We start from the raw sequence: 144,179 nt of genomic DNA, 5'->3' as shown, positions 1-144,179 counted from the left end.
CTTTCAATGTTATAGAGGAATCACAAAAGCATTGATCTAAATAACTTAACTGGTTTATGTTAGGTAAAGATAAAAAAAAAATCATTCATGTGTTGTTGGGATAATTTCAAAGTATACAAATCCCTATAAAATTTGGCACAGAACTTTGAAATAGGTCTGAAATAAATAAATAAAAATTTTAATTGGTAGTTTTTCGGTTGCTGTCTTTCCAATCTGAAAAGATAAAAAATGCGAGTTTTGTTCACCCTCCTCAATCCATTTTCTGCACAATGTAATACCCACATAGCAACATTGTAATGACAAGATGAACTGGCCCAAAAGCAACGTGGAATGATGGCCCTTGGCTGGCCCACCTCTGTCTGCCACAACAGATCTAGGCCACAAGCAGGCCATAGCAATGCATCGTCATAGGCCGTCAGCCCAACTAATGGAAACACTAATCACTGTAATGGTGACTTCAAATGAAACACAGAGTTAAACCCCTGTTACTTCTTAATAACAACTTCTGTAGACGCCTGACAGAAATAAAGTCAATCTGGTTCGTAATAAGTGAAGCTGGTAATGCTGTTTGTGGAGTTGTTCATTACTCCTCTGGTGAGATCTTGAGAGATTTAATGTCTTCTTTTATCTTCAGTTGATTTCTTCTAAGGCTGTGGCTGGAAGTCAGTTGTAGTTCTTGTGTTTCTGCTCGTCTCTTTTTCTGTTCTTTTCTTTCCTTCAGTGATTCTGCTTGTTAACAGGCTTATTAAGGCTGAGGTGACTCCATATTTAATATACACATATTTTGTGGCTCAGATAAGGTCCAGTTCTGGTTTATTTCTTTGTTCCTGCTTGTGACCCAGATCTGGCAAACAGGAGTGGCCAAGGGCCGTCATTCCACGCTGCATGTGGGCCAGATCATCATTCCACATGTGCCAGATGTGGGCCAGATCTGGGCAGAAACAATGTTGCTATGTGGGTAAACGCCCCTTAGCTTTATGTTTATATATGTTGTATAACTTGTGCTGTAAGTTAGCCAAGCCAGTCTACTTTTTCATAATCATGTAAATCATCTAAATCAGTGGTCACCAACTTTTTCAAGCCTAAGATCACATCCCAAGTCCAAATTTAAACCAAGATCTACTATTTGCAAAAAAATCTGAAAAAACAAGGCCACAAATGTAGTTCTACTTTTACATTCTTTGTTGCCTGTTAGTCACTAGCAAAATATTTATCTAACTATACAAATAGTACATAACTTTACAAACTGTCAACAATAATTCAACATTTTCAACAGTAATATAACATTATTAAGTATTTCCACAGGCTTATTACTCATATATAAACACAATAATCAGTCAATTACAGGCCTAAGCCAATCCACTTTCCCTTTTAAAACATGTTTAAAACACTTCAAAATGGAAATACTCAGGGCCCGGTTCCCCAAAACGTTCTTATCGTTAAGTAGTTCTTAACCTATTCCTTAACCTCTCTCTTAACGTGATGGCACGATTCCCGAGACGTTCGTACGCTAAGTATATCTTCTGTAAGTCACACTTTCGTAAGGTTGGTCTGGACCATTCGTAAGCTCTCTCTTAGCATTGTTTGAGCTCAAGACGCTAGTTGCTGCAACTGTGCAGCAGTCTTTTGAAATCAGCGCAGCACAAGTCAAACTATGGTATGTTGACAATGTTGTCGCTCAACAATGATTTTATGTTATGGACATTTTAAGACTAATAATAAAATATGTTCGCAATGGATACAGGCCTAATTATGAAGTTGACTTTATTTGGTATCAGAACTAATATTGTGGTAATTAGCCTAGGCTATTTCGTAATGTCATTAAAGCGTTTAAATTGGCAATCACTTTTTATAATTAAAATCTGGCAAACAATTTGGCTCTAAATGGTTAAGATCTATAAATGGGTAAGCATGGTGGTGTCCAGTAAGCGACCAACTATGGCAGCGATCCAACGTGTCCTTGTATTGAATCAAAGATGGCACCGGACGCAGAGCCGAATAAAAAAATGTCAATTTTTTTATTTGGCAAAACTTAAGCCTTTTTGACATTTTGCCTGACGTCCTGCCAGGACCTTGGTGTCCCTGATCCGGAGGCAGCCATTTTCCTTGCTATGTCGCTCCATAGCTCTTTTTCGTTGCTGTTGGACAAGTTATTCCGAAAGCTGGAAAACAGTGTCACCTTGTGCAAGCTCACCTCGTCCAGCAAAATTTCAAGTTCCTCTGACGAGAAGCTTGGTGCCCTTTTTTACGTTGCTTCCCCACCATATTCTGTATCTAACTCTCTCACTCTGTTCATTGTAGATAGGTTGGTTTTTATTGAAAACATTAACCAATGGCAATCAATACCGCATTAAACAGAAGTAACTGCAGCTGCTTGCCAATCAATTCTGATTGTAAAGTACCTTACCATTAATATAAAAGTGTATTTCATAATTTTTAGAAGTCGTTAAACCCATGTCAAGAAGCGGCACAAGTGGCACAACGGGATAAGGAGGGTGGATGATTAGCGAGGGATACCCGGTTCGTCTACCCATCACAACATATCGTGTGAACATATTACTGACAATTTGATCATTTAATTAATAGTCTATATTTTACTGATGACTTAAACTATGTTAAAATAAATGTTACTGTAATAATTTGAGGAATGTTTCATTTGCATAGAACGTGTTGTCTTTCTTAATTCCGTAATGCACTTTCGCGTGAAGTGGAAAATCGATTCCTGAGCAATCGATGCCAACTAATTCAGCACCTTCAATTGGGACAGCGCCTTTGTAACGTCGAACGTAAGAGGCAGCGTGCTAAGAAGCTTCCTAAGGGACACTTCGGGGAACACACTTAGGAACCTAAACAACTTTGGTAAGATATATCTTTCGAGTCTTCTTAGCGCGCTAAGAGTGAGCGTTATCGGGGAACCGGGCCCTGGTAAGTGCAAGTAGCATACAAAATATTATGACAACAGTCATCCTTCAATTCTACAAAAATATTTTCACACAAATTACAGACTACTATTCATTACGTCAATAATCAATCAATTACAGGCCTAACACAATCATGTACAGCACTGATTCTCTTTCCCTTTTTCAAAAACATAAAACACAGATCTCCATTTAACAATATAGCCAACATATTTGATTTGAGTTGATTTGAAAACTTTATTGAACAACAATCATCATGAAGTGTTCAAAAGGATAAAAACACAAAAAAAGCCCAAAGGCTTGTTTTCATTGTGGTCCTTAAGATGGGAGATGAGTAACAGTACATGGACTAAAAACATTGAAAATAATAAAGAAAGGGGGCATACAAAATACAAACAAATAAAACAGATAAAAACACAATAAAAAGAACGAAACAAGGGCTACATTCCCAGATAAACAAGCAGACAATACAATATTGCTACTACTTCAAGGCTTTCTATTTCCTTTCTTTTTTTCTTTCTTTTTATTATTTTATTGGTTTAATAACCAATTTTTTATTTAAAAGGTTTAAAGGTAAACCATTCCACAAGACAGCTGCAGAGTATAGGAAAGAGTACTTTCCCACACAGCTCTTAAAACGGCAGGGCCTGTAATCTGTGGAACTCCCCCTGGTGCAGAAGTTGTGCGTATCACTAATTTTTGAAAAATAATCACATAAGTACTTGGGTGCCAGATTTTTTCTCATCTTTCTTATTTCTTATCAATTTTTCAATGGATAAATTAATAAGATAAGTTATGACAAGAGTGAATATTTCAGCAGCATCCTTAAGAAATCTGGCAGGGGTGTTGTCATAACCGTTAGCCTTGGAGGGATTTAGGCCTTTGAGTTTTTTGAGTACCAGTTACTTGTTTGAAATAAAAAGTATTTGACTTGACTCCATTTTCTTCATAAAACTTATGTACCCTCTGTGGATCACTAAAAACACCTGACGCTGATGGAAGCTTCTGCGCCAGATTACTTGCAATTGTTGTGAAGAAACTATTAAAAGTATCTGCCACCACTTTTTTTATCATACAATATGGACCCATTAATATCTAGGCCTATTTTACCTTGTTTTTGCTTAGGGTTCTCTTTTGTCCCCAAAGGCCTAATAGTTGCCCACAATTTCTTGGGATCCTTTTTATGCTCCTCAATTTTAGACATAAAAAAATCATTTTTTGCCTCATCCACCATTCGCTGAACCTTATTTCTAAGAACTTTATATTTTTTAAAAAGAACAGGCAGTTTGGTTCGCGATGACTTTCCTCTGGAACAGTCCCATGATTAAACATAAAAAAATGCTTTTGATCAGGTCCGTGCCATCGACGGACAGTTTCTTCACCCTTAGCAACCGGTTTCCTATCCTTATTTTGCAATAATAAAAGACAGGTTGTATTGAGTGACCCAAGACACTCAGACAAAGAAAGATACAACCCAGTTATTTGTACCAAGAAGCCGTCAGGAAATGCTTTTCCAGGTGGCTCACTGTAATCGGATGGCAGGGCATTCGGGACAAGCCGCGACAATAAATCGTCTAATGGTCCGATTTTTTTGGCGTTGTGTCGTGAATGTCAGTTGGTGAACCCACCGGCCAGTTCAAAAGTGTCATTGCACCCTCTTCCGCTTATGTAGGTCCCCTTTGAAAGAATTGGCATGGACCTCATCGGACCATTAGAGCAATCAGCGAGAGGGCACCGTTTTGCATTAGTCCTAGTGGATTATGCAACACGATACCCTGAGGCAATTGCCCTCCGCAGCATTTCGGCAAAAAGTTTTGCAGATGCATTGTTTAGTTTAATCTCCCGAGTGGGGATCCTGAAGGAGATCATCACTGATAAAGGCACAGCGTTTATGTCACGTACAATTCGCAAACTGTATGAGTTATTGGGCATTAAATCAATTCGCACCAGCGTCTGTCACCCACAAACGGATGGCTTGGTGGAGCGGTTTAATCGCACTTTGAAGACAATGATTCGTAAGTTCATACACGAAGACGCCAAAAATTGGGAGAAATAGTTAGAACCCCTGTTATTTGCTGTACGCAAGCCTCTACAGGCTTTTCCCCATTCTCTTCTCTTAGGGCGTCAACCTCGCAGAGTGTTGGATGTTCTTAGAGAGGTTTGGGAGGATGGACCTTCTCAAAGCAAAAACGAAATTCAGTGTGTAATGGACCTGAGAGCAAAACTCCACACTTTGGGGCGGCTATCCATGGAGAATTTGTTACAGGCTCAGGACAGACAAAGCCGGCTATATAACAGGGGAACTAAACTACGTGAATTTGCACCAGGAGATAAAGTGCTGATATTGCTCCCAACATCTAGTTCAAAATTACTCGCCAAGTGGCAAGGACCCTTTGAGGTTACACGACGAGTGGGGGATCTCAATTATGAGGTCATTCGGATGGATAGGAGCACATCAAATCTATCACCTCAACCTCTTAAAAAAATGGAGCGAGGCGGAATCAGTGATGGGAGTAATAAAGAAGTCCCATAGTGACTGGGCCAGCCCGCTAATTTTAGTGCCTAAAACGGACGGCTCGGTTCGGTTCTGTGTGGATTATTGCAAGGTGAATGCTGTGTCGAAATTCGACGCATATCCAATGCCGAGGGTTGATGAGTTGCTTGATCGGCTAGGTACTGCTCGATTTTATTCGACGCTGGATTTAACAAAGGGATATTGGAAGATCCCCTAAACGCCTTTATCCAAAGAAAAAACTGGCTTTACGACACCATTTGGATTACACAAATTTGTTACTCTTCCTTTTGGGTTGTTCGGGGTACCGGCCACCTTCCAGCGTCTCATGGATAAAATTCCTCAACCTGCATATGCCGCTGCATACCTGAATGATATCATTATCTATAGTAATGATTGGCCGCGGCATATGGAGCATGTACGGGCCGAAGAAGTGTGCGATTAGGCACGTGGAGGTCAGGTATCTGGGCTTCCACTTGGGTCATGGACAGGTGTGTCCCCAAATTGACAAGACAGCAGCAGTTGCAACCTGTCTAAAACCTAAGACCAAACAGGAGGTGAGGCAAGCCTGCTGACTGGGCGTGGTTTAGCGAAGTCTATGATGGGAGAGAAAGCGGGAGGACGAGCGAGTCAAGGGACCCGGTAATTGGGTGGAGGGACATGATATAAACCAGCAGGAAGCAGAGATAGAAGAGAAAGCTGAGACCACATCTGGTTTTAGCTGCTTGTTGGTGTTCTCCCTTTTTCCAGTTCAGCTGCTGCTTTCAGGACCTTGGTCATCAGACTCTCAGTTTCATTCACAGTCTCAACAGTCAGTGGTACTGCCTTCCAAGCATGAGACAGTTGCAAACAGAGCCAGCAGCTTGGGTTTATTTTCAGTTCGTCTTTTTGTATAAGGGCCAAAGTGCAAGCCTTGTTTCCTTAACATTTTAACATAGCATCTCTTATAGCTGGATTGATCTCAACTTTCTAATTTTTCATGTCATCCTTCATCCAGGTTGGTCGTTTTCCCACTGGCTTGTCAACTGGTTCGATTAGGGGTCCAGCAGCACTGAGAGCTTTCTGTCCCACTACAAGCTGGATACCAGTCAGTTCCCATCTTGTCAATTCCACAGTAGAGTACAGCCCATTATTTGATGATCTTACAGCTCTTAGCTCTACAGCTATTCCATCACTGTTATCACCGACTTTGCTCTTTTTTGTCACTCTAAACCTGCCATCAGTCCCATTGCTAATCGGATGGTAGTAAGCTGTCACACCCAACCAATTACAGAATTTGCAGAAATACACTTGAGCATACCTGGTTTCACCGTCATAGCCTGCACAGTAGAGACAGTTCTTCTCATAAGGTTTACACTTGAATCTGGCATTTGATCCTTCCACCAGAGTGATGTTGTAATGTGGCATTATTAATTAAACAAAACGCTTGACTTTAATAATCTGTTACCTATTTAAGCATCAAGAGCGGTAAAACATAAACGCTGTCGGCCAACGTCGGTTAAGAGCATGTAGGCTACAATGTTATTATCTCTCTTATTTTTGACAAATTACATATTAAACTCGATTCAAAATTATGAATTTGATAGAGCTGAGATTCAAACTCAGAACGCCTGAAGCACCACAAAGCGCATGTGGAAGCGTTGACCATACAGCTATCATCTGAACGCTGTCTTATGAGAATGAGCTTAACGTCTTCTGCTTATGCAAAGCCTCATTGATGTGACATTTTTCTATTGCAATGTTTATGTTGAAATGTTTTCATTATTTATTAAAGAAAATTATCCTAATCATAACATCCATCTGTAAGCCTATTTGATTCTTAATTAATCATAAAACACAAATGCTGCCAACTAACATCGGTTAGCAAGTCCTGACAATGTTTTAATTTTATGATAATTTATTTTAATTTATTTCACTGTTATGTTTCAGTTAATAAATCAAGGCAAATTAAAATAACGAAGTATAAGACACATAACCTTTACATGCATTGCCTTTCTAGCTATAGAAAAACTGGGCACACAATGTAAATGTTTAGCCTACTTTGCTTTTGATGCAATAATAGAAGCCTACATTTGTTTCAGTTCTAAATTAGTACTGTAATTTCAGTATTGGGATTATGAATTCGTTTAAATACAATGTTTCACTTGAATTTATCTGCTGGCCAGTTCTCAACGAGCCGCATCAGATTACGCAATAGAGAGAATAAACTAACACTTTTCAAAGTCTGAGATTGTAGCGCCTCTTAGCGGTAAAAGGCAGCAAGTCCACAGCCCCAATTTTACCGCGGCGGTAAAATTATTATTCTGGTTGAGTACCAACTGTATGCCCCCAGCTAAACTGTGCACTGGAATTACTATTGTCAGTGTTGTTGCCCTTTTAACAAGGTGAGGACTCACATTTGCATAACTGTTGGTACTCACAGTGTGGTTGACAACCTTTTCAGTCTCCTTGATGACCTCCGTGGAGTAGATTATCAAACAGATCACCACCGAAAACACAGTAAATATGCACCTGGTACCCCTAATGCCCACACAACGTTTGCCACAGGATACAGATAGGGTGGTGGTGATGAAACAGACAGAACAGGAAAAGGGTTAATAAGTGTGGGTGCAGTAGATTTTTTTCTCATTTTCATTTATTTCCCCTACTCCCCTACACGCCAGTTCCCTCTGCATCGATTTTCTTTCTCTGTGCTCTGCCTCATCTAACCAGCACATTATTGTTGGCTTACAATCCACACTCAAATGTTTAGCACAACAGCCACTGCTGTCAGCCCAGTGACACTTAAAGTTCCCTCTTCAGGGAAATCATGGTATTTGATTAATCCTTCAATACCCCTCATACATTTTAACCCATATGCTTTTCTCATCTGACAAAACACCGGTGTATCATATTGATAATTTTTTCTCTTTTTACTATTGGACCATGATGGCCAGTTAATCTCTGTTGTTGTTTTCGGCACACCTACATAATTCTAGATGTTTCTAGAGAGATCCAATTTTCTCCTAAATTGTGCAGGAGAGCATTAGCTCAGTTTTGGTCATCTGGACCCTCTGGGTCGCTTACCTACTACCTTCCGTAGTCCTAGACTACTGTGGATTAACTGAACCCACTCAACTATTTTTTCCCGTACCAGTCACCATAGAGTTTCATCTACCATCATGAGTACCTCTCAGGTACCTTATATAATTTAAATTTTGTTTCTTACCAGTCATAGCTTATGCCACTTCAGTTCTTTTTGTGATTCCAGTGGTGTCCCTCCTGGGCCCTGGCGGTCGGCCCCTCGTCTCTCAAGTTTACGAGGTAGGGGTGGAACTTCTCAGTCCAGGATGATCGGTCACCGTCCACTCTCAGGTCCAAGAGGCACATCCAAGGAATCCTGCTGACTACACCAAATTGTGGTGGCAAACAAAATTATATCACTGATTAAGAGACAAACATGTACCAATTGTCTTTAAAGATTATTTACTCCCTTGCAAGGAAAGGTCAGCAATTTTACCGTCATACAGAGTGGATGCAGAGTGTGACAGTGAAGGGATCCTTCCTCCTTTATAGTCTTGACTCCCAGAAAGTTATCTTTGTAGGCCAATGAAAATATTTTCAACCATATTTGAAACATTTGTAGACTTGTTCATCATATTCTATCCTTGAGCGGAGGCCCCTCTGTCACGGACATATAATGATCACACATTTCTCATTTACAGCCATGTATACAATGGTCATATACATCATACATTCATGATATCAATAACTGTTCTTTGTTCTTTCAAAGTAGCAGAGAAGCACGTGACAAATGCAAAAATTATCTTTTTATCTAATAACTGCCTTTCTAAAGCAAGTCAATTAATATAGAAAATCAAACATATAGAAAATGCAAACATAATACATAACATATCAAATTTCTTCCACACAACTTCCTCCAACTAATGATTAAAAAGAATTTTTAAATTATAAACTAGTATTGTCTGGGAGTTTTGGAGGCCATATGTCTATCTTACTATCTAAAGCCACATTAACATTTCCACCAAAAATAAGCATGGACTTGGGATATTTAGTCAATAATTTTAACCAATGTTCCTCTAAATGACTAATAAAAGCTTAATTTTATTTCTGCTGATTATAACCATTAATTAACAAACAAGAATACATGTCAAATTTGAAATTTTAAGAAAAAGGCAGAAATAACATGCACCTAAATCACTTTGAGAATCATCTTCCCTTCAAATAGATTTTTTTTTAAAATGCATACACCGGCTGTGTCACAGTGTTGGGTTTGTGTTCCACAGGTGTCCACTAGATGTCCTCCTTCCCCACGGTGTCATCCACTTTATGAACTGCATTCCCCACAATCCTTGTCTGTACCCATCACTGCATCATTGCACTCAGCTGTTCCCCATCATCATTGCACTCAGCTGTTCCCCATTATCATTGTTAGTTCTGTGTTATATATACCCTGCCTGTTTAGTGTTTGTTACGGAGTCCTTGTATATTGTCACACCACTTCTGGTAGCCTGTTTTTGCCTGTTCTTGTTTGTTTTCGGATTGCCTTTTGGATTTGACCCTTGCCTGGACTAGTTTGTTTGGTGAGCTTTCGTCAGGAATGCCTGCCGGTGGGTTGCATAGCCCAGTCATTTTGGACGCTCTCGAGGGGAATGGGATACAGTGAGGCAGCATTAAAAGACATTTTTAATACCTGTCTTGATGACCCATTGCCGGGGTGGGAAATGAAGGGTCTGGAAGTCTTGGACTTTTGGAGTTTTACCAGATACCTTGAGCATCGGAGTCAGTGGGATGTATTGGAGCCTCGCTATGCCGACGCCGTCACGAGTCCGGTGGTCCCGAGTCCGGTGGTCCCGAGTCCGGTGGTCCAGAGTCCATTGTTCCCGAGTCCGGGGGTCCCGAGTCCGGTGGTCCGAAGGCGGAGGAAGAAAGAGACGTCTACCGTCACTTCTGACGATTCAGAGACTGTTCATGCTCCATCTGCCCAGTCAGAGACTGTTCACATCACGTCTGCCCAGCGAGAGATTGTTCACGTCACGTCTGCCCAGCGAGAGACTGTTCATGTCCCGTCTGCCCAGTCAGAGACTGTTCATGTCCCGTCTGCCCAGTCAGAGACTGTTCACGTCCCGTCTGCCCAGTCAGAGACTGTTCACCTCCCGTCTGCCCAGTCAGAGACTGTTCACGTCCCGTCTGCCCAGTCAGAGACTGTTCACGTCCCGTCGTCTGCCCAGTCAGAGACTGTTCACGTCCCGTCGTCTGCCCAGTCAGAGACTGTTCACGTCCCGTCGTCTGCCCAGTCAGAGACTGTTCACGTCCCGTCTGCCCAGTCAGAGACTGTTCACGTCCCGTCTGCCCAATCAGAGAATGTTCACGTTCCGTCTGCCCAGTCAGAGACTGTTCACGTTCCGTCTGCCTTCATGGACCTGGACTATCTGGAGGGTCTGGCTCGGATCCTGGACATGCCCGTGTCTGCCGTTCCAGAGCCGGAGGCAGAGCCAGTGCCCGTTCCAGAGCCGGAGGCAGAGCCATTGCCCGTTCCAGAGCCGGAGGCAGAGCCAATGCCCGTTCCAGAGCCAGAGGCAGAGCCAGTGCCCGTTCCAGAGCCAGAGCCAGTACCCGTTCCAGAGACGGAGGCAGAGCCAGTGCCGTCTGCCTTCATGGACCTGGACTATCTGAAGCGTCTGGCTCGGATCCTGGACATGCCCATGTTTGCTGTTCCAGAGCCGGAGCCAGTGTCTCCTGTTCCAGGGCCGGAGCCAGTTTCTCCTGTTCCAGGGCCGGAACCAGTGTCCGTTCCAGGGCCGGAACCAGTGTCCGTTCCAGGGCCGGAGCCAGTGCCCGTTCCAGAGCCGGAGGCAGAGCCAGTGCCTGTTCCAGAGCCGGAGGCAGAGCCAGTGCCTGTTCCAGAGCCGGAGGCAGAGCCAGTGCCTGTTCCAGAGCCGGAGGCAGAGCCAGTGCCTGTTCCAGAGCCGGAGGCAGAGCCAGTGCCTGTTCCAGAGCCGGAGGCAGAGCCAGTGCCTGTTCCAGAGCCGGAGGCAGAGCCAGTGCCTGTTCCAGAGCCGGAGGCAGAGCCAGTGCCTGTTCCAGAGCAGGAGGCAGAGGCAGTGCCTGTTCCAGAGCCGGAGGCAGAGCCAGTGCCTGTTCAAGAGCCGGAGGCAGAGCCAGTGCCTGTCCCAGAGCCGGAGGCAGAGCCAGTGCCTGTTCCAGAGCCGGAGGCAGAGCCAGTGCCTGTTCCAGAGCCGGAGGCAGAGCCAGTGCCTGTTCCAGAGCCGGAGGCAGAGCCAGTGCCTGTTCCAGAGCCGGAGGCAGAGCCAGTGCCTGTTCCAGAGCCGGAGGCAGAGCCAGTGCCTGTTCCAGAGCTGGAGGCAGAGCCAGTGCCTGTTCCAGAGCCGGAGGCAGAGCCAGTGCCTGTTCCAGAGCCGGAGGCAGAGCCAGTGCCTGTTCCAGAGCCGGAGGCAGAGCCAGTGCCTGTCCCAGAGCCGGAGGCAGAGCCAGTGCCTGTTCCAGAGCCGGAGGCAGAGCCAGTGCCTGTTCCAGAGCCGGAGGCAGAGCCAGTGCCTGTTCCAGAGCCGGAGGCAGAGCCAGTGCCTGTTCCAGAGCCGGAGGCAGAGCCAGTGCCTGTTCCAGAGCCGTAGGCAGAGCCAGTGCCTGTTCCAGAGCTGAAGCCAATGTCTGTTCCAAAGCCAGTGCATGAGCCGGTGTCTGTCAATGAGCCGGTGTCTGTTGCTGTTCCTGTGCCATGGTCGTCACCGCCCTGGCCGCCCGAGGGGTCTTCACCGCACTGGCCGCCCGAGGGGTCTTCACCGCCCTGGCCCCCCCAGGGGTCTTCACCGCCCTGGCCGCCCGATGGACTGTCTGCTTCGCCCTGGCCGCCCGATGGACTGTCTGCTTCGCCCTGGCCCCCGGCTAAACCATCACCCCCTGTTTCTGTTCCCTTTCATGGACCTGGCTCGATCTCTGTTTCCCGTGTGTGCATCGTGACAGGCTGACTGTGTCATACCAAGTCTGGTCCCCATTGCGATGAGTGACATTCTTGCAGGAAACAAAAATCTGATTTAAATTGTTTGAAATTAAAAGCGTATCATTTAGTATGATTTCTAAGCCCGGAGGAAACAATAGATAAAGACATGAATCCCTCGCTACTTAACAATAAAATACTTAAATAACCAATTACACTGAACTAGTGTGATGTTACCAGCACATGTTCAGAGATCTTCCTGTGCCCTCATGAGCCCTTTTTTCTACTGGCTGTGTTTATAAGGCATTTGTGAGAACACGTTACTGTTTGTACCCTGGTGGTCTGGCAATGATTTTCCAGCAGCTGATAAGAGCTATCTCCATATCACATAATACATTTACACCAACACACACAAAGCAATTTTTACTTATCTATAAGATAAATATGACTTCTTGCCTTTTCACAATTACATGTTGCTACATGCTTTAGAGTCAAATCAAACACAGCTCACAGTCTACATTGGCCTCAGAAAGTTTTTGGACATACAAATCACACAAAATATCAAACAAGGGCGGCGGTAGCTGCAAACACATGCTGCAAACTCTAAAAACATGCTCAGAAATAACTTCAGTCTATGACTTAAGAAGCAATTAGTTTCAAGGCGATTTCTTCTTTTTTTTAACAATAGCTTAGACAAATAAGTACCTATTTTTTGTAAAAAAAAACATTTTGTAATGTATTGTCTTTCAGTTTGCTCATCGTTTTTCATCGTCTGGTTTTGTTTTGATTTTGTGAGACATTTCCTTTATTCAATCTTTAAATATATATATATATTTATATTATTTTTACTTGTTTAAAGGCACAGTAGGTAAGTTTCACCACTAGAAGTCACATATTCAAAACAATAACAAAGGCGTAGCTTGGTGATGCCGTGAATGAGCGTAGAATCATGGGAGGTGTCGTCTTTACCTCCACATCTGACAGGCAGAAATCATGTTCATCATGGATGAGCTAATGTATTAAAGTTTAATGAACATTACAGTGGTATGAAGTTGGGCAGGGCCAAGAGACTGGGACATTTTACCTTGCTGTTTTAATTGTGCTTATATGCCGCAGTCGCCCGCTGACGCTCATTTCATTTATTTGCTTATGTTTATTTTACGATTAAAGTTACGTTTAATGTCCATCTCCTTCTTCCATGAACTTGAACTTTGCTACAGTTACTTTTGGTCACTTAAATTCACATACTCATACAGGTCACTTTATAAGACGTATTAAAATTATGGAGTAACGAATAGTAATAATATAGTATTATTGTACACTGTAGTGTTTCTCTAAGCTAGATCGATATTAGAATATCATATTAATAAAAGCTGGATCCGAAATGGCATGTAAATATTTTTTTTAATATTCTATGGTGGAGAAAATGTTGTATTACTTTTACTACAAATAAAGCTCTTTCTGATTATGCCATGTTAGCCACTTGACAAAATAGTGTTGTCTCTGCATGTTGAGCTAAACATGTTGAGCTATAGAACAATGATTATTTAAAGATATCCAAAAAGTTGCTCACCTCACTAACAAAACACATAATATATTAAAGCGTCTTTGGTGTTTCCATGGTTTCTGTGGAAGAAAAACATCGTGTGGTAGCACAGATGTGACATCGTTGACAGGCGACGCAATGACACGGGCCATTATACTGGTTAAAATAGCTGATTTCTCTGGATAAAAACGTTGTTGGAAACATTTGGGATAATTTAAGTAAAGCAAATTATATGACATTGTTTTAGTAGTTTTTGGATATTTTAATCCAATTGTGCCTTTAAGTAACTGTTCGTGTGAAAAGTCTCATAAATTAAAATTATGACCATCACCCCAAATTTCTTTAAAGGTTCGGTAACACTTTACTTAAGGGGTGTGCATAAGACTGACATGACACCTTCATAATCATGACATGACACGTCATTAATATGAAGATGGTTTTTTGCATGTTTATGACAACTGTCATTAAGTGTCATTTTTAATGCAAATATGACATTGTTTGAGATGTCTTTGTTATGACAACTTGACATAAACCAATACATCATAACCTGTCAGTGTCTTGGTAATGACATCTTGACATTACCAAGACAACATAAATTGTCATAAATATGTCATAAACATGACATAGCAGATTAATTATCAAACATAAGAAACCACAATCCCATTTGGCATTTCAGTGCTCAGAAGTGTGCTCGCGAGCGCTGCCTTTGTGCCCTCGATGCGGACTTTGGTGAAGCCTGCACTTTCGCACCCTCCACACGAGTTATCTACCCAGGAATCATTGCGAAATTGTGAACGCCCAATCAGATAAATGAGGGAAGGAGTTTCGTGGCTGTTTGACTTTCGGTGGCTGTTTGTCATCAAGCCTGTCCCAAAATACACTCTTGCGTGTCCTCGTGGACTTTAGGTCAGCACTTCCTGACGTCACCAAGTGTGAACTCGAAGGAGGTCCACAAGGCCGGAGTGTGCCATTTGGGATCCAGCCTTTGACTTTTACCTGCAATGTTCAACCTTACAAAAAAGAAGTTTGTTCAAGTGTGTTATTAGTACATTTATTACATTTAGTACATTTATTAGTAGTAAACTTAAAACAGGTATACTTTCAGTCTACTGTTATGCACTTCTCAGAAATATACTTGATGTTCTTTTTAGAAGTATACTTCAAATTACAAATTCAAATTTTACTATTTTTTTTATCAAGATATACTTAAAAGTATAATGTGTGCTATTCTAAGTATACTTGGCTTGTAGTTGTGTTTGCTTTTGATTGGGTAGCCTATTCAATACTTTTTTTCACATAGTTTTACATACCGTCTTATTTGATTTATAAAGAAAATAGATATGTTCCTAATTCTGAGTATGTGAATTTTTGGTGTAGTCCACTGTGTACATAGAAATTAAAGTTTAAACTTTAAATACATATAAGTATTTTACCTTAAATTTAATGTACAGTTAAAGGTAAATTTCAAGTGTAAAAATGATAACCTTTACTTAAGTTCACTTAGAGTAAACAAGTATACTTGCAGTATAAAAAAGGCTCTAAAGATGCTTCAACTAAAAAAAAAGTAGTTTACCGAGAGTGCTTCAAGTGTACTTTTATAAAAATGGGCTACAAGTATTTAACTAGTAAATTATTAAAAGTTCACTTGTTACAGTGTAGTTGCAATACAACTGAAAAACCTAGTTGTAAACTAAAAGTTTACTACTGTTGCACTTAAAAGTATACTTTTACACTAAAAACACTAAAAAGTGGGTCAATTTAGTCCCAAGTACTGAAATAAACTTACAAGTATAGTACTAGTCCATTGGTATTAGTATACTTTACTACATAAAGTATACTTAAAAATATCCTTGAACTTTACGTAAGTATACTTTATAAGATGAACTTGAAGTAGACTACTTCATTGAAGTATTTTTTGTATGCGCAATCAACATGAAATAAAAAAAAACCTAGCAGGAAGTAAAAGCAAAAGTTTGTTCACACTTGGATCACTTTTCATCTGATAGATCTTGTGCACTTCTTTTTGTGAAACAAAATGCAAGCTAGAAGATTTGGTTTCTAGCTTGATGGTGTTTCTTTGATTGTGATCTTGGTGGAAGGCTATTATTGTGCTAGTTGCGTATTTGAACTTCCTCCCTCCTGCTGCCTGCCACTGAACCATTACAGTCAGGGTACCAGCATCAATGTTAATTACCAGCTCCTATTCACACAGATGCTGTGAAAGGGCTTTGTTGACACTGTCATTCCACCTTGACAGAGAGCGTTCTTCCAGCCTTCATGGTTCATTGGTTTTCCTCTTTGCTGATTTTCTGTCTCCCACTGATTCCCGGTCAGTTGCGGTGGTTAAGAGTTTGCTGGTACATTAGCAAGAAAAGAACATGCATGCCACTTCCCAGTAGTTTAGCTAAAGCGTGAAGAATAAGCAGAGGTAAAGAGGGTATTGTTGTGGCTTGATGTGGTTTATACTTCCTCTGTTTTCTTTTCAAAGTAAAGAATACATTCCAGAACATATTATCCAGAGGGGCAGGCTTGTCAACAGAGGGATTGGGTGTTATATCTTTGCATACTTATAGGGGGAAGAGATGGTTTATATGATTTATAATATTACATGCTTAAATGAAAGCAATATCAATCCTTAACCTTATTTAGCACATTGAAACAAATAAACAAACTTTGTAGCATAATTTCTGTTATCATTGTAAAACTGCTTTGAAACACCTTCGGGCGACCACGCCGGTGAAGACCCTCCGGGCGGCCATGCCGGTGAAGGATAGCCCCCCCCCCCAAAATTTTCTTGGGGAGAACTGACACCGGTTCAGGAACAGACACCGGCTCAGGCTGGGCAGCCTGGACATGCATAGTCTCCAGCTGGGCAGACGGGACGTGACCAGTCTCTGCGTGTCTGACGTACTCCAGCGGTGAAGAGGGCTTGGTGTTGGACGGAACCAGCAGTGAAGAGGGCTTGGCGTTGGACGGAACCAGCGGCGAAGAGGGCTTGGTGCTGGACGGAACCAGCGGCGAAGGCTCTGTGCTGGACGGGACCAGCGGTGAAGGCCCTGTGCTGGACGGGGCCAGCGGTGAAGGCCCTGTTCTGGACGGGACCAGCGGTGAAGGCCCTGTGCTGGACGGGACCAGCGGTGAAGGCTCTGTGCTGGACGGGACCAGCGGTGAAGGCTCTGTGCTGGACGGGACCAGCGGTGAAGGCTCTGTGCTGGACGGGACCAGCGGTGAAGGCTCTGTGCTGGACGGGACCAGCGGTGAAGGCTCTGTGCTGGACGGGACCAGCGGTGAAGGCTCTGTGCTGGACGGGACCAACGGTGAAGGCTCTGTGCTGGACGGGACCAGCGGTGAAGGCTCTGTGCTGGACGGGACCAGCGGTGAAGGCTCTGTGCTGGACGGGACCAGCGGTGAAGGCTCTGTGCTGGACGGGACCAGCGGTGAAGGCTCTGTGCTGGACGGGACCAGCGGTGAAGGCTCTGTGCTGGACGGGACCAGCGGTGAAGGCTCTGTGCTGGACGGGACCAACGGTGAAGGCTCTGTGCTGGACGGGACCAGCGGTGAAGGCTCTGTGCTGGACGGGACCAGCGGTGAAGGCTCTGTGCTGGACGGGACCAGCGGTGAAGGCTCTGTGCTGGACGGGAGTGTTCCAGATCGGGGATCGACACTCTCCAGACACCGGAGAACGGTTTCCCTCCAGTTCAGACCGGTGGTGTCTGGGAGGTCGATCCGGTGGTGAAAGGTGGCCCCGATCCGGAACAGGATACGCAACCTCTCGTCGTTGAGGGTGCTGTGGAGGGCAATCCAGATGAAACCCTCAGCGAACGAGAGGAAGTGGTGGCATCTCTCAGCCAGGGCGATAATTGTGATAGTGATGTTACGTATGACACTGAAGCTTCGATGTGCGTTTTGCGAAAGCGAAGCAATTTCTATTGAAGCCCCGTGTCGGGGTGTGTATTGGTTTCCCAGAGGTCACGTGATCGATGACAAACGAAGCCTCACTTTCTGTCCAATCACGTGCGCGTTTCGCTTTGGTTGTCAGAAGGCTCGAAGGTCCTTGTTGGCTCAGTCTGGTTGATGGGTTTGTGAGGAGACTAGAGTGCTGTACTTTGAAAGTTTATCAATACATTACATTTAAATAACCAAAACTACTTATTATTTTTTTGTTATTGTGTAATTTAGTTTTTGTAAGATTTGTAAGACCTATCACTTTTGGTGTTTTTTTAGGTAATTTGGTGTTGGTATTTGGGTGTTTGGTGAAGGGTTTGTATTTACAGCAATGGCAACAGCCAAAAAAAGGAAGACTTCCCCTAACTGGGAATATTTTGAGCTTATAGCTTCCAATGAATGCATTTCTAAAAAAGAAGAATTTTTTTTCTAATGATTGTATTGTATAATTGTTGTCTTATATTCAGTCAATGTACATGTAGTCACTCCCAACAAAAAAAAATTATCGTCACACTTCTGAGGTGGAAACCTTTGTCTTCTGTTGGACAGTGCAGTAGACCAGCGCAAACAAGCTCAAATGACACTTCTGATGCGATCCTAGAAGTGGATAAATACCTTACAGAGACAAACATACAAAGAGCTGAAGATCCACTTGAATACTGGAGAATGCAGAAACATGTCTACCCCCATCTATATACATTGGCATTACAGAATAATAAATTTTTATCACCTTTCTGTCATTCCTACAGTTACATAAGCACTATCACTGCCAAGTGTCAGATGAACAGATGATCCTATCACACAATGTCCATATTCACTATGTGTGTGTGTGTGTGTGTGTGTGTGTGTGGAGATAGAGAGAGTAGGCCTATATTAGATCTTAATAAATAATATGCTCATTTTATATCTTATTGTCACACTTTAATGGGTAAAATAATTTATTTAATAATGAACAAATCAAACACAAACGTGTAAGGCTTTTTATTTGTACACATAACATTGAAACTATGGAGTGTGTTGTGGTTGCTTCATCTGAGAGAGAAAGGCTTCTGGCTGCTTTATTTTAAATAAGCACCAGATGGCGCTGTCCTCGACACTCTCGAAGCTTTGAATCTTTTCCCGGAACAGTTAGGGGAAACATTGCTTCACGAGGCTTTTACTGTCTATGTTCATTTCCCCATCCCTAAATTGTGACCCCATCGTCCATCTTGGGGCGGTCGGTCGTTCTGTCTGGGTTGAGGTGCTGGTTGAAGGATGAATCAATAGGCAGAAGTCCAATACAAACGTTTACTTAATAAAATGAAACAAAATGGTACAGGCAGGTAGACGGGTTGAAGATCCACAAGAAACACAGCATACACTCAACATGTGCTAACATTCACATTGATAACAACAACGACCGACAAAGACTGAATGAACCGAGGCTAACTAAATACAGAGACAAATGAACCCTAATGATGTGAAGACAGGTGACACAGATGATGATAACGAGGAACAGGCTGGTAAGTGAGGGAGTGAGTTCAGGTCTGTGGAGACGAGGAGGATTCTGGGAAGTGTAGTGAAGAGACTAAGACAGACAGGTGCAGACAAAGACTGTGACACATACAGTATATGTGCACAGTATTAAAACTGTATCAATTTCTTCTAGAAGATATTAGAATAAAAGCTAGAAATAAATAACCACCTGCCAAAGCATCTCTGGAGTATTTCTAAGTACTGAGGCACAGGCCCACATTAAAATAAGTTTTTATTTATTTATTATATTGTTTTGGATAAAAATTGTATTTGCCTGTAGTACAGAGTCGTTCAAAAGCTGCATGCGGAATAAAGAGCTACCTGATAAAATATTCCGTTACTATTTCGATGTGAACCCGAAAATTATTCAGCATGTGATAAAATTCAATGTTTGAATGAATCAAACTAAGGTTACATTTAGACAACAATGATGTACTAAAAACAGAAAAGATTTTCCTTTGTGTTTTTCTCGAAGAGAGGATAATGTCAAAAAATTCCCTGTTCAGACAGATCCTTGAAAACGACTAAAAGTGCTGTATTATGCATGCCAGGCCAGTAGCTGGCCACTTGAAATATTTTTTGTAGTTCACACGGAGACGATAATGGTATCTTTTTTGAAAGCTTGCCCTTTTGGGGGCATTTACACAACACAGTTTTCAACTAAAAACAGAATACTTTTTATGCATTTTGGTTTCAAAGTGAAAGTTTTCGTCTCCTTGTAACTAACACACGAATTTGTGAAGTTTTACGCTTTTAGTTGAAAATGGTGTCATGTAAACAGCCCCTCCATCGTGAAAAATTATTTTTGATAGATCAAAAGATCAAAATTCCAAAATCTGACATCGCTAGTTTCAATTCTAAACACAACATTGTCAAGGATAATGACTATCAGGTAATCTCCTTTGACTGATTAATCACTAATATTTTGCATTATTATTACACAAAAAATCTTGGCCCTGAATAGTATCTTGACAGTATCTTTACATCTCCCAAGAAATTCAGTTCCTCATTGTGTACAGGCTGATTCAATGTAAATCCCACTACCATATTTGTTAGAATGACTGCATCACCTGAAGGCCTCAATCACAACATTAGCTGAAGATGTTATTAGGATGTTGTGGCTATTTCTATCTAACTTCTCTTTTGTAGTACTGGGTCTTATTTACTGTTTATATGTGCACCGCAACAACTCAAGTTGTAATGGAAATAGAATTAATATTCAATTGCTGTAGATCCCATATACACTATAGTTAAAATATTGCAGATTACTTACAAAGCACTAAATGGTTTAGCTCTCCAATACTGGAGCGAGCTCTTAACGCATTATAGTCCTTCACGTCTATTGCGATCTCAAAATTCTGTCCAGTTGATGATACCTAGAATATCAAAATCCATGGCTGGCGGTAGATCCTTTTCCTATTTAGCACCAAAACTTTGGAACAATCTTCCTAACATTGTCCAGGCAGTAGACACACTCTGTCAGTTTAAATCTAGATTAAAAACACATCTCTTCAACCTGGCATACACATAGAACACTATACATTACTATTATTCAAATCAGTTAAATGATTATTAGTCTGCATAAATTAGATCAGCCGGAACCGGGAACACTTCCTATAACACCTGATGTACTCGCTACATGATAAAAAGAATGATATCTATGCTAATTTTAGTCTTTCTGTTTATTCCGAGGTTAACGGTATTCAGCCGGACCCTAGCCGTATCCATATCAGATGGAGGACCTGCGCCTGGACACGACCACAACGCATCCCTGAAGTGTCAGCAGAGCTTGTGTCAACTAGACTTTCCCCTGTGAAGGCCTCATCAACACGACAGCCAACAGCACTGATCCTCAACAAACTCGTCTCCATACGCGCGTGATGACTCCTGTCTTCAAACAGATGAACTGCATAATATAATTTTCCGATCCAATCTGACCTCTGACCTGTAATGCTGCCTGAATCATAATCATACACTGTTCGTTCGTTGGTCAGAGGAGAACTGGCCCCCCGACTGAGCCTGGGTTCTACCAAGGTTTTTTTTTTCTCCATTCTGTCACTGATGGAGTTTTGAGTTTTGCCACTGTTGCCTTTCTTCGCCTTTTGGCTTGCTTAGTTGGGGACATTTAATTTAATATTTAACAATATTATTATAACCTTATTTTCCTGTTATCTCTGTAAAGCTGCTTTGAAACAATCTGTATTCTAAAAAGCGCTATATAAATAAAGGTGACTTGACTTGACTTTAGTGAACAATACTTCAGCTTATTTGACTAATTTACAAGACCATCAGGTTAGGTTTCAGACTGTTCTTGTACTTAAACTGGGGTTTCAAAAAGTATTTGTCAAAAAGTATATGGTTAGCAGTGTAGATAGACAATACACAAAGATATAGTTTCATCAGATGTGAAATAACAAGTATTCTTTAAGGATCCTTCATTTGTATTAACATTTTGGTAACACTTACAATAAGATCAATTTGTTAACATTAGTAAATGCATTAACTAAAATGAATTAACAATGAACAATATTTGATCACTGCACTGATTAACCTTTCTTAATATTACTCAATACAAATGTCCATGTTAATTCACAGTGAAAGATATTGCTAATATTAACTAATATTAACAGATGCAACTTTTGATCTTAAAAAATGTTTATGTAAATGTAAACTATGATTAATAAATACGATTAATAAATGCTGTATAAAAGTATTGTTCCTTCGTTTGTTAACGTAGTTACCTAAGTTTAATGAATGAAACCTTAAAGTGTTACCAACGTTTTTATATATTATGTTTATAGTTGTAGCCTATCTGTCTATTGTCTTTAATTAAAATATGACACGTCGTCATGTTTTGTGCTAGATCAAAGTATGGAAAGGAGAAAACAAAAGTTTTGAAAAAGAATTTAATGATTAAATGAACATTAAATATTTATAAACTTCATTTTTTTATTTTATATTAAAAAAAAATATATATATATATATATATATATATATATATTTTTTTTTTTTTTTTTTTTTAACATTGCATATTTTAAACCAGTGTTTAACTTTTTTAATTAAACTGTTCAAATACCATTGACATTTTATAACATTTTGTGATCTTTTGAGCAAAGGAATTCATAATTCGGGGTGGTGATGGCGCAGTGGATAAGACACATGCCTTTGGTGTGAGAGACCTGGGTTCGAATCCACTTTGAGACACCATTGTGTCCCTGAGCAAGACACTTAACCCCTAGTTGCTCCAGAGGCGTGCAACCTCTGACATATATAGCAATTGTAAGTTGCTTTGGATAAAAGCGTCAGATAAATGTAAAATGTAATATCAAAAAGTTAAGATGCAGATTTAAAATGAAATTAGAGGCATAGTTTTATGAATATCTTTTTTTCATATAAGGGCCCAATCAACCTTTTTTATTAGTTTGTTCCTTGATTAATTGTTGTTTAGTCAAAACAACATTCACATACATTTTACGCATACATACATGCTCCTGAAAGGAAACCATGAACCTTTTCAGAATCATAACCAGTATGCAAACAAACACCTCTAAGACATTGGTTAAAGAGTGTATCATCGACTCTTGTTCAAGCTTCATCACATCAGTGTTTTAAAAGTAACGAAACAATGAAGAATTGAATGGCAAGCATACAGATTCCCAGATCAATGCTGCCACTCACACTATTCCTTGACTTCCTCTGCCCTTCTCTGAAGACAGTCCTGACATTCCCTAAGGTAGACTGAGCTCCAGAAGGTCCTGCAGGTGTTTAATGTAGCTTATGGCTGCCCGCAGTGTCTCTACCTTGCTGAGTCTCTTATCCTCAAATTCCTGTGGCAAATGTTCACGGAGTCTGGCATATCCCTCATTGACACAGCGGACTCTCTGCCGTTCTCTCTCGTTACGTCTGTGGATGAATGCAGGTTCCAATGAGAGGTCATGCACACTGAAGTTCCCATGGTAGGACAGGTAGGAAAAGCATCCGATGTATCGTTGACCGTTGACTTGCTCTTGGTCATTCTGGGGATTTTTCAGTGCATCTTTGAAGGGGAAATACTGGTGGTTCAAAGACGAGCCAAACATCAAGGGATGGGCATATGACACTCTGTCCACGACGCCGTGATCAGATCCCATTTCTCTGAAAACAAAAAACAAAGCATGAAAACATCACATTTCCTAAAATTTATGAAACGATTTGGACAAATAAACTTAGTCACCTTTGCACTGATGTGATCTGTCTTTTCTCTTGACATAAAACATGGATGTCAATGCTGAAGATTATTCTTGGGTTCACTCAGCATATTATCATCTTCATCTTCTTTCTGCGAGTAAAAACTTCTTCCTTCCTTTCTCTTATGAGGGCTGGTAAATGAAGTGATGTAACTTAAGGAGGACGTCCTCTGTTCCTACGAGCCAATCGTCTTCTGTAGAGGGTTTTGAAAGAATAGGGGCAGACCATGCATTGTGCAGTTGTAACAGAGGGACAGTTGAAACACGTTAAATAATTTGTAAGTGCATCACACCTGACCCATGATATTTGCTCCAAACTTGCATAGTTGTGTCCTCTTCAATTGGGAAAAATGTAAAGGACGTACTGTTCTCTAATCTGTAGATTTTTGGGTATACATTTTTCACTTAACCACCTTCCTTTAACATTGAATAGCTTTTTGTCCTTTTATGATCGTAAAACTTTGATATTTGTGATCTTTAGTCAGTCCTCTAAACTTGAGAGTTACGTAATCAGATCATTTTTTCCAAGAAACAAGTAAAGTATAACCCAATACTTTTGCAAATAAGTTACTTTGTTTTACCAAAAACTGTATTGACCAACATGTCCCCATGTTGAGAGAAATCGGGAGAAATTCGTTCACTGTTCCTTGCTGATGGAATGATCTTCCCAACCCCATCATGGAAGCCAAATTTGTCCAATTTACAAAAAACAGCTGAAAACTCATCTGTGAGAACTTAACTGCATCCTGCTAAAAAATCTTCTATGCTCTCATTATTCCTTTATCCCTGCCTGTTCTAGCTTATACTATCTTGAACGATGACTGAAATTTTTTATTACTGGCACTTCTCGTGTTTATTGTTTTCTTAAAGTCCCACTGAAGTGCGTTCAAAGTGTGAAGTGTGAGCAAAACATTTGCTCATCTCAATTGCACTAAAACAGACTCGGTATTCCTCAAAATTAATAAAAAAAGTCAAATGCAAACGCTGTATAATACGCAAACCTGCAATAATTAAATATGTTGAATAACACAAAAAATACTTTATGTGTTTAATCTCACTTTATTAACCATTGTCTTTGCTGCTGACCTTCGATGCTCCAATTCAACCACAAGAATAAGCTAAAATGACTTTAGATAAATATCTCATTTGTGTTTCATTTGATTATTTTTATAGCTTAAGAGGGTGCTTCTCAATACTCAAATGCTTCCTCGTTTCCTTGCTTCTAGGTCCTCGAGCCAGTGACCCGTCAGCATTCTTGAAGGATATCTCAATTCTCTAATTGCACCACGAGGAGGCGAGGAATGAAGAGCGAGGAAGCTTCCTGAGGAATCTCGATGCACTGGGATCCTTCCCTCACATCCTAAGGGGGTGGAGTTGAGACACAAGGAAAGGATGCGAGGGAAGCAAATGAGGATGCACATGTTGGGCTATGTCCGAAATGGCACACTCTCTTGAGTAGGTACTTATTTTGAATAAGTAATTACTTCACGACCACTTAAAAAGTATTTTATATATAGTATCAATGTAATCTGGACGCACTGCATTTGGCATGTTGTCATTATCATGTGACCAAACAACATCGTCGCTTCACTGCCATTCATAAATCCTCTACCGTGGCCTCATGAGATAGTAAAGTATCCATCAAATGTACACTTCAGAATCTCGCTGGAAGAGTAATCCGGGTACTTTTGCCTACTCTTTAATGAGAACTCTGAATTCGGACATTGAAACTGCACATTTTAGAGTGGAATTTTTTTATGGCCAGCCTAAGGCACACCTCTGCAATAATCATGCTGTCTAATCAGCATCTTGATATGCTGATTAGATCCACCTCACATGGATTATCTCGGCAAAGGAGAAGTGCTCACTAACACAAATTTAGACAGATTTGTGAACAATATTTGAGAGAAATAGGCCTTTTGTGTACATAGAAAAAGTTGACCATCTTTGAGTTCAGTTCATGAAAAATGGGGGCAAAAACAAAAGTGTTGCGTTTATAATTTTGTTCAGTATATATCTTTCCACCTGTAGTCCCTAATGGCCTGACCAGAAAACCATGCCAAGAACCATTTAACTATGTTTATTAGTTTCAGTGACATTTATTCATTAATTCTAATTCAGATTTTATTTAATATTACTTTATCTACAAACTCTCTGTATAGTCTGTTTTAGGGAAGGTTACAATTTTGGTTTTCAACATAGTTTCAGAAATGCAAACAATTTAAAGATATTGAAATTACAACTTCATTTGGTTTTATGTTAAGTTAGCTTTAAGAAAATAAATATGGCTATTTGTAAAAGGAAATGTTATTATAAAATTTGTTTTTAAAAGAGGTAAATTATCTTTAAAATTTCACATGCACTGTAAAAATTGCTGTAAAAAACGGCCACATTTTGAATGTTACATGCTGTTTTCCATTAAAACAGCAATGTACCATAGAAAAAAATGCATTCTGGGTGATATTTGTTGTTTTCGAGGAAGTAGCCCACGGGAATATACTATAAATTAACAGCGCTCAAAGTTGACACTCAGAGGCTGTGTTCCAAATCACACCCTATACCCAGGCCCAGATTAAGAGGACTTTGGGCCCTGGGGCTATAGCAACACCAAGGGGCCCTTTCATCTGATTGCCACGCCACAGTCTTCTACCGCAATAAATATTTTTGTATTGTTATTAAAGCTGCAGTCCGTAGCTTTTCCTCTTTGTTGCCTTCTCTGTTCGAAAACTGCAATTACAGTTATTTGCGGAATTAACGACTTTACATGGGTTGTACATCGGCATGAACAGCACGGGTGAATCCAATGTTTTGAGGTGAGTGTGCGGCTGTTAATCACCGCGCCGGTGTGGATACGGGCATACAGAATCGCACATTATACTTTTTGGAAGTATGACCAATATCAGAACTGAACAAGTCTGAACAATGTCTGAACAAGTAAGTAACATCCACTTTTGATCTGATCAACTAAGGGGGAAAAAAGCATTGCAGTAAATCTTATTTTGTATAAACTAATAATAATAGTGCTATGAAATAAACGGTGTATGAACAGAATCCCTGTTATGAATAAACGTTTTATAATATAACATAATATAAACATCTTACAACAGGAAAATTTTGATATGGAAAATCATAATAAAAATTACTCCACATAATTTCTTTGTTCATTTTGGGAACATTTTATTGATAAAACATTTTTACCCCTTCCATAAGTGCATTTACTCCAGATATGAACTCAAAAACATAAAGGTTGCCAAAATCAACAAAAACATTACTCATACTTCAGTCATACTTCCTCAATAAGTACTTAACCATGAATAGTTGATAGTTAACCATGATAACCATGATAGTTCAACAACATCACCCTCATGTTGTTCAAAACCTGTATGAATTTATTTCTTCTGCTGAACACACAAGAAGATATTTTAAAGAATGTTGGTAACCAGACAGTTGACAGCACCCATTGACTTCCATAGTAGGAAAAATATATATTAAGTCAATGACTACCGTAAACTGTCTGGTTACTAACACTTTATAAAATATCTTCTTTTGTGTTCAGCATAAGAAAGAAATTCTTTCAGTTTGAACAACATGAGGGTGAGTAAATGATGACAGAATATTTATTTTTTTGGGTGAACATTCCTTTTACATTGGGTCTTAAAGTTAAATAATCTTCTTTCTAGCTTTAGCAGAGCAGAAATCCTTTATGATATCATTAAAATCCATGGTTCTAACAATGACGCATTCCAGGGACATCCGTGTTAGATGGCTCAGTCTTTCTTGTGCCATTGTTGACCGCAATCGAGATTTAATGAAAGATAATTTTGAGAAGGAGCGCTCTCCTGATGGATTTGTGACTGGTAAAGTGAGATATATTCTCAAGGCTATGTCCACATTTGGAACCAGATTTTATATTTACCTTTAATATTTAAATATAAAATTATTTCTAATTTTTAATTAAAGGGTACTTTAATTATGAAACTAAAACTAACAGTAGGTGGCAGCAAGTCACTGTCTTAATAAGCGAGTCATTCATTCAACCGATTTGTTCAAACGGCTTTACCCTGCCTCTACCCTCATTCACTATTCCCTACATTAATTCACTAATATATTCTACTTGATTGAGTGAATAAAAACAAGTGAGTTAATTCAGACACTGATGAACACCCGCTGTTAACAAGCAGAACCACTGAAGGAAAGAGGAACAAGAAGAACAGAAAAATATGAAATCAACTGAAGATAAAAGACATTAAATCTCTTAAGATCTCAGCAGAGGAGGATTAAACAACTCCACAAACAGCATTACCAGCTTTTTTAAATATTTTTATTTATTTATTTATTAGACAGTAACAGAAAAAAATGCATAACAAGATGCCATCATAGTAACATTATACATTTATCAGAACTGTCGAGGATAACAAGAAAGTTACAAACTTATTTGTATTGATTTCTTATTTGTACTTATTTGTACAAACTTATTTGTACTTATTTAATTGATTTCGTTGTAATCTGATAAAGATGGGCAGGCAAGCTACAGATGACTAAAAAGTACCCTGTACACTCAACCACATCCAAATACAAAATAAAATAAACACAAATACATACACTACAATAATAAATAATCCTTAAGACTACATAAAACCTAATTCTAATTAGCATTTAGCAACCATTCACCACATGCTCGATTAAAACAGCGATCTGACTAGCTTAACTTAATCTCAACTGGGAGTTTGTTCCATTCCATTGCGGCCATGTACAAAAAGGTGTTTAGCTTCACTTATTACTAACAGGTTGACTTTATTTCTGTTAAATGTCAACAGAAGTTTTTATTAAAAGGTGACAGAGGTTTAGATGTCATTTTATTTTCATTTGATTTTACCATGATGGTGATCAGTGTTTGCTTTAGTTGGGCTCATGACCCTTAAACATAACTTCTATTTGGCGGGTGCAGCTGTGTCTTTAAAATACATTTGCTATGGCAAAAAAGCTGAAAGAAACCAGGATCAGATTAAAGGGTTAGTTCGCCCATTTAAGACATGAAGTTATATGGAATCCTTACCAGCAGTAGTCACCTCCCTGGTCAGAGTTTTGTCCGCTGGAAGTTTTTCAAGAAAGTACTCCCGGTTAGTTTCCGGGGCCTCAAAACTGTGCGTTTTTACGTGAAAAAATTATTTGCATTTCAAAGCTTGATTAATTTAACACACAAAAAACACGCCGGTCAAAATTCATACCTCAGTTTTAATCGGCACTATTTTCTTTCCATTTCTATCAATCCGCGCTGCTGTCAACGTCAACAGTGCGCACGTTCCGATCAGCTGTTGATAGCGCGACTCGCTGACAACATGTCTGACTGCGAAACTTCTGATGATGAAACCAATTGAGCACAATGTCAGACGGAACAGATGAGGATGAAAGTAATTTTAGCACAACGCCAAAGGGATACCTTTATGAACCGGAGTATACCGATGCCGAACTTGTGTGTGTGTTCAATCAAATAATTCTCTTACGAGTGTATCTCTCGTACTGCGTAATATCTTACGCTATGGGGAAAACCTCTTTTCCACGAGATATTGAAGCCAAAAATTATCCTTAATTTTGAATTAATGTAAAACGCTGTGCAGCAGCATGCAGACATAGGAAGGACGGCTCGCGCGCCAATTGGCTGCCCTGCGGCAACAGCAGCAGCATATCGAGAGAGGCGCTGCGTGACACCATATCCAATGGGGGCATTTCGCGCCCATTTCGTCACGTCCCGCCAGAAAGGGCGTGGTCTCGCCCTATAACTATAGCTCGATAAGGCTGGTACACTGATTTTCATCTCTTCAGTGAAGCATCACGCATCGCTGGATCCGGAGTGAGAAGCCACGCCGTCTGAGATAAGCACACAGCGGGACGAGCCATTGAGTCTGAAGTCGCTGGCATCGCCGCCTTTAGCCGCCGTACCTGCTACGCTTTCCGGCGTTATATCCTTTTCATACTGTGTGTGTGTGTTCGCCGCTGCGACACACATTTTTTCACTGTCTCTCGCTCTGCTAAAAGAGCTGCGTCTTTTTCAAGATGCAAAGATCCTGCGGCTCGTGCCGAGCCACACTCAGCGACAGGGACTGTCATGTCATCTCCGTTTCCTGCCTGGGTGAGGATCATGCGACTTTCGCTCTCGTCGACGGCGGATGCCCTCACTGTGAGCTACTGCCGATGGTGACTCTGAGGACTCGTCTGGCATCATTCTCAGAGCCTGCCCAGCAGCCCGTTGTAGCGCCGCTTCTTTACGTCATAAGAAAGCTACCCCGCCCCCGCCCCCCGTGGGCATGCGTCACCGGCGAAATGAAGAAAGAGTGTATTTTTAGTCCCGCCGAGGCTGGACCAATCTCCATTTCTCAAACATTTCTCAGCTCCTCTTTGTTTGAGCGGCTGAAAATGTCAATATTGCAGCAATGAGCCTGTTGTATAACATGCACGCCTGCAAACAAACGCCAACACAGAACTGTGATGACGCTCTCTTATTTGCTCGAGCTATTTTAAGCTTTTGTTGTTTCCCCCTGTGGCTCAGTGGCGAAACCCAAAGCCTTCGCACGGGAGACCCGTGTTCGATCCCAGGTCTCGCAGCAGATAAAAATTTAGTCTCGCCTCGGCCAGACTTGCACCGAAACTTTTCACTCGTTCAGTTCCAAGAAAATGTGACTGTTCCAGTGTATTTTGCAGTAAACAAGCCGGTACCATGGCCCGCTTGCCTGCACAAGAATGCCGTTTCCACGGCGACCCAGAAAAATCATATAAGCAGTGTATTTTCTGGTATTCCGGCCACAGCCGATGGTGTTATGAGTGTAATAAAAATGCCCACAGCCCAGTGTTCATTTCTACACACAAACACAGCCCGCCACAGTGCAGGGCACGCACAAATGAGATTGACTCATGTCATTGTGCATTAAATGTAGTGAATGTGCCCACAACCCAGTGCCCACAAACACTACACACTGCATGTGCCACGTTTTCTGTAAAACGAAACCAACACACATACAGTCAGCTAAAACCCACGGTGTTTAAGTCTCGCCGCGGCCAGACTCCACCGAAACTTCTCGCTCGTTCAGTTCAAAACAATGTGACTGTTCCAGTGTATTTCACAGTAAACAAGCCGGCACCACAGCCCGCTTGCCTGCACACAAATGCCATTTTTACGGCGACCCAGATAAATCCCAAAAGAGTGTATTTTCTGGTATTCCGGCCAAGCTCGATGGTGTTATGAGTGTTGTAAGAATGCCCACGTCTCAGTGCCCATTCCCACACAGAGACACAGCCCGCCACAGTTCAGGGCTAGCACAAATAAAATCGACTCATGTCGATTGTGCAAAAATGTAGTGAATGTGCCCACGACACAGTGCCCACAAACACTACACGCGTGTCCCTCGTTTTCTGTAAAAACGAAACCGACACACATTCAGTCAGCACAAGCTGACGGTGTTCTCAGTGCAGTGAATGTGCCCGCCGTCCCGCATCCACATTCCTTCACAGACACGCTCAACCCCACGGGGTTTGTCCCGCTCTCTCTCTCTCCATAACCTGTCATAGAGAATTCGAGCGCGACCAGGCTGCCTGCCGTGATCGGCGCGCCTCCCGCCTCGCACACTATAAACACAGTGTTTATGTCTCAGCACACCGAAGCTCTGCAGCCGCCGCTATGCCGCGGCCAGAGCCCGGATTTCATTCTACCCCTAGCTATTCACGCAGATGCGTGGGCAAAGCTTCCCGGGGTATCAGAATGAGTGTTGAACACTATAAAAAGAGGCTATTCGCTACAGTTCGCTCGACGTCCCTGCCGTTACACGGAGCGAGTCAAAACCACGGTAAACAACAAAGTATCTCATCTACTTCGAGCCGAAATAGCGAAACTGCTGAGCAAAGGGGCCATAGAACCTTTATCTCAGGCTCAGAGCGAAGGGGGGCTATACAGCAGATATTTTCTGGTGCCGAAAAAAGACTCGGGTCTCAGGCCCATTCTAGATCTGCGACAGCTGAACAGAGTGCTTATGACGCGCCAGTTCAGAATGCTGACAACCAGGAAAATCCTTGCGCAAGTGCGCCAGGGAGACTGGTTTATGTCAATAGATCTGAAATACGCCTATTTCCAAATACGAATAGCGTCACGTCACAGGCGATTCTTGAGATTCGCATTTCGAGGGCCAGGCATATCAATACACAGTCCTACCGTTCGGCCTATCCCTAGCACCTTGTACATTTACGAAGTGCATGGACGCGGCTCTCGCACCCCTGAGACTTCAGGGCATGCGAGTTTTGAACTACTTGGACGATTGGCTGATTCTAGCTCGATCACATTCAGAGCTCATAGAACACAGAACCACATTACTCGAGCATCTCGAGAATCTGGGTCTCACAGTCAATTGGGCGAAGAGTTCGCTGTTCCCCAGCCAGAAGATCTCTTTTCTGGGAACAGTACTTGACTCGCTGTCTATGACAGCACGTCTGTCACCAGAGTGAGAACTGGACATTCAGCGCGCCGCGAAATCCTTTCGCCGCGGCTCTATAGTCCCGCTCAAAGGTTTCATAAAATGCAGGGCCTCACGGCCTCGGCATCTTCAGTACTCCAGCTGGGCCTGCTTCGCATACGCCCACTGCAGTTATGGCTGAAAGTGCGAGTTCCACCCCGGGCATGGACCACTGGTCTGTTTCACCTCAGGGTCGACATGAAATGCGTTTCGGCTCTGGAACCTTGGAAAATAGCCGACTGGTATGAGTCAGGCGTGAGTCTGGGGACTCCCTCGAGTGTGACGGTGGTGTCCACGGACGCCTCCACCTCGGGATGGGGAGCGCTGCTCGAGGGCAGACCGTTCTTCGGCCAGTGGTCAGAACGGGGAAAGCTCCTACGCAAATGCCAGTCGACAACGTAGGCTTTTGTCCCCAGATAAAAGGCCGCCACCTCTTAGTCCGGTTGGACAACATGTCAGTGGTGATATACATAAATCACCGGGGTGGCCTCAGGTCCCGAAACATTACAGGCTGACGGAACGCCTCCTGGTCTGGGCTCAGCACAACCTGCTTTCACTGAAAGCAGCGCATGTGCCTGGTCGCCTGAATCTGGGACCAGACCGTCTGTCCAGAAACAATGTCCCAGCAGGGGAATGGTCGCTGCACCTGCAGACGATCCAACTGCTGTGGGAGACATTCGGCAGAGCGCAGGTGGACCTGTTCGCGTCCCAAGAAAATGCTCACTGTCCGAACTTTTTCTCCAAGAGCAGGGATGCGCTGGCCCACGTAAGGCCCTGCTGCCCCCTCTATGTTTCCCCCCCCCCCCTCTCGCTCCAGCCTCAAGTGCTGGAACGAATCAGGGAAAACGGATGCCCAGTGCTACTCGTGGCTCCGCTCTGGACAAACCAGAATTGGTTCCCAGTCCTAATGAGAGAGGAGACCAGCACTCCCCCGTGGCCGATACAGTTGAGGAGAGACCTCCTCTCTCAGGCTGCCCCGTGGCCGATACAGGTGAGGAGAGACCTCCTCTCTCAGGCAAAGGGCTCGATTTGCCAGGGCTCGGAGACCAGCACTGCCCCGTGGCCGATACAGGTGAGGAGAGACCTCCTCTCTCAGGCTGTCCCGTGGCCGATACAGGTGAGGAGAGATCTCCTCTCTCAGGCAAAGGGCTCGATTTGCCATCCTCGCCCGGAATTATGGTCCCTACATGCATGGGCCATCAACGGGTACCTGCTAACCTCCCAGAAAGGAGGTGCAAAGCTGATGGCTGGATTTAATAAATAAGAAGTAAATATAGCAGAAATATAAACACGACACGGAGGCGCCGGCGCGTGAACTGGAGCTTGTCTCATAGATTAACCAAAACTCAGTATATAAGGTCGCCTACTTGCCTCACAGACCTGAGAGATATATCTAAAATGTCTACTTCTAAAAAGAACATTTCAAAACGAAAGAAACAGACTGCTCTCTGCTTATGTAATCCGAAAATGTGCATTTCTCTCTGGCACGTTCACTTCTGCGAAGATCATGATCAGCATAGGCAACTTCATCTTTGCAGGCGACAGTGACACAGAAAACACTTGTTTATAAACAATTAAAATGTATCCTTGCTATATTCGACATATTCATAATCATTACTTTTCCCAGTTCTTTGTGACAACTTTTAGGTGCTTTATTGGCAGCGCCACCCTTACATGTTACATGAACGCATCACCACAACATCAGCACCAAAAACATGGGGATTTTGTACAATAAATTGAAAGCTGCTAGTGACGTTATTTAGTTAATCGCCTGTCGCGAGTGTAAATGCAAAGTTGCAAAGCTCATTTAATCATGGTAAAACTATATTAATTTACAAAATAGTTAAATACAATATATATAGGCTATATATAATTTGTCAGGAATAAGTGGGCACATTGGTAGCATGCCTGTTGCCAAGTCTCAGCGGCTGAAATCGCGTTCTGAGGCAGGGTGGTGTGCTGACCAAAGCGGTGAGGCGGCACAGTGACCTAGGTAGCCGGGCCGGGCCATGCCCCCTGGGGCCCCCTCGTGACGCCGACCCTGCTTGTCTTGATTGCTAATCCACAACATATGACGATTATTAGGTTAAACGTTCAGAATACGATTCCATATAAGGGTATATTTCAGCACTTTGCAAATGGACAGCGACTCTTAAGTAGCATGTAGAACGCGTTCTAGCGTGTTCATGTTACGTGGAACATGAAACCCGGCCCAGAAACGTTCGTTTCACAACTTCGTAGCTCGCGGTCAATCGACCTTGGATGGTTTACTTTAGACATTATGGCTGAAAACTGAGAAAATTAATGGGATTTTGGGGGCCCCCCTTGAAGGCGGGGCCCGTTTCAATTGGTGAAACATACATAAGTCCGCCTGTGCATCTGCGGCTGCGGTAAGTGTTCCGTTATGTTTTTAGATGCCTTGTCTATCAGCTACCAAAGTTTGTAATTCCTCGTCTGTGTATTCTGGCTCAAAACGATATGGTACTGGATCTTGGTTTGATACCAAGTAAAAATCATCTGACAATTCCTCAAAGTCAGCCATGATCACCATTCACCGCTACTAGCTAGTTAGTCACGTTGGTTTTGTTGACGGAAGAAACAACGGCGCGTCTCAGTTGCTGTGGTTATCACTCCGCCCAAGTAGCAGTGCTTCGCCTTTTGAGAATATAGTTCCCAGTATTTAAACGGTTAAAAGATGTCTGTGTCTCATATGACCTTGTGATTTGTACACTCTGTGACTATACAAATCACAACTGTAAATACCAAAATGTTTGCATTATTTTGTCACTTATTGGGATTAGTATGCTAGCTGTAGCCATTTACAACCAATCTTTTTGCTAAGCTAGGCTAGCAGTGGGTGGTTGGGTGCGTCAAACAGAGTTACAGAGATGAGAGATGAAAAAGGTATGTATGGACTTATCTAACTCAGGGGATACGGTTACTAAGCTAAAGTCCCAAAAAGTCGGCGTGTTCCTTTAACTTTCAGTGAAGATTCAAGATGGACTTTGCCAAAAAAAAACACATCACTAAAGCTTAGAAAACAAGGGATCTCATAAAGTGTCTAAACTATGTTTAGCTATGCTTAATTGAATATATAAAAAATGTAGCCTATTTGCACACTGCAGTTATATTTTCCTTCATTATTTTTGTTTTTTTTAGTAATCGCATTGTTCGTTTCTTTATAAAGGAGTCTTTACAAATGACACAATGAGTAATTTTACTAATGACACGTTTTCCCAATTATATTTACAATGTTTGCAAAACAAAAATGAATTAGTTATCTGTGTACATATTATGAAATTTTGTTATAGACAAGAGCCCAGTATCTGACAAGAACATCCAGGGCTCCAGGCCCGCATTTGTATTCATAAAATTTTCAGGAAGGGCGGCTAACAATAAAGACAAAGCTGCAAAGGGGAACTACAAACTTCAAAGCTATCCGAGGAAACAGTTTAGCTCATGATAGCTACATTTTTTGATGCTTTCTTGTACAGTACTGTGAAGCTTTAGAATCCATTCCCGGGTTTTAGTGAAAACACAGCCGCCTGGACTGGATTTTGGATTGTGGATTGTGGATTGAGGCAGTGATTGGAGGATATGTTGGAAATGAGAGAACTGAAGGAGGATGGGAAACAAACAGGGAGTGTTGTGTTGAGAGGCCGCAGTGTTCACATTATATGCACTGATATCAGATAATTGATGGAATAAACGGCGCGGTTTGCGGAATGTGATGTATAACTCGCGTGCAGGGAAGCAGAATACGATATTTCCAGCACATCTTTACAAAAAACTCACCGCATTCATCAAATCCAGCATGCGGCATTTTCACGCGCTAATCTTGGATCTGAAATGGACACAAATGCGACCTGAGACTCTGACATATCTGTGATATTCCCTCACGCTGGTTCTGACTGGATTGTTGAAGTCGATTGATTGGCATTAAACCCCTCAGTTCCTCATTCATGCACATATCATACGGATACTGAAGATCATCTGCTCGTCTGTTGATTTATATTGTATTGTCAGTAAAGGACTAGTCCAGTCGCAGTGATTTCAGCATCACAGGTGAGACGGCATGCATATAACAGCCATGCACTTTCCAACCATAATAAATGACCAATTACTAAGTGCATTCAACTGTAATACATAATCAATGTTTATATGCCACTTTGGCCTTTGTGGATTCATCCTCAATAAAGTCTCATAAAACACTCCACATTCTCTCATTAGTTGATTTTATTCGCTCACTATATTGTTCAACAAAGACATACGTACATCATTTTCCCTGAACTGTAAAAAACAAATGCCATTCCCAACACGTCTCAAATCAACATAAATTATGCAAGTGAACTGATATTTTAAATATTTTTGTAATAAAATGGCCGGCTTCTTTATTTTGCTACGGATCATGATGTCACTGCCATACCTGAGCAAGGGACATTTAAATTTGTGTGTTGAAACACACAAATATTAAAACAGTTTATAAACGCTGTTTTCAACAAGATACAACGATCTCTAAGTCAATACATAAAAGTCATTTGAAAAGAAGTAGCCCTTTTTTTTAATGCGACCTTCATGTAACAAAAATAACCCAGACAGCAACATGTCAGCCCAGATCCGGTGTTGTGCCGAATTTCGACTCCCTGCCAAATTATTACCCCCTCGTTGAAATCAGTATCTGATTGCCTAATCCTAACCCCTCCCCCACAACTAATCCTGAATATACCATACTAGGGGGGTAATAATTTGGCGGGGGTCAGCTGTTCACATCTGGTACGTGTGGATTTACGTGGACCAGATGTGGGCCGGATCTGAGCCGACACTATGTTGATGTCTGGGAAAAGTTTAATAAAATTGGACAAAAGTTGAAATCCTCCCAACAATTATTTACCCCATAATTTACTGACCCTCAACAAGCCATCTTCTTGACTTTCTTCTTTCTGCCAAACACAATCGGAGTTATATTAAAAAATATCCTGGCTCTTCCAAGCTTTATAATGTGAGTGAATGGTACCTTAGATTTAGATTTTTGAAGCCCCAAAAAAGTGCATCCAATCATCATAAAAGTAGCCTAATGCATATACGACTCACTCATACAGAAGTTTTCAGAATATTTGTCTTCATCCGTTTATTACAGTGCTAGGTAATATTTACCACAGCTACTCTGCAATAACAGTGATAGTGTCTGTGGTATTTTCAGTGAAACTATCGTTACTATAGTAATTTTTTAGTTCCAGACACTGGTCATCGTGGTGATTCTTTAGATGGTTTTAAATCCAGTCACCTGCACTATTCATGCATGCTTATTTTTATTGATTTATGATAGTTTAATTACCCACAGAAGTCTGAGGATGTCACTGTAAATGTTTTGTTTGGAGTGAAAGGCTCTTCAAACTGTCAGCTACGGCGCTTAATGTAGCCAGCCATGTCTTTGATTTTTACTAAAGTATTTCTAAGGAATTGTTTATCGATTGAATATATAAGATGCTGCTTCTAATTATAAAGGCCTACAATTGTGCTACATTAAATTTGGAGTTAGAGAAACTTGGCAGGAAGATCTACGATATTTAACTCTTCCATGAATATATAAGGCACATAGATTTTTAAACTGAAATGCATAGCTGACTTTCCCCCTAGAGTGCATACTTTGGTCAAAAATAATACATATTTTTATAATTCTTTATAACACTGTTGAATAAAGGTAAAGAATTGTTAATGCTAATTTAGATGACAAAATTTAGGTTCCCTTACATTATTTTGATTAAAAAGTATTGATAAATATGTTTGTTAAAAGCTGAGTATTGTCATCATGAATGTAGTAAATAAACTACCATAGACACTAGTACTTTCTGGTGTTCATTGGTGTATATTGGCACATTGGAAGGAAGGATGCCATGAGTAACAGCATTGATCTGTTTTTTTGTTCTTAAGCGGGGAATATGAAGATTTGAACATAGTTAGATTTACACACAGCTCAAATATTGTCTTTAGTGCTGAATCTGAGAAACCAACCTCATGATGAATGTTCCAGCCTGTTCTTTAGCACTGCAGTAAGAGATCTGTACATGCTCACTAGTTCATTAACTTGAGATGGTTCTGTGGTGTTAGTGGTGCAGCTCTGGGTGGTGACTGATTGAAAGGATTTAGGTTTGAATTTCATAAAAGGTAACCTTTTAACCCATTAAAGGTTCAGAGTGGCTTTTATTACAGTACGAGTCATTTTATATCACAGTAACTTTTTTTTTTTCCTGGAAATGCATTAACTTGATTTGTACATTAAATATGTGGTAATATATGCTGTTGGATAATACAGTTAATAAATTACTTGACAAATTAAAAGTGCTTCATCTCATTTGATTATTTTCACTTTTATTTGGAACCTGGGCCCAAATGGCAAACTTCAAATACACTTGGCTTGACAAACAGTTGAGTTCAAAGGAAAAGATTCAAAACAGTCAAATTAAAGTGTTATTTCAACCAAAAAATTTAAATTCTGTCATCATTTACCTACCCTCATTTTGTTCCAAACCTGTATGAGTTTCTTTCTTCTGTTGAACACAAAAGAAGATATTTTGAAGAATGTTGGTAACCAGACAGTTTCTGCTCCCCATTGACTTCCATGGTATTTTTTTCTAAGTCAGTGGCTACGGTCAACTGTCTGGATACAGACTCAAAATATCTTCTTTTGTGTTCAACAGAAGAAAGTAACTCATACGGGTTTGCAACATTTTGAGGGTGCGTAAATGATGACAGATTTTTTTTCTCTTGGGGGGGGGGGGGGTAATATCCCTTTAATGTAATCACGATAGTTCAAACTCTAAAATCTATTTGGGTTGCCAATTGAAGTAATTTTGGTGTTTTCTTATTCTGGTAGATGAGCATTTTGTTATCATCAATTCATTTGTGCAATGGCTAACATTTTATTTTTATTTTGTATTTTTACGGAGCAGTGTCATGCACCCCCCATCCAAAAAGCTGATGCCCACATAGAGGTCTCTAAACAGACACCCTCTGGCAACAGAGGATGCTGGGAATGTGTCGTGGGCGCAGGAAGTTTGTGGCTGCCTCCCTCGCCCTGATCTTTATCCCGGCCCTCACCTGGCTCTATCTGTCATCCGCAAACTTCACAGGTATGACAACACGCATCACAGAATTCATGAGCATGAAACATGGTGCTGAGAATTTCTATAGAAAAGTTGGTAACAATTTATAATAAGTATACAGTAATAAAGTACTTACAAATTATTAACGAACTATTAGTTTATTCATAGGTTATGTATTGTAGTCTCTGCATTGTTAATAAACTGTATTAAACCCTCTGGGGTCCTTCGGCCCAAATGGACCCGAAACATTTAAATATTTATTTTTTAAAAATCATAGCTTCATCGGAATGGTCTGAAATTTGGTGACTTTTTTGGTACTTGGTATATGAACATCCAAAAAAATTGGGGACAGGATTTGAATAATCTAAGTGGTTGTAAAAAAAATTGTCACACTCAGGACCTTCGGCCCAAATGGACCCGGCATAGCAAATGAATGGGAAATTGGCAAAAATGTGAAAATACCGAGTTTTTTTGTGCGTACAATCTACAAATCAGCCACGATCCAGAAAAAAAGCACACAACAGTGAAGGGGTGAATTTATAAAACATCAAGAGTGCAAAACAGACACATCCACACACACACACACACACACACACACACACACACACACACACACACACACACACACACACACACACACACACACACACACACACACAAACACACTTTTATACATAAACAAACTAAAAAAATTCAGATTTCATATGTGTTTTGCATTTTTAAAATGCTCAGTTTGTCCACCAGATGGCATCCATCTCATTTCAAAAATTGCTTTCATGAGGTCTAGGCTTGACACTAAAATGAAATACAGCTTTAAAAAAAAAAAAAAAAAATTTTTTTTTAAATAATTTTCTATTATATTCAATGGGGGGGAAATTGGGGGAAAATGGGTCATATTTATTGCATAAATATTAATTCTAAATCATAAAATTATCTCAAAACACCAAAAAAGAAAAGAAAAAATATTATAAAAAACAAGTAAAAAAAAAAAATGATGATTTTCTTTTAATAAATATGAATCCCACCCCTCCGGCCCATTTGGACCCGAAGGTCCTGAGTGTGACTCTGAAACGAAGGACCCCATATACAGTTCTTCATTCATGTCACTGTGATTAACACAATTCTTATTGTTTAACTATGTCATAGTAAAATAATTGATACATGGTTATTAGGATTAAATAGAGCATTAGATTAGGTCATGGAAAATGGGAAAATATCATTAAGTGCTTTAAACCAACTTTTATTGAAAATTAATTCCATTCATATTCAATGTTCCTTAAAATGTTTACAAAAAATTGGTACACATATATAGTTTAGAACCCTGAACATTTTCAGAAATGGAGCCATCGCAAAAACGCCTCGTGGCAACCATGATGGCTATTTTGCTTTCCACCTTAACTGAATTATGTATTTTTCCATGATATATGTACAAGATACATTTTTAAATGTGTGCGTATCTTAATTTTGAAGGCTATCCAAGTGGTCTAAGTGAAAGTTTTCATGATGGATAGTGTTTTCTTCCCTATTGTGATTTATATCTGAGTGAAACAGCTTCTTGAACATCAACAAATGTAGGGCAGGACTTGGTTTTGTCCATGGGGAATTGATTGGATGGTTTTGGTTTGCTATTGGTGGATCTCATGTGAGTGACAGGTTGAAAGTTATTTTCATTAAGGTTTATGAGGGCATGTGAATTAAAAAGAAATTATGACCATGTGCACAAATAAACCATTTATAATTAGTGTTGGGCGGTATGACCAAAAATCTGTATCACTGTATTTTTTAAGATTCAGGAGGTTAGATGTTATATCACAGTATTTTTTTGAAGAGTGGATTTTCAAAGGTTTATTTTATATAGTGGCTTATTTTACTGTCAGGAGTCCATAGAATATAAAAACATAGTAATGTCAAATACAAATTTCCTTTCAAAAATGGAGGTAATCACATCAATTCATAAAACTAACAATGTAGTTAATCTTTTCAAATGTAGTCATATAAAAATGTAATCATTCCTTTTATTTTTCCAGCAAATTTGCAGTTTAAATTAAAACATAAAAACTTGTTATATTCCTTAATAATAAAGTTTTAATAAATTGTATTATTATTATTTAAAGTAGAACACTCTGCTGTGCAATATATATTTCTGTTATAATTTCTTGATTTTTCTTGTTTGATATCAAATGAAATGGTGAAAGTGGCTCTCAGAGCAGTTCTGTAGATGAAGTTCATGTCCTCACAAAGTGAGATGGCAGAAGCTGAAAACACCATGAGCGTCATGCGTACTTCAGTGTGTGTGTGTACTAGACAAAACTTCAGCGCTCATTCACCGAGACACGCAGACTTCAGCTTTACATAGCAGTCTTCTTTGAGCTTTAATATTCACAGACACTAGTCCATATCAAAGTTAGTAATGTAAGGCGGGTATCAGAAATTAGTAAATAATAATAAATAATTAGTAATGTAAGGTGGGTACCAGAAAGTCTGGGCTACCCCTCGAGAGAACAAAAGGCTCTTCTGAGAATTAACATTTGAACCCTCCCTTGTATAATTATGTAACAGCAACATCTGAGACACAGCACACAGTGCAACTCACACCTCGCTTGGACAATCTCCCCCTTCTCCCCCCTTCTCCTCACCTGAAACTCACTGAAAACCCATGAAATGTTAAGTGTGAACAAAAAAATAACTATACATGTTTGGCATAATTATAAAGTGCTCAGTGCGCCTGGTAATATGGTCTCATTCTCCCAACCATGATGAAAAGCTAAAAGAAGTTATAAAATATGAGGAAGGTGATGTGTCCCTTAAAGGTGTTCCCTCCCCCAGATCCTCCATTCTGATCTCACAGTTGTGAGCCCCTCACTAGGGGACCAAAATCTAATTATAATGACAGAAACTTTCTCGATTTTTCTCGATTTCCGAATTGTTGTTGTTATATTTGATTGATGAATTGGATTTTTAACTATTGTTCTATTAACTATTGTTCTATTCCTAAATCTGGGTGCGTCTGTTTTACCTCTGTTTTAATTTAATGTTACTTTAGATAAGTGTATGTGGAAAACCACGGGATGGGCAATCCAAAGCTATTATAAGAAAAGTAAAGTTGGTTAACTTATATCTGAGATAGTGGCCATACCTTTGCCTGAAGCAAACGTTATTTTAAATTCAAGTGTATGCAAATTCAAAGGGACTATATAAAAGTATCTTTGATTTTGTAAGGGTGAATCCAACCGTCTAAGATATTAGCCAAATACCTCTGTTTGGTGATCGAAACTGGCGAGATTGCAATCGTGAGTCACGCGAGGAACTCTGAGTGACATAGCTTCCTAATCTGAGCGTGTAAAACATAATTAAAGAGTTAAAAAAAAAATCAAATATTCGTTCACTTTTAATGATGCCCAGATATCATTAAAATCTTTTTCATTTATAGAGTCACATGAAATAACGAGTTGATACATATGAGAAAATGTATTCCATTTAATCTGTAATGTTGCACAAAAAGGAAAGACAGTAACACGCAGAGACCTTCACCCGCTGATCGGAAAACCTCCATCGGGTCGATTGAGCCGGCTTAGTGGCAACAGTGTTTTTGGTCCAACTCAAGTTCGATGACACATCCAGGCCTAGAAACTTGTGACTCTCAGCTCTTTCCACCTCAGTCAGATGGTTAGTGGCTGTAAAAGTAGGATTTCTTCCTAAAATTCATGATTCATTATTTTGTTTTATCTATGTTGAGAATAAGATCATTGTCCTCTCCATAAGCAGAAACCTTCATCCGCTAATCGAATGCCCCCATTGGGTTGATTGAGCCGGGCTTACAGTAAGAAGGTTGTGTATGGAGGTAGTTTTGTGTCTTTATTATTCAATCAAAAAAAATTTGAACTTCAAAACTTTTTGCACTTCAAAAAAAAAGTGATTCAAACGAAAAAATCTGAACTTCAAAACTTTTTTCACTTAAAAAAAAAAGATTCAATCAAAACAATTTGAACTACTAAATTTTTTGCACTTCAAATAAAAAAAACAACAACAAAAAAACACATTCTCTTCAATATTTTTTTTATTCACGGGGTAATTTTTTTTGTTGCTTTTGAACAGTTTTTTCTTTGATTGAAAATATTTTTTTTGATTGAAACAACTTTTTTGGAATTGAATGATTAAGACACAAATGTCCTACCCATGTATGGCCCAAACACAAAAAAGATTACTTCAATCAAAGAGAACATTTTCAATAAAAAAAAAAGTGTTCAAATGCAATTTTTGGAGTCTCAAATATTTTATTTGCATTCAAAAACGATTTTCTATATTTGAAAATGTTTATCATTATCTTTTCATTGAAGTGACTTTTTTATTGATTCTTTTGTTTGTTTGTTTGAGGCAACTTCTTTTTTGATTGAATGATAAAGACACAAATGTTCTACCTATTATATGGTCCAATCAAAAAACAATGTTACTTCAATTAAAAAGGTTGCTTTAAACAAAACAAAACGGACTTCTATCAAAGAAAAACATTTTCAATCAAAGAAAAGCAGTGTTCAAATGTATTTTTTTGAGTCACAAATATATTTTTTTCTTTGATTGAAAAGTTTTTCTTTTATTGAAGTGAAGGTTTTTTTAATTGAAAATATATTTTTTGATTGAATAATAAAGAAACAAAACGACCTCCATAGTTGTGCAGTTAGTAGTCTACTTTAGATATTCTACTAACTATAAGGAACATTGCAACTACAGTCAAACCAAAAATCATTTCAGGTATAATTTTTGATATTTTTTACTAGTGTGTGCAGGACACTAAATATGTAAATGTATTTGTAGTACACTTAGCATAAAATAAAATTATTTCAAATACATTGAAGTATATTTATTTTTCACTAGGGACATCTTAGCTGTTAACACACAGTTTGTGCTTACATGTCCTTTTTAAAGAAAAATATAATACATGTATTTTATATATTGTTTTGCTGCTTTCAAATTGTAGGCAAAAAATTTGTTTGTGTGTGAAAAGTTATCAGCACATATTTTAAACCTTTTTAAACATTGTTACTTAAGTGATTATTTGAGAGTTATATGAAAATAAATGGAATAGTTAATTTAGTCTGAAATTAACATCTGTATTGACATCTGTTTGAATGTATTTCATGAAAGAACTTAGCATTTGACAAAAAAAATAAAATAATTAAAGTCGGCATGAAACAGAATTTGCGGTAGTCTTTACTTCTCTACTGTGATGTATATGCAAGTGAAATTACTTATTGAACAAGAAAATTAAATATATATATCTGATGAAAAAAACGTATAAATGTTGCCTTGCCTTGGAAACTAACTGAAGTGAGTTTAAGTGCAGTAGAAGACTAAGGGCTAGATTTACAAAACGGTAAATTGGCGTGAGAGCACAATTCCAAAACAGTGTCGATGGGAATGGAAAATTCTGAGCGTGATCTACTAAATTATACAAGACAGACGCAGCTGGATCCTTTCCATAATAACCAGTGCAAACTAACAAGAGCAGCACAAATTAGACATGCTTTTTTGGGCTTTAAATCATGGCAAAAACACCAGTAATTTGACAAGCGCAAACTTTTGTAAATTACCTTGCGTGATTCATTTAAATATTCTCCTCCCATAAATTTTGCATCTGAAAGGGAAACTCCTACAAATGCATATATAATAAGGTCAGCCTCTAAAATAACACTGCCCACGTCTTTTCAGCACTAATTTTTCACTGCATGTCTTCAGTAAATCCTTACAGTAGTTTTTTAACGCCGAAAGAGGTTTTGCTCTGGCGCAAGCTGTCAGTAAATCTGGACCTATAATTCCTAATTGGAAATAAATAAAAACTAAAACTGAAATAAAGATGAATTAAATATAAATAGTAATATTTAAAAAGAAATTAAAATTAAAATGGAAAATATAAAAATAAAAGCCAATTTAAAATATAAATTAAAAGTATAGTATATAAACAATACTAAAATAATACTGCGTCTGCATGCGAGCGACAGGTTGTCCCGCTCTCGTGCCTAAAAACAGAGAATGCAAAAAGGAGAGGAAATTATTATGATTAATGTTTACAAGGGCACATGAATAAAAAAACAAACAATGATGTGCACGGATAAATTATTTATAATAAATACTGAATAATAACTTAAGAAATTGAATGTTGCATAGCTGAACATCATGATCAATTAACAATCAGGCTCTGAGAGAGAAATCTGTTTTTCCCCCCATCATGCTTTGCTTCAGACTGTAAATGTTGAAATGAAGTGTTTTGTGTATTTTTAAACATGATTAATATAGTGTGACATCTGTTAGTGTTTAATGATCTCTTATTTTGGCATTTAGAGCGGATTCTGTTGCAGTTTTGGTGGTTACCATTGAATCTATAGCGTGTAGAGTGTATTTTTTTTTTGACAGGTTAATTCAGATGAGTAAAATGTTTTGGTGCGATGCCCCTAAAACCTAATGCTATTTGTGAAAATATATACCTTGATATTTGTAAAAAAGAATTAAAAAAAAACATTACTTTAAATGTTTTGAAAATGATTATTGTAAACTAGCATGTATTTAAGGTGTAAAGAAAATACTATTACTTTTTTACTTAATAATACTATACTGGTTACACAACTTGACATTTGACATTACCTAAAAGTTTGTCAAAGCCATGTGAAACCAACACAAATGAGAGCTGCATGATTCTGGATAAACTAAGTCACCATTTTTTTGTTGTTGTTTAAAATAGAGATCACTATTCTGAACAGACAACTAAACAACATAACATTTTTTCAGAACCTCTGTTTCCCATTAACCTTGCATCTTAATTGTTGTAGTCTATTTAAGATATACATACAGCATTTTATTACATTGAGTTATTTAAAAAAAAAATTGGTTTTGAACAAATGATTCAATGACTCATAAAACTTCACTTGTTTCATTACTGGATGAATCAGGGTTTTTGAATGAATTATTCTATGACAAATAAATAAATAAATAAAGTAACTTGTCGCCACCTACTGGTGTAACAATGTAATTGATACAATCTTTAAGTATCAAGTTATTTCAGAAGGTGATTTACTTAGTTTGGTACACGTTCTGTCCTAGAGGTGGCTTTCTGTGTTCTTCTACTTGATTGGCTTAAAATCACTTGATTATTTACTCGATCATTCAAATAGGTGAATAGTTTTAGGGGTCCTGAGACGACAGACAAAAAGGGTCTAGAACTGCCCTTGGTATGCGCTGAGGCTCCTTCTTCTTTGGCATGGAAAAATTCAGTTAATTTCTTCTGTTCAGTCTATCAATACAATTTGAATGCACTTCTCTTCGTGTCGGGTGGTTCTTTTCCTGAATGCAGACTCACTCTCTGAGAGTAGGTGGCGCTTTTAGAAAAGCAGAAATGCCCTGGCACAAAAAGTGCTTTGTTACTTTTTTTTTCTGACTCCTGCTTGTTGCAGAGAAGAAAGGAAATCAAACCGTATTCATATGTTTTCATACAACTATTCAGACTTTTGTGTAAACAACGGTGTTTATCAAACAACATCAGATACAAGACAGGGCTCCAGACTAACTTTTCCACTGGTTGCACTGGTGCTACCAACTTTCTCAGTTGGTAGCAACAGCATAATATTTGGTCGCACCTTTTTTTTTTTTTTTTTGCTACATGCCATGGGATTAATCAATGCATGCTGATGAATAGTGGTTTTAATGGCAGTGGCGCCACCAGGGGGTGGCAAGGGGTGGCCGTGGCCACCCCTGGCCGACTCCTGGCCACCCCGCTGGCCACCCCAATGGCCAGAATAAATTTTAGTAGCATCAGTTATGCATTTCATATATAAGTCAAAAATATTCTTTAGTAAAAGAAGACGGGAAATTATGTGTCGTCACGTGCTTTTTAAGTGCCAAAAGGTTACAGTATACTGTTACAGCAGCTTTTTGATGTGTCTTTGCCACGTTTTGACAAGCAGGGATGCAAACAGCGCGCTTTTCGGCGCCTCCCGCTTTTTTCACGTCAGTTTGGGTGACAAAGTCATCTGAAGTCATAGCTTAATGTGAGGGACAGAAGTCTATTTACATCATTAAAGTATACGGAAACTCGTTTACCCTCCTCTGCGGCTGTCAATCATTCTCCAGTCATATTCAAACAGCGTACGCGCCTCTTGGATGCACGGTAAAACTCTCTCCAATATGATATATTCACATTATAATGCATTATCTGTAGATAAAAGGCTGTAGATTTGCATAAAATTACTTTATTTTGTTGGAGTTTGTTACTGTTTTTAAACGACTCACTACCGTGTGCTTGCTAGATCACACACATCACAAGGACTATGAATCGGCATCAAACGCACAATAACTGGAATTTAAAACTGTGAAACAAAGGAACAAATCGCACTAGGATTCGTGCGCTCGACATTTCTTTGCTTTGTGACGTGAACTTTTAAATGCACACTTATGCAGCGCAGCGCTGCACACTGTGACTCCATGTTGCTTTGAGCACATCATTCTGCACCCGCGAATCCCGCGATGCGCATACACGCTGTGTGCGCTCTGTTTTTCATGTTATCATGGGTTTGCGCACTGAAATATTAATGAAGCCAATATATTTTGTTATACCTAGCCTGCTCAATACATTTAAAATAAGCATAATTTAATTGTATATTATTTCTTTGTAGTGTAGGCTATATATGCAACTTTAGTGCAAACGCGTGCTGCGTCTGATGTTATTGTTCTTTTGCGCATGCCGGCTAGTTTGAAACTTCAAACAGTTCACACTGCAATCAGATATAGGTCACATTTTAAAAGGTAATGTGAACAGCCAATCAAAAAATCGGACCTGAGCAAAAAATCTGAATTGAGCATTAGGACTTGCGGTGTGAACAAGTCCTTGAACTTTGCGATCAAGATCCAGTTGCCATCTGTATTCTTATCATTCATGTTTCTCGCATGTTCGTAAGCCGCGTAACATGGGTTCATTCTACATTGTCAAGAAAAAAAATATTTTTGTACCTTTGGGTACAGCAGCTTGTTACAGGGACAACATTGCACCTTATCTACCCCTAAAAGGTGCAAATTAGTACCTCTGAGTAGTAATATGCTTTTAGGGGTAAATAAGTTACAGAGATTTCCCTTTGAGTGTAAAAATCTTAATATTTTCTGGAATTTTTTTGTTTTGCTGAGTGTTTTTGAGCTGCAATCTTATATTGTTTAGTCCTTTAGTCCTGTTGGTGGTTAGTTCACAGCAGTGAAAGAAATTATCTGTAACCATTATATTCGATATTTGCTTAAACTGATTTCCGGGTCATTTAAACGTAAATATAAGAGCTATTTTATTTCTAATCTGAATAAACGTAAGCATCATCTATGTAGATTCTTCTAATCTTATTCATACATTAATCATTAATCAATAAACTTAAATATGTACCTATTTGATTATATTGTATTTAGCGGCTATATATATAAATTAACTAAATTAATAACTTTTTTACATCAAAAATGAACCATCACTGAACTTACTGAAGCTGGACTATGACAATATTTTCTTCTAGAAACAAACTTTGTTGCATTATTTTCATGTTATCTCTATAAAACTGCTTTGAAACAATATGTATTGTATAAAGCGTTATATAAATAAAGGTGACTTGACTATTGCAAATTTGCAATAGGAAGCATTTTAATGTTAATACTGAATCAACTAGTTATTTATAGTTGAAAGGGTTTAATAACAGTATTTGGTTGGTTACACTTAAATTGGTTACAAAAAAGTTAATAAAACATATAGTTAATTGTACCAGGATGTATGTAAAATGTTACCAGAGAGAGAGAGAGAGAGAGAGAGAGAGAGAGAGAGAGAGAGAGAGAGAGAAAGAGGGGAATAGTGTAAGTTTATAAAAGAAAAGAGAGAAAGAGAGATGTCATTCAGGACTTCTGGCCTACGGCTTTAACCCAGTTTTCCAGGAAGGCAGAGCTCAGGTAGAGAGGAAGAGCAGAGTCCCAGGAAACCATCCAGAGGAAAAAAAGAGGAAGGAAAAAGCCCAGAGCAACAATACAGTGCTGCAGGGATGACGTCAAACCCAAATTCACCAGTGGTTCCCTTGAGATTTTCCATTAAATTAATTAAATCAAGTCAAATAAAGGCTGTGGTTAACTTGATGATACTTTTTGTTCAAAATGTGAATTTTGAAGCAGTTATGTTTATTGCATTATGTTTGTGTATCCTTAGAAAAAGTGCATCTGCACTCATAATTTGGACATTTGTGACCCTGGACCACAAAACCAGTCGTAAGTCGCACAGGTATATTTTTAGCAATAGCCAACAATACATTGTATGGGCGAAATTATCGTTTTTTCTTTTATTCCAAAATCATTAGTATATTCAGTAAAGATCATGTTCCATGAAGATATTTTGTAAATTTCCTACAGTAAATATATATAAAATATATTTTTGAATGGATGCAGCAAAATCGCGCCAAAAAAAAGTCAGAAAACACACCTACAAACTTCACTCGCTGTTGTCCGCTCTTTAGGAATTACCCACTCAAGTTTGGTATCTTTGTCAAGCTTAGATTTCCCCCTTTCGGGTTCATAACTCTCCACAACGTCATTAGAGAAGTAAGCCAATAGAGAGCGTTAAACAAACTCTTCTCGTGTAAAAAAAACAGTTTTCTTCTTAGCAACGGTCTGCTACAGTGCCTCTCATTGCCTGGCGACTTCTTCGCGTGCACAGTGTACACAATCCGCAATGGTTACGGTACAAGCCATGAATCCTGAGATAGCGCGTTTGCTCAATTTCAACTTTAATGACAGCAATAATTTAACGAACATAGTAAATGATTTTTTCGCAAATGATTGGGAAGATGATACAGAATGTCCAGAAAATGGCTTGGCAAAGGAGGATGACCTGAAAGATCAATGTGTGGAACAGTTTTGTAACCACACACACACACACACACACACACACACACACACACACACACACACACACACACACACACACACACACACACACACACACACACACACACTCACACACACTCACACACTCACACTTGCATTTAGTGGTGGGGAACTCATAATGGTGTAAATTTCGTTTATTTCCTTTCATTAGTAATGCGTTGCTAAGGACTTCATTTGGAGAACTTTAAAGGCGATTTTCTCAATATTTAGATTTTTTGCCCCATCAGATTCAAGATATTCAAAAAGTTGTATCTCGGCCAAATATTGTCATATCCTAACAAACCATAGATCAATGGAAAGCTTATTTATTCAGCTTTCATGTGGTGTATACATCTCAATTTAAAGAAAATGACCCATAAGACGGGTTTGTGGTTCAGGGTCACATTTGACAAGCTTTATTGCAGCAGTGAGTGTTGATGGACAGATGTTAAACTAGTAAATGATCCTCGACTGTCTCTGTTTCCTCCTCAGTCAAACCGCTGTCTCTGTCACCGTTGGATCCTCAGTCATCGCTGCTGATCGGTGCGGCCGCCGAGCATCAGGCTTTGGAGCTGCGGCTACGAGACGTGGAGGAACATAACCATGCGCTGCGGAGAGAAATTAGCCTGTTGCCCAGGGTCCCGACCCATAGCAGCCATCATAGCAACGGTCGCCAAGGCAACCACTTGCACACCCATTCCACTGAAGAGGGTACAGGTGATAGCGAGGCTAAAAAAGGAGTTGCCTCGGGCAACAGGTCAGACTGTGTGCCTCAGCCTGTGGTGAACAAATGTGAGGTTAGTATTCTGAATAAATACCTTACACTGGACAGATTTAGACATTATAAAGACCCTGACCTTATCATATGTTTTGTTCTGGAGAGGTCAGATGTGTTGTTACTTAACTTATTGATCAGGCTTTCGATTTTATGATTTTGGATGGCAAAACAAGTGAAGAAATCCCACAGAGTTACACTGAAGGAGGGATGGATGGAAACTTGTTTAAAACTTGCTTGTGATGTCAAATTTGTATCAGAAACTGGTCAGAAAGATCCCTTTAGCAACTGCATAGAAAGGCCCTAGAAAACCAAGAACACTCTTGCAACTTTAGGTCAACGCTCTAAGAAATCCCTTAGTAACTGCATGGCAACACCCTAGATACCACCCAGAATGCTCTAGCAACTGCATAATATTTAGAAGTGTAACGATTCAAATTTACAGTTTCAGGGTCACAACTTTGGTACGGATCGGTATGTGCTATGTTCACGGGTGAAAAAAATAAGTACTGTTAAATAAAAATAAAGAAAAAATGAACAAATAATCAAACAGCAACAGCACAAATAAATACAACAGAACAAAGATACAAATAAAATAAACTTTTTTTCAGGTAGGACTAACAGTAGTTTTTAGAGACAGAAATTGAATAAAGTAATCAAGCGTAAAATATATGCATAGTCTTCACTGTATAAAATAAATAAAGATGAATCCTTATTAAAGTTACAAAAGTCAATTTGATTAACATTAAAAACACGGACAGCGCAGGTATATTAGGCTGCTGTGACTTTAAGACAAAATGCACGGATCCAGTATACTGGTTCTGTACTCATGCGTTGTCTTTCTCGACTGTTTATTGTTACATAACTACCCGTCTAGGTTTGGAGAGTCAGTAACAAAAATAAATTTCTAAAATAAAATAAATAAATAAACTTGGAGAGAGAACCAGGACAACTCAACCTCCCGTCCCAGAGTCAACACAAACACCAGTTGAAAATATTGTTTTAATTTGAAAAGACATTTCTAGATATTATAGAGATAACAGAAACAACAATGTTGAAGGAAATTAACAAACATAGGGAATAAACTTCAGGGGAGAGCTAGGCCAAACTAACAAACAAAACTTAAAGGATTAGTTCACCTCAAAATGAAAATTAAATTAAAAAAACTTTTTTACTACAATTGTGCGGATTGAGCTGATCTTTAACGCGACGGGAACTACGTCATCACGTTGAAAGGTCACGCTCGAAAAAAAAGCCCCCCCCGTTGGTCTCACGCCAAGCTAAACTCGAAAGTTGCCAGCTCTGTATGTCGTTCAACATACAATACAATTGGAACTATGCTCCTTCGCACGGTGACCTTTCAACGTGATGACGTAGTTCCCAGCACTTTGCAGATCAGCTCAATCCGAACAATTGTAGTTAAAAAGTAACGAGTACTGCGTAATATCTTACGTTATGGGGAAAACCTCTTTTCCACGAGATATTGAAGCCAAAAATTATCCTTAATTTTGAATTAATGTAAAACGCTGTCCGGCAGCATGCAGACATAGGCAAGACAGCTTGCACGCCTATTGGCTGCCCTGCGGCAACAGCAGCAGCCTATCGAGAGAGGCCCTGCGTGATGTGATACCCAATGGGGGCGCTTCGCGCCCATTTCGTCATGTCCCGCCAGAATAGGCGTGGTCTTGGCCTATTAATACGCTCGACAGGCTGATACAAACTGGTTTTCATCACTGAAGCGAACCAGCGCTGTTGTATGCACGGCAAGATACGCAGTACTCTTTCCCTCTCTAGAGAGAACCGAGGTTACGTCAGTAACCGAGTACGTTCTCTTACGAGAGTATCTCTCGTACTGCGTAATATCTTACGCTATGGGGAACACAATGCAACACACCGTGCGTTCTGGGATCCGACACCAAAGTCCCAAGGGCAGTAGCCCGGGGCTCATATAGTGCATAATCACCGTAGACTCACAGAGAGTCGGAGAAGAGAGGCTACAAGCATCATTCCCCATGAAATAGCATCCCACAGGAGCTAGTTATGTTAACAGTGTTTCACGCAGACAGGGTGAATGTGTTCAGCCTGAACTGGGTATAAGTACGGGTTATTCAACACCCATGGAGCTGTTCTATCGATCAGTGAGCGATGCACAAGCAAAACTCAGCATTCTGCGCCGGCGCAGCGGGGCAGATAGTACTGAATTTTAGACCGACAGCAGCTTGGCCTGTAAGGCGGGAACCTCTAGGTTATAAAACCCTGTTAATGTAGACGGCGAGGCCCAGCCTGCCGCCATACAGATATCTTGCAAGGAAATCCCGCTAGACCATGCCCACGACGAGGCCACGCCCCTCGTGGAGTGCGCTCTGACACCCAAAGGACACTGCAGGCCCTTAGAAGTGTAAGCCAGCGCTATGGCATCGACTATCCATCTGGATAGGCTCTTTTTGATGCGGGCCAGTCCCTTGGAGCTTCTGCCAAACAAAAGGAAGAGCTGCTCAGTCTGTCTGAAGACAGACGAGCGAGACACATAAGCTCTCAGTGCCCTAACAAGGGCAGAGGAGACTCGCATCCTCCTCCTCATCATGAACCGGGAGGGCGTACAGGGAAATAACCTGGGCCCTGAACGGTGTGTTGAGGGATTTGGGCACGTACCCATGCCTTGGTTTGAGTATGACTTTTGAGTCATTAGGCCCAAACTCCATGAATGACGTGCTTACTGAAAACGCTTGCAAGTCCCCTACGCGCTTCACTGAAGCGAGAGCCATAAGGAATACTGTTTTGAGAGACAGATGTTTCATGTCTGACAAATGGATTGGCTCCAAAACCGTAGAAAGGTCCCACACAGGGACTGAGGGGGGTCTGGGAGGATTCAGCCTCCGAGCTCCCCTGAGGAATTGCACGACCAGGTCGTTTTTCCCCAGTGACTGGCCAGACGTCGGTTTTGCAAACGCCGCCACGTATACTTTCAGTGTGGATGGGGTTTTGCCCTTATCCAGCAGCTCCTGAGGGAAGGAGAGCACTTCCGTAACCCCGCAGTCTGCGGGTGAAAAGCCCTGAGCTTGACACCAGGCAGAGAACACCGACCACTTTGAGGAATAGAGCCGTCTAGTAGACGGGGCTCTAGCCTGCGCGATTGTGTTTAACACTCCCTCTGGGAGGTTAGCGGGTTCCCGTTGATGGCCCATGCATGTAGGGACGATATATCCGGGCGCGGATGCCAAATCGAGCCCTTTGCCTGAGAGTGGAGGTCTCTCCTCACCTGTATCGGCCACGGGGCAGTTCTGGTCAGCCGCATCAGGACTGAGAACCAATTCTGGTTCGTCCTGAGCGGAGCCACGAGCAGCACTGGGCATCCGTTTTCCCTGATTTGTTCCAGCACTTGAGGCAGGTGCGAGATGGGGGGGGGGAAGCATAGAGGGGGCAGCAGGGCCATACGTGGGCCAGCGCATCCCTGCTCTTGGAGAAAAAGTTCGGACAGTGAGCGTTTTCTTGGGACACGAACAAGTCCACCTGTGCTCTGCCGAATGTCTCCCACAGCAGTTGGATCGTCTGCGGGTGCAGCGACCACTGCCCGGCTGGGACATTGTTTCTGGACAGACAGTCTGCTCCCAGATTCAGGCAACCAGGCACATGCGCTGCTTTCAGTGAAAGCAGGTTGTGCTGAGCCCAGACCAGGAGGCGTTCAGTCAGCCTGTAAAGGTTTCGGGACCTGATTCCGCCCTGGTGATTTATGTATGTCACCACTGACATGTTGTCCGACCTGACCAAAACATGGCGGTCTTTTATCTGGGGACAAAAGCGCCGTAGCGCGTTGTAGACTGCCAGCATTTCCAGACAGTTTATGTGTAGGAGCTTTTCCCGTTCTGACCAATGGCCAAAGAACGGTCTGCCCTCGAGCAGCGCTCCCCATCCCGAGGTGGAGGCGTCCGTGGACACCACCGTCACACTCAAGGGAGTACCCAGACTGACGCCTGACTGACACCAGTCGGCTATTTTCCAAGGTTCCAGAGCCGAAACACATTTCATGTCGACCCTGAGGCGAAACAGACCAGAGGTCCATTCCCGGGGTGGAACCCGTGCTTTCAGCCATAACTGCAGTGGGCGTATGAGAAGAAGGCCCAGCTGAAGTACCGAAGATGCCGAGGCCATGAAAGGCCCAGCATTTTCTGAAATCTTTTGAGTGGGACTATAGAGCCGCGGCGAAAGGATTTCGCGGCGCGCTGAATGTCCAGTTCGCGCTCCAGAAAATATCTGCTGTATAGCCCCCCTTTGCTCTGAGCCTGAGATAAAGGTTCTATGGCCCCTTTGCTCAGTAGTTTCGCTATTTCGGCTCGAAGTAGATGAGCTACTTCATTGTTTACCGTGGTTTCGATTCGCGCCGTGTAACGGCGGGGATGTCGAGCGAACTGTAGCGAATAGCCTCTTTTTATAATGTTCAACATCCATTCTGATACCCCGGGAAGCTTTGCCCACACCTCTGCGTGAATAGCTAGAGGTAGAATGAAAACCGGGCTCTGGCTGTGGCATAGCGGCGACTGCAGAGCTTCGGTGTGCTGAGACATAAGCACTGTGTTTACAGTATGCGAGGCGGGAGGCGCGCCGATCACGGCGGGCAGCCTGGTCGCGCTCGAATTCTCTATGACAGATTGTGGAGAGAGAGCGAGCGGGACAAACCCCATGGGGTTGAGCGTGTCTGTGAGGGAATGTGGGCGCGGGACAGCGAGACAAACACCGTGAGTCTTAGCTGACTGTATGCGTGTTGGTTTCGTTTTACAGAAACCGTGGTACAGTACATGCAGTGTGTAGTGTTTGTTGGCACTGGGTTGTGGGCACATTCACTACATTTAATGCACAATTGACATGAGTCGACCTCATTTGTGCAAGCCCTTCACTGTGGCGGGCTGTGTTTGTGTGTAGAAATGAACACTGGGCTGTGGGCATTTTTATTACTCATAACACCAACGGCTGTGGCCGGAATACCAGAAAATACACTGCTTATATGATTTTTCTGGGTCGCCGTGGAAACGGCATTTGTGTGCAGGCAAGCGGGCCATGGTACACTGGAATACTGTTGGAATACTGAATACCAATACACTGGAACAGTCGCATTTTTTGGAACTGAACGAGCGAAAGTTCGATGGAAGTCTGGCCGCGGCGAAACTTTTTATTTTATTTTATTTTTTTATCTGCTGCGAGAGCTGGGATCGAACACGGGTCTCTCGTGCAGATAAGAGAGCGTCATCACAGTTTTGTGTGCGTGTTGGCGTTCGTTTGCAGGCGTGCGTGTTATACAACTGGATCATTACTGCAATATTGACATTTTCAGCCGCTCAGACTACGAGGAGCTGAGAAATGTTTGAGAAATGGAGATTGGTCCGGCCTCGGCGGGACAAAAACACGATCTTTCCTCATTTCGCCGGTGACGAGTGCGCACGGGTTGAGAGCGTCATCACAGTTTTGTTTGTTTCGGCGTTTGTTTGCAGGCGTGCGTGTTATACAACAGGCTCATTGCCGCAATATTGACATTTTCAGCCGCTCAGACTACGAGGAGCTGAGAAATTTTTGAGAAATGGAGATTGGTCCGGCCTCGGCGGGACCGAAACACACTCTTTCCTCATTTCGCCGGTGATGCATGTCCACGGGGGGCAGGGTAGCTTTCTTGTAACGTAAAGAAAGCTAGGCGCGCCGCGGTTTTTGTTGCTGGCCCGGTTCCCTGACGACTCGCGGGCAGAGGGGGGAGGTCCACAGAGCTCGCCCAATCCTCACTGTCCGACGCCAGGATAGAGCAGCTGGCCTTCTCTACAGTTGCAGCTATTTCGTCGTCATTAACAGCGGAAGCGGTGGCGTGCGGCGGCCGTTGTCCGTCAGCGAGTGAAACTGGCGGGCGAACCGGCGAGCTATCACGGGCTAGAGAAGGCTCGGGGACCCGCTGAGTACGGCGCTTTTACGGCGCGGCACTACAGCGGGCGGAAGAGCAGGCTCTGAGAAGGATGCCAGGCGAGTCCTCAGAGTCACCATGGGCATCAGCTCGTAATGAGGGCATTCGCCGTCAGCGAGCGCGAGAGCAGCGTTATCCTGACCCAGGCAGGAAGCGCAGATGAGGGTCCCCGTCGCTGAGTGTGGCTCGGCACGAGCCGCAGGATCTTTGAATCTTTAAAAAGACGCAGCTCTTTAAGGAGAGAGAGAGATATACAGTGAGAGTGTGAGTCGCAGTGGTGAACACACACTCTTAGCAGTGAAAGGATATAGACGCCTGAAAGGGTAGCAGGTACGGCGGCTGGAGGCGGCGAGGTGAAGGCCAGCGGCTTCAGGCTCGAAGGCTCGTCCCGCAGAAGGCTTTCTGTCAACGGCGCGGCTTCTCACTCCGGATCCAGCGATGCAATAGTGCTTCGCTCAAGAGATGAAAATCAGTTTGTATCAGCCTAATCGAGCGTATTAATAGGCCAAGGCCACGCCTATTCTGGCGGGACGTGACGAAATGGGCACGAAGCGGCCCCATTGGGTATCACGTCACGCAGGGCCTCACTCGATAGGCTGCTGCTGTTGCCGCAGGGCAGCCAATAGGCGCGCGAGCCGTCTTGCCTATGTCTGCATGCTGCCGCACAGCGTTTTACATTAATTCAAAATTAAGGATAATTTTTGGCTTCAATATCTCGTGGAAAAGAGGTTTTCCCCATAGCATAAGATATTACGCAGTATGAGAGATACTCTCGTAAGAGAACTTATTTTCTCTTCCACTGAGGAAAGAAAGACATGGATATCTTGGATAGCATTGGGGTGAGTAAATTATTAAGAAATTTTAATTTTGAGGTGAACTAATCCTTTAACTAACTAATCCAAAATTATTTATAAATTACCTAGAACAAGATAATCCCAAAAAGAAAATACATTACAAGGACTTTACGAAGGACTTTCGCCTGGACCCGATGACAATGCAGTGCTGAAGTGCCAACTAGCCTCTCCCTATGGAGGATCCCTATACCACTCTACAGATAAAGCGTTGTGGAATTTTTCGGTTCGCGTACCTGCCCAAAACTGATAAGATAAAATAAAAATTCTGCATCAAAATTTATAGACAAGTAGTTTGTTTAGGCATGGTTTGTAAGAAATTATAAACCTGCGCACATATATTCAAACGCACATAACTATAGAATCAATTCTTAATGCGCATGTGAACGCTGTAGCGACTGACCGAATCCTGTTTTCCTTTCACTACTGAACAAATATGAACACATATATGTTTAATTCACAAAACCTTGAATCATGTGAAATGGTGCCCCAATGTCTGCCAGCAGGTCATTGATTAACTCCATTTATGACGCATTGCGCAATCAAGAAACAGGTCCCCGATGTTCTCGAAACCCGCACGTGGTGCACACCACGGATGGACAATATGCCCTAAGGATACACACACACACACCACACATACCCGCACACAAACGTCCTTTGTGTGCAACTTAGGATAGGAATGTCCTTAATGTATATAACACAGAATTGTATCTAACCTTCCTGTATGCATGCATATCTAATTAGTTTTGTCTTATTCTATAGATGTAATTGGAGACTGGTCTGTAACTTCAAATCTTAAGTGTATTTCTAAAGAAAGATTACCTAACAGTATCATCTTCTGTAAACTCTCCCTCTTGCTAGGTCATAAAACTTTATGACCCCCAAAAGGAATTCCAAGGGAATCACAGCTCCCACTTGAATTCTGATAAAGAAAGAGGAATAGACTCTGCAATTATATATTTTCTATAAGTATAACCACTTAAGAAATGTATAAACATGAATTTGATCTTTCCTAGGTCATGGTAGCCGGTATTATGGCTTTATAGTCGTGTGAGTGAACATTAAATGTGTGTAATTCTGCATATGAATGTAACTTTGTTTCTTCTACTCTTTCCGGCCATTCTTGGTACCTGTTTGACCGTCTTGTTTTGACTAAACCAGTCATACATAGGATATTACAGTAAAATGTATTATTCTGTGTGTACAATCTTTCTGGCTAGAAATGACAAAATTTTATAGCATCATCAATTATCCTGACAAGACAAAGAAGAACTTTTCCCGCTCGAGATGCTCTAAGATGATTGGTTCACATACGCAAAGCAGGCGTGAACCCCTCCTCTCTATAAGAAACTGACACATGAGTTTCTCAAAAAAAAAGAGAGCACTTTCCCTGTGAGAGGTGTCCGGTCCCATGGCTCCTTAGGGAGCATTACACCGCGTTTCTTTTCTTTTCCTTTCTTTACTAAGTTTTATTTTCATTCTTCGCCTCTCCCTCCCGAGGGAGATGAACTCTGAACTATTTCCTTGGTAACTTCACGTTCGGTGAACCTTTAAAACTTCCCGCGAGTCTGCTCGCCCCGGAAGACACGAGAGAACAAGCCTATAGCGCCGAAGGACAAACACGCACACGACTCTGCGTTCTTCAGCTCACACAAAGAGAACCATATATGCAAGTATAGGTTATTGATTTGATTTGATTTGATTGATGTGATTTCTTGTTGCCTCTCTAAGGGTTATTGTCTGTGATTTTTGCCATGCTGCGATCACCCCGGTGATCTCTCTCATCCTGACCGTTAGTTTCACTTTCTCATCCTCTATCTCTCTCTCTCTCTCTATATATATATATATATATATATATATATTTCACTCTCTCTCTCTCTCACTCAATCTCTCTCTCTCTCACTCCCGTTGTTATTCGTTTGTCTCGTTAGTTTTACTGTTTATTGTACATACATGTATCCCGGGTTTAAATGTAGAATTCTGTATCGTAGTTTCATTTTATTAAAACCATTATATACTTGATTGCTAATTGTCTAAAGTTCTCATTTTTACAAAGTCAATGAAGTGTTCGACCTTTTTGCTACAAAGCTTTACAATTCGTTACTATTTCAGTAACCTAAATTTTATAATAACAAGAAGGTGATTTTTCATGGCCAGAAAATAGCTTTTTTTGGAATTATAAGAAAGAGATAATTTTTGTTGAAAATTGATAAGTTAATCTTACGGCCGTTTGCTGGACGAACAGATTGTTCGATAACTAAATTAATTCCATTTAAGGTTATCTCATATAATCGATCTGTAATAAGACTATTGATATATTAATGACGAACCATTACCCATTATGGTGATCATTCATTTATACAATCGATCTATTTTCAGCTTCGATAATTTAACTGTAATATGCAATATATTAATCATTCATGATTAATTATTAAATTCCCTATATATAATTTGAGCTAATTTAATGTAAGACTCATTTTCGCTACAACGCCATCAGCGTCTATCACAGGTTCATGTTTAAAGTCTGTTTAGAGAGAACGGTGTCGTCTTAGCGGCCCCTAATTTAATAACAAACTATCATTTAGACGGAAGTGAATCAATCAAAACTAACTTTAGCTGGAAAAAACATTTTTCAAGAGCCACTATAAAACCAAACGTAATCTCTGTTACCTTAAATTATATCTTTATCTCTGTAAAGCTGCTTTGAAACAATCTACATTGTTAAAAGCGCTATATAAATGAGGATGACAATTAAACTTTCCTCTCTTCCTATCTGCCCATAACCAGGAGAAAAAAAGAGAAGTACAAACTAAAATGGCACCTCCCCCCTACATTCCCTTACTTCAAAAGAATAATGAATATACTTAGACAAACATACTTAATAAATCAGGAAAGTAATCAAGCAACTTAAATTCACTTTCTGTTAAAATGTACCACGAAGTTCTGAGTTCACTTACTCAGCACCAGATCAACAAAAAAGAAAAAAACAACAACCAATGAATCTGAGCGAACGGGAGGGAGAATAGTCCTGGCGAAAAGAAGTCTCTCCTCTCCACAAATCCTCCATTCCTTATATCTCCGCTTATTTCTCGTTATCCAATTACCGCAGGGATCCCCAGATTGCACACAGCTGATTAGAACACCTGTCTCATGACACAAGAGAAAAACAGAGCAAGCAGAGAACAAAATAGACACATACACACATACGTGTATATAGGCTACTACACATGTCCTCGGACGTAACATTATGTTCATTTAAGACAGTGTTTCTCAACTGGTGGGTTTCTAAATCGAGACTTTTATTTTGAAAGACGTACGTGAAAGTTGTTTTAATTAGTTTTAAGTATAGAGTGCCTGAGAAAAGCACGTTGTCCTGATTCAGGATCTGCGGTCATGTGAGATGTTGTCAGGCTATACGTAAGTGTCATTATTCTAACTTCATTTTCGTAACTTGTTACGAAATAAAAAGTCTCAGGCAAATGCAGAGGTGCACGCTGTATATCACTTCACTATATATAATGCACACAATAAATTACGAGCATGCAACAACATAGTTGCGTTGACAATTAGTAAGTTATAAAATTACCGAAAGGTACCTGTAAAATACATAAATGATATTTAGTGTAGCGAAAATGAGTCTTACATTAAATTAGCTCAAATTATATATAGGGAATTTAATAATTCATCATGAATGATTAATATATTGCACATTACAGTTAAATTATCGAAGCTGAAAATAGATCGATTGTATATATGAATGATCACCATAATGGGTTATGGTTCGTCATTAATATATCAATAGTCTTATTACAGATCGATTATATGAGATAACCTTAAATGGAATTAATTTAGTTATCGAACAATCTGTTTGTCCAGCCGTAAGATTAACTTATCAATTTTCAACAAAAATTATCTCTTTCTTATAATTCCAAAAAAGCTATTTTCTGGCCATGTAAATCACCTTCTTGTTATTATAAAATTTAGGTTACTGAAATAGTAACGAATTGTAAAGCTTTGTAGCTAGACCAAACATTTCATTGACTTTGTAAAAATGAGCATTTTAGACAGTGAGCAGTCATGAATATAATGGTTTTAATAAATGAAACTACGGGTACAGAATTCTACATTTAAACCCGGGATACATGTATGTACAATAAACAGTAAAACTAACGAGACAAACGAATAACAACGGGAGTGAGAGAGAGAGAGATTGAGTGAGAGAGAGAGATTGAGAGGGAGAGAGAAAGAGGGAGAGAGAGAGAGTAAGAGGATGAGAAAGTGAAACTAACGGTCAGGTGATCGCAGCATGGCAAAAATCACAGACAACGTAACCCTTAGAGAGGCAACAAGAAATCACATCAATCAAATCAAATCAATAACCTATACCTGCGTATGGTTCTCTTTGTGTTGCTGAGGAACGCAGAGTCGTATGCGTGTTTGTCCTTCGGCGCTATAGGCTTGTTCTCTCGTGTCTTCCGGGGCGAGCAGACTCGCGGGAAGTTTTAAAGGTTCACCGAACGTGAAGTTACCAAGGAAATAGTTCAGAGTTCATCTCCCTCGGGAGGGAGAGGCGAAAATGAAAATAAAACTTAGTAAAGAAAGGAAAAGAAAAGAAACGCGGTGGAAAGCTCCCTAAGGAGCCATTGGACCGGAAACCTCTCACAGGGAAAGTGCTCTCTGAGAAACTTCTGTGTCAGTCTCTTATAGAGAGGAGGGGTTCACGCCTGTTTCGCGTATGTGAACCAATCATCTTAGAGCATCTCGAGCGGGAAAAGTTCTTCTTTGTCTTGTCAGGATAATTTATGATGGTATAACATTTTGTCATTTCTAGCCAGACAGATTGTACACACAGAACAATACATTTGACTGTAATATCCTATGTATGACTTGTTTAGTCAAAACAAGACGGTCAAACAGGTACCAAGAATGGCCGGAAAGAGTAGAAGAAACATAAAGTTACATTCATATGCAGAATTACACACATTTAATGTTCACTCACATGACTATAAAGCCATAATACCGGCTACCATGACCTAGGAAAGATCAAATTCATGTTTATACCTTTCTTAAGTGGTTATACTTATAGAAAATATAAGATTGCAGAGTCTATTAGTCTTTCTTTATCAGAATTCAAGTGGGAGCTTTGATTCCCTTGGAATTCCTTTTGGGAGTCATAAAGTTTTATGACCTAGCAAGAGGGAGAGTTACAGAAGATGATCCTGTTAGGTAATCTTTCTTTAGAAATACACTTAAGATTCGAAGTTACAGACCAGTCTCCAATTACATCTATAGAATAAGACAAAACTAATTAGATATGCATGCATACAGGAAGGTCAGATACAATTCTGTGTTATATACATTAAGGACATTCCTATCCTAAGTTGCACACAAAGGACGTTTGTGTGCGGGTATGTGTGGATATCCTTATTTTCAGCATCTGTCCATCCGTGGTGTGTACCACGTGAGGGTTTCGAGAACAACGGGGACCTGTTTCTTGATTGCGCAATGCTTCATAAATGGAGTTAATCAATGACCTGCTGGCAGACATTGGGGCACCATTTCACATGATTCAAGGTTTTGTGAATTAAACATATATGTGTTCATATTTGTTCAGTAGTGAAAGGAAAACAGGATTCGGTCAGTCGCTACATTAGTGTGTTAGCTGTGAATGATTTGCACGCAGGTATGATGTTCATTCTGTTAATCAGGATTAGTGTCCGTGAGTTGCATTAACAGTTCATGTTAGTATTGTGTATTAACCATGGTGAAATATTATATAATCTTTTAGGGATTGGTCAAATTTCGAAAAAAAAAATTGGGTTGCGGCTAGGGGTGTAAATCGGAGCCTACATGACGATTCGATACGATACCGTTTTCTTAAGACAACGATTCGATTATTTCCGATACTTCAGAATTCCCCGCGATACGATTCGATACGATTCAATAATCAATATTTTTACATGATATCTATTAAGTTTCAAATAAATCAACAAAAATGTTTATAATTTGCCTTTTATTGAGAATACAGGAACAGTATTCTATTCAAATAACGTGTATGTTGTGCTCAATGCACTGCAAATAGAACACCAAATATAACAGTTACTGCATACAGTTCAAAACTTGATTCTATCGAATCGTGGTGCGTTTCCGTGCATCTTACGTCATCGCAAACGTGCACGACGCATGATAGAAAACAGAACTGCCTGGGTCAATATATTGTGTTTTTTTTATTTTATTTCGTGCTATTATGCACAGCTGAGTGAACAACACCGGTTTACTGTGTCGCATTTGGCTTTTTGCTCATTGCAAACGCAGGAGACAGTGGATTTCCATTAATGTGTTGCCCTGAGTCCACGCGCTATGTGTGTGCGAATACACTGCAGACTCACTCTCGCTCTTATCCAAGGTAAATTATCAACACTATCATCCCTTACATGTGTTTTATTTAACTAAATACATCATAATCAGCTAAAAAGCATGTGCAGGTCACTTACTTCCTGAACAAGTGCGCACCCGAGTACGTGATGCTTTCACATTCACACGAGCCGCGGCACGGTTCGAGTGCAACCGAACTCAGCGCACCTCCTCCAGGCAGTCTCGGGTTTGGTACCCCAGTGCACACCCGGGTCCGCATGACAGACAGTGTTTACATAATTAGCGATTTTTCATGCGAACCCTGCCCGTTCCGTTCCGAGTTGGTGTGAAAGCACCCTAGACTTTTCAAGTAAGCTGTTGAAGTAGTGTTTTGTACACGTTAGCTCCTGTTTGTTTACGTTAGTAACTGCTAGCTTGGAATTCGCTGACTAAGCTACTGAGGGTGCATTCACACTGGCAGTTTAGTTCGGTGACTAACTAACGTTAGCCCAGTGCATAAAAACAATCGTTTGTACGCATATGAGCGGATGCTGAAAACAGACAGGCGGCAAAACAAACACATTAATCGATAGTCTTGCGGACGCATCGATGCCTCGAATCGTCGGCTGTATAATCGATGCATCGATACAAATCGATTAATATTTACACTCCTAGTTGCGGCCTTATGACTATGGGAAAATGTAGGTCCCATGGTCAAACCAGTTGAGAACCACTGATGACATTTCGCATCTTCTTATGCTTGAATGTTGAAGTTGGCAAGGCTTAAAAACATGTGCAAATTATAAACTTTTGTGATGGTGCAGCACTGACCCGACCGGGACAGTGACCCGTTCCATCAGCATCTTTCACGCCACCCCTGGGCCATCGGGTGGTCCTTATTGTTGAGTCCTGTCCAGCGATTCTGTTATTGTTTTGTGCCTGTCTGAATTAGCACTGAGTGTGTGTTTAAACAGAAAAGCAGTGCGTGGTCTCACCTGCGTTCACACATTATCAAGACTGGTCACACTAGAGCACACGGCAACAAAGTGACAGTTTTGTCATTTTTTTGACCATCACTGTTGTAACGTATTGGGAAGCCAGAATGTTCCCAGACAGGAGATTTATATGATGCATGCGGCGGCTCAATCAGCAGCTTGTCTCCTTCGATTGCCATGCTGAACTGCAAAACACCCAGATGTGATGTCAGCAATAGATTTACCTACTAGCAGTTGATTGGACAGCTACTCTCACATGAAACGTATTCAAAACATATCCATCAAAAAATTCTGAACAAAATGGCTTCTTTAAGCAAAAAACAGTATTTAGTGTCCTCCTGGGTTCTTCCAGTTTCTTTTTTTTTTTTTTTTACTTTTGTTTAACGATTTTTCCAGCGACATAAAAAAATCAAGAGATAACAATTCGGGAGTCAAAACAGTGTCAAGTACAACTAACAAGAAGGAAAAAATTAAAAATAAAATAAAATAACATCCCCCAAAAACAAATAAACAGAACAAAAAAAATTGAGGCAACAGTGACCACCATTGAAAGTCCATCCGTATCTGATCTAACAAAGGGGCAAAGTTATGATCAAACAAATCTTCAAATCGGTCACAAATCCGGATGCCAAGGTATTTAAAGCCAAGTGGAACAATTTTGAATGGGAAACCCTGAGCAGCATTCTGGGCACCTTGATTTAAAGGAAACAGCTCACTCTTGTCCAAATTTTGCTTATAGCCTAAAATCTTACCAAATGAACTAAAGATGTCAAGAGCAGCTGGAACTGAGATAGAGATATTGGACACATATAGTAATAAGTCATCGGCATAGAGGGAGACCTTCTGTTCAAGACCATATCTTGTAATTCCAGTTATGCGTGGCTCTAAACGAAGCGCAATAAGCCAGAGGTTCAATAGCAACAGCAAATAAAAGAGGACTCAGGGGACAGCCTTGACGAGTGGAGCGGTGCAAAGGGAAATACTCTGAATGGGTGTCATTAGTTCTGACTGAAGCCACAGGGGATGAATAGAGCAACTTAATCCAAGAAATGAACTCCTGACCAAAACCAAATTTCTCCAAAGCGTAGAAAAGGTAGTTCCACTCCACTCTGTCAAAAGCCTTCTCCGCGTCTAATGAGATTACGGCTTCCGGCCCCATTGACGTAGAAGGATTATAAACAACATTGAGAAGTCGTCTGAGATTAAAGAACCCATGTCTGTTCTGGACAAAACCTGTCTGATCAGGAGAAATTATTAAAGGCAAAACTGATTCCAGTCGCCTAGCTATTAATTTGGACAGAAGTTTTACATCTACAGATAAAAGACTAATTTGACGAAAACTTGAGCAGGACAGAGGGTCCTTATTCTTTTTTAAGAGTAATGATATGGAGGCCTGATTTAGAGTCTGAGGTTATTTAGAAAGAGTAAGAGTTTCATTGAACATTTCTATCAAAACTGGTGCTAATTTGTCAAAAAAGGTCTTGTAAAACGCCGTCGGAAAACCATCCGGGCCTGGACATTTTCCAGACTTTTGTCTGAGAGAAAAGGAGTGATGTAGATGAGAGAAAAAAGAATACATTTTACCTGACGGATTAAGAAAGCGCCATGGATCAGAGACCGAGAACTCATCCATAAAGGATAAAATGGTCTTAGAAGACTTTGAGAGCACTCCTGGTCTAGTAGAAGAACGACCTAATACCGGATTAAGCCAACAGTTGAAGTCACCCCCCATAATAAGTAGATGTGTGGACATGTCAGGTAATTTGGCGAACAATTGATGGAAAAATTTGTCATCATCCCAGTTTGGACCATACACATTAGCCAGAATCACAGAATTACTATATATAGCTGACCCGTTACAAACACAAACCTTCCATTGGGGTCAGCTATTACATTATAGCACACAAAAGGAACCGATTTGTGAATCAAAATTGCGACACCCCTAGATTTACAATTAAAACTAGAATGAAAATCTTGGCTGACCCACCTCCCTTTTTATCTGATATGGGTGGAAGATTTTAATTGAGTTTCTTGAAGGAACGCAATATGGGCTCCTAATTGTTGAAGATGGTGAAGAACTTTGCTACGTTTAATAGGCTGATTTAGACCATTACAATTCCAGCTAACAAATTTGAGTCCTGTCCCTGATTGTCGAGGCATCCTAGGCTGCTGCATGCCAGTCAAGTATTAGTGTACATGGAATGTATAACAGTCACAGAAATAAATTAAAACTTGGGCGACCTGACTAAACAAAACACAAAACACACAATGAGAGAAAAAGGGAGAACTCCTCATACACCCACCCACCACACCACGAGCTGAAGCGTCTTCCCAAATAAGAAGCGTGCAAATCTCACAAAGTACCAAAAACATCCTAACACGCTCCGTTAACAGCACAAACCATTAGTGCTCATGCGAGTTTGTAATAAAGCATAAAATAAATATATAAACAAACACAGTAGCAAAATATGAAAAGTGACTCTAGTCCAAGTGACACGAACTTAAAACAGGGCAGCTTAACATCAGAAACCGGGTTAAATTAACCCCCTGTTTACCAAACAAACTGCCAGCCGCTTTCAAACTGTAGCTCCAGAGGAGACACCAGACTTTAAGTTCACCTTGACAAAGTCCATTGCAGTGGCTGGGTCCTCAAAGGTGTATGTAACTCCACCGTGTGATCTTTAAATTCGCGGGAAACCTCAATCCAAACTTCACTCCAGAACACAAATGTAACAGACGTTTAACGTCTCTGAATGCAGCGCGTTTCTTCGCAACTGACGAAGTATTGTCAGGAAAGAGCAACAGTTTCTTGCCTCGATGGAGAAGAGGAGCCTCGCTAGCCCGGCGTAAAATGTCATTCCTCACGTGAAAAAAGTGCACACGAATCACAAAGGGTCGGGGTGGTTTACCATCACTGGGCTTGGATCGGAGAGTGCGATGCGCACGATCGAGTAGGGGCAACTCCCCACAGACCGAGGGAGTCCATCAGCAGCTGGGCAATAAGTTCGGTTGGGTGCACACCTTCGGCCCCCTCCGGCACACCTACCAGCCGTATGTTCCCCCTCGATCTACCCTCCAAGTCCTCACATTCGTCGGCCAGAAAGTTTTCTTTGCCTTCCAGTTTTTTTCCATTCCATTTAGGTTTAAGTTAAGTCACCTTCATTTAAATAGCGCTTTTAACAATATGGACTGTTTCAAAGCAGCTTTACAGTGATAATAGGAAATTAAAGTAACAGAGATTGTTTTGGCTTTAGAGCAGCTCTAGAATAAAGTTAATCCCCAGCTAAAGTTAGTTTTTAATCAATTTACTTTAATATATATAAATAAATATATATATATATATATATATATATATATATATTTTTTTTTTTAAGAGAGCCAGGTTTGCTCAAGTCTAAGGGGAAGTCACTTAATACTTGCCTTTTTAGTCTATAGAAGCCATTTTTTCAGTTGTTTTTTTTGTTGCCGTTTTTTAATACTGCTAACAAATTTCCTGTATTTCCTGGTTATATTCTAATAAAGAGACTGTGAAATAATTATATAAGGTCATTATACCATTGCTAAAACATCTGGTGGCCTAAGACTTTTGCACAGCCATATTATAGATGTGTCGTCAGATTTAAGATGAACCGCGGTGCAAGTGCGTGCTGAACTGTGGGTGGAGAACGGTACGGTTCGATTATTTATTTATTTTTTTACAGAGAACTGTTACACCCCCAACAACAACTCCCTAGAAACCACTCAGAACCTATAACCAGCCAGAACAGCCTACCAACTACGAAACAATGCCCAAGAAATACTCTTGCAATTGTATGTCACCGCCATAGAAATCACCCAGAACATTCTAGCAATAGCAAAGCATAGCAATACCCTAGCACCCACTTCGAAAACTTTAGCAACCGCATATGAGCACCCAAGAAACCATCCAGAACATTTTAGTAAATGCATAACAATGCTAGGGCTGTCGCGGTGAAGGAATTTCCCTTGCGGTAATTTTGAGTTGCTCAATAGCGCGATATGCGGTTTTACCGCCATTTATTTATATTTATTTGTTGCTATATAAATACGTGTTATGATGTGGTCAGAATACACAAAAACAATGTAACCAATGTAACCGAAACTAAACAGCGTCTCTGCGCATTGAAAGACTGTCACTCAGGGCGCAGTTGTTACGCCAACGGACTGTCTTTGAGTGAGTCGTTAAACCGTTCATTCAACGAAAACGTTCAAAAAAGCTGATTCCTTAAATGATGTTTGTTTAACTTTGAGCTCCACTTTTCAAGGCTCACCTGGCCAGCAATGCTTCACTTTTGGGCAAAGCTGAAGCAATGCTTCACTTAATAGAGACCAATGGCATTGATTCAATGCGTGACTCGCTGCTTTCCCCCCACGGCTTCCTAGCGCTGTGTAATGCTGACCAGCGCTGACGCTATTCATGGTAAATACCCTTAAACGTTAAAAGGATAATAGCCTACGACAAATATTTTGCGTTCCTTGGAAACAGCAACCTTTTCACGAATATACTTGACTTGACTTCAAAGACAGACGCAGGTAATCGCACGCGCTCAGTCGATCACATTCACTGTCTGTTTAGGCTTAAGTCCAAATCCACGAATCCTCTGTACAAATCGCCATGATAAACAGTCTTGTTATAATTATTAACTTATTTAACATTCAATACACATGGTACGAACCACGAAGGGTGGCCTTATGAAAAAAGAAAACGTGGTTCGCGGTTGCTGCGGTTACTTGCATTCCTCTGCGGTTGGCCTGTCAGTAGCGCGGTACTGCAATATTGCGGTTATCGTGACAGCCCTAAACAATGCCCTAAAAACCACTCCAGAACATTTAAGTAACCATACAGAAAAGCCTAGCATCTACATAGCAATGACCACACTAGTAACTGCATAGAAATGGCTATGAAAATAGAAATAACCCAAACACTCTTGCAACCACATAGCAATACCCTAGAAACCATCCAGAACAATCTAACAAAAGCATAACACCCTAGTAGCCATTGAGAAACTGCATAACAACCTAGCATTATGGCAGTGCATTGTCTTTTACATTTTATAAAATTGATTTTGAAGATGTAGTGTCATATTTTAAAACCATTGTTTATTGCATTAGTGCTGCTTCAGACTGTTGTGAACACTACTTGTCTTTCTCATCACAGACCATTCACATTGCCATCGTGTGTGCGGGGTACAATGCGAGCAGAGATGTCGTCACTTTGGTCAAGTCAGTTCTGTTTCACAGGTAAGTTTAGAGTCATTGTGGTTGTCCACATTCAGAGGATATTCACGGATCTTTGTAGTGAGCAGTATTCAGTTAGGATGTTGCCTCAGAAGGTTGCTGCTTATGTAGACAGCAAGGCAGCTTAGTATGTTTTTGAACAGAGCTTGAGTGTCCAAATGCATCAAAAATGTTGGTGTTGGAATTACCAGTCCCTCTTTCACTCTTTTCATCATAGGTATTAGTCCTTTGTACTAGACATACTTTGTATGTAAAGACTTTTATTAGACATTTAAAGTAGGCATGGGGTAATAAAAGTAAGAATGCTGAAAACCGAATATGACAACGAATGTTTGTTCTCCCACTATTTGTCAGACGGAACCCACTCCACTTCCATATTATCACAGACTCCATCGCTCGGAAGATCCTGGCCGACCTCTTTCACACCTGGATGGTGCCGGCCGTTCATGTCAACTTTTATGATGCTGATGAGCTGAAGGTTTGTGTCGCTTTGCTCAGTAGAGCTCAACGGTAATGCAGATTTTCAGCAGCCTTGATGCCAGAAGTATTTTTCCTGATTAATTTTCTTTTTAGAGATTAAAACTTCTGATTCATGAACTAAATCGACCAGCTGTAAAATGAACCACAACTTGGATTTAAAGCAGTGATTATTAATGAATAAACTACTTGTAATTATAATACTGTCATAAATGTCAGACCAATATAAAACTTTTGACTTCTAATTTTCTTCAAATTTCACACTTTTTTGGTGCTGGCACAGTGGCACAAAATGACCAACTAAAATAATTTCAAAGTGTGAACGAGTACTAGTCAGGTGAAATCACTCTATCACTCTGATTGGATTATAGAAGCAGACTGATTGCTTTAAAGGGGTGGTAAAACACGATTTCACTTTTCTAACTTTAGTTAGTGTGTAATGTTGCTGTTTGAGCATGAACAACATCTGCAAAGTTACACCGCTCCAAGTTCAAAGCAAACGGAGACATTTGCTTTTAAAGAAATCAATTTCTAAGGACTACAGCAAACAGCCGGTTTTCGACTACACAACATTCCTCAAGGGTTGCTGACGTCAGCAAACCCAAAGAAACCCCTCCTCTGAGAATACGAAATAAGGGGGGTGAGGCCTTTTTATATTGCATTGGAGAAGAGTTATTGTGGTATAGGAGTGTTGTTGCCGCCGCAATGTCGTCGAAACGCTGTTAACGCAATCTTCGCGAGCTCAATGCAGGATTCGCACAACAGCTTGTCCTGAAAGATGGACAAGTTCCAACTTTAAGAACAGAAGCTGTTGTTTACGGGCCACAATCTTAGTGTTCGTTTTGTGTTAATATTTCTGTCGACAGATATTTGCAGGGCTCTCAAGTTTTATCAAAAGTTTAGAGTGAGATTTAGGGGAGGAGCCACCCAAATATTTGCAGCAGCGGTCCCTCGACCCAACCAAATTCGCTTCAATTTTTGCTAGCAGTTCAATTTTGCCTATTGTTCATAATTGACCAGCACAAATGGAAATTATAACAATTGTTAAATCTGATTCCACTCCAAGCTTGTGTCTGTGAGTGGAGCAAGGCGACAACGGTCAGGGGTTTGAAGATTCATCAAGGGAAAATGAAATGCTTGAGGGAGAAGGGACAAGGGCCTCGCATTGATCAGTACTTCTTACGGAGTCAGTCAAGTCAGTCGAATGAAATCCAGCGACAGGAAGCAAACCACAGTTCGCAGGATATCAGCACCCCTGTCATAGAGGAGATGAGGGTTTGCACAGTTAGTGATGAACACATTGATTCTTGTGAACCCGGTCAGACTAACCAGCATAAGAGAGAAAAGAACCTCAACGGGCATAGGCCTGGAGTTAGATGGCCAAGAGCTAGTGAGAAAACTGCATGGGACACGGTAAACACAGATCTATGCTTTGCATTGGAAAGATTAACTGGTACAGTTGAAAAGAAGCTGGATAAATTTGGGGACATCATTTACGCATATGGAAGTGAGAGGTTTGGTGTGGAAAAAAGGAAGGAAAAAGTACAAACTACTCCTGGATTGTCTAGACGGCAGCAGAAAATTGAAGGGTTAGTTAGAGAAAGGAGACAGCTGAGGAAGCAATGGAAAAGAGCGGAACAAAGTCAGAAGGAGGGACTCAATCTCTTACAAAGGGCCATAAAAGATAAGCTTGCAACATTACGCAGAGCTTAGCGCCTACGGAAACGCTACAAAAAGAAGGAACGTGCGAGGGCTAATTTCTATAAAGATCCATTCAAATTCATAAAGAAGTTATTCACCAGTGAGAAGAATGGCACTTTAAAAGCATCTAGGGTTGAGCTAGAGAGATATTTGGAGGAAACGCATACAGATGCAAAAAGGCATGAGCCTATGTCAATTCCGTCAGACATCCCACCTGTCAATCCACCAGAATTCCAAATGGAGGTCTGTGCACCTAAGTGGAAAGAGATAGAGCAGGTTGTGAGAAAGGCAAGGGCTTCATCATCTCCAGGGCCTAATGGAGTTCCGTACAGAGTGTACAAGAGTGCTTCAGGAGTTCTAAGGATTCTGTGGAAATTGATAAAAGTGGCTTGGGAAAAGCAGGTTGTACCTAGATCATGGCGCCGAGCAGGGGGAGTCTTTATACCCAAAGAAAAAGATGCTACAAGCATCAGTCAGTTTCGCCCTAATTCACTATTAAACGTCGAAGGCAAAATTTTCTTCAGCATTATTGCTCAGAGATTGTCAACCTACCTATTAAAGAATGGCTTCATTGACACTTCAGTTAAAAAAGCGGGCATTCCAGGATTCTCAGGATGCTTAGAACATATCAGTGTTATCTGGCAACGAATACAATCAGCTAAAAAGGAGAGGAAGGAGCTCCACGTGACATTCCTGGATTTGGCTAATGCATATGGTTCAGTGCCACATGAGCTTCTTTGGGCATCATTTGATTTTTTCAGGGTACCGATGTCGATAACAAATTTAGTGAAAGCCTATTTTGGAGATTTGCAATTTAGTTTCTCAACTCCAGAATTCAGCACTACATGGCAATGCTTAGAGGTTGGAATAATGGCAGGATGCACCATTTCTCCACTGGCTTTTACCATGGCAATGGAAGTAATCATTAGGGCATCAAAATGGGTAGTAGGAGGAGAGCGCTTGGCTTCTGGGATGCGACTACCACCAATCAGAGCATACATGGATGACATGACAACCATGACTACAACGGTAGCCTGCACTAATCGGTTATTGGGGAAGTTAACAGATAATATTGAATGGGCACGAATGCAATTTAAGCCCTCTAAATCAAGGAGCATCTCAATAGTTAAAGGCAAGGTAGGAAATATTCTTCATTAATGGTGAGGCAATACCAACAGTTTCTCAGAAGCCAGTGAAGAGTCTAGGGAGATGGTACGATGGGGATCTAAAGGACACAGTTCGAGTGGGAGAAGTTAGACGACAAGCAGTGGAAGGGTTGAAGAGCATAAACAGCTGTGCTCTACCAGGCAAACTAAAACTCTGGGGCCTTTTAGTTTGGTCTACTGCCAAGGTTGCTGTGGCCACTGACTGTGTACGAGGTTTCTTTGACAACAGTGGATAAGCTGGAAGCGTTAATAAGTTCATACATCAGGAAATGGTTGGGAGTTCCACGCTGCCTCAGCAGAGTGGGACTTTATAGTAAAGGAGTATTGCAGCTGCCAGTCTCTGCTTTAACTGAGGAGTTTAAGTGTGCCAAGGTCAGACTGGAAATGACTTTAGCAGAGTCACGCGACAAATGTGTAAGGGAGGCAGCCCCTGTGGGAAAAACTGGTAGAAAGTGGTCAGCAAAGAAATCTGTAGTAGAGGCAAAGGCTGACCTTCAAATTGGGGATATCGTGGGACAGGTACAGCATGGAAGAGGGGGTTTTGGGCTCAGTTTAGCTCCTCCTAAATGGCACAAGGCAGGCCCAGCTCAAAGGAGGAAGCTGGTAGTCAACGAGGTGCGAAAGCAGGAGGAGAGGATGAGATGGCCATTTCCCAGGCCAAGCAGGGAGAGTGGATGAGATGGGAGAGTGTGGAACAACGAAAAATGGGTTGGCAAGACCTTTGGTCAATGGAAGAGAGTAGGATCAGTTTCCTTATTAGGTCAACATATGATGTTCTCCCATCACCGCAGAACCTAAACCTCTGGGTAGGAGAGGATCCCTCTTGTCCTTTGTGTTCATCACCTGCCACATTAAGGCACATTCTGACAGGATGTAAGGTGGCTCTTAGCCAAGGTCGGTTTACTTGGCGCCATGACCAAGTATTGCGATGTTTGGCTTTAGCATTGGAAGGCAAGCGTAGTATGACCAATAAGTTGCCGCCTGTTCTAGCAAAACATTACACGCAGAAGACAATATTCCTCCGCCCAGGCGAGCAACCACCAAGAAAAGGTGCTTATTCCTTATTAGTTCAACATATGATGTTCTCCCATCACCGCAGAACCTAAACCTCTGGGTAGGAGAGGATCCCTCTTGTCCTTTGTGTTCATCACCTGCCACATTAAGGCACATTCTGACAGGATGTAAGGTGGCTCTTAGCCAAGGTCGGTTTACTTGGCGCCATGACCAAGTATTGCGATGTTTGGCTTTAGCATTGGAAGGCAAGCGTAGTATGACCAATAAGTTGCCGCCTGTTCTAGCAAAACATTACACGCAGAAGACAATATTCCTCCGCCCAGGCGAGCAACCACCAAGAAAAGGTGCTAACACCAATTCTCGCCCAGGACAACTGGAAGCTGCTAGGGACTGGAAGATGCTGGCTGATCTTGATCAACGGCTTATTTTTCCACCTGAGATTGCCACCACTAACCTACGACCAGATATTGTTTTGTGGTCTGGATCAGCACGCATTGTTCAACTGATAGAGTTAACAGTGCCATGGGAGGATGCGGTAGATGAGGCATATGAGAGGAAGAAATTGCGGTATGCACATCTGGCCACTGAAGCAGAACAGCGAGGATGGAGAGTCCAGGTTTATCCAGTGGAAGTGGGTTGTCGAGGTTTTGTGGCACACTCTACAACCCGGTTCCTCAGAGACGTCGGATTCAGTGGTCAAGAGTTGCGTCGCACAGTAAAGAACTTATCTGAAGCAGCAGAAAGGAGCAGCAACTGGCTGTGGTTGAGACGGAAAGATTCTAGCTGGCTGAGTACAGGCCGCTATGCTACGGTTTCGTAGAATTCTTGAAAACTTGATGGGTGTTGGTTTATTTGTATAGGTTGTATAGTATTTACAGTCATTACGTTCCTGTGTATATTGCGTGAATGACGGGAAGTTGGGCAGATATTGTGTTTTGCGGTAGGTGGTATGCCATACGGAACCGTTGCCACTGAAACTGCATATTAACGCACCAGTGGGGCTCGACAGCCTTAGTCAAACGGGTTGGCGCGTATGGTTGGGTTGCGGAGAGATTGTGAGATTGTGGTTAGGTCTCAGCAGCACTGTTGGTTTATTTGTAGAGGTTGTATAGTATTTACAGTCATTACGTTCCTCTGTATATTGCGTGAATGACGGGTGGTTGGGCAGATATTGTGATTTGCGGTAGGTGGTATGCCATACGGAACCGTTGCCACTGAAACTGCATAATAACGCACCAGTGGGGCTCGACTGTCTTAGTCAAACGGGTTGGCGCGTATGGTTGGGTTGCGGAGAGATTGTGAGATTGTGGTTAGGTCTCAGCAGCACTGTTGGTTTAGTTGTAGAGGTTGTATAGTATTTACAGTCATTACGTTCCTGTGTATATTGCGTGAATGACGGGTGGTTGGGCAGATATTGTGTTTTGCGGTAGGTGGTATGCCATGCGGAACCGTTGCCACTGAAACTGCATATTAACGCACCAGTGGGGCTCGACAGCCTTAGTCAAACGGGTTGGCGAGTATGGTTGGGTTGCGGAGAGATTGTGAGATTGTGGTTAGGTCTCAGCAGCAAGAGGGAAGTAGAGGTCAGTAAGCTGGGCTGAGTTGAGTGGGGGACGGAGGGGGGTGACTCTGGGACGCCAGAGTCACTGTCGAGCCCTCTTGAGGTGTCGTGGGCTAGTCGACGAAACACTGAGGACGGAAGGTGCCCACTTGAAGACCCTAGAGATGTTCCCTACTCCGCTCAATCCAGAGGGTTGTTATGGGGGGACCGCACTGTGGTTGCAGCCGTTGTGTGTGCTGACGCGCAAATACACTATTAACACTAGACAGAAGGAGATTCACGTCACCAGATGGAAAGAAGCGTAAATGGATGGAGAAGCATAGGTTACTGTAAAGCTACGTCTTAGTTGGTGCTTATCTTTGCGAAAGCCGAGTACAAATCAGCATGAAGTTTTAACATCTACTCTCGTGTAATGGAAATCATGATAAAAAGACAAATGAATCCAAATAAAATAAATAGTTATATATAAAAAATACAAATTTATTGAAAAATAAAAATAAATTTGATCCCAAACAAGCCAACTGAACATCAGTGCTCAATGTAAATAACATTGTGTCATAACAACTTGCCCTGTATGTCAAGACCCAAACCGGTCACCTTTACAGGGGTCATCGGATGCCCATTTTCCACAAGTTCGGTATGATTCTTTTGGGTCTTCATGTAAAGTTTGTAACATACTTTGGTTAAAATTTCTCAATGGTTGTGTAAAACAACACCCTTTTTACCTCTTCAAAAACAGCTCTGTTCACAGTGACCCCGTTTCGGTGCATGTCTCTTTAAATGATAATGAGCAACAACTTTTTGGCTTTTTGAGGATTAAAAAAAAAGTGAATGGATTTTTTTCATTGCATGGCGATTGTGTCCACACACTGCAAAGACACATTTATTTGCAAATACCATATAAAAGTGTATTTTGCATCCGATGACCCCTTTAAAAGCAGTTGGAGAGTTTTTGAATGCATCAAAAATAATTTAGCACGAATTTGGCTATACTCCTCAACATCAGCTCTCACTGTCTTTAATCACAGGCAAGATATATCGTCCAGGAAACGTAAAATCAAAATTCTAAAAAAAATAAATAAATGAAGATGTCCGCAAACCGCATTCATCAGATCGTGCTCTTTCAACTTCCACTCCGTGTGTGCGCGTGTTGTCTAGTAACGAACGAGCTTGCAGCGGGAACACATAATTTACCCGGAAACAACTAATTCTAATTTCTGATTGGCTGGTAGCTAGCTTTTAACTCTGTATAACTCGAGACAGATGCTATGAACTCGGCAGAGAACTTCCCTCCGTTTGCCTGCGCCTCGGGACAAGTTCCCTTACTCCTCAGCGTGAGAAATACAAGGTGTGGCATGTGAGCGTGTGAACGGGTTGAAATGCGTGTGTCTCACGCCCAATGCGTGAGACTTGAGAGCCCTGTATTTGTCTACAATCGTTCTAAAAATACAAAAGTAACCGTGCCATACAGTCAGTAACGATCACTATAGATCCGCAGTCTTTACTCAAAAAAAATCCCTTTGAGGACTGTAGTATAATTTGTCAGAACAATTATATGAAATTCTTGTTTATGAAGCTTATTTTTTTGTACTACTATAATAATTAAATACAATTAAATAACAGCGTATCTAAAAGGTAATGAGACAACAAAAACCAAACCTTTCTGAAACGTCGTTTAACAGCTCAATCATCTTCAGTAACATTCTCTGGGTCTGATTCGGGCTCAAATTGGTATGGTTTTATTGACGCCATCGTTTATAATACACCAAAGCACAAACTGGCTACCGGTGAAGGTACGGGGCGTGACGTTTCCAGAAAATGTGCAGTAGGCGGTTAGCGAATCACAACACACTGGGCCAGCTAACCAATTTGAGCCCATTGCGTATTTCTGAGGGACTGGCTTCATAGAACCCGGAAACCATCAGACCGCTTTTACAAGGAGGGACAGAGCAGTGTACAATAAAGGTAAAATATATGAAAAAGAATGCAATTTTTTTTTTAAACGAAGCATGAACACATGTTACAGTGCCCCCACAAACACAATCAAACCTTTGAAAAAATGTGTTTTACCACCCCTTTAAAAGAAGGGAAGAAGTGCTTCCAATCATTGTGTTCATGTGTTAGCAATGGTTACTTCCAATGGAATTACTGCAAAGAATATTGCACCTGAAAGAACCATTTACTGGATGAATGAATGAATGAATGAATCATCAATAACTTCAAGGAGAGAGGTTCAACTGCAGTGAAGGTTTCAGGACATCCCAGAGTGTCCAGCATGCACCAGGACAGTCTCCTCCTGTGTATTCGCCTACGGAATCATGTCACCATCAGTGCAGAGCTCATTCAATATTGGCAGCAGTTGTCCACTACTCACTACTCCTAATCCACTAACTTGGATGTGTTAAATGTAGAGGACAAATTCCGAGTATGGGTTACAATAATTGGCCTTCCCTTCCCTTCCCTGCCCTGCACTTTTCATCCAAGGATCTGGGCTCTCTTACATTTTTGCCCCAAAACACTGCCATGTATCAAACACTGCCATGCATCAAAACATCTTGCAAGAGCAACTTCTCCCAAACAGTCCAGGAGAAATTTGGTGATGATTCGTGCATTTTCCTGCATGATGGAGCAGCATGTCACAAGACAAGAGTTGTAATGAAGTGGCTCGGAGATTATTGCATTGAAATTTTGGATCCGTGGCCAGGCAACTGTAAGGGTTTCTTATTTTGAGACAAAACACAAAAATAACATAAACATCCACTTCCATTCATAATTTCTTTTATGACCCCTCATCTGAGCCAAAACAAATATGCATCAACAAATACATTTTGGATATTTTGAAAATTTCTTTTTTTTTAAAAAGGCTAAATGTCCAATAGTTAACAAAATAAAGAATGTTCATCTGAGGAGGAGAGACCAGCATTTCCAAGCCCTGCTTTTAGGAGGCTTTGCATGCCTTAACTACTTGCGAGTGGAACCACAGGGAGCATGCAACATAATACTTGCATGTATCGTCCTGCACAACATCGCTACCAGGCGCAATATCCCTCTCTGTGATGAGGTTTATGATGCACCTGAGCCTGTTGAAGAACCAGACCAACCTCTGGCGTTCTGTCAGAATGAGGGACTGACTGGACGTATAGTAAGGGATGCAATTGTTAGAAATTATTTTTGACAGGCTCATCTCTGATGATTGTTTCTTTGAAATTAATATACGGTGATGAATGACAAGTTTTGAACAACACAAACTGAAGGTTTGATCCAGATTAAAACTAGGATTGGATTCCGTAATCTAATCTGATTTCAGATTCCTTCTTTTCCTTTTGAACAACCCATTTTCAAGATTTGATCCAATCCTATAACCAAAATCCGATCAGCTTACCATTGAACAACTGGCCCTAAGAGATGGGGTAGTGTAGATAATAATATTCTGGTCTTATGTTGTGTTATTATACAAATCAAAAAAGTAACAGTTAAAACGGTTAATAATTGAATCAGAGCAGTAAAACATATTTATATACAACAATAATTTATAACAGTAATCTTCATAAGCTTTGTTGGAGCTCTGTAATGCTCAATGATCAGAATGCTCATGCACATAGAGACATGGACGTCCTTTGGGCAGTTCAACCGGGACTAAACCCTAAACCACTGAAGCAGCACCAGCCTCCGGCATGAGAATCAGCACCATTTTGGTTAGTCCGAACATATAATACTTTCAGAAATTTCAATCTGTGGCAAAAAGTATTGCAGCTGCTTATTTGGCATTTCGATTGGGAGATATTTTTCTCACAATCCGAAAATTTACCAAGGACCCCATGTCTATTGTAGACAGTGCAACGCTGCTCTATGGAGTAAATAATTTGTAATTACACACATACTTCCTGTATTTTTCATTTGTAACAATTCATTTGATGTTTTCTGTTTGCTCTCTGTGTGTTTTCCAGTCTGAGGTGTCTTGGATCCCTAACAAGCATTATTCTGGCATCTATGGCCTGATGAAGCTGGTGCTGACCAAGACGCTGCCCTCTGACCTACAGAAGGTCATCGTCCTGGATACTGACATCACCTTTGCCACAGACATCGCTGAGCTGTGGGTCGTCTTCCACAAGTTCAAAGGTACTTTTGAATAAGATTTCATTGAAATGATAGCTGTTCTTCTGTCGATTGCACTTAACAAATGTTTTTTAATGAAATAATGCAAGTTTTGTGGTTGGTGAACTTTCAGACGACTGCACATTACGGATGGACGCATTCGAAACACTGCTTCGTAAAGCTTTGAAACATTTACGAATCTTTTGTTTTGAATTACTGGTTCGGAGCTTGTATCAAATACCCCCCTTTGTGCGCCTTTAACTTTAACTTTAACTTTAACATCTCATGCCTGAAGTGTTATCAACAGTTACTCGCATGTACTGTACTCATTTCACCAGCAAGATGTGGGTGGCCTTCGACATGAAACCCTGTTGCTTAGAAACAACGACATGCTCTTGTTGAATATGTTTGCTTATTATGTCTTGAAGAACAGATGAAAAGAAAGCTAGGGAAGTGCATGTCTTATTGACCGTTTGTTATGCTGCGTTCACACCAAATGCGAATAGAGCGTCATATTCCCGTCTATCGCATTTAGTTGGATGCTTGAACATTTTGAATCCATTCGCCAAAGCGAAATTGACACGCATAAAAAGCAAAAAATGTACACGCGTCTGAGGCGAAATCCACTTCTTGTGGGAAGGGCAAGTGCTAGGATGTTGTCTGTTTGCAAGATGGCTGATGTTGAGCGAGCATTCATCGAGAGTCACCACTCTATATTTGCTCTGGAGAGCAGAACAGCGGTGTAGGGGTCATCATCGCTGTATTTGGGTCCACCAGACCCTCCGGAGGCATTCCCAGTTTGGCGAGTTTCAGCATTTGCACCAGGAGCTGCGCCTTGATGACGACCGCTTTCAGCGGTACTTCCGCCTGTCCTGCGCCCAGTTTGATGACCTGTTGTCCCGCATCGGAGCGAGAATCACCCTTGCCCTCACCCACATAATCTGTCATTTATTTTTGTTTTGATGATAAATGGAGCCAGCCTACAAAAGTGATTAACCTGTCCTGTGATTTTTTTCTCTCACACAACACTGTCCAGACATGAACTATGTTCTTGCACTAAAGTATGTTGGTTGTCTTTACATTAGAATAATAATAATAATGTTTCATATAATCTAGATTAGATATGAAATAAATAGCATTACAATGTCTCATATATTGAAATCAAGTTTTTATGTGATAAAACATTTACTTCACCACGTGACAGCAGCAAGCAGGCTCCTGATTGGTTAATGCGACGCGAACTGACGCCAAAGTTCAGATTTTTCAACTCTGGCATCAGCCGCGAATTTACGAATTCGCGTCAAACGCGTGAATGCACCAAATGAAATCATGCGCGCGTATCGCGCCAGACGCATAATTCGCGCAAACTAGACGCGCGAATGAGGCGAATTCGCGTCTGCCGCACTAAACGCCTCATTCGCGCCGCAGGACCTCTAGACGCGCGTAAATGCATCTTTATATTGATTTTGAAATCACTCGCGCCAGACGCTCTATTCGCGTTTGATGTGAACGCACCATTAGGATCTTCAGTTCCGTCTGTTACTCCACACACAAAGGTGATTTAATGTCAATTAAATCAATGATGTGACACTCATTTATTTATTTTGTCCTATATGCTAATTCACACCACACAGTTTTGGGGGGATTTTTTTTGACAGTTAAAGGGTTAATATTGGGAAAAAGTCAAAAAGTGCATCCAGCATGTAGAAAAATTATAAATCTCTAATCAATCTCAATAATTTGTTTTTTAAAAATCAGATAATTTTGTATGAAAATGTAAAATGTCATGTGGTGCATCTCCATCTACCTATTCTATCCACCTATTTTTATGTAAATTTTGGGATATCACATAAAAAAAACACTGGATGGAAACGGCAAGATGCGCATACATACTTAAATGCGCATAAAAAAAACTCTTTTTTTTTTATCCGATAAGAAAAATTTGCATAATCTACAATGGAAACACATTTACTAAATAAATTCCTCTGCGCATCAAAAAAACATGTGACTTCGTTATTCGACGACATAACTGGACTAACCAGCGCAACCATATTTTTGCACAGATGAAATTCTGTTTTGGTTGTTCTGAAATGCCTTATCGTCTGTCGTCAAAGCCAAACATCAGGCATCCCCTGAAACGTGTTATTTCATTTCATCTGTCCATTCTGAGACGCAAGTAATTTATTGAATATGAACATTACTTTATGCAGTGGCTTCTCTACTTTTCTTAGTGATATTTAGTGATATATTTAGTAACTCAGATGCTACCGATCAGTAATATAAATTAAGATGCACAAGTCACTGTGGTGGTGTTTGTGTGTTTCAGGTCAGCAGGTTCTTGGTTTAGTGGAGAATCAGAGCGATTGGTACCTGGGGAACCTGTGGAAGAACCATCGGCCGTGGCCAGCATTGGGCAGAGGCTTTAACACCGGTACGTCAGCCAGATTTCTGATTATCACGCTCGAAGGGAAGACCAGTTTTAGAAAAAATATCAAAGAATCTGATAAATAAAGAGAGTAATTTTTTTTTTAGATTATACAACATCCACTATATTATAAGTGCTGTGTGTGTGTTGAAGGTGTGATTCTACTGTTGTTGGATCGTTTGAGGAAGTTGAAGTGGGAACAGATGTGGCGGCTGACGGCAGAGAGAGAGCTCATGAGCATGCTGTCTACATCACTTGCTGATCAGGTGAACACGTTGGCTCTGTTTCAATCCCCACTGAGCTGCCCTGCAGTCTACTTAGTATAACATTATAAGTGACTAATTTTCAACTAAGCACATCTGTATGATGCAATATGCAGCAATACCAATAGGGCTTCAAATATGCACATGGGAGACCCTCAATTGATTTGTTTATCAATAAAGTAGTAGACGGGGATTAAAGTTCTCCGACATTACAACAGATTTACGCCAGTTGGATTGCAGAGAGGCTGTGCACAGTGCAGTGCTGATCAGATCAGAGTCGGAAATGAACAGACAAGCCCTGTCGTGATAGTCAATAAATCCATTAATCGCACGATAAAAAAAATGACGCAAACTTTTTTTTTTGTTTTTTTTTTTGTGTGATTAATCATTATATTTATAGGGCTTCTCGGAAGCACCAGTGTTTTTTTCTGAAATCCAATTTCTCCGTGCAGGCTGGATATAGTAAAACATGTAAGACACAGAAGTGGGCAATAATAGAGAAAATTTGGCCGCCCAGTCAAAAAACACTTCACCCTTGTCAACTGAACAACCCAGGCTCATTGGAAATACGTTACTCTGCCTACATTTTTGCAAAACCTAAAATATGTACCTCCAGGTACGTTTCCCTGCACTTTTCGAGTGAAAAGTCCACTAGAGGTGCTAAGTGGTATCATTTTTTCTCCGTTCCAGATGGTTAAATAAAGGTTATAAAAACAAGAATATGAGTAATGTACAGACTTCTCAGTAGGCCTATACACTCATTTTTAATGTTTAATTTTTTGTTTATTTTTTAAGACACGCAAACTTTACACACACGAGATGCGCGCACACACAAACTCTCCACGCACATAGCCTACTCATATGAGACACGCACGCACACACAAATTGCTCACATATGAGACGCGCGTGCGCACACAAACTCTCCACGCACATACTCATGAGACGCGAGCACACACACACAAACACGCGCACAAACTCAGAGACGCCAGCACACACACACAAACTCTCCGCGCACACACTCATATGAGACTCGAGCACACAAACACAAACTAGCGCACATACTCATATGAGACGCGAGCACACACACACAAACTAGTGCACATACTCATATGAGACGAGAGCACACACACACAAACTAGCGCACATACTCATATGAGACACATGCTCACACAGTACATGATGCATATGATTCTCAGTGTGAACGGAAGTCACACATTGGTAAGTGCATTTTTTGTTAACAGAGACTGAGAGTCCACTGCTTTAATTGTTTTTGGTTGTTTTGTTCATTTATTGCGGATATTTAAAATGTTTTCCGTTTTCAGTGTTAAATAGTCTTTAGAAATAAAAGTTTATTGATCTTTGAAAAGGTGTACCTGCATTATTATGCCATTATCATTATTTTAGATGAAAATTTTCTAAGAACGACAATATTATTGTTTTTTATCAATATTATCATTTATCGCAATAATTTCTTGGAAAATTTATCATCCAGCAAAATTTGTTATCGTGACAGGCCTAGAACAGACTAGAGGCAAGAAATGGCACCAAAATTGCCCCCTAAATTGAAGATACAGGGGGGAAAAATTGCCCATAAACAACTAAACAAATCAATGCCTGTCGCAATGAAAATGATGTAAAATTGAATGAAAAGTGAATTAATGAAAAATGCATATATATATATTTATGCTCATGTTCCATCAGAGATTTATTTTTATAAATGTATGCGTAGAGCATAACAAATCACAAGTTTTTGTTGAGTATATGAATGCAATAGCCAATCAGAGACGTTTGTTTCTGTGTACTCACTGAATGAATTTTTGTACTGTGTAGTGTTCTATCATCATAAACAACAAAATGCAGATGCAATTTTATTTTAGAGTAGAGCTGCTTTAGAAAATTAACATAATATCAATTTTATTAACAATATTGTGCCTGCAGGACATCTTCAACGCTGTGATCAAGCAGAACCCGTTCCTGGTGCACCAGCTGCCCTGCTTCTGGAATGTTCAGCTGTCGGATCACACCCGCTCTGAGAAGTGCTACAAAGACGTGTCTGACCTCAAGGTGACATCACTGTGGAGCTGTCACAAGGGGGAGCACACAATTTCTTCACACGTATCCACCTTATTTTGTAACACTATATTCTGTCAATATGTGAGACTTCCGCTTCATTAACCGCTATAGGTAAATAACTACAAGAATAACAAAGTGAAGTAAATGGTGAAACTGTACCAGTGTGTTCATAGTTATGCCAAATAATATGGTAAGACATACAAGTTAAGACATATTAAGACATTTTAAGCTGCATAACGAGCTGTTTTGTACAGCTAAAAATAGGGAAGCGGATGACACCCGAAGTCAGACAGAGGTCGTGCCTCTCTTACGTTAAAAATAAGGTGGATATCTGCCGGGACAAACACCTCATCTACATACACTATATTACCAAAAGTAGTTGGACACCCCTCCAAATCATTGAATTCAGGTTTTCCAATCACTTCCATGGCCACAGTTGTATAAAATCAAGCACATAGGCATGCAGACTGATTCTTCAAACATTTGTGAAAGAATGGGTCGCTCTCAGGAGCTCAGTGAATTCAAGTTTGGTGGAAGGGGGATTGTGGTGTGGGGTTGTTTTTCAGGTGGTTGGGCTTGACCCCTTAGTTTCAGTGAAAGGAACTCTTAATGCTTCAGCATACCAAGACATTTTGGACAATTTCATGTTCCCAACTTTGTGGGAACAGCTTGAGGATGGCCCCTTCCTGTTCTAGCATGAATGCGCACCAGCGCACAAAGCAAGGTCCATAAAGACTTGTTGGAAAGCCTTCCCAGAAGAGTTGAAGCTGTTATAGCTGCAAAGGGTGGGCCAACTCCATATTACACCCTACGGACTAAGGGTGTCCGTGACAGCAACTTGAATGTCATTAAAGTTCATGTGCATGTAAAGGCAGATGTCCCAAAACTTTCGGCAATATAGTGTATGTGCTTAATATTGAAAGAAACAACAAGAGACCAAATTAAGCAAAGGGTTGATTCATATAATTTCCCACATTTCTGAACTCCAGGTGATTCACTGGAACTCTCCGAAGAAACTGCGTGTTAAGAACAAACACGTGGAGTTCTTCAGGAACCTCTATCTGACGTTCCTGGAGTATGATGGGAATCTGCTGAGGCGTGAGCTCTTTGGTTGTCCCAGCGAAACTGACCACAACTCAGAGAATGTGAGTTTTATCACTGTGCTTCATGTTGGAAACTTCAACTGCAACTTTTAAAGTTGTAAAGGTCTGCAATGATAATTTGTTCAGGCAGCATGAAAGAATAACACTTGTTTTCCTAATATTCCTCCAGCTCCAAAAGACCCTATCCGAGCTGGATGAAGATGACCCATGTTACGAGTTTCGTCGGGAGCGCTTTACTGTGCACCGCACACACGTCTATTTCCTGCACTATGAGTATGAACCAACCTTAGATAACACAGACGTGACGTTGGTGGCCCAGCTTTCTATGGACAGGTAAAAAAACATAAGCCCACTTACAACACCTCCTCACCAACGGATATTTAATACATCATGCCAAAATAGGGCACATTAAATCAAATTGATCAAAACTTGATCAATGGATGATGCCATTTAACCCTTTAGGATATACATTATGTTCTAGCCATGAAATATTTTTCAAATAAGTACTTAGGGAAACCACAATGGAAAATTGTCAAATTTCTATAAAATTATGATTTTATTTTCTATTTAATTGCACAATTCTTTTAGAAATTGATAGATTTATATAATTGGAACTCATGCAAACCAAAAATAAGTAGATCCCTATCATTTAATCCCAATCATTTGGCTAACTCATCCTCACTCTCATCACATAGACCTAACTCTTCACTCTTTCTATTACCCTTTCCATAAAATATTGCTGTATTCATTTTCTGAAAAGAAGAAATCAATTAGTTATTTATGCATAAATACAACTATATTAGAAATTAGTAGAAAATATAGCTGCAAGCAGCAATTATCGGGGCCAAGCGCAAAGAAAACAATAAGACATACCTACATGGCTGGGAGTGTCAGACCAACTGCAACAATGAGAAGTTAAAGACATTTAAAATTTATTTTAGGCAAAATGGCTGAAAATTCATATATACAGTTACAAAAAATATGATTTAATGGATTAACAAGACACATACCGAGTTTTGTAACGGGGTAGACCAATGCATTCGTAAAGTGTTGCATTTAATATCATGATATTGTAAATGTAATTAATGGCATTGTCCTTGTTTTGTTCTATTATAGCGCCACCAAGGAGTGCAGTTCAACCACTTTTTTTACGTTTTCTCAGAGTGAGCCCATACATGTGTGGTTCAAATTTGGTGAAAATATCTCCTTTTGTTTTGGAGTTATTGACATTTTCAATGTATGAGAGCATAAAAATGACCCATGGGTGACTTTGATTGGATTTTTTGAGCATTTTTTGTTGACATTTGAGCATTAACATATTGCCAACGACCTATGTTTCCAAACTATCTACTGTGGTTTCGTCTTGATCGGTCTAACGGTTTCGAAGATATTGGCAAATGTTTTTTAAGCGCTAATTTACAACATTGCTTTAACCATAAGGCAAATCCTAGAATGTTTGGTATCGTTGGACTCGGCAAGGATTCAGGAATGTAAGGAGATGACTCCCGTGAAAATAAGTCAACCAAATCCAAAGTTATAAGAATGTAAATAATTTTTTCACCACTAGTTGGCGCTGGTCCGAAACTTCTCAGACTATTTCAGAGAATCGTGCCGATTACCCACTTTTATGATTTTTGGACAAACCGTTCAGAAGTTATAACCAAAAATAGCCATTTTCGTATCTCCGGACAAGTAGGTGGTGTTGTGCAGAAACGCAGCATGTAGCCTCAAGTCAAGCTTGTGATGACATTTACCAAGTTTGGTCTGAATACGATAAAGCGTTGCGGAGATACAGCCTTATGTTTGTTTTTGTAAGCGCTATGTAAAAATAGTTTGCACGGTATTCAAGAACGGTTTGACAAATGAACTTGAATTCCATAACTTTTTGTTGGCATGGTCTGAAGATGATCTGGTTCAATTTTCACGGCAGATTAATGAGGGTCTCTACATACAAACCGAAGCATACCATGTAGGGTCTCTACATACAAACCGAAGTGTACAGACAGTTTAATAATAATATACTTTATAAAGACAGTACCATCGCGTATACAGGCAGGAGCCATCTTTGGGAAACAGCCTCGACCAGTCAAACCACGAACGCCGTGCTAAGTGAGCTGAACTGTGAGATTCCAAGTCACAGTTCAGCTCGTAGCACTGCGTTCGTGGTTCAACTGGTCGAGACTGTTTTCCAAAGATGGCTCCTTGATGGTACTGTCTTTTATTAAAGTTATTATTAAACTGTCTGTACACTTACAAAGTTCTCAGTGCTTCGGTTTGTATGTAGAGACCCTCATTAATCTGCCGTGTTAGTGTGGGGCTATTTTGAGCCTTGTTAGTGGTATTAAATAGCAATCTCTTTTTACTTATTATATGCCCCATATACTAGCGTTATAAGCTAAACAGTTTTTAGAGATAAAACTCTTTACACTCGATTATCATGAAAACAAATCCCAGAGAACAGTCGACTCGGTACCAATGTGTTATTACACCCCAGGTTCATTTTGCACCGGAGTTCTCCTTTAATTTTCCCGCAATAAATTTTCATTAATTTTATGGGCTGCCATAGAATCCCATACGGAAGAAGAAGAAACGGAAGAATAATAATAATAGGAACTCCTCCGCACCTTCGGTGCTTGGCCCGTAATAAGAACGCCAACGATTTCAAGAAGTGCATCTGCAATTTCAGTGCTTGGCCCCCAATAATAAGAACGGGAACGGATAACAATTGGTGCCTACGCACTTTTAGTGCTTGGCCCCTAATTAATTGTTGCCATATGGCAACGCCATACTATAAAGGGTAAAGAACCTTTTAAAGGAATATTTTCAGTTCAATACAAATAAAGTACAATCGACAGAATCTGTGGCAAAATGTTGATTACCACAAGAATTAATTTGTCTCTCATTTTCTTTAAAGATCATTTGCATTTAAAGGGACACAACAAACGGTGAGTTTTTGCTCACCCCCAAAAAGTGGCAATTTTAACATGCTATAAAAAAATATCTGTGGGGTATTTTGAGCTAAAACTTCACATACACACTCTGGGGACATCAGAGACTTATTGTACATCTTGTGAAAAGGGCAATATAGGACCCCTTTAATGTTGTAAATGAACACTGAAATGAGTTTCCTGCTAATTGAACCGCACTGTATCCTATACTCTACTCATGATCATATTCAATGGCATTCACGCTTTGACCTGAACTCAATTAAAATGATTTGCCTTGTCATCATTCATCATCCTGATGACATTAAATGGCAAACTGCATATGGAAATGAACCCCATTGGAATGTTTTGAGTCAAAGCTTCATAGCTTTTGTGATCAGTGTAATGAGGGATGGCGCTGTTTAGTCAGGCATGTTCGGGCTACTTCAGACAACTCATCAGTCAGTGCCAGAGTTGGAGGGTTATCGTTCTTGTCAAAAGTGACGGATGCAATCCGTTGTCATCTTGGAGGGCATGACCTCTTTGACGGCCAAGTATAGCATTCAAGAGCAATAAGGTTGTCAGAGTAGATGCCACATCTAGTTCGACTTGAATAAAAGTGAGGCTTTGAGGGATAGAAGTGCAAGTCTGTTCAGTACGTCATGCTGTTTTTGTATACTTCAACCACTGATATATTGAAAATGTTTTTTTTCTTGTGGTGTTAAATCTTTTCTTTGTTACTAATCAGTAAGCAATTTTGACTTTTAGGCAAGGTAAGTTTATTGATATAGCACATTTCATACACAATGGTAATTCAAAGTGCTTTACATAGAATAAATTAAAATAATCAAAAGAATTAAGAATAATTAAAACAGTTTAGAATAAAAAAGAAAGTAAAATACAGTATGAACAGTCGGACGAACAGTGGCACAGTGCTCATTCAGTAAATGCACAGCTAAACAGATGTGTTTTGAGTCTGGATTTGAATGTGACTACTGTAGGAGCACATCTGATCTCCTCTGGAAGCTGGTTCAGTTGCGGCTGGCGTAGGAGCTAAAGGCGGACTCGCAATGCTTAGAGTGAACCCATGGTATTTCTAGCTAATGTGATCCTAATGATTTGAGTGATCTGTCGGGTTTATAATCAGTGAGCATATCTGCAATGTATTGAGGTCCTAGGCCAGTGAATGATTTATATACCAGTAATAATAATTCAAAATTAATCCTAAATGTAACTGGGAGCCAGTGTAAAGACCTGAGGACTGGTGTGTAGGGTTGTGCCGATAGACGATAGTATCGTGTATCGACGATAGTCTGAGATTTCGCCGATGGCAGTTGCCTTTGACGATATCAATACGATAATTGGCTCGTTTTACCATGAACGTATTAAATTATTATTAGTAGTATTATTATAAAGCTAGTATTGTTATTAAATTAATATTAGGAACTACAATTAATTTGCCTTGCCTAAATTCATAACGACATCACCACATGGCCTAACACTTGCAACAACACCGACACGCGCGTATGAGGACTAAGAAAATGTTTTTAAAACGGAATAAAAAACTAGGCCTACATCCCACATCAAAATGAATTGCAAGGTGATCCATTCACAAATTGTCAAGATTGCTTGTTTTAAGAGACGCATATCTTAGACAAATCCAAGATGAACGGCATCGTTGTTCGTCAGTATTTTGTTTCCATAGCACATTTACAAAAAGTTTAATGACAATAATAACACTAAAAACAATACAATCACTAAATATTAATAATAATAGTAATATCACTTTATATATACAAATTATATAGGCCAGTCTTTAGTTCACGAACACAGCACAACTCCATCTGTGAAAATCAAAAGCAGCTTCAAACACTTGTTTAACAAGAAATATTCTTCAAATTTTTTCACTGTCATCATATAAGTCTACAAGAGAAAAATTAAGCCAGTAAATTAAGATAATTATTTTGAATAATCCTGATTGTTCTGAATAAACTGACAATGCATGTGGTCATGTAAACGCATTAACCTGTTTTCCTTTATCGGAGTTAAGTCATAAGTTAAAGTATAAACCGATCGACTCAGCTAGATTTTTACACCTTAGCCTACTCTGATTTCTGCCAGCATATAAAACACAAGAACCCGCGTTCTTTGGGCTTATTGAAGTGCGCATATGTGAAGTGCATCCAGACAGAGAGAGCACTGGTAGGAGGACATATATCGCAAACTCTGACTCTTTCTCAACCTTAGAAATTAAAACGTGTTTTCATCTCGTGCAGAGGAACAGTCAAAATGCTGCATCTGTAACGGCATGAGAGGATCATGTGTGTCCGTAATTGTCCCGCTGACATGTTGAAATAGGTTACTCGAGTCAGATACAAAAATGATTCGGATCTTTTTTTACCTCACTGTACCGGGAAATAACCTGATAGCCTAGTAATAAACACTCCACCCTTTGCTAGCAAAATAGAAAAATATTCTCGTATAAAATGAAGTAATAAAACAAGCAAATTAATGAGTAAATAATCAAGTTAATAATCAAATAAGTAAGCCCGGCCTCCTCACGATAATATCGTGTGTCGCCGATCTCACAGGCTGACGATAGGTCGATATGAAAATGGAGCATATCGCCCAACACTACTCGTGTGATATGTTCATATTTTCTGGTTCTGCTCAGAATCCTAGCAGCAGCGTTCTGTATGAGCTGCAACTGTCTTATGGTCTTTTTGGGAAGGCCACTGAGGAGTCCATTACAATAATCCACCCTACTGGTAATGAAAGCATGCACAAGGTTCTCTAAGTCTTGACTGGAAACAAAGCATCTAATTCTTGACATGACTACTGAAACTAAGGTCTGACTCTAGAGACACACCCAGATTCCTGACTTGATTTTTTGTTGTTTGACCCCTAGAGTGAAGGTATGCGTTCACCTTGAGAACTTCATCTTTGTTTCCAAATGCAATGACTTCAGTTTTGTTTTTGTTTAACTGAAGAAAGTTTTGGCACATCCCACTGTTTACTTCATCAATGCATTGATACAGGGAGTCAATGGGACTAGAGCCCGAAGCCATTTGTTTTGAGAATAATGGCTGGCTGATGAAGTTATTGGCTGGCTAGCCGGCTCAGCCAAAACCTAAATGGCTGCTGCAGCCGCCAAACTTTTCATAGCTGCAAATGGCTGAAGCTGCCACTTCATGTCTACAGATGTCTATGTTATACTGATTTACTAGATCTCAATATTTCCAAGCAATGCATGGCTTACACTATATTTCTACAAAATGCAATACAATGTAATAAAGAAAACACCAGATTTTACTTTCACAACGTATGTACATATTTATTTTGTAGTCTGATCGCGGAGAAGTAACGTTATGTTGATTAAGAACGCAAACTTTTGTTGAATTTATGAGAAATCTACAGACGCAAACAGACGAAGTGTAGTAAAATAAAGACCTAAATGTGTATTTCGGACTTTTTTTCACCACAAGTCTGTAAGAAGACATGGAAGACAAATATCCAAAAATCTCAAAATTGACCAGTAAAAAAAAAACGATGTTTTTGCCTGCCGTGTCTCGCCTTAATATAAACACACACTGTTATCAGTATTATTTTGGACAAAGTTTTGCACATTTCACTTCAATGTACACTGAAGCATGCGTCGTGAATTAGCAATGTGGAAACGGTGGTTTGTTACTGCAGTAATATCACGTTCAGTGCTATAAATCTCTCCGTTCCAGAATATTTGGTTCATAACATCATATCTTTGATTCAGGTGTTTGTGCAACCGTGCCCTGAAGATTTAACAAAAGTCTGGCTAGGCCTAAGTTAAAAAAAAAGTAAGTAGGAATTAGCAAAGTATGTGAGAAGTGAGATCAAAATTACCTTGCTTGCTTCTTTCCGCCATTTCACCTCAGTGCGAGAAAAAAATGCATCGCTTCTTCTGTACGGAAAACGAGCAATTTTAATTGGTCGTCAATTCACTGTGAGTCTGTGTATCGTAGCAACGAGCACAAGACTGTGCTGTTATGAATCCAGTGGGAAAATAGATCTCGTGTATTGTTTATATATTCGTGTCGTGTGTGTATGTCTCTATGTGATAGAATTATTATTTGATGCAAATAATTCTAGCCAGCTCAGCCAAACTTTATCAGATGGCGGCTCAATTTGGCTTACGAAATTATTGGCTGGCGGCGGCTGAAATTCTAAATGGCGCAAATGGCGGCGCCTGGCGGCGGCTTCGGGGTCTAAATGGGACTGTAGTCATTAGGCGATAGGGCTAAGTAGAGCTGTGTGTCGTCTGCATAGCTGTGGTAAGCAATTTGGTTCTTTCTCATTATTTGGCTCATTGGGAGCATGTACAGGTTGAATAGGAGTGGCACAAGAATTGAGCCTTGAGGGACTCGGCATGTCACGGATGTCCATTCAGACCTATGGTCTCCTATACTCACATAATAACCTCTCCCTACAAAGTATGACCTGAACCATTTTAGGACTATCCCAGAAACCCCGACCAAGTTTTTCAGCCTGTCAAGAAGTATGTTGTGATCGACAGTGTTAAATGCAGCACTGAGGTCGAGTAGTACCAGCACTGATAATTTGCCTGTGTCAGTATTTAAGTGAATATCGTTTATTATCTTTATGAGTGGTGTATAGTAGTAGTGCTGTGATGCGGTCAGAAACCAGCTTGAAAATTGTCAAAATATCCATTCGAGCTTAAGAATTTGTTCAGCTGATTGAAGACACATTTTTCAACGATCTTGTCTATGAAAGGAAGATTTGAGATCGGTCTATAGTTGTTTATTATGGTCTTATCCAGATTGCTCTTTTTCAGGAGGGGCTTGACAACTGCAGTTTTCAGGGAGTTCGGAAAACTCCCAGAGAGAAATGAGGAGTTTACCACTTCTAGGCAATCTGCTTCTAAACAGTTTAACACACTTTTGAAAAAAGATATGGGAAGTGTGTCAAGGGCACAGGTTGATGTTTTAAGGTGCTGTACTGTTTCTTCCAAAATTTTGCCATCAATTTCTTTGAAATCAGACATAGTAACTACTTTCTCAGGTTGTGGTCTGATCTGTCTGATCCCAACGCAACTCAAGGATTAGCTGATCACCTTTCTGATATTATTGATTTCCTCAGAGAGAAAGGAAGCAAACTCACTACACTTACTGTCTGAGAGCATTTCACTGGAAATGTGACTTGGGGGGTTTGTCAGTCTCTCTACAGTAGCAAAAAGAGTGCGCGTGTTGTTTATATTGCTGTTTATAATATTCGAGAAGAAAGTCTGTCTAGCTTTGCCTAGTTCCTTATTGAAAGCATGGATGCTGTCTTTGTAGATGTTATAATGGACTACAAGTTTTGTCTTCCGCCACATGCGCTCTGCTTTTCTGCATTGTCTTTTCATATTTTGCACTGCTGTTGAGTTTCTCCAAGGTGCTTTTTGTCTGCCACTCTTCTTCCTGACTTTCACAGGAGCAATATCATCAATCACACTTTTAACTTTGAGTTAAAAGAATCAAGGAGAAAATCAACAGAGTCAGCAGATATGCTTGGTTTTAAAGATATAGCCTTCATAAATAGTGCACTTGTGTTCTCATTTAAGCATCTCTTCTTGACAGACACAGATCTAGGTTTAATGGTAGGAGAGATCAATATATCAAAGAAAATACAGAAATGATCAGACAGTGATCACAAACATTTTTAAACAGTTTTGACTGTTTAGACACTCATAAAAGTAAAGTTAGGAGGGAATGTTTCATTGAGGACTGTTGCACTGCAGCTGTCTTCTAGACAAGTTTAATTTAGAAACATAAAATCCAGGTTGTTTGTGGTTAAGTCGTTGCTGGATAATTTAGTATATATATCTTGTACAGATTGAAATATTCAGGGTTCCCATATTCTTTTAAATATAAGAGTATATTCTGGTCTGTAAAATCTATATTGAATTATTTTGTTTCTTGTTATGCTCAGTTATAAAGTATTTATTTGATTAGAAACTAATAAAAATGTGAGTGCTCTGTAAGAGTAATTAATAGTAGATCAGGATATTTGATATCACCAATATTTATTTTTAAAGTGCCTTGTGCCACACTTTTTCAAGTTAATAAGCTGCATTAAAATGTACCACACTAAAATTTCAGAGAATTTGTATTTTATGAAATAATACAACTAAAAACAGGATTGATTAGGTTTTTTTTTTTTACCATCAAAGGTCATTTTGATATACTGTGTAAACATTATGAGATCACACACGATCAAAAATAAGAGAAATATATTCAGTACAAGCTCTAAAACTGCTCCATTTAGAAATCATTATTATCAGTGGTTCGTTTCCCGTCTTGGCATTTTGTTGTAATGCAAACCACCAATTATTAACACTATAAAGCCTGAAAGCCTAGTCAAGTCACCTTTTTTATATATAGATTTTTACAATACAGATTGTTTCAAAGCAGCTTTACAGAGATAACAGGAAAATAATGTTGTTATAATATTGTTAAATATAAAATTAAATGTCCCCAACTAAGCAAGCCAAAAGGCAACAGTGGCAAGGAACCAAAACTCCATCAGTGACAGAATGGAGAAAAAACCTTGGGAGAAACCAGGCTCAGTCGGGGGGCCAGTTCTCCTCTGCCCAAAGAACGAACAGTGTATGATTATGATTCAGTCAGCATTACAGGTCAGAGGTCAGATTAGATCGGAACATTATATTATGCAGTTCATCTGGTTGAAGTCATCACGCGCGTATGGAGACGAGTTTGTTGAGGAAAGCTGCCAATGACATCAGAATGACGCTGTGCGCGAAATGGCTGCCGCTTCTCATCGCAAACCGTTGTTTTGTTTTGTTATTGTTAATCTTTTGTAAATTGTAAATCTTTGTTTGTCACGTTTTTTCTATTAACATCATATTGCTTGCCTCTGGGTGACACTGGCAAGCGGACACTGGAACGGAGAATCTGGACTTTTGTTGTCTGCTTCTGGGCGACACTGCTGAACGGAGAATCTGGATTTTTTCTTTTTCCTGGGTCACGAAACTTGGATATTTACTAGGGATATACTTGGGTTAAATCCTGCTGTTGGCTTCGGATGTGCTTTCTCGCGACATAAAATCTTAATGGAACAGTGTTGGATGTTCGAAGCACCTGTTGCATGGATGTTTATCGGAGTTAAGTCATAAGTTAAAGTATAAACCGATCGACTCAGCTAGATTTTTACACCTTAGCCTACTCTGATTTCTGCCAGCATTTAAAACACAAGAACCCGCGTTCTTTGGGCTTATTGAAGTGCGCATATGTGAAGTGCATCCAGACAGAGAGAGCACTGGTAGGAGGACATATATCGCAAACTCTGACTCTTTCTCAACCTTAGAAATTAAAACGTGTTTTCATCTCGTGCAGAGGAACAGTCAAAATGCTGCATCTGTAACGGCATGAGAGGATCATGTGTGTCCGTAATTGTCCCGCTGACATGTTGAAATAGGTTACTCGAGTCAGATACAAAAATGATTCGGATCTTTTTTTACCTCACTGTACCGGGAAATAACCTGATAGCCTAGTAATAAACACTCCACCCTTTGCTAGCAAAATAGAAAAATATTCTCGCATAAAATGAAGTAATAAAACAAGCAAATTAATGAGTAAATAATCAAGTTAATAATCAAATAAGTAAGCCCGGCCTCCTCACGATAATATCGTGTGTCGCCGATCTCACAGGCTGACGATAGGTCGATATGAAAATGGAGCATATCGCCCAACACTACTCGTGTGATTTGTTCATATTTTCTGGTTCTGCTCAGAATCCTAGCAGCAGCGTTCTGTATGAGATGCAACTGTCTTATGGTCTTTTTGGGAAGGCCAGTGAGGAGTCCATTACAATAATCCACCCTACTGGTAATGAAAGCATGCACAAGGTTCTCTAAGTCTTGACTGGAAACAAAGCATCTAATTCTTGACATGACTACTGAAACTAAGGTCTGACTCTAGAGACACACCCAGATTCCTGACTTGATTTTTTGTTGTTTGACCCCTAGAGTGAAGGTATGCGTTCACCTTGAGAACTTCATCTTTGTTTCCAAATGCAATGACTTCAGTTTTGTTTTTGTTTAACTGAAGAAAGTTTTGGCACATCCCACTGTTTACTTCATCAATGCATTGATACAGGGAGTCAATGGGACTGTAGTCATTAGGCGATAGGGCTAAGTAGAGCTGTGTGTCGTCTGCATAGCTGTGGTAAGCAATTTGGTTCTTTCTCATTATTTGGCTCATTGGGAGCATGTACAGGTTGAATAGGAGACCAGGATGTTACATTTTCCGATGTCCCTGACACTCTCTGGACAATTTGGACAATCTCTGCTAATCTCTGCTCAGCGTCTCACTTTATGAAATCCCCGCGAGCCCTCTGTCCACTGTTTCGGCTTTACCATTCTGCACTCTTGGTGGGTAAGTTTCCCCTTATTCATTGCGTAGTGTTTTATTGTGGTTCTGCCCTCTTTGGTCTGGCTAACGTGCTGTCCTCGCATCACTCTCCCTGCGAGCCCTCTGCCGCTGCATATCTGTGAGTCCCATAACATCTAATGCAGCAGGTAGGCAAGTTTTAACTTGTTTGGCGAGCTGCTCGGTTTAGTTTTGTGGATTCACTCAATATCAGTCGGGTTTTGGCTAACGTAGTGTTGTAGTAACGTGGGTGGCCATTTGGTTTTCTGTGAGTGCTGTCTTAAATTACAAAGAGATGTACTTTGCCATTTATAAAACTCCGGCACTGAGACTGCTGGCCCTGGGCTTTGCTGGCCTTGTTCTGCTTCTCATTCACGGAATGGAGTTAAACTATACTTCACTGCAACTGCACAACCTCAATAGTCTAACCCGTCTGGAATCCTCCACGTTTGACTTATGTACTACTCTCGGAATTGCACGTCGTACACGCTATATCCATCGGTCTGCTAAACGTAGATGGCTTTACAACTATGACCCCTCTCTCTCAATGCCTGTGATACTGGTACCATGGTAACGATGTGACTCTCCACCGTGCTAGGACTCTCATACCCCTAACCAAAGATGTGACCTACTCGTCGCATGTTCCCCATCGATACAACTGTGCACTTTTTAACACTCACTCTCTGACTGGCAAGGGTACAATGCTGAATGAAGTTACATCTGAGAGAGACCTGGATTTACTCTTTCTGACTGAAACCTGGCAAACACCTGACGATTTCATTGAACTGAACCTTTTAACCCCTGCTAGATATAGTTATTTCACAAAACCTCGACTTAGTGGTAGAGGTGGTGGTCTGGCAGTGATCTTTAAGAACAACTACAAAGTGACTAAATATGACATTCTCGATGTTGCAAGTTTTGAATGTCTCTCACTTCAACTTGCTGGACCCGCTCCGCTTCTGATTCTACTGATTTACAGACCCCCTAGAAACAACCCAAACTTCTGTTCTGATCTGACTGAACTTCTCACTCTCGCTTTTGCCCGGCATGATAGAATAATGATGCTTGGTGATTTTAACATACATGTTGATTCTGATTGTACTGCTGCAAAAGACTTTTTGTCTGTTCTGGATTATTTTGAAGTATCTCAACATATCGATTTCCCAACTCATTCCCACTCTCATACTCTCGATCTGCTCTGTACGGTTGGTATTGACAATGTGCATGCCCAGGGTCACAATCTGGGTATCTCTGATCACAAACTAATACTCTTTGACTTCTCACTACCCATTGTAAAACCTAAAACTAACACTATTATATCCTACCGAAATCTGAAAACCATAACTGTCGAAAATTTCTCCACTGCCATTGCGGTTTCTGCTCTTCCTTCCTCACTAAATCGGCTGTGTCCTAATGAGATAGTTTCTACCTACGATAAATCGCTTGGTGATGTATTGGATGAGCTTGCTCCTTTAATAACTAGAGCTGTTCCGTCTACTCACTCCTCTCCTTGGTTCACCCCTGAGCTCAGAGTTCTGAAAACACAATGTAGGCGTCTTGAAAGACTCCACAACAAAACTTCCCTTCTTGTTCATGCCATAGCCTTTTCCGAATCGGTAGTGAAATACAAAGAAGCGCTTAACATCGCACGCTCCAACTATCTCTCTACTATTATTAACAAAGCTAAATGCAAACCCAAAACTCTTTTTACAGAAATAAATAAACTGGTCAAACTGTCCACCGTAGCTCTTACTGGTTCTGCTGAACTTTGTGAAGATTTTCAGTCTTTCTTCCTACAAAAAATTGACAACATCTATCAGTCATTCTCCTCTACTGCCACTACCCCTTCAACTCCATATTTGATTGGTTGTCCGCTAGACACTTTTTCACTCACAAATACATCTGTGGTTGCAAATATGATTAACAAATCAAACTCAACTTCCTGTACACTTGATCATATTCCAACATACCTGTTAAAAACTCATTCCTCCTTACTCATTCAACCTATTACCCACCTTATAAACAGGTCTCTTGCCACTGCCACTGTCCCACTTAATCTGAAATTAGCAGCCATTACCCCAATCCTTATGAAGCCTGGTCTCGACAACGCCACTCACAGTAATTATAGACCAATATCAAATCTCGCTTTCGTTGGCAAGCTACTTGAGAAGGTAGTTGTGGCGCAGCTGCAATCACACTTAGAGAGACATAATCTCTTTGAACCCCTTCAATCCGGTTTCCGTACACATCACAGTACAGAAACAGCACTCCTAAAAGTATTAAACGATCTTCTTCTAGCTTCTGATTCAGGTGCACATTGTATCCTGGTTCTCCTTGACCTCAGTGCAGCATTTGCCACTGTGTGCCACTCTACACTTATCTCACGACTGTCTGAAATAGGCATCACGGGTGCGGCACTTCAGTGGTTGACCTCATATCTATGCGATAGACAACAATTTGTTAAGATAGGCAACAATCGCTCACGGTCAGTTTGTGTTTCCCATGGTGTGCCCCAAGGCTCTGTACTTGGCCCGCTTCTATTTGTAATATACTTACTACCGTTAGGCCAGATCATCAGACAGCATGGTCTCAATTTTCATAGCTACGTTGATGATATTCAAATCTACTTCACGATTGACCCGAACTCATCTTTTCCGCCCCCTTCAGTTATCTCCTGCCTTCACGACCTTAAAACATGGATGTCCTCTAACTTTTTGCAGCTTAATTCTGGTAAAACAGAAATCCTGTTGATTAACCCTAGATCACAAAACTCACCCAGACATGACATTTTTATTGACATTGATGGTGTTGAGATTAGGCCTTAAAAAACTGTACAGAATCTGGGAGTTTTGTTCGACCCCACGCTCTGCTTTCACTCACATATTAGTCAGACTGTCAAATCATGCTTCTTCCACCTGCGGAATATTGCTCGTATTCGCCCCTCTCTTACCTTTACAGATGCGGAAACTGTTATTCATGCTTTTATCACTTCCAGATTGGACTTCTGTAATTCATTATATAGCGGACTACCCACCAAAGCAATACAGCGCCTCCAAATGGTTCAAAACTCTGCTGCACGCAGCCTCACGTATAATAAAAAATCTGCTCACATCACTCCTATCCTTTTCCAACTGCACTGGCTTCCTGTTATACACCGCATCCAATTTAAACTGTTAATCCTAATATTTAAAGCCCTACATGGCCCGGCACCCAAATACCTTGTTGACTTGGTACAGCCATATGTTCCAACTCGGGCCCTCAGATCTAGCACGGCAAACCTTCTCGTGGTACCCCGGGTCAGACTCTCCACGGTGGGCGGAAGGGCTTTTAATGTTGCTGGCCCTACGCTCTGGAATAAGCTGCCCCCGAATCTTCGTGCGAACGACAACATCCGGTCCTTCAAAAAACATCTGAAAACTCATTTCTTCAAGCTTGCCCAATAAATCATCTTCCTTATCACTGTTTTCTATGTTCTGCACTTTTCCAACTCTATCTGCTACATACTTTATCATAATAGCATATTTTGATAAATAATGCAATATCTCCTTTTCATGCAAACCAGTGTATGCTTGTTTCCATCTGTTTTGTCTCTCGTAAGCAGATGGCCTTTGTATTTGTTCGCTTGTTGTCTGTTTGGTATTTGTTTTTTGTATTACATTGTGAAGCGACCTTGGGTTCTTGAAAGGCGCTATAGAAAATAAACATATTATTATTATTATTATTATTATTATTATCAGTGCTGATGGCTGTCGTGTCGATGAGGCCTTCACAGGGGAAAGTCTAGTTGACACAAGCTCTGCTGACACTTCAGGGATGCGTTGTGGTCGTGTTCAGGCACAGGTCCTCCATCTGATATGGATACGGCTAGGGTCCGGCTGATTACAGTTAACCTCGGAATAAACAGAAAGACTAAAATTAGCATAGATGCCATTCTTTTTATGATGTAGTGAGTACATCAGGTGTTATAGGAAGTGTTCCCGGTTCCGGCTGATTTAATTTATGCTGCCTAATAATCATTTCACTGATTTGAATAATAGGAATGTATAGTGTTCTATGTGTATGCCAGGTTGTAGAGATGTGTGTTGCTTCCGGGACAATGTTAGGAAGACTGTTCCAAAGTTTTGGTGCTAAGTAGGAAAAGGATCTACCGCCAGCAGTTGATTTTGATATTCTAGGTATCATCAACTGGCCAGAATTTTGAGGTCGCAATAGACGTGAAGGACTATAATGTGTTAAGAGCTCGCTCAAGTACTGGAGAGCTAAACCATTTAGTCCTTTGTAAGTAATCAGCAATATTTTAACCTTTTCCTTGCTTCCATTGAAGCACATGATGCTTTTTGAATAATTATTAAATCACGCTGGGGAAAATTTATATTTAAATAAAATAAAAATAAAATAAATGGTCTCGGACCCACTGTATCAGATTGTATGTTGTTATTTTTTTGGTCAGTTATTGGAGAGTTTCTTTGTTCCAGGCTGCAGATGCTAGAGGCCATCTGTAAACACTGGGAAGGGCCCATCAGTCTGGCCCTCTACCTTTCTGATGCCGAAGCCCAGCAGTTTCTGCGATACGCTCAGGGCTCGGAGGTTCTGATGAGCAGGAGCAACGTGGGATACCACATAGTCTATAAAGAAGGCCAGTTCTACCCTGTTAACCTGCTGCGTAATGTTGCTTCAGGGCAGGTCAACACACCCTACATGTTCCTGTCGGATATTGACTTCTTGCCAATGTATGGACTCTATGAGTACCTCAGGTAAGACAAAACCTAAATATGGAATGGTAAAACAATGTTGGTCCATTTTGGTTTGGTCTCATCTCAACTGTTGACCACAAACCTAAATCTTTGGTTACAGATTGTTATTATTTATCATTTAAAAACTCTAAAACTAACCCCATGTGCTACTTTATTTAACCCCGTAACAGTATATTTTTAAATTAATATTCTTATAATTTGAGTTGGAAACTGTGTAAATGGAGCCTTTTTAAGACTGTGATGATGTGTTTTCCAAAGTTATCAACATCACAAATCTAATAAAGTTTTTAATATAATTTTTTTTAAAAAATGTAATACATTTATAATGCTATACTTTGTTATATTACCTTGACAGTAAATGACAAAAACAAATTAACGCTGCTGTGAGGGTGTTTCTAGTGCAACAGCTGAGGGAGTGATGGCAAATTTGACATTTTGTAATCAATTTCTCAACAAAAAAAAATTTAAGTTGCAGATTTTTTTCTTTTGCTTTTAGATTAAATGCAAATACAACAATTATATTTGGTGTCATCTCCCGTTCATCACTATAGAAGTTTACACAACTATGATGACTTCTGCTTCTGAGAACCCCGGAAATGTGAAAAGTAGGGATGTCCTAAGCTTTTCTCAAGGAACTGTATTGGGGCCAATTACATTTTTTATATATACTACAGGGCTGCTTGAATCTGATTGGTTGACGAACGTTCTAAGGTGTGCAATTATTTTCAGGGAAATGCACGGCTTAAGTAGTTCCAGGCAGGTCTTGACCGCATTACAGTTCCATATCACTTCGTGTAGTTAACTGTAATAACGGAAAATAGGATACAATTCATAACAAGAAAAAAATGCCAGACGATTGCGCTTGATCTGCCATTTTCGATGTCTAACTTCACAATCAATGGAAACAGTTTAATTTGAATAAATATAGTATATAGTCATATCTATAATCAATAGCAAATTAAACTGTATATATAAATAAATTGATAGTCCTGCTGCACGGGTTTTCGTTATCATTGCAGATAATATAACATATAAATAAATATTGATAGGCCTTGTTAAAATGGCTTTGTGTTTCATTTATTAGGCTAGCCTACTGTCAATAATAGAAAATTATTGAGAATTAACTAATTAATTAAAAAAAATTAATTAATTAATTAAATAAATAATATTGATGCACATGCTTTTCTGTCTCAGTATTGCAATGTCTCTTGGCCCAGATCCGGCCCACATCTGGTACACATGGATTCCACACCTACTAGATGTGGGCCGGATCTGGGCCTACACTATGTTGCTGTCTGGGTGACGTGTGTACCAATATGGTCTGTTCTAGCATCTCGCACACACATTCAAGCCTTCTTGCATATTTGATGCACACATTTGTAATGAATCACTCGAAAGTTTACCTATCAGACTGAGACATTGTTGCCATAACACGTTGATATGGGTTACTCAGGTAATTGTTACAATGGCTACGTAGTGATAGATGGCCCTTTTAGATTTCAGGCTCCTGAGAAACTCTCTGCACAGCGCTGTATACATTAGATTTATATCAATAACTAACTTTAATGTGCCGAAGTATCGGACTCGGTATAAGCTGATACTCAAAATTCAGTGCCTTGAATCGGATTGGGGGCACAAAAAACTTGATCAAGACATTCCTAGTGAAAAGGGTCTGGTACTGTCACCCCGTTTTGGTGTGCTATGCAAAAATGCATTATAAAAAAACAACAAAAAAAACAACAACAACATGACAGTTGTCTTTTAAAATGTTTTGTCAACCGTGGTACTCTCAAAATGTTTCGGGGTTATTTGGCAAGTGCAAGCAGGTATTGATACTTTTGTGTCACCACATTATATACTGTCAACATTCTTGCACTTCTTTATAAAAAAATCTGTGTTGAACATTCGTTGAGAAATACTGATAAAGATTGTAAGAGAAATTTGCCTTAAATTAAACCATGTGCTCATAAACATTTTTGATGTCACTCTGTTAAAATATGATGTAAGAAAAAAATACAATGGAATTAAAGTCATAGCATAACAGGGGTGAAACTTTTGGGAGAAAGAGATATTGTACACACATCTGTAAATGAAAAACTCTGGTGTGCTTGTTTGCTTCAAAAAAAGACAAGTAAGATACTAGACAAATACCAATGTAACTAATAAAAGCTGAAAGCAAAACTGATTTTACTCTGAAAATAAGAAATACAAGAGTGCCAACCCAGGTACATTAAAGCATGTTTTCCATTATCGGTGTCAGCAAAATGTTCTCAGGTTGTGAATGTGATTTGTACAAGTGATCTGTTCCACAAGTAATCCATCTTGTTTCTGTTTTAGGAAATCAGTTGTTCAGCTTGATATGGCGAACACTAAAAAGGCTCTTGTGGTTCCGGCGTTTGAAACACTGCGCTATCGGCTGTCCTTTCCCAAATCTAAAGCAGAGCTCTTGTCACAGCTCGATATGGGCACTCTGTTCACATTCAGGTAAAAACAATACTTAAAAAAAAAAAAAAAAAACTCTGAAATTTTCTACATTTATTGTAGATGATATTTTCTTAGATTTGTGACTGAATCGGTAACGCTTCATTTTACAGTCCTGTTCCCCATGTACATACTATGTACTACTTATAGTAATTACAATAACAGGGTAATAACTAGGTAATAACCGTGAACCTACCCCTAAACCTAACCTTAACCCATGTACTTACCTTATATTACCCAGTACTTTCTTAGGTAAGTACACTGTAAGTACATGCAAGTTAACGCACTGTAAAATTAAGCATTATTACCCAGTACTTTCTTAGGTAAGTACACTGTAAGTACACGTAAGTTAACGTACTGTAAAAGGAAGCGTTACCACTGAATCTTTCATGATTCTTTTGAAAAAATTCATTTCAGTCATATTTATAATTGTTCTTTTTTATGTTTTTGGAAATTCTTGACCGTTTTACGATGACTTAAATTAATAATCATTTACTTGTCCAAAGATATCATGTCTGGACAAAAGGTCATGCTCCCACAGACTTTGCCAAATGGAGAACCGCTACAACACCATACCGAGTCCAGTGGGAGGCTGACTTTGAGCCATATGTGATGGTCAGACGAGAAAGCCCTGAGTACGACCGGCGCTTTGTGGGGTTTGGGTGGAATAAAGTAGCTCACATCATGGAGCTGGACGCTCAGGTAACACTTGTTTGCATTAATACTATTTAAATGTCATTAAAAAGCTTTTTTGTATTTCATAATAGTCTCTGACTAGACAGATGATGTGACAGGTAAAATTACTATTTTTTTTAAAATAGTAGAACCCATAATTTTAAAGGATTAGTTCACTTCCGAATTAAAATGTCCTAATGATTTACTCACCCCCACATCATCCAAAATGTTCATGTCTTTCTTTCTTCAATCAAAAATAAATTAAGGTTTTTGAGGAAAGCATTCCAGGATTTTTTCCATATAGTGGACTTCAACATGAATCAATGGGGTGAAGGTCCAAATTGCAGTTTAAATGCAGCTTCAAAGACTCCACACGATCCCAGCTGAGGAATAAGGGTCTCATCTAGCCAAACCATCAGTTATTTTCTAAAAAAATATATAATATATACTTTTTAACCACAAATGATCGTCTTGCACTAGTACTGCAATGCATCACGCATTACGTAATCACATAGGAAAGGTTCCTAAGACTGTCTATGCGTCAACAATGCAATCAAAAAACATATCCATCATCGGCCAATTAATTACTGCTAAAAAAAATTAAATCCATATATTTCCTATGGTAAATTTCCTTTTTTGGCTGAAAATGGTCATTTCTATCTAGAATTGAGATGTTAACAGGCTTGCTAAATAAAACATATCTTTTTACAGATGTGCTTAAAGGCCTTAAACTGCTTGAACCCCGATAATTGCATCTATATTTATAACTGTAATCTTATTTTCTGGGAATAAAAAGATCTTTCAGCATGTGATGTTGTTTGTTGTGTATTTTCAGGAGTACGAGTTTGTGGTTCTGCCCAACGCCTACATGATCCACATGCCGCACGCGCCCAGTTTTGACATCACCAAGTTTCGCTCAAACAAACAGTACCGTGCTTGTCTGAAGACGCTGAAGGAAGAGTTTCAGCAGAACATGTCTCGCCGCTACGGTTTCGCCGCGCTCAAATACATGACAGTGGATAACAACAGCTAGCCGAGCACATTGTCCAAGAAACCAAAACAATAACTGCCACCAACTGATCCTGGAGCGCTGTGTGACAGCACCTTTATGGATGCGTTCAGTGAAACTGAGAACGCAGGGTTATTTGGAGGCGCGGCTTGTGATCATCCATTCATTCAGGGATCTTACGAGACAATTATCAGTAGTGTTTGACCCCAGTGCCGAGAATTAAACTGTTGATTCCAAGTCACTTTTGTGAGAAGGCAAGCAGATTCAGCAAATAGAAACCTCTAGAATAAATGATGTCTGTTGTTACTTATTAAAAATGGACAACAACACGGATGCACTTCAGATTAAAGCCTTGAATCGGTTTCTCCGTCTGTCAACCTATCTTTCATTCGGACTGTCTAACCATTTGCCAGCCTGTCTGTCTCTTTGCTACCTTTTCTAACATCTGACTCTCTGAATATCAATCTATTGGTTTGTGTACCTGTCTGTTGACCTTATGCCTCTATCTTTCTCTCTCTCTCTTTTCATCTCTACAATCATTCATTCTGTCAATGCTTCTGTCGGTCTAATAATTTGTCTTTATCTCTGTCTAAAAACTGTTTGTCTGACAATCTATATCCCTCGATCTATATCTGTCGAACTATGCTTATCTCTGTCTGTCTGACAATCTATTTAACAATCTGTTTATATATCCATCTAACAATTTGTCTGAATCTCTTTATATCTGTTTGTCTCTCTATATAATTTTCCTGTCTGTCTAACAATCTATGTAAATCTGCTTATATATGTCTTAACAATCTGTCTATATATTTTTGTCTTTCTCTCTCTCAGTTTCTTTCTATATATCATCTGCCTGTCTATATCTCTCTAACAGTCTATATTTCTCTATATATGTCTGTGTAATTATCTAGCTCTCATTTTACCAACAATCTCTCTCTCTCGCTCTCTCTCTCTCTCTCTGGATTCAAGGTTTCAGTCTCTGTGTCGACACAGTTGTTGTGTGTTGTGAAGTAGTTGGAAATATGTTCATTCTCATTGCAGATGTGAACAGTGTAATAAACAGGGATCTTCATTCATCGGACTGGCAATAATACGTAACGAGAGGCCAAAGTGAACACTTCATTGACACATTAGAGATGGTTATTTAAACGGCATCACAGCACACTAACAAAATTATGCACTCGATTGCAGGCTTAATTAACAAACTTAATCATTTTCTTCATTATTTGTAAAAGATAGTGTAGTTGCTGCTGTGGCAGGACGTGTCATGAGTTGTTATTCTCTATCAGCAAACAACATGTCTGACTCAGGCTCGTGTTCAGAGAACTATCAACTGATATTTTGCCTTTTTTATCATCCTGACAGCACACAAGCTCAAAGTGTGTTCGTTTCCATCTGCCATACGTCTCTAAAACGTGTCCTTTCTGATGTTATATACTGAGATTCATCAGTTTACCACCTATATGATTGTGAATTTTTTGTGAATCAGATATTTTCAAAATGTTTGCACACTTCAACCGACTTCTCGGCAGCATAAGTGTGTTTCCTGCGGTATTAATGAAGTGCTTTTAATCGGCTACGGTCTGTGCCGTGTGCATTACAGTAAGCCTGCGAGATCTTTATAAGTTGAGCTCATTCACAGGACTGCTGCTTTATTTCATCTTACTTTATTGGTTTGAAGGAAAAATCGAGCATTCGTGCTGATGTCCTATGATAGAGCCCATTGTGGCTCAGCCGAGAATGCACTCGCACTTGCATTACCAATAGCATTCTGGTAATTTTGGAAGAAGAGTTTGTGTTTACATATAATACAAGCAGATACAAAGAATCTGTGAAAACAACATGAATGTGATGATGAATGTGTGCTGCTTATATTCAAGACAGGTCCATTAGATTAAACCTGGGCTAGTTGTCACTTTTACATTTTTTATTGAAACGTGATTGACACAATGTGAGGTCGTATTTATTTTTTAACGTGCAAAGATTTTGGAATCAGTGTGCAAGGATCTTAAGATGTCACAATGAGAAACTTGCATGCAATGCAAATATTATAGGCTGTTTTATGCCTTTTCGAGATAATTCAAACTGTAAAGCAGTTTTAAAAAACAGCGGTGAATATGTAAGATGTGTGTTTTATGGTGCTTTATTGAGTTCGCTTGTTCAATGTGTATTACAAAAATTGAATAGTAAATTTTAGTTGGACATTAATTTACATTGGACTTTAAACAATGTTTTTTTTAGTAACCACTTTTTCGATGTGAAAACCAGTGTTGGGGAAAGTTACTACTAATTGCGTTACTTAGTTATTTTTATGAAAAGTAATGTGTTACGTTGCTTTTTCTCACCTGGGCTGGGCTTGCTGGTTTGATTTTTTTTAATAACAACAAAAAAGTTCTGTTTTTGGCAAATGTAAAGGCTCTTTCACACCAAAGTGAAATGAATAAGCCTCGGTCTAAAAGGAAATGCAAATTTACCCCTGTACAGTAGAGGGCACAACTCAAACAAACCTTTCAGCTGTGCTGACATTCTAGATCACAGAAGAAGAAATTTCAGCAGTAAAGACTAAAAAAAATAAACAAATGTGATCTTTTTCTAAAGTCATTTTTGAATTGGATTGTCAAAGGTCAGCAGCAAAGACTTTAGTCAATAAAGTGAGATTAAAAACATAAAGTATATTTGTGTAAACATATTTAATTAATGCAGGTTTGTGCAATATTCTGAGTATGCATTTCACAGTTTTTATTCTTTTTGAGAAAAACAGATTGTTTTTGTGCAAATGAGATGAGTACATGCAAATGTTCACATCACGGTGTCAATCAATACATGGGAAAACAAAGTAGCGTGAATGCGTTACTTTTTTGAAAAAGTAACTTTGTTGTAAATTTAAAAGTTTTACTAGTTACTTTTAAAAACGATTACATACCTTGTTACTTGCAATGCGTTACCCCCAACACTGGTGACAACTAGCCCCACTCTCCTGTATTTGCTACATAAGAAGTAAAACTAGCAGATGAAGTTATTAATGGACAGCATATGTGTGTAAAATCTGAAGGATATTCGGTTCCAACCATCCAGTTTATTTTGTATTCGTTTTGAAACCGTCCACGTCACTGAAATGTTCTGATGTGGAAGCCTTACGTCCATGCACTTCTGTGGATATACATGTTTCATAATGTTGCTTCTACTGATGCTCATTGATATGTTTGCTTTGGAGCTGTGTCATTATTTTCCAGTATTTTCTGAGGTTGTACGCGAGATGTGCTGAGCTGTGTGTGCACACTAGCTGATTGATGTGTGTTTAATATGATTATAAACAGCCACATGTCCAGGATAACACTGATAAAACTGCTTCTGAATAAAATCACATCATGTTGTCTTCTGCTCATTTTACTTTTATGTATACGATGCTGAAACAATGTTTCAGTGTTTGAGTATTTCATACATTTATTGCATTATCTTTATGAATCTCCTAACCACATAAAACAATTCAAAATGTCATTCTCTGAATTAAGGTGGCATCAATTTATATATAAAAAAACAGACAAATATTTCAGTTGGCTGTCATTTTGCCTTTTTAGGTGTATTAAATATCACCATGATAATTATTTTAAACACAACCGAAATGTTTTTAAACACAACAATATATAGCCTAAATTAGAATAGAAGTCTGCATTTAAAGGAATATTCTAAACAATTCTGATGCACTTTAGAGAGAATGTTAAAGAAAAATAGACTGAATTTAATTGAACAGCCAGGGCATGCAAATTATAGGCTAATTTTATATATGTAATGCATTAGTTAACCTAAACTAATAATGAATAAAATTTTGTTAATTTTAACATGATTAAACATTGCATTATTAACATTATTAAAATAAAAAGTTGTATTTATTAACCTCAGTGAAGTAACATGAACACACACAAAATTAACAAATACAGTAACAAATGTACTGTATTGCTAGTTAGTTCATTTTAGTTATTATACAATAGTGTTAAAAAATGAAACCTTATTGTAAAATGTTACCAAATTATTCAACATCAATAAAAGCTTTTAGTATGTCAAAGGAAGCATGCCAATATTTAATTGACTTGATTCCTATTTTTCATAATAAACATAACACTTAATAATTAAATAATTATGACAATAATAGTAATTACTAATTATTATTAGTTAATCAATAATTATCATTAATAGTAATATAATTTTTAGTAATAGTAATAATCATTATTACTTTATAATGTTAATATTATAATACCAAACACATTCAAAACATCCAGCAAAAACTATTAATAAAATGTGAGATCCAGACACAAGAGTGGAGCACGGAGAACAAAACATCTAAATAAAAACATAAAAGAAATTGTATGTTTAAATTGCCTTTTGTGAAAATGTTCATTATGAATTTGAAGTTTAGCCAATAACAATATACAATTTTTTTCATATTCATATAGGCTATACATCATGTGACTCTCCACAAGACCATGATAAAGCAATGTTTTTTAAAAAAGAAAGAAAACATTTTAAGAAATAATGTGATTCTTTTTTAAGAATAACATTTACTATTCCACAAAAAACACCTGAGGTGACAGCAATTAGTAATTATAGTTTTTATTTTTATTTTTATGATTGACCCTCTTCCTTCCCTCGCTTTTTGTAACACATCTTTCCCTGGTGGGTCAAAATGACCCGAAGTCCAAAAATTATACTATTTTATTTCATTTATTTTTTTGTCCAGAAAGCTTATTTTATTTAAGTTACATTTTTTTTCTATTTTTTAATGCAATTTTTCGGGAGATTTTTTGTTTAATTTACCTTTAAATTTCTAGATTTGATCAATAAATAATAAATGAATAGTAATTTAAGCATTCTTTCAACTTAAATTCAAAATAACTCACAATTTCATGCATAACCCTTTTAATTCAGCTTAAAATATCTTACATTGTGTGTCTTTGCCGACCTCTTGTAGCAAAAAAATATATATAACATGATATTTCATGACTCTTATCACTAGATGGCCTTATAGCTCTATATGGAGCAAATGAGCTGTTCCGCTGGGTCCTAAAATCAGTTCTTTTCAGTGTGCATTCAGATACACATGAAGACTTTATAAAATATTTTTTTGGTAAAGTTTTAGAATTTTAGAGTGGTTCAAGTGCCACAAAAGTCCAAGGGTCCAAGACCCCTCTGATGAACACTCATTTTTTAAAAACTTTTTAGAAAATGATTTTGACCCGAGGGAAGCATGTTGTACTACACCTTAGGAGAACATTAAAGAGCATCAAGAGAAGGTTTTACATGTAACAAACCAGAGGAAAAACATACACACAACGGAAAACAATGATAAGCAGATGAAAAGCAATCAATATAATCATCCAAAAATCCTCACATTGTTTCAAGAATCTTCCACATCTTTACTCCTAGTTTAATAGTGATTTAGTGGAAGTGGCGCCCTGTTTCAGCGACGCCTACGGCATGACGTCTGGAAGAGCACGGGGTGTTTCCGACGCGAGTCACGCGCACGCGTCGCGTCTCAGCTGACGGAAGTGCAGGGCGCTTGTGTTGTTGTGTTCGGGCTCGTGTCATGAACAGGGTTGCCGTGAGATGAGCGGTGTGATCGTGTCATGACCTCCGCGAGCATCATGGCAGCGCTCTCGGGCCAGAGCGAAGACCCCGCCGAACCGGACCAGTCCCTGCAGCACATGCTGAAGGCCATCGCGGACGAGCGCAACCGCCTGAGCGTCAAACAGGACCTCAACAGACTGGGTCAGTAACGTTACATTCAGCTGTAAACACTCACAGACTCTCTGTCCTTCATGAACAGCGCAGACACGTCAGAAGAACTTGATTTTATCATGTTATTCAGGCGCGAAAACAGGCCGCGGTCATTAGCTTTTGTTTCTGCCGGTGGTCCTCTATCTATCATATGACATCATTATTCACGATGCGCGCCGCCGCGCTGTCGAGCCTGTGATGTCATAGTGCTGTCGTCTAACTATCTATCTATCTATCTATCTATCTATCTATCTATCTATCTATCTATCTATCTATCTATCTATCTATCTATCTATCTATCTATCTATCTATCTATGGTTGATGAAACCACAATACAACTCCCTTATAGAGAACACCTGTTGAAAATGACATCACTCAGTAATGTGTGGTAGCCTACTGTCTATACAGATATTTATAATATTGCTTTGTGAAACCTTTTTTTCTGATTGATTTCATTGACTTTCCCTTTGGCCTTTTCCGTCCTATTAACAACACAGCAAATTTTTTTTGATGAACTGACTGTCAGGTGCTTTTTCTGCAGGGAAGCTGCTCTCAGTGTTGTCAGGGTCATTCTAGTGATAACTGAGTAACTCAAGTCACATGCAAATTCATCATCAAAGATCATATACATAAACACATTAGAGTGACTCTCATATTCTGAATCATATAGATATTTCAGTTCACCTCACTCAACTAAGCCAAATTGCACAGAAGAAATTTTAGACATTTTCTAATTTTGATTATGCTCTTTGTGCGTCACTCTCTCTCTCTCCCTGTCGTCTTTCTTTAATGTTTTGTCCCTGTTTAATATTTCATTCTCTCTGCGACAAACTGTTAATGTTTTGCGTTTTGCACGGTTTTCACTTCTGCTTCTGTGAACATCTTCCTCTGGTTACAACTAACACGTCTCATAAGGTGTTATATTGTTTGGTAACACTTTACTGTACTGTTCAATTTGTTAACATCAAAACTTTTTATTATTCTTGATTATTCTAGATTAATGTTAACTTGTATACACATTTTTTAATTGTTATTTCATGTTTTGTTCATAAATGATACATTAATGTTAATTTACACAACTTTAAATGTTGAAAAAATGTAGAAATGAGCGAATGCTGTAGCCTACTCTATTAACTGAATTTCACCTCATTCTAAAATGTTCAAAATTCCCTCAATCCTGTTAGTTAAGCATAGCTACTAGGTGGATAATTTTCGGGATAAGTTAATAAACCATGGAATTTCTGTTCTCGACGGCATTACAAACTTTATCCAGCTGTGTTACCAGAGAAATATATCATACTTTTGCTGTTAAAGGATTAGTTCACCTCAAAATGAAAATTTCCTAATAATTTATTCATCCCAATGCCATCAAAGATATCCATGTCTTTCTTTCCGCAGTGGAAGAGAAATTTTTTTTTTGAGGAAAACATTTCAAACAACATTTCCAAATCAATGCAGTTTCAAAGGTCTTTGAAGTGCTTTAACGGACTGTGCACGATCGCAGCTGAGGAGGGGGGTCTTATTTCACGAAACGATAGGTCATTAAAAAAAAAAAATTGTGTATATATATATATATTTTTAACTACAATTGTTCAGATTGAGCTGATCTGCAACGCGCCGGGAACTACGTCATCACGTTGAAAGGTCAGGCCCGATGTCGCCGGCACCAGCGGAAGTACCGCCCCACTGTTTACAAAGCAACCAATACAATTTGAACTATCCTCCTTCGCACGGTCGAGTGGGGCGGTACTTCCGCCGACGCCGGCGACATAGATTATGATTTTCTTCTTTCAGCCGGACACAAGTTATATTAAAAAATATCCTGGCTCTTCCCAGCTTTTTAATGGCATTGAATAGCGCCAGAGTTTTTGGAGATACAAAAAGCACATCCATTCATCATAAAAGTAATCCATACGACTGTGTCGGGTCAGAGGTCACCAGAAACCAGTGATTGATTATAGTTTATAAAGATTTAAATATGGATATTTTCATAAAGTAAAACCCATCTCTACGCTACAGAGGACTTTTATTAACACCCTGGAGTCTATGTATAACTTTTATGATGGATGGATGCGCTTTTTGGAGCTTCAAAAACTCTGCTTCAAAAAAACTATGCCATTGCAAAGCTGGGAATTCCCAGTATATTTTTTAATATTACTCTGATTGTGTTGGGCTGAAAGAAGAAAGTCTAGGATGGCTTGAGGGTGAGTAAATCATGGGATAATTATCATTTTTGGGTGAACTATTCTTTTAACCAAGGAAGCTCCATTTGAAGAACAGAGCTGGGATGTTATTAAAACCTTTCAATGGAAAAAAGCTTCTGTTTTTAGAGCGTGTGTGTGTAAGCTTCTGTTTTTAGTGTGTGTGTGTGTGTGTGTGTGTGTGTGTGTGTGTGTGTGTGTGTGTGTGTGTGTGTGTGTGTGTGTGTGTGTGTGTGAGAGAGTGTGTGTGTGTGTGTGAGAGAGTGTGTGTGTGTGTTGAGTTGGCTTGTCTGTAGCTGTTGATCTACTACAGCATCTGTTCAGAGTTACTGCTGGACTTCACAGTGCAATCTAACTTAACTTTTTGGCCTTTTCATTTCATTTGTTTGTTATGAACGATCCATTAATCTTTAAGATTTAGAACTTAAGCTTGTTAAGTGGTAGATCTTCGGGTAGAACTGAACATCTTCCTCTTTCTAAACGAGGATATGAGAGTCCAGGTCATATGATAATTTCTCTTTTTGATGGCATGAGATCCATGGGAAGTAAATGTCATGTTAGGTACCACTACTATAAAGCACTTTCCATTGGCAAGGTGCTGATGCCAGAGCTGGAACAGTTCCGGTTTTCACAACAACTCTCAGTCTAGACAAATCTAAATGGCTCATTGACATCAATAAAGATGTCATCAGTGGACAACATCCAATGTGACGCATTTATCGGCTCCTGCCACTTTTAATTCCTTGCTTGTCTGAAACTAAACTATTTTAGATATATCTATTTTACATATAACGAAATATAATTGAATTGATTGCCTGTCATTTAATTTGTTATATATTTAACTTTAGGATACTCATGATGACACATTCACTGAACTAAATGACTTGATTACTTTTGAATAGGTTTTGAATATGTTTTCAAATCTTGTAAGACTCACAAAGTCTAGGTATATCCATTTTATCTTTTGAGAATAGAATTGATTGGATGCTGAAAGACTTTTCATACCAGAATGAATCTTGGGGCCATTTACACATCACTGATTTCATTCAACTAAAAATGGAAAACTTATTGTGCGTTTTGGCCATTTATTTACATGACAATGACGTTTTACTGGCCTGAAAACGAGTTCAAGTTTTTGAAAACTATTATAATATATTATATAATATTATATATTATATAATATATTATATACTATTATATAATATATATTATATAAATACTGTTATCGTCTCGGTGTAAACTACAGAAATGCAAATTTGTGAAAACGGTGACGTCATGTGCATGCGTGTTACATGTCCAGTCTATAGGCGCGTAGTGTTTCTTTACAAAGTGCCATTGTCAACTACTGGCCTGGGATGAATAATACAGCATTTGAAGTTGTTTTCTCGAATCTGTGTAAACAAGGATCATTTTGACAACGTTGTCATTTGTATAGAACATTTTTCAAAATTGCAAAGGAAAAACCTTTCCGTTTTTAGTACATTGTTGTTTTGTAAACGCACCCTAGAACTAAATGCAAATTACTAATTTACCATTGGTTAATTAATATTATCCATGCAGTTAGAAAGGAAATTCATTTCAGAAGTAGAGCAACTTATTAAAATTTTGGTATAAGATTATATGCATTAATTAATGTGTATTAAAGGGTTAGTTCACCCAAAAATGAAAATGATGTCATTAATGACTCACCCTCATGTCACTCCAAGCCCGTAAGACCTCCGTTCATCTTCAGAACACAGTTTAAGATATTTTAGATTTAGTCCGAGAGCTTTCTGTCCCTCCATTGAAAATGTATGAACGGTATACTGTCCTTGTCCAGAAAAGAAATAAAGACATCATCAAAGTAGTCCATGTGACATCAGTGGGTTAGTTAGAATGTTTTGAAGCATCGGAAACACATTTTGGTCCAAAAATAACCAAAACTACGACTTTATTCAGCATTGTAATGTCTTCTGGTTCTGTTGGGGATCCGCGTTCACGAGTCCGCAGTGACGCTGATGACGTAAGACGCTGCTGACGTGTATCTGGTGCGTCAGTGTATTCGGGTTCAAATAAATATGGCTGGGCAAAAAAATGCAAGTCTTCCTCTGTGTGGAAATCCCTAGACATGTTTGTGAAGATTGTTTTGTTTCCAGCGTGCGTCTCCCTCAGACTGTAAACGAAGCTCGGGCGCACCAGACACACGTCAGCAGCGTCTTACGTCAGCAGCGTCACTGAACGCGGATCCACAACAGAACCGGAAGACAATACAATGCTGAATAAAGTCCTAGTTTTGGTTATTTTTGGACCAAAATGTATTTCCGATGCTTCAAAACATTCTAACTAACCCACTGATGTCACATGGACTACTTTGATGATGTCTTTATTTCTTTTCTGGACAAGGACAGTATACCGTTCATACATTTTCAATGTAGGGACAGAAAGCTCTCGGACTAAATCTAAAATATCTTAAACTGTGTTCTGAAGATGAACGGAGGTCTTACGGGCTTGGAGCGACATGAGGGTGAGTCATTAATGACATCATTTTCATTTTTGGGTGAACTAACCCTTTAAGCAAGTAAATAGGATGAATTTTGATTTCATATTGACTATTGTCAAAACATTTTGTCAAGTTTACACTAACATTCAATATCACCAATAACATCTGACAACAATGGTCAGAATTTTTCTTAAGCTGAAATCCTTCTACAAAATTTTATTTTTTGCAGTCTGTCCACTTATTGTATATAAGTGTGTGTACTAAAAACAAACATATTGTGCATTTACTCTTTCAGTGCATTTAAGTAGAAACAATTGTATTTGATTCTTGTTTTGTTTTGTTTAGGGTGCATCAAGGATGACCGTATAGTGTTTTGGACATGGATGTTCTCCACATACTTCATGGAGAAATGGGCACCCCGTCAGGACGATATGCTCTTTTATGTGCGTCGCAAGCTCTCGTACGTCAGTACAGACGACACGGAGGGGAAAAAGGTGAGACTAACCTATTAATTGTCAGTCAATAAATTGAGTGAAACATACGGGTTAATGGAGAGATAATTCATCCAAATATTTCACACCTAATTAAAACATTTAATTCATGCCATAGGTTTATTTTTATTTTTTTTGTGAGCACTGCAACAAATGTTAGTCATACAGGTTTGTTAGGACATGAGTGTGAGTAAATGATTCAAGGGATAGTTTACCCAAAAATTATGCCATGATTTACTCACCCTCAAGCCATCCTAGGTGTATATGACGTATAGGTGTATCTTATTTCAGACAAACACAATTGGATATATATTTAAAAATATCCTGGCTCTTCCAAGCATAATGTGAGTAAATGGTACCGTAGATTTAGATTTTTGAAGCCCAAAAAAGTGCATCCATTCATCATAAAAGTACCATACTACTCAATTATTAAATGCCTTCTGAAGCGAAGCGATGCGTTTTGTAAGAAAAATTTAAATATTTAGAACTTTATGGACTACAGTATAATAAATGACTGACTTCCGGCAACAGCTGTACGTGCGTTCTCAAGAGAGTGGCCTGCACTCCAATTATCACTCCCCCCTCCTGCCATCCAACCTGAGCTTAAGGTCTGTGTGGAGGACGTGAGCCGAGTCTTCAAAAAACAGAAGACTAGAAAAGCCTCAGGCCCAGACGGCATCTCATCTGCTTGTTTAAAAGCCTGCGCTGACCAACTGGCCCCGGTCTTCACGCAGATCTTCAACAGATCATTGGAGCAGTGTGAAGTTCCCTGCTGCTTCAAACGCTCCACTATCATTCCTGTCCCCAAAAAACCCAAAATCACTGGACTTAATGACTACAGACCTGTCGCTCTCACGTCTGTGGTCATGAAGTCGTTTGAAAGACTGGTGCTGGCCCACCTGAAGGACATCACTGGACCCCTGCTGGATCCCTTTCAGTTTGCTTACAGAGCAAACAGGTCTGTGGATGATGCAGTCAACATGGGACTGCATTATATCCTGCAACATCTCGACAGACCAGGGACTTATGCAAGGATCCTCTTTGTGGACTTCAGTTCGGCCTTCAATACCATCATGCCTGGTCTTCTCACAGCCAAACTGACCCAGCTCTCCATACCATCCTCGATCTGTCAGTGGATCACCAGCTTCCTGACGGACCGGCAGCAGCGAGTGAGACTGGGGAAACACACATCCAAGACACTCACAATCAGCAGCGGAGCCCCCCAAGGGTGCGTTCTCTCCCCACTGCTCTTCTCCCTGTACACTAATGACTGCACTTCTAAAGACCCCACTGTCAAGCTCCTGAAATTTGCAGACGACACCACTGTCATCGGTCTCATCCAAAACGGTGACGAGTCTGCTTACAGACTGCAGGTTGAACAGCTGGCTGCCTGGTGCAGTTATAACAACCTTGAGCTGAACACGCTCAAAACAGTGGAGATGATCGTGGACTTCAGGAGGAACAGCCCAGCACTCCCCCCACTCACCATCATGAACAGCATTGTGGAAGCAGTGGAGTCATTCAGGTTCCTGGGCACTATCATCTCTCAGGACCTGAAGTGGGACAATCACATTGACTCCACTGTAAAAAAGGCCCAGCAGAGACTGTACTTCCTTCGCCAGCTGAGGAAGTTCAACCTGCCACAGGATCTGCTGATTCAGTTCTACTCAGCCGTCATTGAGTCTGTCTTGTGCGCTTCCATCACTGTCTGGTTTGGTTCAGCTACCAAATCAGACATCAGGAGACTACAACGGACAGTCCGGACTGCGGAGAGGATCATTGGTGCCCCCCTGCCAAACCTCCAGGACCTGTACTCTTCCAGAGTGAGGAAGAGAGCAGGTAAAATCATCACAGACTCCACTCACCCTGGACACCACCTGTTTGAACTGTTACCGTCAAGACGGAGACTCAGATCACTGGCCACAAGAACATCTCGGCACAGGAACAGTTTCTTCCCACAGGCCATTTCCCTCCTGAACAGTTAACACTTTTCCCAAGGCATATGCCTGTAAGTGCAATACTCCCACTGTTTAGTGCAATATCCTACAACTCAGGTGATACTTATATGTAGATTTATTTATTTATAATATTCAAAACACTGTAAATAGGTTCATAATCTGTAAATCTGAAAATGTCTATTCTGACTAAACCCAACTGTGATAGTTTTATTCTCATATATTTATATTTTTATTTTTTATTCTTATAATTTGTAGTATTATGTTTCATGTTGTATTTGTATTTGTATATGTCCACTGGAAGCCTCAATACCAAAACAAATTCCTTGTGTGTGCAAGCACACTTGGCAATAAAGCTCTTTCTGATTCTGATTCTGATTCTGATTCTGATTCTGTTCCAGCACATGACGTAGGACGTCTGCGTAGTGTAAGCTCCAGTGAGAAGTAACGACCGCGGTCACAAACTAGAAGTCCAAAACAAGGATTTTTTTAAAGAGAGTTATTCTTTTGGTGCAAGTTGACTTGCGTAGGCCATCTGGAACTATGGATATTTTTCTTCTCATTGCTTTGCTTCAGAAGGCATTAACTCCCTTGAGTCGTATGGATGCACTTTTTTGGGCATCAAAAATATTGTGTCCCTTTCACTACCATTCTAAAGCTTGGCAGAGCCAGGATATTTTTGAATAAAACTCAAGTTGTGTTCGTCTGAAAGACGAAAGTCATATAGACCTAGGATTGCTTAAGGGTGAGTAAATCATGGGATAACTTTAATGTTTGGATCAAATATGAAACCTTGAATTTTTATTTTTATTTCTTTAACTGTCCTGTCTCCTGTTCTCTCTTACTTTATCACCTTCTCCCAAACATGAAAGAATTACAGAGTAAATAAATAATTAAGTTATTAATTAAATTCACTATCTGCAGTAATTGCTGAGATAACTGAGAATTTTTTTTATAATCAATCATCGGGACATTCTTTAAGATTAATGAGATGGAGAACTTCTCTAATGTAATTTTTGCTGATTTATGAAACGTGTAGATGGCATTTAAAAGTCCCTGATAAGGCTAAACATAGATTTTCCGAGATGTTTAATCTTGCCTACATTAATAATGCCATGTCATGCCAATCAGAGATCACCAAAAAGTATGTGATGTAAGACGTTTTGAAGACGTTTCCTTTAAAAGTTTGATTTGCTGTAACGGTGGCTTGCTTTGGTTTCAGGTTGAGGTGGAGGTTTACAGAAGAGACTCTAAAAAGCTGCCTGGACTTGGTGATCCCGACATCGATTGGGAGGAGAGTGTCTATCTCAATCTCATCCTGCAGAAAGTAAGCAAACCTCAATGATACGACGCCATCAGGGTTTATTTGTGCAATTTCCTCAACTCAAATAAACTCAATATCTCTGTCATTGACGTTTTCATAATGCTGTTTTTGGTATGGTTTTGCCTATGATTTTGCCTATGAAGTATTTTTGTCCCACAGCTGGATTATGTGGTCACATGTGCAGTTTGCACACGCTCAGATGCAGGAGACATCCACATCCACAAAAAGAAATCACAGGTAAGACAACATTTGTGCAGTTTGTGTATTGGGATATACAGAAAGGTAACAGGGTTGACAGTCTTACAGTTCAATTTGTTGTTTTTTAGTCTAAGCTCAAGGTTATGATACTAGAAGGTATTTATTATAAAAAAAATTGAATATACTTTTCAAGAGTCATTTGTTTACTAAAAAAAATCAAAGCAACAGGGTGTACAGTTGCTTTGATTTGAACTGTAAGGGCCCTATTTTAACGATCTCACTTAGGTGCTTAGGGCGTGTCTGAATCCACTTTTGCTAGTTTAATGGCGGGAAAAATGGTCGGCGCTCCCGGCACATGGTCTTAAAGGGTTGTCCCTATCCTCTTAATGCGCCATACATATTAATAACTATTGACTTTAGATCAGGTTTTTGTTGGTCAATGTCTATTTCAGTTGCCTCAAAATAGCAACGCGCCAACAATGCGCCTGAACACACCTGGTTTTTAGACCAGCATGGGCGCAAATGCATTTGCTATTTAAACAATGTGGCGCTGAACGTGAAATGATAACTGCGTCAGGCTGAAACTAGCAAAAAGCACTTGCGTCGTGCCTGGTGGAGGGTGTATTATAGGGCCCTATGAGTGTCAACCCCGTTACCTTCCTGCACTTAAGCTGGAATATGATGCTATTTTCTAAAAACATTTTACAGATCAAAACATAGACACGTCTCCATGATGTATGTGTGCTATGAGGAAAACCAAACTAAACAAAGTGTTTAAGACATTTACTAGTCCTTGAAGAATTTACTTCCTTAAAGTGTGCATAGTCTTATTACATAGTCTTGGGCAAATAATCACTCAGCAGTGTTTTATCATCTGAATATATAATATCTTTAATGAATTAATGACTTCTGCATACATGCTAATGAAAACAGCGCATCTCTTTATTTTACAGCAAGTGTTTGCCTCTCCAAGCAAACACCCAATGGACAGCAAAGGGGAAGAATCCAAAATGAGCTACCCGAACATCTTCTTCATGATTGACAACTTTGAGGAGGTAACTCTCAAATGTGCTGCTGGAGCAACGATGCTAGAACAAAACTGCTAGTGTACTGCAACATCATGAGGTTAATCAAAGGTGTGTGTCCTCTGAGATAAGGAAATGAAGTACATTAGCTTTCAGGTCATATCGCAGTGATCGCTTTCTGAGGTGTGTACGAACAGGTTGGACAGGTTTATGTGCTTTTGTTGATGTTGTTGACACACTAGCACATTATTTTTTCCAGCAGGTTAACACAAACACAGTTTAAGCTCTGTCTGAAATGGCCGTATTTATAAATCCAATCAAATGTTAGACAAGGTTTCTTGCACCAAACAATACATGTGTTGGCTGATGATCAGTTTTTTTTTTCAGAAAAGGCTACAAATGTGTTTTAACACAAAAACTTGTTTGTAATTTTCATTTCTGTTACGTCATACTGTAATATGTAAGGAAGTATATGTAGCGAGGTTTTGAGTCATAAATGTCGTTTGGTGCCTGCTCAAGCTCAGTGAATTTCTTCACACTCAGGTGTTGAGCAGAGTTGCTCCTGAAGCTCAGTGATCTTCACATGTAGTGTTGAGCAGTGCTCTTGTCTTGTGCACGCATGACGCTTGCACCTATTGTGCTAGATCAGGAGTGGAGCAGGTCTTGACAGTTGCCCCTTATTGGCCCAACCAGACCTAGCTCCCCTCGACAGCCCTCCCGACTTCCCTTGAATACATTTCAGGGACGGGGAATGATGGCACCCGCGTTCAGACCCCTGGAGAGATTCCAGGTTGGTCCTAACTGGACGCGGAGGTTCAGGTGGCTACCACAGGAATATGTGGTAGTTACCATCACTTCTGCGAGCACCCCCTAAAATAGGAAGTTGTGCTTACGCAAAAGAAAGTGGAATCTATTCGTTGAGTGAGTCTACTCTCCGTGAGGAGATCCTGAGAGCGTTCGGTCATTCAGTGCTCTCCTTCCTGCAAGATGGGTTGGAGTAGGCTGTTCCTCCACCCTCAAAATGATGTTGCCTCTGTTTTCTTGACGCGCATCATGATGCAGAAGCATGGGAAGCACGTTTGATCGTCAAGTTCCTTTATCCTCTTGGGCCTATCTCTGGTGCTATTGCACTCAGAGACCGCCACTGCAGGCAGTGAGTTAAAAATTCTGTTTTTAAACAGTTATCCTGCTCGCCTGGTCTCTACTAGAGGGTAGGGACTTGCTCGCTTTCGGTCAACGAGTTGTGCCTGGAATTTGGGCCGGCTAACTCTCACGAACTGAGACCCCGGCCTGGATATGTGCCCAAGGTTCCTACCTCTCCCTTTGGGACCAGTTGGTGAGCCTGCAAGCGCTGCCCCGGAGGAGGCAGACCCAGCCCTGGCTTTCTCTGTCCGTCCGCTTCATTGCGGGTTACGTGCACAGAACGCAAGCCTTAGGACCTCAGACCAGCTCTTATCTGTTAAGGAAATCATCAGAGAGGGAAGGCTGTTTCCAAGCGAAGTTGGACCACTGAATGGTGGCTGCCTTCATCTTGGTGAAAATTCTGACATGCACAGGCCCACTTAGGTGTTGAGCTCCTCTTAAATGTGTGTGCTCCGCCTAGGCGTTGACACAGAGTGCTTCGCTGACAGATATTCTAGAGTTGGGGGTTGGGCAACACCTATAGTCGAACCGCTGCTCCCGTCGTTTTTAAGAAGCCATTTTCACCGTGAGCCCGGTTCGAAGTGCCAGCTTGCAGCGCCATTCCCCTACTACGGATTGGATACGTGCGCCATTCTGCTCCAGTTGAGTTCCCTTTTCCGAACCCTTGAGTTCCTCCGCACCCCTTTAACATCAGAAGTGGCGGAACGCCCGGTGTTAGGCCTACCACTCGTAAGCTTGTGGAACCTGTGTTAGGCTGGATCCATATGTTGCGATCCCTACGGTAATCCCATATGTGTATTTTTCCACGATACTGCTCCCTACGGCTAGCCCGTGTCTTCCCTCTGCCGTCACTGTCCGCTGAGTCTCCCCCCTGGAGCCACCCCAGTGACCTGGGGTGGCCTGTTCATATGTGTATTCTCCACATGCTACCTCCCTTCGGGCAGGATGTGGCTTCCGCAGCGTCCCTTCCTTCTATGTACAGGGAACGCTTTCCCAGTGGTCCTGTAGGAACAGCAGTGACTTCCCTGGCCTAAGCCCTGTCCTTCCCCTCCTTTGCGGGGGCATCAGAAGGCTTTTGTCTCGGCACTGGAAGGTGGCAGCTTTAGTGGCGTTTTCAAAGGTTATCCCCATTCAGTCGACTACGTCCGACGTTATCGTCAGAAAGGGAACGTCCTGGGGTTGCGTATGCAACCCACTGTTCACTGAAGGAGGGAACGGAGGACGTAGTCCCCTTGCCACTACCGCTGGACCACCGCTGACTCCCAGTTACGCTCGGCTCCTCAGCGTAAAGCAACTAGTGCGTGCATCCACTTCCGTATTTATACCCGTGCCGCGTGGGCGGAGTGTGTAATGTAAATCACGCACGCCAATTAAATTGGCTAGTTCAATAGTACTCGAAGACGATTGGCTCCCTAGCGTGATCCCCATTCAGTCGATGTAAAAAAAAAAAATTCATTAAGTAATACATATGAACTGAAATTGAATGACATTTGTAGTTTCAAAAAGTGCTTGATCGCATGAATTGAAAGTTTAATAACATATGTAAGTATTTTAATTCATGTTAAATAATGATCTGTTAATCATTATGTAATGCTAAATAAGATCATTATAAAACATTAACAAGCACTTTATCTCATATTTCTAGCTATGTGAAAATATATTAACAAATGATCCGTTAACGTTTGTTAAGTTTGTCAATGACTTATTAATGAAAGTTGTTATAAAGTGTTGCCTTTTTTACGTCTATAGTTCAGGGCTGTAAAACGATTAATCGCATTCAGAATAAAGTTTGTGTGTGTGTGTGTGTGTGAACTCTGTATAATTATTTTGTATATATACAAACACATTCACAACACATTTTTCTTAAATATATACATGCATGTGTATTTATATATAAAATATTTATATTTCTATATAATATAATATAATATATATATATATATATATATATATCACAAAATCGCGATTAATTGTTGCACAGCCGTACGTTTATTTAGTTTGGGCTAATTTAGTGCTTTAATTCAAACTAAACGGAAATGAGAAACATTTCCTTGACAACTAGCTGAAATAAAACCGCTTAAACCCGTTAATTGTCTCGCACACACCCTTTTTTGAGGATAGATTTGAACTTTACAATTCATAAATGTTTTTGAATAGAGACCTAAAGTTGGGAAAAATTATTGAAGTGAATGCACCTCAAAAAATTAAAGTGTAAAAACTTATAGTAGTTTAAGTTTACCGTAAAGCAAATGTACATTTTGTTATTTTATACAAAGAATATATTTTGGACTCAAAGATTTGTTGATTTCCTCAGAAGTTGATATGTCTCAGAAATGGAGCCCACTAAAATGTCCAATTTCAAAATGGTTTCACAGGATGAATTTTTGAGAGTTTTAAGCTTTCGAATGACACCTAATTTATGATGAATACGAACATATTAAGTAACAGCCTGAATAATTAGTCCTTCTGAATGAGCCGTGGTGTAATTGTCATGATTGGCTGTGATTGGTGTGTGTATTCTGGGCAGGTTTTCAACGATATGACTGTTGGGGAAGGTGAGATGGTCTGTGTCGAGTTGGTGGCCAGTGACAAAAGCAACACATTCCAGGGGGTCATCTTCCAGGGCTCCATCCGCTACGAGGCCCTCAAGAAGGTCTATGACAACCGGGTACGCTTCCATGTGTGCGTGTCCAACATTTTCATTATCTTGTATATGCTTCATGTCTGTATTTTATGGTATGTCTTGCCTTGATAGGTAAGTGTGGCCGCTAAGATGGCCCAGCGGATGTCTTTCGGCTTCTACAAGTACAACAACATGGAGTTTGTGCGTATGAAGGGTCCTCAGGGGAAAGGTCACGCTGAGATGGCCGTGAGTCGAGTGCCCACTGGAGACACCTCACCCTGTGGAACTGAAGAGGACCAAGATTCTCCCATCCACGAGAGGGTCGGTTCAACTCTGTTTCTGTTTGCAATTCTGATTCTGATTTAATATGATTTTCAGTCATATATGCTGCAATTTAAATTACTACACAAATACTGAGTTCGCATTTGTTCTCTGCATTAAAAATATATGTGATTGCGCTTTGCATTTTTAAAAGCTTTGAAACTGTTGTCCCACAATGTAGATTCATATACACTATAGTGCCAAAAGTATTGGGACACCCCTCCAAATCATTGAGTTCAGGTGTTCCATGGCCACAGTTGTATAAAATCAAGCACATAGGCAAGCTGACTGATTCTTCAAACATTTGTGAAAGAATGGGTCGCTCTCAGGAGCTCAGTGAATTCAAGCGTGGCACTGTGACAGGTTGTCACCTGTGCAATAAGTCCATTCATGAAATTTGCTCACGAGTCACTACTAAATATTCCACAGTCAACTGTTAGTGGTATTATAACAAAGTGGAAGCAATTGGTAACAGCAACTTAGCCACGAAAAATCACTAGAGCTGGGTCAGCACATGCTGAGGCCCACAGTGCGCAGAAGTCAATAGCTACAGGCCTCCAAACTTCGTGTGGCCTTCAGATTAGCTCAAGAACAATGTGTAGAGAGCTTCGTGGAATGGGTTTCCATGGCTGAGCAGCTGCATCCAAGCCTTACATCACTAAGTGCAATGCAAAGCGTGGGATGCAGTGGTTCAAAGCACGCCACCACTGGGCTCTAGAGAAGTGGAGACGTTTTCTCTGGAGTGACCAATCACGCTTCTCTGTATGGCAATCCTATGGACGAGTCTGGGTTTGGCAGTTGCCAGGAGAACAGTACTTGCCTGCCTTGTGCCAAGTGTAAAGTTTGGTGGAGGGAGGATTGTGGTGTGGGGTTGTTTTTCAGGGGTTGGGCTTAACCACTTAGTTCCAGTGAAAGGAACTCTTAATTATTTTGCATACCAAGACATTTTGGACAATTTCATGCTCCCAACAGTTTGTGGATGGCCCCTTCCTGTTCCAACATGACTGCGCACCAGTGCACAAAGGAATTTCAATAAAGAAATGGATGAGCAAGTTTGGTGTGGAGGAACTTGACTGGCCTGCACAGTCCTGACCTCAACCCCATAGAACACCTTTGGGATGAATTAGAATGGAGACTGCGAGCCAAGCCGTCTTCTCGTCCAACATCAGTGTCTGACCTCACAAATGCGCTTCAAGAAGAATGGTCAAAAATTCCCATGAACACATTCCTAAACCTTCTGGAAAGCCTTCCCAGAAGAGTTGGTTGTTATAGCTGCAAAGGGTGGGCCATATATACCTTTATATATATATACCTTATAGTGTATATAATGGATGCCGTGCTAGACTATCATTAGCCTCTTTCACACAGCAATCCCGGTAAATTACCGTAAAATTACCAGAACAATTTTTCTGGTAAATACAGAAATGCGCTGTTCACACAAGCAACGGCGTTCTGTCTTTTTTATTAGTTAGATACCCTTCACACAAGGGATGCACCGATACCAGGGCCAATACTGCACTTCTATACTCATACTCATTAAAATGCTCCGAAACGAACTACAGATACCGACCAGTGAATAAAGTACAGTGCTTGTGACAAAGAGAAACAGACATAAAAGCAAACAGAGAGCATAATGGGTATATCAGGGAAGGATGTCTATGAAGTAAATGTATTGAATTCATAGAATGTTAAACAAACGAAATATTTACGCCTATATAGCTGCTGTGCCCAAGCTGATTGGAGTGAATTGAGCGCGCAGCGCACATCCCTTTTTCACAGACATCGAGAGAGAGAGAGAGAGAGAGAGAGAGAGAGACTTCTGTTGTATGCTCTTGATTGCTGATCGTTCCCTCGGCACATATGCGTCATTTGTGCAACTAAAAACATTAAATATTACATGATTTATGTATAAGAAGTGGTACCCTTCATTATAACAGGAAGGTGGTACAGTAATCACATGATGTTTTCAAGAAGTGTTCTGTGCGTAAACATCCTCAAATAGCCTATTAAATTGAGTTCTCTTTCGTCATCTTGCGCTTGAATGGACAAATTCAAACAACATATTGTCAAATTATAGGCAAGTGTCCTTGTGAAACATGTCTTAAGTAAACGTAAACAGTCTTGTAACAGTATGTTGGATAAGTACAGCTCTTAAAGTGACAGCAGCCTAACAAACCTATTGCTGTCTTTGTCCTCAATGCTAATCTAACAACAAAAGACAAAAGGAGTTGACTCACTGATCTTTACTGGTTGAGCCCTGCTGGAGCAGATCTAAATATTCACTGTGCTTTCAAGTTTAAGATAAAATATGATACCATATAATATTAATATGAAAATTAAGCATAATGTAGTACCGCAGTTACTATAGTACAATAAGCTATGACAGGTGGTGGTTGAGGAGATTCCCCCTTCTATGTAAAGCACTTTGAGTGCTGAGAAAAGCGCTATATAAATGTAATGAATGAATGAATTGGCCCTAAGTAGACTTCTTATGTCAATGCATCACCTTTATTCTTTGTTGACACAGCATCATACCAGTAATTTACTGGTAATATTACATTTTCTCATCATTTAAAGGTAATTTACCAGTAAAGACTGTATGTGTGAAAGAGGCTATTGTCTCAAACATCATGTGATATAAATCCATCTAAAAAACTCAGATTTTGAAAATACAGTAGCCGAAAAAAATCCCTAAATTAACTAGTCCTCTTAAAAATACCATTATTTTACATAACATGGAACACATGCATAACTGATGATAACATAGGTTTGAGTTAAACAACCCTTTAAAAAGTGTTTCAACTTTGATTTTCATCAGGGCATTTTCATTGGGACATCAATTTAGCACATTAATTTAGTACACACAAAAAAATTTAATAAAATGATTTAATCCAATCTTGTACCATGTAATTCATTCATGTGCATTTATAGATAAATTGACAGTCCTGTTTTCCTTCTAGGTGACATCATTCAGCACTCCCCCTACCCCAGAGAGAAACAGACCCTCCTTCTTCTCACCGTCACTCCGCCGGAAAGTGCCCCGAAACCGAAACGCTGAGATGAAGAAATCGCACTCGGCGAACGACAGTGAGGAGTTTTTCAGAGAGGAGGATGATGAAGGTACACAAACAACACTGGAACAGTACTGACATTGAACAGTGAATTGTTTTAGCGGCGTATGTTATAGATTTGTATTTTTAATCCGATTTAAAAACTATTCTTTTTACTTTTTTAGAGGTACAATTAGCTATAAATAGTCTAATTATAAAATGACAAGTTTCCAGCATCTATCTATGTTCTGATCTATTGACGATCCCCTGCAGTCTTAAACTACGAATTACTGAGCCAAAGAATCGAAGTAGTTCTGCGATTGGTCAAAAAACACAAAGTATTCTGATTACCTTTTCTGTTTTGTTTTTTTACCTTAATTTATATAGCGCTTTTAACAATATAGATTGTTTCAAAGCAGCTTTACAGTGATAATAGAAAATTACAGTAACAGAGATTGTTTTGGCTTTACAGCAGCTCTAGAATAAAGTTACTGTCCAGCTAAAGTTACTTTTGATTGATTGATTCACTTCCGATGCAAAGATCATTAGTTATTAACTTAGGGGCTGCTAACATGACACCGTTTCTCCCTGCGGGACATGGAAACCTGGCTTTAATTTTGCGGCTAAATTATTATAATTTTTTTAACGAAATCTATAAAATACACCACAAAAACAATACATTTTTATTATAGCCCCACGATGCGATTATCAGGGTCCAAGCACCAATAGCTTGTGTAGAAAATTACGTAATATAGCTGCCATATGTCTCTAGATAATGTGTGTTTGTCCTGTAAAGACAGCGGTGTAGAATCGACAGTTTGGAAGCTCCACTAATACTAAACAGTTTGAAAAAAAAAACTTGACACTTCTAAACGAGACAAACTGAAAAAGAAAATTAGGAAATATTCGGCCATTTAATTACAGAGTGATATTTAAGTGATCTTTTATTTGTGCAAATGGATGTCGCCGGGACAATTCATTAACATATCTTAAAACATTTTCACGGTGGAAATTAAACTGTGGAAAATCAAAGAAACTATCTTTTTGGCAAAGTAATTCAAAGGAAAAAATAATTTTGAATCTAGCCCACACGGTTCTGGAGTTAAAATAGAAAACGCAAAGGACGCCACCTAGTGTCACTTGTGCTTGAACCCCTAATTAAATGTCATGTTTAAAATTCGTTTATACAAAATTCTATTTTTTGGTTAGAACAGGAAGAAATAAAAAAAACAAATATGCATGCAATTTTGTGGAGGAAAAAAACGTTGTTTTTTTTTTTGCAATGATTTGGTTGTCGGGCTTTCCATCCCAGGTAAAATGTAAGTTTTTTTCCTCTCTCCTCAGACCTGTGCAACACTACAAACCTGCGCTCCCGCTCTCTGTCAGGGACGGGCCGCTCGCTGGTGGGTTCTTGGCTCAAGCTGAACAGAAAAGAGGAGTATTTTCTGCTGTATTCTCATCTCACCTATGTGACTCTTCCTTTGCATCGTATCACCACAGGTACAGCACACCTGCCCTCCATACAAATGGCAATCCGTTTTAGCTTAAAATGTAGAGTAAGATCTCTATAATTGGAATTCTTTCTAGTAAGAATGCAGTCGTAGGGCTCTGAAAAGGCATTCTTTCTAGTAAAGACAATTTTCGAGCTCTACAGTAGCGATTCTTACTAGTAAGAACTGCATTACAGCACTCTCTATTCAGCACATTCATTATGATTAATCGTGCCTTGACATTTCATAAAGTTGCGTTTTTAATGATGATTAGCAGCACTGAGGCTCTAATGATCTTTTAAGAATTATATATACTGTAAGTAATACTATTTTTTTTTAGTGTTGATTAAATCATAAAATTATGGTTTATAGAGAAGAAATATAGGTAGGCTATGCACTGTAAGCTCTTTTTAAACATGAATTTACACTCAAACATATATACGCTCAAACAAAAACACGTCTTTAGAGTTCAAAGGCATTCACTGTGGGATGAAGCGTATTAGAATGCCGTTAGAATGCCCCTAGAATTCAAGTTATGGGGGAAAAAAATCCCTGTCTGTGTTTTTTTAATATATTTATAACTTAGGGGTTAAGTAATATGAATATGACACAAGCAAGAGTGCCGTTTTCCCAAATATCAGTGTATGAGTGCGATCGTGAGCATTTTAACTTACAAGAGGTAGATATTGAGTGAGTTATATATACACAACCGTTTTGAACGAATTGTTTGACTGAATAATTCACTCATTAAGACAGGTTTGGACTGCCACCTAATGGTGGTTTTAGACAGGCCTGAACCAGTCATGGTACCAGAACAAAAACACACTCAGCTAAATATTGCTTAATATTTTTTTTAAATTAAACAAGATTTAATTTTGTCAATACTGAACTAATTTCATAATTGATGTACTTAATTGATGTTATTGAACCGAAATGAATCAATGCTGAACTAATTTCACCTGAATAATGTTTTACTATTGTCTTTATAGAGCTGCTTTACAGCAGAGTTGAATTCTGTTTGCATCATTGAATCATTATTTTCATGTTATCACTGTAAAGCTGCGTTGAAACAATCTGTATTGTATAAAGTGCTGTATAAATAAAGGTGACTTGACTTTACGTTAGTAGTTAAAAAAAAAATTGCCCGATAAAATGTCTCAATGTCTGACAAGTTTATACACTGTCGGACAAAAAAAGAAAAAGAAAAAATGTGTGATTTCTGTTTTATGCAAGTTAAATTCCCATATAGATGCTGTAATGAAAATGGTGCGCTAGTACAATGGTGCCATTTTCTATCACTCTATGTAATTCATATATAATTATTGGGAAATTAAAACAATCATGATGGATAAAAAAAGAGAAAAATAAATTTTTAAACTCTTTTGTCACAGTGATGAAAAGCCTAACAATTATATGTAGCTCAACTTCTGCATACGTGTTAAACACCAAAATGAAATATTTTGTTTGGCTGAGGGCACCATACTGGTGAGTTTTCTTTGCTCTCAAGCATTTTCAAGAGTATAAAGATGTGAATTAATGTAGTGATTAAATATTATTTTTCAATAACAAAACGTATCCGAGTTGTTATCTCAGTCTTGTGGTTATTCTGACACAATGATAGTGCTTTTATTTTGAAGTATTGCACCGCAGGTGGGATTTGCAAGAGAAATGGGTGTAATCTTAATCTGTTTTACAATTTTATTCTTACTGTTAAAAACTTGTATTCATTAGATGCAAATCTAATTGGAATTCTTACTAGCAAGAATTTACCTGGAGAGCTCAAATGTTACTATTAAGAATTGAACTAGAGAGCTCTCTAACTTAATTGTTACTAGTAAGAATGCAATTACGACGAGTAACGCTGGGAACATCTTAAGCTAAAATGGCTTGCCATACATACAAACAAACTTATTTTCTGTGTGTTAGCCTTGAACATTAATTGTAATGGCTTATGGCTCTCTAATGTTTCCTTTTTAGATATTCTGGAGGTGAGACAAAAGCCCATTTTGATGACATAGCATTTCCAGACTCCTCAAAAAACAGTTCCCAAGTGCCTCCTCACATCAGGCCCCTGAGGAACCGCCATCAGATAACCAAAAAACAGTACACAACAGTGACGGAGAAGAGGAAAAGGGAACAAACTCCATCAAGAAGTGCCTGTTCTTCAGCGAGACACCCTCCAGAACGGCTCGAGAGTGATGCAAAAGGGAAATGAAACACAATAAACGAATGTCGTTCTTGTAAATACACTGCTGCTTAGATACTCAGTGAAATGTACTGACCACAGCCGTCTCCCTTCCTCCCTCCCTCAAGAGACACTCGTAGGTTTCACCATATTGCTGATTTTGTGCGTAGTATATTTTCCAAAGGACGTTTCCTCGCAGCTCTAGGCCTTAATACATCACTAACCAGCTGATATATAACACACGCCATCCTTTTGATAGCCCATTGCTAATGTCCAGCAAACGTCCTCCTTTACTTACACGATTGCCGTTACTTGATGTGTTCGGGGGGGATTTATGATATCCAAATACTAGTGAACATGCCGTATCTCCTGAGAGGACTGACACGGAGAAGGATGACGACAGCACCTGAGCACACTTCTTGGAAACATCTCCGTCCACAAAGACACTTTGTTCTTAAACGTGACACTGCTTTTTTTTTTTTTTTTGGCTGTGATTTCTTCGCGTTTGGTGACGGTCGACTTCGAGTTTCTGTTTTGAAAACTCGTTTGCACTAAAGGGCTTTTGGAGTTGAACATGTTTAGCCAACCCAAAGTGTCAGTATTACTTTGTTTTGTACATGTGTGTCGTGTGTGTGTGTGTGTGTGTCAGCTGAATGTAATAACTGATCCAACAGCTTTAATATCCATTTGATATTTGATAGGGAGATTTGCCAGCAGCATTTTGAAGTTGTTGTTCAATCTATTTTAAGACCCTAGTCCTCTGTTTTATTTCTCTTTTTGCTGTATGTGCGAAGCTTCAATGGAAGGCTGTTTTTAAGGAAGTTCCAGTTTGTTAAACGCTTTACATGCGCTTTTTGTATCAAGTGGTAATTCAGCAGTTAATGTGCATGTTGTCATATTTATGTTGGTAATATATATAAATCTTTTCTGTACATCTTTATGAAAATACACTTAAAAAAAGCTCTTGTTGATTTTTTTTTTTTTACTTAAAAGTGTTTGTCGAATATCACACAAATGTGAAGGGTTAATATGAAGGGCAAATCAACAATTAGTCTTCCCCCAAATTATTACCTTTCATAATTAACATATTTAAAACTTAAAGGGTTAGTACACCTGAAAATGAAAATTCTGTCATTTACTCATCCTCATTTGACAGCTACAGGTCAAATCACCTGTATTTACATAGCGCTTTTTACAATACAGATTGTTTCAAAGCAGCTTTACAGAGATAACAGGAAAAAGTTGTAATAATATTGTTAAATATAAAATTAAATGTCCCCAACTAAGCAAGCCAAAAGGCAATAGTGGCAAGGAACCAAAACTCCATCAGTGACAGAAGGGAGAAAAAACCTTGGTAGAAACCAGGCTCAGTCGGGGGGCCAGTTCTCCTCTGACCAACGAACGAACAGTGTATGATTATGATTCAGTCAGCATTACAGGTCAGAGGTCAGATTAGATCGGAACATTATATTATGCAGTTCATCTGGTTGAAGTCATCACGCGCGTATGGAGACGAGTTTGTTGAGGATCAGTGCTGATGGCTGTCATGTTGATGAGGCTTTCACAGGGGAGAGTCTAGTTGACACAAGCTCTGCTGACACTTCAGGGATGCGTTGTGGTCGTGTTCAGGCACAGGTCCTCCATCTGATATGGATACGGCTAGGGTCCAGCTGATTACAGTTAACCTCAGAATAAACAGAAAGACTAAAATTAGCATAGATGCCATTCTTTTTATGATGTAGCGAGTACATCAGGTGTTATAGGAAGTGTTCCCGGTTCCAGTTGACCTAATTTATGCAGCCTAATAATCATTTTAAAAAGTTCATAAAGAGATCATAAAACGAGTGGTTTAGTCCAAATTTTCTGAAGAGACCATCACATTATATGATGATGAACAGACTGAATTTAGGCTAACGGGTTTAGAACGACATGAGGGTGAGTAATTAATGAATTTCATTTTTGGGAGAATCCCTTTAAGTGTCATTTAGTGATGGACGCTTTCAAAACACTGCTTCGTTCATGAAGTTTCAAAACATTTACAAATCTCATTTCAAAATGTGTGTTGAACTTGCCAAGGCACCTCATTTCAGCAAATGAGGCTTTGTTACTTCATACAAGACAGTGATGATGTAGCCCTACTTTTCTAGACCAACCCGGAAGTTGACATCACCCTGGTTTTCTTTGCATTTGGAAAATTGTAGAAAATAAGCTCTGTGACCAACAAAAATGTATGATTTTTACAAATCTAGTTTATCATAATAATCTTGATAAATTAACAAAACTTTTATGAATGTTCAAGTTCAAATGCAATCGGCAGAAGTAAAGAACTATAAACAAACTACACCATGGTCACATGACTTCACTAAACTTCTGACAACTTTCAGTTTTCCCTGAAGTAATGTTGATGGTAGTAGTTTGCAAGAACATGATTATAAACAACAAGGCTGTAAAAGTGAACTGAGGTTTTTTTTACTGCTTTATTTGAACATTCAGTTACTATAGTGTGGAAAAACAAAATTAGAACACAACAACACGTATTAAGAATAACAAATATAAAGAATAGTTAAAGAAAACACTTCACCAACACCATAGCACAAAACTAAAACAGAACTACCTAACTAAAAATAAACGAGAATGAAAAAAAAGAAAGAAAGAGCGCATTACTTCAATTAAAATAAATGTAAACATTAATTAAGATAAAAAGTTTGTAGGTCATGTAAATTGTAAATGTTCTGAGTCCTTTGGGGTTAAGATAACATGAAATTGTAATGAGGTAATGTTTTATCTCATGTAAGAATACCAAAAAAAAAAAAAATAGGTTTACAATTTGAAAACTTACATTAATGAGTATAACATCTACATAGGAAAATAATTAGATTTATTGTAAAGCAGGCATTTGAATTGCTTCAAAAAATCCAAAAATAACAGTTTTGGGATTCATTGAGAAATTTTGCAAAGATATTGCTTGAGATCTTTCCAAAGTTACACAGTATAACTGCAGGACCAAAACTAATGTGAACTAATGAGTAGATGAGTTTACCTGTTTGGCTGATTACGTTTAATGTCATCGACAACCTCTGTAGTCACATTTAGCCACTTATTGGCAGCAACTTTTACAAGACAATAAAAAAACTTACAAAACAAGGGATAGTTACAGATTTTTTGGTAATAGAATAAAATGTGAACATATCTTGAGCTTGTGTTAACCACATACCATATTTCATAGATTTAACCAAAAACCCTTTGACTTTCCATTGAAACCCCAACTAAGCGAGGCAAAGGTGACAGTTGCAAGGAACCCAAACTCCTTCAATTGACAGAAATGGAGAAAGATTGTTAACACAGCAATCTTTAGTGGTAGAAGTGATAGTTCTACCATATTTGTAACAAGGAGTTGATTTTGCAGTCATGGTTAAACAGAATATGCCGATCTGAGATGTCATCGCTCTGCTGCAGAATTTCAATGTCATCAACATTGATGCCATGTAACGAAGTATGATTACGACACTGAAAAGTGTTGTCTAACTCCAATAGAGCTTAGAAAATCTAATTTCAACTACGGGGGAGCTCGGCTCCCCTTAATAAGACATGGGCTCCCCTGAAAACATGATTCGTGAAATTTTGGGGGGGTCTCAAAAAGTATTGACAATGTTTTATTTTGACGTGCAATTTCAATTTGGTGTATTGTGATCATTGTGGAGTATTATGTGTAAAATAGCAAAAATATCATTCATTCATGCATAGTGCATACACTTGTAGCTGTTATGTTTCTTTGCAAGTCCTTGAAATTAATGGGTTTCAAAGCGCAGCGCCGCGCATTCCGCCCGATCTCATGAAAGTGCGTACATATACAACGAATGTTATTTCTCATGCCATTTATACGCTAAAAATAGTTTTTGCATTCATATGCTACGCAGTTTTCGCGTGCATATGATACGCACTTTATGGCGTGTAATACGCACGCACTCCCCACCTTAATCCTACCCAAGGGGTTTTCAGTGTGTAGCATATGCACGCTAAAACCATTGTTGGCATATAATTGGTACGAGAAGTGCACGAACACCCCCCCCCCCCCCCCCCAAAAAAAATTGGGCTCCCCAAAAGGACACGGTATCGTTCGAACACTGGCCAACACCATTGCTGAGTATTTTCTCCTTAAACCTGCAGAGAACCAAAGACAGTCTCAAAAACGCGGTTTGAAATCGCTGGTGTTTCTGACGTCACAAACTACCCTGTAACCAATCAGGTCAACGTGTGATCGACAATGAGTGAGTGAGTGGAGGCAGGGGTCATTTGCATATTCATAGATCCACATATACTAAATTAAGCAAGGGTGTAGAGTTACATTCAAGCTGTTACATTTTTACAAGGAAAAAAAACACTTAAATATGTTATTTTGCGGATTAAAGATGAGTTTTAAGGGATTTTTCCTGGGCGGAGCCAGACATTGTAAACATTCGGGGCTTAGCCCAAATCTAGTTTTAATTTTCCCCACAATGACAGTAATCTGTCATTTTTCCCACATTTAAGGAAAGTTACATGAACTTTTTTTTTATTGTATTTTTTTAATTAATTGTTCTCTGCCTTCATTATTCGTAAACCATACAACACATTTGAGGATGTCAAAGTTTTACTCCTGCCGCCTAAAAAGAGCCAAGCATTGTCTGGTGTAACTATTTTCAAGTTACATAAGATAGGTAGGGTAGGAATTTGGCATAAACCGCCTTACTAACTTAAAACCAAACTTTATACTATGCTGGAATGTAGTTCATAGAACAGTGTTTCCCACAGGATTTAGTGAGACTATTGGGTCTGAAGGTCTAATCCTCTAGGGGGGTCCGATTGAATGCTCTCCCTGAAGAAAAGTTTGTGCATTTTAAAGTTAGAATAATGTCAATTCCTTGTAGTGCAATGTATTTTAAGTTGAATAATTACCAAAAAATAATATTGCCGTCCCTCTCATGTTTCACTCCTTTACACTCCTGCAGGATTCACTCCTTTACAAATGAAGTAATATTCCTAAATATTGATGGACGGCTGGCTGAAGGTCTGGCTTGGTGAGACTAGATATCATTAGGCTTTAGGGAGCACCGCTTGAGTCAATGCTTCCAGTCCAAACTCACAGAAACACAAGGTGGCAGCACTTCAACTGATTCTTCCTGGTGCCTGACCATGCAACATAAATCTACAGCTGTCATAGTAAATGACTGTGAAAGTGCATGCTTAACTTTAAGAACATGTTGTTCTTCCTCTAAATGCAGAAAACCAAGGGTCAATAACACCAAACAATGCACAGGCTGTTATATTAAACTTTTTACTTATTTACAGTTTTTTTCAATCGCTAACAAGCGCTTACCCATACTTCAGATACTTTTTCTAAACTCTTAACACAGACTCACACCCACAAAACACAGTTGGCCAAATGGATAATTTTCTTCTCAAAAAGACATTTTGTTAAATATATACTAACTCTTCATTTCAAAATAGAACACATCTTTCTCTGCACACACTAACTTTACCAAAACAGTGGAAATCTGACTCAAAATGAAATTATTCTGTCAAAGAATAACACTTGTTTTCACTTCACAAGGTACATCCAGTCAATCAAAGTACACCAGGTTTCAAAATACTGGCTATTGTTGATATTTCAAAAACTGCATAGACTTTTATGCTTCAGTTTTAAAGGTATTTGCATGCAAAACATGCAATCCACCGTTTTTACACTAAATTTCTTGGTTGGGAACTGTATGTCCACATGTACAGTAATGTTCACATTCAAAAGCATTCCAGTTAAAAGCAAATCAGTTTTTTTTCCTTTACTGTTTAGTATAGGAGGTACAGTAGAAACACGTTATGATAGAACAGAAAAAAAGTTTAGCAGTATTGCTTACAGTGAACAAAATATCCATGAAACACACAAGACCATTCTGAACAAAAAAAACAACAGCAAAAAGCTCTATAAGCATTACTACATCTAATCCCTGCGATCTTCAGGGTTAGGCCACATGTTTTCGTCAACATCACATCTGATATTATCCAAGGCGATGCACCTGAGATAAAACCGCTTGGTATGTCAGATCCACCCTTGGCAATCATGAACTGTGATGTCTCTGTAGCCAGTATCCATGGCTTCAAGGAGGGACATCTGGTCATGTGGCTGATGGTCATAAACCTTCCACCTCCATGCAGAAAAGAACTCCTCTATGGGGTTGAGGAAAGGTGAATAGGGTGGAAGGAAGAGACTTACCAGTCTTGGGTGGACTTCAAACCATGTTGTTATTGCTTGCGAATGATGGAAAGCCACATTGTCCCAGGTAATTACAAAGGTCCTCATGTTTTCACCCTCCTGATCCTGCTCTGGAACCAGGCGCTGGTGGAGTTCATTAGGAAAAGGCAAGGATGCGCTCGGTATTATAGGGTCCAACCTGACATCTGTTAAGGAGTAATCCTGCATTTGCAATTGCTGCACACATGCTAATGTTTGCCCCTCTCTGTCCTGGCACATCAACTGTGGCCCTTTTTCCCATTAAATTTCGTCCACGTCGACGCCTTTAGGCCAGATTGAATCCTGCCTCATCTATGTATATGAATTCATGAGGGGCCTGGTTGGCCTCCAATTCCATAACTCTCTGAAACAAAGTTTATGTAAATCATGTCATTACTGTATACGATACTGTACTGTAACCTATTACAGTGTAGGTTACCTACTTACAAAGTGCAAAGCTTATAGAACTGGACATTGAATTGAATATACACTATACCTGGACATATTGTCGTCGTAGCTCCTTGACTCTCTCACTGTTCCTCTCAAAGGGAACAGTGTAGAGCTGCTTCATCCGCACTCTGTGTTTGGACAATGTCCGCGTAATGGTTGTGATGCTGATGCTATCGATATTGTCAAATATCTCATGGTCCTCCACAATTCTACTTTGAATTTCATTCAGTTTTATTGCATTATTTGCAACAACCATTTCTACAATGGCAAGCTCTTGATCATTATTGAGGAGCTTTCCTCTTCCCCCAGAGGGTGGAAGACGTTGCATTCTTTATTGACCTTTATTGACCTTATTGACATGTCAAGTGAGAATAGAAACAATCCATGTAAAATGCAATACTTACCTGTTGGTTTGTTGAAAGATGCGTATAATGGAGGCAACCGTTGACCGCCTCAAATTGGGCTGCACTCTTTCACCAGCCTCTCTTAGTGAAAGACCGTGGTTGATTACATGGTCAATGACAGTGGCACGAATTTCATCACTGACTACTGTTCTTGCAGCCCTTGGAATGCCACCACCACGCATTCTTACACATCTACCTTGCCCTCTCCTTGGGCCTGCTGCACCTGCTCCTCTCACTGCTCCTCTCACTGCTCCTGCTCCTCTCACTGCACCTCTCACTGCTCCTGCTCCTCTCACTGCACCTCTCACTGCTCCTGCTCCTCTCACTGCACCTCTCACTGCATCTCTCACTGCTCCTGCTCCTCTCACTGCACCTCTCACTGCATCTCACACTGCTCCTGCTCCTCTCACTGCACCTCTCACTGCTCCTGCTCCTCTCACTGCACCTCTCACTGCATCTCTCACTGCTCCTGCTCCTCTCACTGCATCTCTCACTGCTCCTGCTCCTCTCACTGCACCTCTCACTGCATCTCTCACAGCTCCTGCTCCTCTCACTGCACCTCTCACTGCATCTCTCACTGCTCCTGCTCCTCTCACTGCATCTCTCACTGCTCCTGCTCCTCTCACTGCACCTCTCACTGCACCTCTCACTGCTCCTGCTCCTCTCACTGCTCCTCTCACTGCACCTCTCACTGCATCTCTCACTGCTCCTGCTCCTCTCACTGCACCTCTCACTGCACCTCTCACTGCACCTCTCACTGCTCCTGCTCCTCTCACTGCATCTCTCACTGCTCCTGCTCCTCTCACTGCACCTCTCACTGCTCCTCTCACTGCACCTCTCACTGCACCTGCTCCTCTCACTGCACCTCTCACTGCATCTCTCACTGCATCTCTCACTGCTCCTGCTCCTCTCGCTGCACCTCTCACTGCATCTCTCACTGCTCCGGCTCCTCTCACTGCATCTCTCACTGCTCCTGCTCCTCTCACTGCTCCTCTCACTGCATCTCTCACTGCTCCTGCTCCTCTCACTGCACCTCTCACTGCATCTCTCACTGCATCTCTCACTGCTCCTGCTCCTCTCACTGCACCTCTCACTGCATCTCTCACTGCACCTCTCACTGCTCCTCTCGCACCTCTCACTGCACCTGCTCCTCTCACTGCACCTCTCACTGTATCTCTCACTGCTCCTGCTCCTCTCACTGCATCTCTCACTGCTCCTGCTACTCTCACTGCATCTATTACTACACCTGATCTTCTCCCTGGGCCCCTTGCTCTTACTCTTCCTCGTCCAGCCATTACAGTGTTTGTCTTTTTCTGTTTCCAAAAACATCACTCCTCAAAGTCCTCCTTTTATTGTATAGGTGTCAATGTAATAGGAAGCCAGACTGGAATCAGCTGTGGTTGGCCCAATTTACCCAACATAAATAAGCTGTGGGTCAATTATTCAATTCTTTTGTTTATTATCAGCTAAGATATATTGTTTTTGAACTGATATCATTGCAGAAGCAGAGGTTTTTATACCCTATCTAAGGTTTGGAATATTGTTTTTGCTATTGTGGGATGGTGTGTGTTAACATTTGTAAATACTACAAAGACAATCCATAATTTTGTTGGGAGGTATAGCTTGTCTGTTAAGAAAATGTAAGCATTGTGGAAATGTGTTCACTGACTGCATATTGTGTGAAAACGACATGAAATGTGTGAATGGTATGGCCACAAAAGACCGATGCTGTGCTAATTGTGTTTAGAGTTTTGAAAATGTGACAACTGGTTGGACAAACGCTTGTTAGCGACTGAAAAAAACTGTAATAAGAGGTTTACAACCCCGGTTTCTGATATTTGGGTCGAAATATTTCTAGAAAATAATGTAATTCTAAATCAGCTATGCCAGAATGAGTAACATGGCGAGTTAATCAAATAAACCACCATTGTTTAATTATCCTCGTGTCCTTCCAAACCCAGACTGTCTGTCTTGCTTAAACTATTTTATTTATTTTTGACAATTTATTTTTTGGGTGAACTATTGATTAGTAGTAATTCATTTGATCAAATGTTGGTTTGTAGTTGTACTCTTCTAAGTGGAAATATTGTTAAAAAGGTTGAAGGCAGAATGTTATTGTGTTATTATAAAATAAAAAATATTTTTCTACAATAAATTATCAAATACAACAGACTTAATAATGATATTATGATTTATGATACAATTTATAATTGTATAAATCTAAAGGAATGGTTCACCCAAAAAAGAAAATTTTCAATTTACTCACCCTCATGTTGTTCCAAACCTGTATGAGTTTCTTTCTTCTGCTGAACACAAAAGATATTCTTAAGAATGTTGGCAAAGGCGTATGGGGGGGTTGAAGTGTGATCCGTTTAGGGACATGCTCCCTCATGAGATTCATTTGTTTGTTTGTTTATTTTTTGCAAATTGTTTATTTTTTGTGGTATCATCCACACAAAATGAAAACATCCTGCAAAGTTTTAAATCTGAAAGTGCACCATATATTAAGTTATTGTCTTTCAAAAGTAAGAGTCGACTCAGTGAAATTAATCGTTTTTCAAAGGAGTCACAAGCCGTTTCGTTGTGACGTCAAGACGAAACATTAGCATATTTTGTCCGCCCACTTGTGCGTGCAGACACCAGGGTAAAGTTGAACCTCAAACCGGCAGCTGATTCCTGTGGATACTGGACAGCATTACGTCGAGAAGGCGCTGTGCTCTACAATGTGAAGATAAAGACAGTTTTTGTTCACTGCCCAAGGATGAGCATGTGAAGAATCAGTGGTTAAAATTAATCTTTACCACGATATCACGGCAGTATAACCCTAAAATTTTGCTGTGTTCCCTTGAATTCACTGAAGACTGCTTCTCAAATCTCTGAGTTCAATGCAGGATTCACAAACCGTTTTCTCTTGAAAGATGTTCAAAATACTTAGTTTTAAGTTTTATATTGTGTAGGTCTCCTGCTAACTGGTTAACACACATTATTACTCTTACTGAAATACTTATGCTGATCAGTTGTGGGCTACTATTACCTAAAACTGTGTCTATTCATGCAGATTGTCTATCGTTCTTACTACTTTGAGGAAAGATGAAGCATGGATCAAGATTTGTTTTACCACTGTTTGTTACATCAGTCATTCACGCTAGAGCTCGGCTAATGTATGCAGTGTTATTGATACAGTTTCCACATGTTCACCGCAATAAAATAGAAAAATAATTGGTTTGTTGATGGACATGCACTTGTTAATGCTGATGGTGAGGAATTACAGTTGCAACATCTCATAATGTACCTCAAACTGAGTAGAGTATCACTGAGGCCCCATCCACACTACTGCGTTTTAGTTTAGAAACGGAGAATTCAAACGAACACGATCTCCGTCCACAGCAGTGTTTCAGCTGCGTATTAGAACTGATCTCAGTCCACATTAAAACGACTGAAAACGCGGATCACGTCACCGTTCACCTACACTGGGCATGCGCGTGCCAGTGTAAACAGGAAACCGATTGACTATTCCTCAGATTTCGCTGAGGTTGATAAGTGCTGATCTGGACATTCGAACGTTTTTACACCATTCCTCAGGAACCACAAATTCATTGATAAAATTATCCCACCATGCGCGGGTTCTTCCCGGCTTAACCCAAAACCGACGCTCCATGTACGGTTGATACCACCGCTGCACACAGGAATTGTCACAGATCGCTCGAATAATAGCTTGCCTCCGGGAAGTTATAGCATCGTAAAATGCAGAATTTACTTGCACTAAGGTAGTCCAGGCTGTTTTTGTATGTTTTCTTCCGTTGTATGACACCCAATCAGAGAGCCGGACGTGAGCCTCTGCTTCATCGTTCTAAAGTCCTCCGTTTTGACCCCTCTACACTAAAACGCCCTCCGGAGAATCAAAACGCAAAACGGGGTCGGCAACGTTTCTAAACTTCTTCGTTTTTGCCGTTTTAGTCTGGACGGGAAGTGCAAACGTAGCAAAAGTTCTCCGTTTCTAAACTAAAACGTAGTAGTGTGGACGGGGCCTGAGAAACACAGAGTCCTGCTCGAGTCGTTCTTGGGAGGGAGGTTCGGGTTGAATAACCATTTTTTCCCATGTCTCATCGGGCTCGCGCTCGCATTGATATGGTAAAATCGACGTCATTGTTCATTACTGCGTTTAGTTTACGGTGTAGGAAGCCTCAGACGCAGAGCTAGTTTGGCAATGGGCGCCAACAGACTGAGCCGCCTGGCCAATCAGAGCAGAGTAGCTCGCGGAAAGGAGGGATTTAGAGAGATTAATTTATCTCACGGAGTCGTTTGAGAATCATTGAAAATGTGGTGATGTGCAAATGTATATTATGAGG

General features: G+C 39.9%; 2 protein-coding genes and 1 long non-coding RNA gene across 3 annotated transcripts; 2 read left to right on the top strand and 1 right to left on the bottom strand.

Moving 5' to 3' along the window:
- Positions 1 to 22,763: 22,763 nt before the first annotated feature.
- Positions 22,764 to 23,720, bottom strand: LOC143741504 (uncharacterized). The gene is made up of 2 exons (XR_013205091.1): positions 23,608 to 23,720; positions 22,764 to 23,528 (listed from the first exon to the last, which is right to left on the bottom strand). It is a non-coding gene; the product is annotated as an uncharacterized LOC143741504 (long non-coding RNA).
- Positions 23,721 to 35,689: 11,969 nt separating this feature from the next.
- On the top strand, positions 35,690 to 109,828 carry large1 (LARGE xylosyl- and glucuronyltransferase 1). The gene is made up of 15 exons (XM_077235280.1): positions 35,690 to 36,183; positions 39,069 to 39,248; positions 50,634 to 50,938; positions 70,231 to 70,313; positions 70,665 to 70,788; positions 80,177 to 80,348; positions 82,651 to 82,755; positions 82,903 to 83,015; positions 84,951 to 85,076; positions 86,075 to 86,230; positions 86,358 to 86,521; positions 102,011 to 102,289; positions 104,627 to 104,773; positions 105,277 to 105,472; positions 106,281 to 109,828. Exons 2-15 carry the CDS (start codon positions 39,143 to 39,145, stop codon positions 106,476 to 106,478), a joined length of 2,274 nt encoding a protein of 757 aa, XP_077091395.1. The 5' UTR covers positions 35,690 to 36,183; positions 39,069 to 39,142; the 3' UTR covers positions 106,479 to 109,828.
- A 2,078-nt stretch (positions 109,829 to 111,906) lies between these two features.
- kiaa0930 lies at positions 111,907 to 133,673 on the top strand. The gene is made up of 10 exons (XM_077235349.1): positions 111,907 to 112,217; positions 117,252 to 117,400; positions 120,575 to 120,679; positions 120,836 to 120,913; positions 121,828 to 121,929; positions 125,570 to 125,710; positions 125,798 to 125,986; positions 128,947 to 129,106; positions 130,381 to 130,536; positions 132,504 to 133,673. The coding sequence occupies exons 1-10, from the start codon at positions 112,076 to 112,078 to the stop codon at positions 132,542 to 132,544; spliced, it is 1,263 nt and encodes a 420-aa protein (XP_077091464.1). The 5' UTR covers positions 111,907 to 112,075; the 3' UTR covers positions 132,545 to 133,673.
- Positions 133,674 to 144,179: the final 10,506 nt, after the last annotated feature.

The sequence above is a fragment of the Siphateles boraxobius genome, unplaced genomic scaffold (genome assembly GCF_051911475.1).
Source record: "Siphateles boraxobius isolate OS27281-9 unplaced genomic scaffold, OSU_SipBor_1 19, whole genome shotgun sequence".
In the NCBI taxonomy this organism is placed as follows: domain Eukaryota; kingdom Metazoa; phylum Chordata; class Actinopteri; order Cypriniformes; family Leuciscidae; genus Siphateles; species Siphateles boraxobius.
This window is presented reverse-complemented; position numbering and strand designations above follow the sequence as displayed.

What these genes read in the sequence shown, in the direction of transcription:
- large1 (XM_077235280.1), top strand. Translation starts at nt 39,143, where the DNA reads ATGCTGGGAATGTGTCGTGGGCGCAGGAAGTTTGTGGCTGCCTCCCTC. An exon ending in GTCATCCGCAAACTTCACAG is followed by an intron (nt 39,249 to 50,633) that starts GTATGACAACAC and finishes TTTCCTCCTCAG; the next exon opens with TCAAACCGCTGTCTCTGTCA. An exon ending in CTGTGGTGAACAAATGTGAG is followed by an intron (nt 50,939 to 70,230) that starts GTTAGTATTCTG and finishes TTCTCATCACAG; the next exon opens with ACCATTCACATTGCCATCGT.
- kiaa0930 (XM_077235349.1), top strand. Translation starts at nt 112,076, where the DNA reads ATGACCTCCGCGAGCATCATGGCAGCGCTCTCGGGCCAGAGCGAAGAC. An exon ending in ACGACACGGAGGGGAAAAAG is followed by an intron (nt 117,401 to 120,574) that starts GTGAGACTAACC and finishes CTTTGGTTTCAG; the next exon opens with GTTGAGGTGGAGGTTTACAG. An exon ending in TCAATCTCATCCTGCAGAAA is followed by an intron (nt 120,680 to 120,835) that starts GTAAGCAAACCT and finishes TTTGTCCCACAG; the next exon opens with CTGGATTATGTGGTCACATG.